This window comes from Halichondria panicea, chromosome 7 (genome assembly GCF_963675165.1).
Source record: "Halichondria panicea chromosome 7, odHalPani1.1, whole genome shotgun sequence".
NCBI lineage: Eukaryota > Metazoa > Porifera > Demospongiae > Suberitida > Halichondriidae > Halichondria > Halichondria panicea.
In genome coordinates this window covers 6379711-6482138 of record NC_087383.1, presented here as the reverse complement: position 1 = coordinate 6482138, position 102428 = coordinate 6379711, and the positions used below count along the sequence as shown (strand labels likewise).

The 102428-nt window shown below is 39.7% G+C and overlaps 6 protein-coding genes and 11 long non-coding RNA genes across 30 annotated transcripts in view; 9 read left to right on the top strand and 8 right to left on the bottom strand.

Moving 5' to 3' along the window:
* Positions 1-2561, top strand: part of LOC135338476 (uncharacterized) — a 3470-nt gene extending 909 nt beyond the window's left edge. Inside the window, exons 1-9 of one of the 2 annotated variants that reach the window (XM_064534620.1) lie at positions 1-132; positions 192-369; positions 426-627; positions 679-1246; positions 1295-1481; positions 1541-1798; positions 1873-2044; positions 2116-2268; positions 2324-2561. The exon at positions 1-132 is cut by the window's left edge and continues 909 nt beyond it. In XM_064534620.1, coding sequence (XP_064390690.1) covers positions 596-627; positions 679-1246; positions 1295-1481; positions 1541-1798; positions 1873-2044; positions 2116-2263 — 1365 coding nt within the window. In that variant the 5' untranslated portion in view covers positions 1-132; positions 192-369; positions 426-595 and the 3' untranslated portion in view covers positions 2264-2268; positions 2324-2561. Of the gene's footprint in view, positions 133-182; positions 370-425; positions 628-678; positions 1247-1294; positions 1482-1540; positions 1799-1872; positions 2045-2115; positions 2269-2323 lie in introns of both variants that reach the window. The other variant, XM_064534619.1, reaches the window with a different exon arrangement.
* On the bottom strand, positions 2504-3540 carry LOC135338520 (P2X purinoceptor 7-like). Its single transcript, XM_064534691.1, is given in 3 exon segments — positions 2504-2715; positions 2780-3004; positions 3059-3540. Coding segments are annotated over 3 exon segments (651 nt in total). The 5' UTR covers positions 3313-3540; the 3' UTR covers positions 2504-2543.
* An 11550-nt stretch (positions 3541-15090) lies between these two features.
* On the top strand, positions 15091-70265 carry LOC135338456 (uncharacterized). 2 transcript variants are annotated; one of them, XM_064534593.1, is made up of 10 exons: positions 15091-15988; positions 19740-19811; positions 19952-20038; positions 21998-22102; positions 32038-32133; positions 39372-41569; positions 41701-41794; positions 41954-42013; positions 69489-69830; positions 69983-70265. In XM_064534593.1, coding segments are annotated over exons 1-10 (3081 nt in total). In that variant the 5' UTR covers positions 15091-15963; the 3' UTR covers positions 69985-70265. The 2 variants fall into 2 exon arrangements, with proteins under 2 accessions (XP_064390663.1, XP_064390662.1); XM_064534592.1 differs by lacking the exons at positions 69489-69830; positions 69983-70265 and adding exons at positions 42244-42585; positions 42737-42991 and having other exon boundaries at positions 15866-15988.
* Positions 23775-28159, bottom strand: LOC135338609 (uncharacterized). Of its 2 annotated transcripts, XR_010395644.1 has the most exons (3): positions 27535-28159; positions 27439-27481; positions 23775-27371 (listed from the first exon to the last, which is right to left on the bottom strand). It is a non-coding gene; the product is annotated as an uncharacterized LOC135338609 (long non-coding RNA). The 2 variants fall into 2 exon arrangements; XR_010395643.1 differs by having other exon boundaries at positions 27439-28159.
* On the bottom strand, positions 28164-29487 carry LOC135338608 (uncharacterized). The gene is made up of 3 exons (XR_010395642.1): positions 29138-29487; positions 28728-28777; positions 28164-28678 (listed from the first exon to the last, which is right to left on the bottom strand). It is a non-coding gene; the product is annotated as an uncharacterized LOC135338608 (long non-coding RNA).
* On the bottom strand, positions 33307-34401 carry LOC135338577 (uncharacterized). The gene is made up of 3 exons (XR_010395609.1): positions 33757-34401; positions 33581-33683; positions 33307-33526 (listed from the first exon to the last, which is right to left on the bottom strand). It is a non-coding gene; the product is annotated as an uncharacterized LOC135338577 (long non-coding RNA).
* Positions 35074-35946, bottom strand: LOC135338593 (uncharacterized). Its single transcript, XR_010395626.1, has 3 exons — positions 35756-35946; positions 35347-35396; positions 35074-35297 (listed from the first exon to the last, which is right to left on the bottom strand). It is a non-coding gene; the product is annotated as an uncharacterized LOC135338593 (long non-coding RNA).
* On the top strand, positions 44767-46477 carry LOC135338614 (uncharacterized). The gene is made up of 9 exons (XR_010395650.1): positions 44767-45163; positions 45227-45290; positions 45349-45397; positions 45451-45720; positions 45781-45842; positions 45894-45979; positions 46032-46100; positions 46237-46295; positions 46351-46477. It is a non-coding gene; the product is annotated as an uncharacterized LOC135338614 (long non-coding RNA).
* LOC135338541 (uncharacterized) lies at positions 46618-48452 on the top strand. Of its 4 annotated transcripts, XR_010395538.1 has the most exons (5): positions 46755-47003; positions 47208-47340; positions 47579-47689; positions 47916-47987; positions 48029-48043. It is a non-coding gene; the product is annotated as an uncharacterized LOC135338541 (long non-coding RNA). The 4 variants fall into 4 exon arrangements; XR_010395537.1 differs by lacking the exons at positions 47916-47987; positions 48029-48043 and adding an exon at positions 46618-46633 and having other exon boundaries at positions 46842-47003; positions 47579-47738; XR_010395539.1 differs by lacking the exons at positions 47916-47987; positions 48029-48043 and adding an exon at positions 48216-48452 and having other exon boundaries at positions 46761-47003.
* LOC135338573 (uncharacterized) lies at positions 50591-53943 on the top strand. 3 transcript variants are annotated; one of them, XR_010395602.1, is made up of 9 exons: positions 50591-50725; positions 50842-51459; positions 51768-51915; positions 52148-52226; positions 52379-52490; positions 52564-52689; positions 52777-52894; positions 53276-53499; positions 53601-53943. It is a non-coding gene; the product is annotated as an uncharacterized LOC135338573 (long non-coding RNA). The 3 variants fall into 3 exon arrangements; XR_010395603.1 differs by having other exon boundaries at positions 52379-52689; positions 52777-52853; XR_010395604.1 differs by lacking the exon at positions 52148-52226 and having other exon boundaries at positions 52379-52689.
* LOC135338467 (uncharacterized) lies at positions 50903-54063 on the bottom strand. The gene is made up of 7 exons (XM_064534609.1): positions 53930-54063; positions 53778-53843; positions 53289-53723; positions 52387-53021; positions 52083-52278; positions 51763-51986; positions 50903-51427 (listed from the first exon to the last, which is right to left on the bottom strand). Exons 1-7 carry the CDS (start codon positions 54057-54059, stop codon positions 50903-50905), a joined length of 2211 nt encoding a protein of 736 aa, XP_064390679.1. The 5' UTR covers positions 54060-54063.
* On the top strand, positions 55546-68914 carry LOC135338921 (death-associated protein kinase 1-like). The gene is made up of 5 exons (XM_064535014.1): positions 55546-55560; positions 56727-56931; positions 57232-57336; positions 62224-62319; positions 66714-68914. The coding sequence occupies exons 1-5, from the start codon at positions 55546-55548 to the stop codon at positions 67355-67357; spliced, it is 1065 nt and encodes a 354-aa protein (XP_064391084.1). The 3' UTR covers positions 67358-68914.
* Positions 57970-59037, bottom strand: LOC135338571 (uncharacterized). Its single transcript, XR_010395600.1, has 3 exons — positions 58646-59037; positions 58243-58292; positions 57970-58193 (listed from the first exon to the last, which is right to left on the bottom strand). It is a non-coding gene; the product is annotated as an uncharacterized LOC135338571 (long non-coding RNA).
* A 7717-nt stretch (positions 70266-77982) lies between the features above and the next one.
* On the top strand, positions 77983-88862 carry LOC135338479 (uncharacterized). The gene is made up of 5 exons (XM_064534623.1): positions 77983-78239; positions 85474-87691; positions 87825-87906; positions 88272-88613; positions 88763-88862. Coding segments are annotated over exons 2-5 (1404 nt in total). The 5' UTR covers positions 77983-78239; positions 85474-86713; the 3' UTR covers positions 88765-88862.
* On the bottom strand, positions 80578-83255 carry LOC135338581 (uncharacterized). Its single transcript, XR_010395613.1, has 3 exons — positions 82350-83255; positions 82254-82296; positions 80578-82186 (listed from the first exon to the last, which is right to left on the bottom strand). It is a non-coding gene; the product is annotated as an uncharacterized LOC135338581 (long non-coding RNA).
* A 3511-nt stretch (positions 88863-92373) lies between the features above and the next one.
* Positions 92374-95064, top strand: LOC135338624 (uncharacterized). Its single transcript, XR_010395662.1, has 8 exons — positions 92374-92488; positions 92566-92713; positions 92850-93175; positions 93362-93623; positions 93782-94115; positions 94442-94662; positions 94700-94811; positions 94870-95064. It is a non-coding gene; the product is annotated as an uncharacterized LOC135338624 (long non-coding RNA).
* A 907-nt stretch (positions 95065-95971) lies between these two features.
* Positions 95972-100159, top strand: LOC135338562 (uncharacterized). 6 transcript variants are annotated; one of them, XR_010395584.1, is made up of 7 exons: positions 95980-96372; positions 96549-97668; positions 97926-98029; positions 98224-98334; positions 98628-98781; positions 98879-99677; positions 99876-100156. It is a non-coding gene; the product is annotated as an uncharacterized LOC135338562 (long non-coding RNA). The 6 variants fall into 6 exon arrangements; XR_010395587.1 differs by lacking the exons at positions 98879-99677; positions 99876-100156 and having other exon boundaries at positions 95973-96372; positions 96549-97108; positions 97586-97668; positions 97869-98029; positions 98628-98872; XR_010395583.1 differs by having other exon boundaries at positions 95975-96372; positions 98879-100159.
* The last annotated feature ends 2269 nt before the right edge of the window (positions 100160-102428 follow it).

The window sequence follows — 102428 nt, the reverse complement described above, 5'->3', positions numbered from 1 at the left end:
CTGAAACCTGAAAGTGTCCCAACAATATTTCATCGATCACCCCAAACAGATCACGAAATTGGTCATAAGAGAAGAGCAGAAGGGAGTGGCATCGGAAGAAGAGGAGTTGTAGAGAAAAGGCAACGGCATGAGGTAAAGGTGCTGTTAATCCTTGCATTTTGTTAATCCTTGCATTTTGTAAGCTTAACCAGATTGTCAATCAAATTATTGCTGGACCCTCACACCTTCCAACTGTCAGTGAGGCTTCTGCTGAAGTCGAATCAGATGATGAACCTAGTCCTAAATACAACCATGTATCAGTGCAAGCCTGTGTTCAAGTTAGCCAAAGAAATGTGCGTACTCAAGTATTGCCAAAAACAAGCACCAAAGGTAAGAGATTCTATGGCCAATAACAATTATACAGTGAAGTGTTTCTATTACTCTAGAAATACAAGTCAAGGTCACACCACTATTTCAAGATGCTGAAGTGCAATGTAATCTCACACAAGTAAATCCCCAAACAGCAGAAGCGGGTGTACAATGTGTTCTCGATGTGCCCTTGTTTGAATCTACTCCAAGGAGATGTCCTACATCTGATTCTGAGTGTTCTATTGACATGAGTACATCAACAGGAACATATCAAGAATCGTAAGTAGAGTTGTATGATTATACTTATGTTTGTATGTACCTGGTATGTAGTTCTGATGAGACGACTGATGGGACGATTGAGCCTTGTAATGACCAACACAGACCAAACGGAGATACTTTCTACATGGTATCGGAATCTTCCCTTTTGCTACTGTTTGTGTCCTGTTTCTATTGTGGAAAGAGTGCCGTCATTAAGAAGGTGGTTTTTGGTTCTTTCTTACGAATTGTTCAGACATGCAGACATTGCCGCAAGAAACGTGTATGGGATAGCCAGCCTTATGTGTGCAACATTCCCCTTGGAAATATACTTATGTCAGCTGCCATTCTCTACTCTGGAGCATTCCCATCTAAAGCTCTTCACATCTTCAAGATCCTAAATGTCGCTGCAATCACTAGAAGAACTTTTTTTCGCCATCAAAGCAAATACCTTCAACCTGCAATTGATAACGTTTGGAAGCAAAATCAGAAGTCCCTATTGATGTCACTAAAAAAGAAAGGAAAACCGCTAGTGCTAGCTGGAGACGGACGATCAGATAGTCCTGGTCACAGTGCAAAGTATGGTTCTTATTCAGTCCTGGAGCTAAACTGCAACAAGATAGTTGACTTCAAATTGGTTCAGGTACATGTATATGTATTTATATGTATTGATGACCTGCATGCACTACAGAGCAATGAAGTTGCTAGTAGCAACCACATGGAGAAAGAAGGTCTTATACGAGTGTTAGAATTTTTGAAGAAGAAAGGTATCAAAGTGGGGACGTTGGTCACAGATAGACATCAACAGATAGCTAAGTTCATAAGGGAGCAGAACCCTGACATCAAGCACTACTTTGACATATGGCATGTTGTGAAAGGTAAATAATTATGGTATAGTTAGATAAATGCTATAATTATATCATTACATATTATGCAGGGCTTCGTAAAAAGTTGAAAGCCTTAGCCAAAACAAAAGATTGTGAGCTTGTGGGCAAATGGGAACAAAGCATTACCAACCACATGTATTGGTGTGTTGCATCCACCCCCGATTGCAAAGGAGATGTAATGGTAGCCAAATGGTTATCATTAGATAACCATATTCACAATAAGCACTCTGGACATGGACAACTCTTTCGAAAGTGTAGTCATCGCAGGCTTGTTGGACGAAAAAGAAACAAAAAGTGGTTTAAAAGACGTAAGTGATACTGTAATAAATGTTTGGCAGTATATACATATCTATTATAATTGTGTTACATGCTATATATACAGACACTAAAGCCAGTGAAAAACTATCGCCTCTGCTGACAAATCCTAGAGTGTGTAAAGATGTAGCTAAACTTTCACCTATGTATCAAACATCTTCACTCGAAGCGTTCCATAGTGTGGTCATACACTTTGCCCCTAAGTCAACCGCATTTTCGTACCAAGGAATGCACTGCAGGTTAGCCATACAATTGTTTACATGGTTTATCTTTGCCTAATTACCTATCTTATAATTATATAATTATACAGGTTGCAGGTAGCAGCACTACATTTTAATGAGAATGCCAATCGAAAGCAGGCTGTGACCAAAAGGGGCGAGGAGAGGTATGACATCGTGTTTCCCAAATATAAGAAGGGTGGCTACATAGTCCGAAAAGTTGTCGAAAATCCAACATAATTATGGTGGGACACGTATATATGCCAGAATAATGATGTATATATGCATGTTCTTTTATAGGATACATCGATGAATTAGTGAAGGAAACATTGTCACTGTGTTCTGACAACGGTGGTGCATCATCCTCTACTGGATCTTCACTGATACCTACCAGCCTAAGTAGTGATTTTGTAAAACCAGAAAAATCGATTGCCATTGCTCAGCACCAAACAGATTCATCACCCCTGACCATTAAGTATACATTTGTTCACATTTTTCATGTACGTATGACAATTTATATTTATGTTGTTGAATTTGACACTTGTGGATACTTAAATCCAGCATAGTTAGCAGAAGGGAAACTTGTCCTGATTCGGTTTACAGCGCAGCTTGGTAGTACTACCCTCATTTTCCGACCAAGCCATCCCCAACACCAACCAGCAAGTTGCCGATAAGCAATGAAACGGTAACGCCTACATTGTACGAAGAAAATAATATTATTTCATGGCTTATAATTATATACACAGTAACACTTACTCATGGATGTGCTTCTCTTCAGGATCACCATAATGATATCTATAGTTAGAGTATGCTGTTTGAAGTACCCACACATCGAGGCACACCGGTGTGAATCCTTCATGGTCAGTTATGCAACTTATATCAGTATGATTTTCTTCCTTCTTCTCTACGACACTTTCCACTTCACAGCAACATACACACTCTCTTCCCGTTGGCATTATAACACAGTTTCCACACTGACACCTGAATAGATTACATGCTTGTTTATGTGCGTTTTTGTATGAAGCACATGCATACCAATCTCTGTTGAGGAGTCTCTCTTCACCTTCAGAGTCATCATCATCATCATCACTGTCTTCCGCTCCTCCTGGTTCTGTCTCTTCAGTGTCTAATGGTGTGTCACTCTCTTCAGGCTCAAATCTGTAGGGCTCAATTGTTTCTTAATTACTTCCATGTTCTGAAACTTCTGACACATCACTTTCAACAGAAGACACTGAACAAGAGAGGCTTAGAACACTAGAACTACCACTGTCATCACTGCTTGAACTCATAGTTGCTACACTACTGTTCCTTTTATGACATCACATAGTAGCCGCGCCCACATTCAACCACAACAGGAAGTCCATTAGACAGGATGCTAAATCTGCCCCACTAAACCTTCTGTAACTTCATCAATAATTAATTAAAATATTTCAATCTTTATAACATGCATCTGGGTCCCAAACAGAACACATTTATGCAAAAATAAAAAAGTTGATTTTTTCGTGTCACCCTCCCTTTAAAGATTATATCAGGAGGGGTTTGCTTGCCAAATTATATATAGGGGTATAGGGCCAAAGGAAGTCTGAAGTAACTGGTAAGTTCCATATGCAGACTGTATTATACATCGTAAAATAGTAGTGATCACTATTATTTTACGATGTATATAACAGTCTGCATGTATAATAATAATCAGAACTGAAGAGGGTCACTATACCATTGAAATATAATATAGAAAGGTCTGAGAGTGGCCCTATATATCTTGGACCATCACCAAGATATAGCAGTTATAACGGTTTCTGGGGAAGCACATTCGAAATAACATACTTTACTTTGACGTTCTCCTTGACCAGACATGCCCAACTTTCGTCTGCGCACAGAAAACATGAACACATGTAGAATTCAGAATAACACTTAATATTAATTAGCTATTATAATAATAGCTAGTATCATTTGCATGCATTTTCTCCTTTACATTAATTTTCTCTCAACATTTTTATCTCTCTAGTAAATACACATGATCCTTGCCAGAACGCAATAGTTAGATCGCAATAGTTAGATCGCAAGGGTCAACTTTTCTGCTGGTTTGGTTCATTCACAAAGGTTTTTCACCAGCAAATATTCTAGTAATACGGTATATATGGCAAGTCTATTTGCTATCAAATGCTGCCCGCTACTGTGAAAAATCTCTCTTATTTTTGTTTTTAACTCGTTCAATACAAGTAATATAGTTGTGACACACGAAAATATGCCCATCTTGAATAAACGCCCATCCCCTCTTTTGCTTCAAAGTTCTTGCACGAGGGAATTTTCACTCGATTATAAGAATGAAGAGTTGAGCATGCGCAGTAGCTGAATACCACATGCTCAGTCTTAATTTTAGTGTCTGACAGAAGAAAGAAAGTTTTAGGTAGTAGCTAGTAAGATCTAGAGTAGACTATAATTATATACTCTTTTCTGGACTATAAGATCAAACATATAACTTTCTCTGTATGGATCTGTTTGACCTTGAAGATGTATAATTATGCAGAGAACAAGTATAGTCCTATAATAATTATGCTGAGAAAGGAAAACACAAAGTCCAAGAAAGTTATCACACATGCAGGCTAATTTTGCAAGTTACCTTGCCTTGGTTTTTTGAAACGAAGTACCTGATAGCTATATACTCTGTATAGGAGTATATGTCCTACCATATCCTTTGGGAAGTTTCTGCTACATCTGACATCGGCAAGCATTGAATAGAGGAATAGAGTCAGAGTTCACTTCTTCATGTTCATTCTCTTGTCATGCTTTAATCATAATTATTATTCATGCATTAGTTTATAACATTGTTGTCAATAAAAATGTTTATACTATGTATTAAAATGAAAATACAATAAGATTTGTCATAGAGCGTAGTGTAAACCTGGATTTGAGGCCGCGAGTGGACGTATATTTGAATGAAAACTCGCCGTTCGCGATTAAACGCCCAGTCAGGACTCTAATAAGCCTAGACTTCTTGCTGGGCGTATTTTCTCGAGGGTACGGTATAGCCTCCTTCACTGGCCTCCCCTGAAGAGAAAAAAAACGAAACTGCATACCTTCAATGTGATTTTTTTTATGTAGACTAGCCAGAGCGAAGCTTTAACGTTGCTTGAGGCTTGTAGAAACTCTTGGTTTCAGAGTCTTCTTTAAAATTATAGCCTAGCTTGCTTAATGCTTAGCACTATTCTAAATCAGTTATATGCCCTTAGTAGCACCCTCGCTATAATTATGCTTGGGATGCTACAGCCTCAGGCCTTCGAATCTCAAAACCAGAGACCTTGGACTCAGCCAATATTTATCACGTTGTAACGGATTGGAGTTGCACTCGCCGAATTTCTTGTTTCTACGCTTTTCATGCTTTTCCTGCCAATCATATACGTTCACAATGTTTCACAGTGCAAAATTAGTTTTTTAGTTCGATTCCCTTTATTTCTTCAGTACAGAAGTATTATACGTTTCGAAAATGTGAAAAAATGCCTAAAAGGAATGTCAAGAAGCAGAGAAGAGAAGACAGGACTGGAATTATAATTATGATAAAAATAATGACAGCCATGTTTACTGCATGTATATAGATGTACTTTGAAGAGCATTGTTCAGGCCTTTATACAGAAAAAAATTGACAGGGGGGAGAAAATCAACATTTCAGAAAAATGGGAGGCTCGGCGATTATCCGTATCTTGGGGGATAGAGACTGTCGTGCATCACATCTTAATTCATTCTTATAGAGTTATTAAGTACTAATAGTATTGTGGAATGTCATAAAAAATGCAGAAATCCAATTGCCTAGGTTGAATGGCACTATAGATAAAAGCCATAGCCTGAGCGACACAAGCCTTTCTCACTATTAATGAAGGTCGCTCTTAATTGAATCGCCCTCTGTACTTATACAGATAATTATAGTGACTTCGAAGAAGAAGTTGTGGACGTATGGAACAGAAAGAGTATATAGAAGAATAGCGGTTTAATTAAAGTAGCTTTGTAAAGAACTCATTATTGTTGTTATAAAACACTCTTTGTTTGGTTGGTGTGTAACAGGCCGTAACACAGTGCGTTATGGCCCATATTTTCAATACAAATGCCAGGGGGGGCGCTCATTCCCCCCCCCCTCTATGAAGCCCTGGTGTTGCAAGAGTATATGGAGGCCTAACACAGTGTCTAGTATGGTCGATCTAGCCAGTGCATACATCTAACATAATAATTATTGTACTTATAGCATACATTACCTGAGATGAGAATGGAGAGTTGAAGGTTATACTATAATTATATACACTTGCACTGTATCACAGCCACGCACGTGCCATGTGACATTGCTGCTCAGGTGTATTAAGGACTGGGACTTTCAATTATTGCTGAATCAGCTAATAAGCAGCGCCGCCTCTTTTCTGCTCGAATTTGCTCTATTATAACGCTGCACTACCGTTTCAATAGGGTAAAGTCGGGTGAGGAGGGAGGCTACGCCCACGCGATCACCATGGTTTCGGGCTACGTATGAAATTAGAACCTCCCACTTGCACGGAAGAAATCCTGTATACGATCTAGTCTCTGCGATCATGTCAAGACCACGTTTTTGTAAAGGAGCTAGCTAGCTAGCTAGCTATTCCAGCCTATCTGGATTAATTGTCAACTCTGTTACCCATTAGTCAACGAAGAAAGGTAGCAGAGAACGATCACTCATGAGGTAAGCTTAGAGTGTGTATAAATATTAAAATAATAAATAAATAATAACAATCGTGCTATTACTTTATTATTATAGTTGTTCAACTAACTTGTCTTGTGTCACAGGCTACTCTATCTGGATTTCCATCCTTCTAGCCGAGATGTCAACCAAGCAAAAATGCAGAGAAATATCATTTTAAGGTATTATATTAACGCTGTGTAAATCGCAATTATAATTATTTTTAGGTTGTTGTTGTTCTTAGCTAGCTAGCTGACTGTACTGAGATAGCTACTGGAGCATAATTATAGGGATTATCAGGCTTGTACTGCACCGGATGTTAACCAGATGTAGAAACGCCCTAAATATTAAACATCTTTTATAGCTAACTCGAACCCCTCCCTGCCCACGCCTACTAAATTAACATCCAGTACATGCATATGCCAGTTGATCCCTGTATAGCTGAGAAAAAAGCTATGTGTGGAAAACTCTTGGCAAAAAGTGAGTCCTTTTGTTTTGCAGAGGTGACCGTGTCCCTATAGTGCCAATAGATTACTCCTGAGGATGGCTACGAATGGTGGTGGTTGACGGGCACTGCTTCAGCCTTCAGGTAAGTGTGTGTGTGATTGTGTGTAATTTATGTGAGTTTTCAGGTTAGGTACGTAGTAAGACTTTGCTTTGATACATATAGATGTCATTCGCCTGTACATTTAAAGTTCACTTCCACAGTGTGTGCAGTTTCTGGTTATAATTATAGCTCCATTTAAACTTCATAATTATATCTGTGCCTATAATTATGCGTGTATTTATGTTTACTTTACATTGCAATTGATGTGCTTGTGTTGTGTAGAGCTTCCATTGCATAGCTACATATTATCAAGGGCGTATAAAAAGAGAGAGGGCATGCAACAGCTTGCAAGCAAAAACTAAAGGGGGGGGGGGGGGGGACGGTAGAAAAGTACAGTAATATCCTGTGTGCAGTATAACTGGTCTGTTGCGTTGTTTTTGCTCGCACGTAGGGTTGATAGTCAGTTGCATTCCCTCTCTCTTTTTATATGCCCTTGATATTATCTATACCTGGCTTGTTGTGTGTAGTTTCTGAATACTGTGGTGCTGATTGCATGATAATTAATTTTGTTGTAACGTGAAGACATGAATCTAAATCTAGATCGTGCTCCTATAACCAGGAATAGCTGATGTGAATACTACATGTGCACATGTAGTATTCACATTACCCTCTTCCTTATGGCTAGCTTGTGTTTTTCTGTGAGATGTACTGTGTTAGACATTATTCTTTCCCTGCACCCCAAGTCATAATGGCTTAGGCTAGCTTGTTGGCTTGTATACAGGGATATACATGTATGTGCCTGTAATAATAATTATTTATGTTTTTATGGCTGGATTTCAACTGTGTGATAAGTAAATTATAGTAATTATGACTTGTACGTAGTACAGAGGATTTCAAGTTGGTTGGCAGACTCAACCCATGACCACACACTTGTATGTTTCTTCAATTAGTGGTCATGGTTGACTGCACTTCCAACTTTTAACTTCTGCCAACCAGCCTGAAATCCTCTGTAAACATGTTGTAGGGTTTTTGGTTAATTGAGTAATCATAATTAATGATAACATTAACAGTAATAAGCATGCAAGAGTTATGTAATTTTGAAAGTGCTCCAAATAGAGTATATGTTCCTTGCATTATCAAGCTTTTTTCGTAGTTGTTTGTACTCTTCTTTAGTTTGATCAGGAAAAATATTGTACTTGTGGTAGTGGGTTGTTTCATAGTCTCTGATAGCTTGTATTGCCTGTTTAATGCTTGAGTTTACCATATCATGGAGTTGTTTGAGAAGCATTGCATACTCTTCTTTGTCAGTCTCAGAAGGCTGTTTTTTAAGTGCTTTGTTGCACTTTAATTTGTGACGTAGAAAGTCGAGCTCGACTAAGTTGTTATTGGGCCCAGTCACTCTCAGTATTGCCTTGGCAGCTTTTGTCTGTAAAGTAAGCGTCGGAGGGATTGGCTCAGGGTCACTATCCATATTACTTGTAATATGTAAATTCATGTCTATTAAGCTTCCCTCTACATCTTGTGGGTCTTCTTCGTGGTATGTATCTGTAGCCAGCGAAGGAGCAATAGGTGATGAGTTACTCCACTGTTGATTTGAATCAAACTCTTGAAGTGAAGCTTCGGTGTTCTGTTGTTTTGTTTCTTCATTTTGAGTGATAGTGTCATACTCTGATTCTGTTAGCTCTGGAAATGTTATTGAGCTGTTTGGGTTTGTGTCACTTGTTGTGAATAGTCTAGTGCCCGTGTAGTCGCCATTGTCGTCATAGACTCTTATCGAAGGTGTTGGCAAAACCACCTTGTTGTGCAAAATTTTCTCCCAAGCTTTGAGTGATTCGCACTCTACTTTAGGTTGTGTTGCACTTCGAAAATGCATTAGACTTGGCCCCTCTTGTCGATAATTCATGTCATCGTCTGAATCATGAAATAAGAAGGCTTCATTGCTTTCATGCCACCAGGTGCCTTTTCCAGGTTCGAGGAAGGTACTAATGCGTTTTAAGTGCGCTTGCCAACTGGTTAGGTGTTTAGTAACAAATTCTTTGTCAATACTGGTTCCCTTGTACAGTGGTAGCTTTGATGACACAGACCTGACTATTCCCTCTTGTTTAGTTGCTATAGGCTTGTGGTCATCCATTTTTTGTCTAGCCTGAATGCTGATGAGAATAGTCGGTAAAACGTTTTCTGTTTTTCTGTTTGTTGAGCGAAGGCTGACTCGTTTAGCTTGACTGAAAAGGCGCTCCTGGTTCTCTGCATTTACAGACAAAAGAGACATAGTCTGGTGTTGAATTGGAGCATGAATTGTTAGAGCATGTAGGTAGATACCGAACAGGTGGTGTAGGGTCTGAAACTTTGGAGAGGGTAGTAGTTCATTGCACAGTTCATGGTGAAGCCAGGTGCAGTTGTATAGTCGTAGTACAGTCTTTGGGCTACGTTTTGATTCTCTCATGTAAAGGATTTCTGAAATCCTTACAATTGTCTCAACCAATGCTAACACACGCTTATCCACTTTAGCTTTCAGCAGCTTAAGCAGTAATTTAATGGCTGCTGAGCGAAGTACGGCTCCACTGACGCTTTGCTTGGGTATCGTAGTTTGTAGAATTTGTTCACACTCTTTTTTCAGTGGTTCCTGTAAGAGGGGTGGTATTTCTGGGAGGAGGTTGTGAAGGTGTCCTTTTATATCGTGAAGAGGCTCGCAATCAAGAACTTCGTAGTCTTCAAGGTTGATGTTTGATAGTGATTGCATTGGGTCAAGTGTTAAGAGGGTGGGTACCCTTTGTGCACCTCGTAAGGTGGATGACAGTTTTTCTTGAAGTTCAGGTTTCAGATTCTCTGTGGTTCCCTTAAAACCCCTGGTTTGAAGCTCTTCTCTTAGCTCATTCACCTTGAGAGAGTCCATAGGTTTTAATAAGCCAGGTGTCCTCCCATATTTTCCAGCCGTGACCAGTGTTTGTAGGTATGCTAAGGGTCGCCAAGGTTGTGCAAGAGCATGAGGAAGATTTTGCATCATATGATCCTTACAACCACACCCCCCACATTTATATGTACCGCCAATCTGAGTTCCTCTTTCAAATTGTTGAGCTGGCTTGTCACCACAAAAGAAACGTAGCTTGTCTTTGATTTCCAAGCCTTTGCTGGTTTTAATGGGTGAGGCCAACTCATGTAGGCACTCTATGCGATCACCAATTAAAGCTAGTTGGTGAACAGGGGATGAGCTGCTAGGTGCTATCATGTATATCTCGGGTTCTTCAATTAATGCTTGGATATTGTCAACCTTTTTTCCTGTCTTTGCTTTGTACTCTGCTTCTGTAAAGAATACTGCTAAATCATAGACTACCCATACCGCAAATAGAATGTAGCCAGTCTGTAGAATTGTTGAATGGTCGTGCCAAATAGCAAGTGTTCTGGTCTGTTGAATAGACTTTAGTTCAGTTTGGAGCTTGTCGAGAGGTGTATCCGGGTGCTGTGTGTGATGAACTGTATCCATAAAGGTCAGTATCTGTTCTTTTGTCATCTTATTAACATCAGAGGTTGTCACTCGCATATAAGTCTCTTGTTTCTTTAGTAGGCTTTTTCTAAGTTCTGTTAGAGGGATTTTGCGTCCATTAAATTCAACCTTTTTTATTTCGATGTTTCCTTCAGTGTTAACTATGGACTTCGAAAGTACGTACGGAGTGCATGGTACTCCTATAGATAGTTCGCCAGAATCAATGAGATGTTTTTTTTCATCTTTGATGATCTCTTGGGTTGGGAGGCATGGCATTGAAATTTCTCTCCCTTGTAGCTTAGCTTTGCTACGCCTTGTTCGTGGTGTGGTTTCACTGGAATGCTCTAGCCTTGATGTGTCTATACCATGTCTTTGTGCAATTTCTTTAAGTACTTGACCTCCATTTGGCTGCGTTATTCCCAACTTTCTAGCCATGCCCGACCAGTTAATTTTCTCACTTGATGGAAAATTGTTTAAAGTTTCAATGACTTTGTTCATATCCAAAGTTAAATTATCCTCGTTTGGGGAATGTGTTTTTTGCCGTTTGGGTGCCGGTGGTGTCTCAAATGAGTATGATAGTCTCTTCCTTTTATAGCTAGAAATTGATTCTGCTTCTGCAAGTAGGGTCATTGTGGCATTCTTAGCAAACTGTTTATTAACCTGGGTTACGAAGGTTCGTTTTCTTGTTCGATCTTCCTTTTTTTTCACTAATTTAGGAACCTTGCGTGTTAAATTTGCTTCTGGCATCATCGTAGGCAGAGCTGGTGTTATTTTTCGACCAAATCGTTTTTTCCAGGTTGTGTCGAGCTCTTGTAGTACCTGTCGTCCTATCTTCTTTTCCTGCCGTTTGGTCTGTGGTTGGTCAGATACATCTAGTACTAGAAGTGGTGGTGGTATGCAGTACACGGGCTTGGCAGGAAATGACCTCTGAAGGTTTTCATGCTTCGTGAAGCATGCTTTACAATTAGCTAGAGTGTGAGCGGCTTTCTCAGAATCGTCTAAAGCTTTCCAGTTGTCCATTGAGAACTTGTTCGTATACTTTACACGATTAATTGCTGGATTCCAACTTCTGGAAAATAGCTTGTGCACTTTTTCACACATTTTATCAAAATAAGACCGGTTTTTGTCTTCCGGTGTATTGAGGAGTGTACTGTGGAGTTGGTAGGTAGGTATGTCAAAAAGTTTCTTGAAGTCGGTTTTTTGTTTATCTTTGTGTACCACTCCCTTGTGGTTAGCCTTGCTAGTTAACGTCAGTGTTCGTATTGCTGTGCGAGCGTAACCACAATTAAATGCTAGTGGAAGAGGTTGTTTAGGAATAGGTTGTTTAGCCATTGCAGTTGCAAGTGCCTGTTAATAATTAAACATTATCGTGATTTTGTGATTGTATTGTATGCACAAAATAATTATAATATTTTCACCCATGCATGCACACAGTTTGGACAGGATGTCACTTACTGAAGATGCAGAGAGGAGATGAGAGGACAGTCAGATCAAGAACTCGTCGATATCAATACTAAAGAATAATTAATTAATTATTAAGTAGCTGTTTCAATTTAGTGTACAATTGTATTCGTGTAATTATGTATTCAGTAATTATTATGTATTAATTAATAACTTACTGCTATCAATTGTTGAGAGTGAGTTTATTGAAGCTTCAGTGCCTGCACAATAATTATTCAGCTGCTCTTTAAGAATAATACCGCTTCAGTGTGAGCTCACGTGAGACTGATTTGTATGTAGCTTCTTTTTTGCTGAAGTCAGCACTAACAAGTTCTTTAGCTGTTTGCCTCTGAACGGTCATCTTAAGGCTGGCTTTAGAGTGCAGATTTGTGTCAAGAATGCTATCATAACATTAGTCTATCACATAATCCTAGGAGAAATCGGAGTGTTCTACCCAAAGTGAGTTAACTGCCTGAGACTGTCTTTGTGAAAGCTTTATATTCCATGTTTTGTAAATTATCTCTGCTTAGCTTCAATTTATCATTCTCTCCCAGTAGGTACTCTTACTACCTTTAACTCTCGTTATGATTAAGTACTTAGAAGTTTTGAGAACTGGTGTTTTCTACACCGTTTAAAGTGATTTGTACTGTTCTACTACTGCATTTTGTTGTGCTGCTAATTAATAATTAATTATGTGGGCGTGGTTTATGTAGTAGCATTATGTTCTACTAATGTATAAGTTTCAAAATAATCATCAATTTTAATACAATCAACAATATTTGTCAGTCATCATGGCTAACTAAAACGAGCAAAATTATGTGTAAATACTGCCAGTCCCAGTCCTTAATACACCTGAGTGGGCAGTCATTTTAAAAGTTGGTGGAATTGCGTAGATATAAGAAAAGTGGAGCCTTATGGAGGTACTATACAACTGGTGCAACAACAAAACATGATGACTTAAGTAGTGAACTGTAGGTATTGTTCTGTATATTTCTTTTGTGCAATAGGAACAATAGGTTTCATGGCTTCTGAAGCTGTCTCCTGCCATGAGGTTGAGCAGCAGTATTGATCGGAAGTGCCCGGAAATCAATAATTGAACTTCAATTATTCATGGCGTTTGAGCGTCATCTGCTCAAGTTGCAATACTTCGTAGCGTTCCCTCGAACATATCTCCGGATAGAAAATAGCTAGGAGGTCGATCTTGGTATCATTTTGAAGCTTAGAGAACGCTTTATCCGATTCAACAATAAAATAAACTCGGGTATACCTGCGTTTAGGGTTGTTTTCCTAGGCCCTGTCACATAATATTATAATATTATATATAGTTTCTTTCTGTATTAATTTTAACAAATACTTGTCTCCTGTGAAACTGTGGCTTAATAATAATATGCTCTCTATCGCGTTGTCAAGAAGACTTGCTGGCTAGCTGTGGCCCTCTATGGTGTTGTCGACACACTAGTTTGAAGCCAGAAGAAGCTTTCATTTGTAAAAACCAAATCACGACCATCAAACAATCATAAAAGTAGTTTCAGACTAGTGTGCAAACCTTCTCGACAACACCATAGCATGCAGTGGCGGATCCAGGGGGAGATCCCAGGGTGCCACGGATCCCCCCTTTCAGTATAGCTATTGTGGCTTTACTATAGCTACCAGCTAGCTATTTTATCAGTTTTATGGCTATTGTAATAAATTTTGATTCAATGATTGTACTAGCCTCGACTCCAGCCCCTTGAATAGTGCGCCTAGTATTTACTGTTGGCGCGTGGGTGGACAATTAATTTATTATTTACCGTATTTATATCATGGAACGTTAAAACAGTTATTGTGGATAAAGAACAGAAAAAAGAAAAAGAAGAGGCTACCTCTCTGCATATACTGTAGACAGAGACAGCTAAGTAAAACATCAGCTCTGTAGATTTATTCATTAACTTGAGGCTTGGATCGGATACACACTCAGGCGACAAGTTAATCTCATAAGAAATTAGTTAAACCTGTGGGTAAAAAATAAATGTGGATAAGTACAGTGGCTGTGACGTAACATAATGTGAGGACTACTTATTGATTTACACAATAGATTTACCATTGAAAGCACTATCCATTAATACACACTCAAGCAACAAGTCCCTCGGATCGGATACACACAAGTCCCTCGGATTGTAAACACATTCAGGCCACACAGTTCTCAGATCAGATACTACGTACTTACTCTGTGACCAATTTTCGGCAAATGTCACAACAATACTTCCTTCCAGAGAGAATGGCACTGAACGTCGAACAGACACACCAACACTTTGAAGATGGCTTCACTCAGAGAAACAAGAGGAGAAATCACCATCACAACACTTCTTTCAGAGAGAGGTGCACTGGTCCTGTCAAGCTTCACATCAATCAAGAAAGGGAGTGTCTGGAAAGCAGATGGACTTGCTCTGGGACTTGCCATAGCCGGTCGGTACGGTACCCACATAAACACCAGCGTACAGACACTTCATCGCCTCCAGCTGCTTGTCTTTCAAGACTAGACCTGGTATTCCAACACAGGATAACGCGTACACAAGAGCAGAAGAGAAGGTAGCAGCCATTACACAACTTGGACTAGATTTCTTTTTTTCAATGACATCATTATAAATGAAACGGATATCAATGTTTTACAACTAATGTGGAATAAGAATACTGGTAAATATACTGCAATTTACGATTACCAAGATTCTTGGTAATTCTGGCGCATGCGTAAACAGTGTATACCAGGCCGCCTTTCTCAGCGGCTTGGAATCGAGGCTATGATTGTACCTGCATGTTGTTTTGATGCACCAACTGCCAAAGGAGTGTTCAGGTTAGCCTAGGTTAGCTAGTTGACTGTTCGTACTTCCATAATTATATAGAAGTCCCTGGCATACTATAATTATAGCACTGATCATGGTGGATCATTTTCCGCTTTTACATTTAGATCTACTACTGTCCTCCACGAGGCATCAGCACCCGCGGTGTTTTCATTGGTTATGGTTTCTAAGACAATGTGCTGTACATTCCTGACTATAGCCTCGAGATCAGGCCAATTAAAATACGACTTGGTATCTATTGCATGGGTGATAGTGCACATGCACAAACTGAGTTCCCTAGAATCTGAGGATTTGTTCTACGTTAGGAAACCTTTGTAAAATTAATTATACCGTGAAGTATATAATAATAGTTCGTTTACTAAGTTCAAATATTAATTTTTGTCTATGCCCTAGCTCTATTCCGTTGTCGAGAAGGCTTGCACACGATTCTGAAGCCAGAAGAGGCTACCTCTACAATGGTCGTATGGTCGTAGTTAAGTTGGAAGCACAAATTCAAAGATTTTCCATGGTCTGTACAGAAACCAAGTTCAAACATCCGAACGTACGACCATTATAGAGGTATATATAGAAGAGAGCCTTCTGGTTTCAGACTATAATGTGCAAATAAATAACTAAGCCTTCTCAATAGTACAATTTTCGTGGACTTAATTTTCATGTATAGGATTGCTAACCCACAAAATCCGCGAAAATTAAGCCCCTCGAAAATGTTGCGCTATACGGTAGTACATGGGCGTGGACGGGCCACACCTATATAATTATGATTAATTACACATGCAATAATTATAGATACCATGGCCATGCAGGCCGTATTTTAATCAGCCTGGATTCGAGGCTAATTCCTGACATACTCACTATATAGGAGCTGTGACCAGGGATGGACTAACTCCACTGGGACTGGCAGTCAGAGGGGGGCACCTGCACATCATAAAGTTCCTCATCATGAAATGCAATGTGGCTGTCAATGGTAATTAGTTAGTATTGTAATAATATTATTTTGTGCATAATTATGCTGTATATACCGGGTTGTCAAATACTAACAATTAAGTAGGTTGTACATTTCTCGGTATTATTGAACACCTTGCTAACCTACTGGTATGTACAGTATGCCTCGATTCCCAGGAGCACATTACAGAAGGAGCGTCTTACCTCGGGAATCGCATCTCGTGGAAGTTTGCAAAGCATGACCTTATAATTATGCAAAACCACTAAGTGGGTCTGCGGGCGAGTGCTAATTGAGCTGACAGTGCACTTTTACCAAGCATATATAGGTCAATAAAAGCTACAGCTAGCTATAGGCCTGGTAGTAAACTCTCTCTTCTAAGAACCCCAGTAAGACTCCCTACTGCAAAAACAAAACGCCTAGTATGTGTTAGTCTAAGTCTAGCAAACTTTCTCTGTACATGGATATGCTCCTATTTTAGTACCTCACCGATGACAGTCTCTTCCATGATGTATACCAACATCCATCAAAGATCTAGCTATTCATTTTAGCTCTTTCTGGCTCAACCTATAGCTCTCCTGCTGCTGCACTACATACAAAATTCGTTTATAATGATATTCACAGGATGACCGCGGTCTGCAATTTATGTACACTGTACTAGCCTCGATCCCAGGCCGATCCGTCTCCAATTGAACGCTAGGTCGCCTCCTCGGCCTAGTATCAAGAGGAATGCTACATAATTATGTAAAATCTTCAGTTCATCACAGTTGGCTAATAATACAGTGATATAATGACACTAGAAATTAATACTGTTATCTGTAGAGTGTACTACACAGCTGCATCCATAATAAATGCAGATGTTTAGAAGCGAAGATCTCAAACAAGAGCTTCCAGAAAGACTTAATAAATACTGCGTTGGATATGCCTGCTAAGCCTTCAGGTGGCATAACAAAGATTGTGTGTTCACAGTGCATCAAGAAACAGTAGAATCCTGACGTCACTGGTCAGGATAGCAACCACAAGTGTTGAAAGAGCCATTCCACGTCAGTAGTTTTAGTGCAGGTAGTTTTATAAGATCGGACCCCTTGGGAAGAATACGAGTGGCACTGGGGCATCCTCTTTCAATGAGTTCGCACCCATCAGCTAGGAAGAGTACAACGGGGGTTGGAGGGGAAGGTTCCATTTTGCTCCTGTATACAAATTAGTATGAACTTAAATTCATCACAGTGATGGTCCACACAAAACTAGCCTCGATCCCAGGCCGCTTCCTTAAAGGCCGGTGAAGGAGGCTAACACAACACCAGTGCCAGTGCCGTAATGTCATATCTTGATCCAGATAACAAGGATTGGGCTATAGGTGCAGGCTATAGTGTACAATTTCCAATGATAAAAGGGTATTATTGATTTATATCGCTCACCTTGACAATTAATACATCCCAGGCCCAGCCACTTTTGGACACCCCTGAGCATATTATACAAGAGATCGATGGCCGGAGTCTGAGGATAAACTCTACCAAGCGTATCTGGCAATCAATTAAGCGCTTGTATTAAATTGTGTAGTCAATCAAAGGTAGCCAACTGATAGCAGAAACTTGAGAACCTAGGTCTGTTCTTTCACAAGAGTGATGCTCCTTCTTCCTTTGCACAAGACAGCTCACACTCTAGCTAAGCCTATATTTCTGACAAACTAAACTTGCAAAGAATACCATATTATCCTTGTAGTACAACCTCAGTGAGATTCTAGGGAAGCTAGACAGTGACAATATCGATGCTTATGGCCCTGTATATGCGCTACCTGTTACAAGTCATTTCAATGTATAGTTCATGATAATTATTATAATTTATTTTTGAATTTTTAGAAAATTGTTTTTATTTATTTTCTTGTTTTAATTAAAACGGGGAAAGGGTTAAAGGCTCAATACGACGATCAGAGGAGGTTGGACACGAATCATCATGACGCCTTCAGTCATGTGATAATTATAAACCTTTATAGAATTCCTTTGAGGTCAAAGGTGAGAATTTAAAAGCTTATCAGTGCAAGTAAGAGCTAGAGAACGCTAAAGAGAAACAGATCAATGGTGCTCTGACCTCCTCTGCTCATATAGATCATAATCCAGTTAAAAAAATTGGAAAAGTGTAAAAAAAATCTAAATACTAGTCTAGATCTATCTTGGAATCTTTTCAGCAGTGTAGGGAAGGTGAGAGGGGCGGTGGGAATGCTCCTAGACCATTTCTGGCTACTTGCAGTGTCTCTGTACAACCTACAAAACAGTGGAGCATTGAGGTGCCTAATGGTGCCTAATCGGCCATTTTAATTGAGCGCACGTGATAAAACCTGACGGTGGATGACGCGCGTCCAACCTTCTCTGTACAACGATAGCCTAATGATTTAGCAATAATTATGTAATTATTATGTTATGTTGCATGTACAGTCAGGATTATACTCTGATCTTCAGCTAGCTACCCATGCACTGAGCAGCCTCATATAATAATTTTACGTAATTTTCGTCTTTTCGGATGAACTATAAGTAAACTAGATGCATGTACACTGTATTATCATAAAACCAAAATAATGTGCATTCCGTTTGAGTCAATTTTATGCTTCATCGGACGAGGTTCCATCCAACCCAGTTAGCCTTGTGCTTACTACCCCCTTTCCAAACACACATGCACGTACTTGATACAGGCCTGGCGGATGAGTTATTCTCCTTGACAATACCTTGGTAGATACTCATGTCAACATGCATGTGCAGAAAAGCAACTGCTAATAATAAATCTCCGAAAGTGTCATTACAAAATGGGCAAAAATTACCCCTCCCCTCAATTTTGTTGTATTGGCCAAGGAGGCTATAATATAATACGTGTTATAAAAAGGCAATATACTTGTTGGTTACGTTAGCTGATTATCATTGCTTGATTATGTGCATTCGTATCCAGCTAGGGACTCAGGGTGCTGAAACACCCCCTATAAGCTTGAGAGCTATTAGTAATCAAGTTTGTCCAATAATAATTATTAGCTTGATCTTGATAAGGCCTCGTATTCAATTTGTGTATTATCATAGTAATAATTATAACAAGAGTGTACGGAAACCCATGTGGTGGTTAGAGAGGATGGACGTTCTGATGATCAAAATTCTATTACACATGTAAAGTGTATATACATGCATCTATAGGCATTGAGTGTTTGTCGGCAATTCTTAGATATAATTATGAGCAGAAGAAAAGTCTCGAGTAACAAGCGATTTGACTAGATTTTGGTTCCGAGGTGGGCGGTATGAAATCATAACCGCGGCTATTCGGTTAATTGGGACTGTACAGGTTAACCTCGAATCTAATAACTAATTTGTGACTTTGTCTCAAATTGTTATGCTCTTTATTTAAACTTTCATACTTCAAATCACACCCGAAACGTCATATCCGGCCGTAATAAACGTACATTAAAAACCTAGCTTGAGGCAGCCAGAACTACAGTATATATATACGGAGGAGGCATGGCTGCACTTCAGGTCTGATCAAGCTAGCAATTTATGACGACTGGTATATTGAAGTGATTGTACTTAATTCAGAGACCCTGATGTGAGACCCTGATGTAGAATCATACATGCAGTATAGGCTTGTTAATTTGTATAATTATGAGGTTATCAATTAAGCCGTAAGCCCTTGCTCTTGTGACCATATCCAGTAGACTGTGATCCATTTTGCGCTGAACATTCTATCATGCATGCATATTTATTAGCGTAGTATATTCACAGTGCAATTGTTGTTCTCACCTCAGATTCTGCACTAGTAGTTCGTATCCTAGAGCTGACACTGAAAGATAAAGGTGATGTAACCACCAAAGTTAACGGTGAGATTCATTATTAGGTGTACACTGAGTGGCGGTCATTTAATGACTAGCAACAGATGCTCCTTTTGTTATAGTATTAATCCACCCTTCACAAGGGTCTAGTGCTTCATATAATAACCACTTTTTATCGTTTTTTCCAGAGAACAATCGACTTCTCTTTGCTTGCAAGTTTGGGTACACTGCAATTGTCCGTTATCTGATCAATCAGTGCAATGTGGATGTCAATGGTGAGGGAATATCTTTGTACGCTGATTGCTAATGGCATGCATCACTTTACCTTTCTACCTACCCATTAATTGTGTATGTCTCAAATGATATCTTATATACCTTATGCAATGTTAGGCCCCCATAACTCATTGTGTATGCCTTGAGTAGCCTCTACACAGGCTCTCCTTTTTCTTTTCTTTATCACAATAAGATAAAATACTGTATTAATTGTTCAATGAGATATTAATTGGAGGAATAAAGAAAGAAATAGACGTATAGAGTTAGGAAAAAGGAGAGCCTGTATCGGGAAGTCGCATGAGGGTAGAACGGTGGTAGAAGGGTGAAAATGAGCATGGGCATGCTGAGCTAGAGATGTTGGACTGTCCACGCAGAGATCTATGACTAATAAAACTTTGCCTGCAGCAAGCTGGACATGGACTTGGAACTGGAAGTTTGCAAGCACTATAGCTTAGGCTTAGCTAGATGATCTACTAGTCTAGATTGTGTGTTCAGATTCTATCACCTTTTCTTGTGTCTTTCTACATGGTATATATATATAGTCTATATAGTATAGATCAAGAATAGCCTAGTCATCATTATCATATAGCAGGTAGCTACATGGCCACGCTGGTTCTCTGATCTGACTTGCAGCACAGCTTGAGCTTGGTGGTTGTCTCAGTATACAGTCTTATCATAGATATAAGAGGAGAGGGATGGGAAACACTACGTAAATAGCATTGACGATCCGCGTTTCGGTCAATGTTTTCTTCTTTATTTCCTCCAACCCATGCTTTTAGCTAGTACTAGGCTATAAACTAGCTACTGAGCTCCATGTATTAGATGGCTAGTGGAACAGTCACAACAAGGTAGCAGAAATAGTTAGTGAGACCCTCCTAGCAGTAAAAAGCAGCTTGGACAGGCAAATTCTTGAGAGGAGCTCTGTCTGTACCGTTGAGTATTCCAGTACAGTCACAGACATGATAGAGAATTATGGAAATGTAGCAAAGTTCTGTCGTAAATTACTGTGCCGATACGATGAACCAACTATCAATGAATACAAAGAGACATTTACCTATATTCAATCATCGATGTAACTTTCTAAATGGGTACACAAAAAGTCTACTTTTAAAAACCAGCTGACTAAGACAAAAATGAACATTACTTACCAACCTAAAGCCAAGTGGCTTTGATTTTACTTGCATACAATGCCCAGCTACTTAAGAAAGAGGGAATCATTAATATTTTGGGCTATAGTCACAGCCTCTCCTTGTAGAAGGTACACAAAGCCACTAGATAGAGCCGAAACGATAATACAACACTCAAAAAACTGCCTTTGAAAGTTTTCAAGCTCTTGGTGAGATACACAACGCTTCTATATGATGCACACTGCAGTAGGTGTGGATGCTCAGCACAGTACTAAGAGTCCCAGTGGGGAGCTGTGAATGATAGTAATAACATTTCCCGCTGGGTTGGCAGGGTGTCTTGAGCCGAAACGCGGATCAACCTTTGGCATTACACAGAAGTGATTGTGCGCACGTGCTCCGTTTCCCATCCCTCTCCTTCTTATATCTATGGTCTTATTTAACTCTGAATGCGTGGGAGAATACCTTACGTCACGACATTGTGGGCTACATATCGCCCACGTTCATAAAAATCCTTGTGATTCACGCGATTTCCCAAACCAGGCCTTACTTTTCTTAACTGTACGCCCATTTCTTTCTTTGCTGCCTCACTATGTCTTTAATGGATCTGGATGAACAGTTAACAGCAAAAAAAGTAAGGCCTGGGAACGAGGCTATGTATTGAGTATAATATTATTATAATATACACACCACTTATACTGTGGGTATATAGTTGGGTAGATGCAGTATGGGACATGTAGAGGTGTTCAGGCAATAGTTGTTAGTGACGTTCATTAGTTATGGTTTCTGAGACAATGTGTTGTGCATTCCTGACACTGTCCTGACTCACCACTATAGGAGCTGTGACCAGTGATGGACTAACTCCACTGGGAGTGGCAATCAGAGAGGGGAAGCTGGACACTATCAAGTACCTCATCACCGAGTGCAATGTGGATATCAATAGTAAGTTAGTATACTTATTTGCATGCATGCACAGTAATGACATAATCACTTGACCTTTCTATATCCCAATTAAAACCCATTGCGTGTACGTCTCAAATGATACTTTACAGTAGCAGCCAATATAAAATACCCGTTTCGTTTACGTAGTATATATATACACTGGACGAAAAGTTAAATTTCCTGCTACAGTGCAGGCCTGAAATCCTGCACTTTCTCGAAGAACATCACATTTCCTGACCCGTCCTGTAGCAGTATAGGGCACAATTTCCTGTAGACTTCCGTACACCTATCCTGCAAAACTTCAGGATCGGTGCAGGAAATTGCGCCCTGTCCTGTACATCTCAGGAAATTTAGCTTTTTGCCCAGTGATACGTCCGTAGTACGTATTATAGATACGCGTTTTTTCTTATTCATGCAACCATTGTCATAGCTATACCCATGCAGCTCTGCACGCAGCTAGCTATATATACGGTGGCCCTGAGCGTTACTATTAGTTCACCTTAGCTACTTGATACTTCGCCTACCTTAGCTACTGGGTAGTTCGCCTACCTTAGCTACTGGGTAGTTCTACTTGATAGTTCGCCTACCTTAGCTACTTAATAGTTCACCTACCTTCGCTGCTTGATAGTTCACCTACCTTAGCTACTTCGCAGTTGACCTTTAAACTGCATGTTAATTCTATTTAATGCTGCTGTAGCCGTACTGTACATAGCGACTAGAGATCAATAATGAGAGCTATACATATGCACGTATACAGGTACTGAGGATTATCTAACAGCAATGCAAGACTAGAGTACCACACCATGCAGAACCATTGTATAGTACAGAATTCTTGTGCTGCGATGGGATTAGGAGATACAAACGTGAACAACTTGAACTGCATGTATTGTATTAGTCTGGGGCCAGACTTTTTCTCAGAGGGGAGGGGGAAGAGAAGAAAAAGGTCTCTTAATCCTATAGCTCTATATTGCCCCAAGCTAGACTAGCTAGTATATTGTGAATAACATGTATAACTTCCAAATGAATCGAGTGTGATACTCTCATCTTGCATTGCTGTTACCCATAGGGTAGCACTAACCGGCTGCAGATAATCCTCAGTACCTGTATATATACATGGAGCTCTCATTTATATTGAGTCGCATGGCATTAACATACAGTTCAAAGGTCAACTTCGAAGTAGCTAAGGTAGGCGAACTATCAAGTAGAAGGTTGTTGAACTACAAACCTAGTTGAACTATCAAGTAGCTAAGGTGAACTAATATAATAGTAACGCTCAGGGCCACCGTATATATAGCTATTGTGAAGTAGTTAGCTAGCTGTATAGCTATTAGCTATAGCTATAGCTACACTGCAAAAACACTTTTGTTAATTTAACAAACAAAAGTTTGTCCCGGTGATGAATCTCACATGACAGAATAATATTTGTTAGAATGACAAAGGTAAAACAACCTACAATGTTTTGTCATTCAAGCAAAGAAATTATGTCAAAACAACAAAGTATTATGTCATCTGAATTTCACCAATTTATTGTACTTCTATGTCAAAATAGCAAAGTGAATGCTGAATTAACACTGCTATGAAGTGAATTTCTTTGTTAAATTAACACTATACCTTTGTCATTTAATTAGTTGTTTTCTCGCGCACGTACGCACATGCAGAAGGTCAAACGGTATTAGAACAATGAGTTTATGATAGAATAAGATCACTGGATCACATGACATGCAGCACAATACATTTCTTCTGTCAGTAAATTGTTTTTAGTGTTCATCACTTAGCGTTTCTTGAAATTCCAGTAGTGAACTGCAGGCGTTTCGTTTGGTTTCATGAACGCTACATCCCTCAGATCATTTTCGTCACAATAAGCCCCTACAGAACAAAAGATTGAAGTCACTATAGTTACCAACACATATGTAGTGCAAAATGTAAATAGTATAAGCTATCACCCCCATGGACGAAGTTGACCAGTGTAACTGACACGTGAGGACACATATACACACAAACTCGTAAATCAGTATGCTATAGCTATCACCCCATGGACGAAGTTGACCAGTCGAAACCAGTGTAACTGACACGTGAGGACACATACACACAAACTCGTAAATCAGTATGCTAGCTATCACCCCATGGACGAAGTTGACCAGTCGAAACCAGTGTAACTGACACGTGAGGACACATACACACAAAATCGTAAATCAGTATGCTAGCTATGACCCCATGGACGAAGTTGACCAGTCGAAACCAGTGTAACTGACGCATGAGGACACATACACACAAACTGGTAAATTACAATGCTAGCTATCACCCCATGGACGAAGTTGACCAGTCGAAACCAGTGTAACTGACACGTGAGGACACATACACACAAACTGGTAAATTACAATGCTAGCTATCACTCCATGGACGAAGTTGACCAGTCGAAACCAGTGTAACTGACACGTGAGGACACATACACACAAACTGGTAAATTACAATGCTAGCTATCACCCCATGGACGAAGTTGACCAGTCGAAACCAGTGTAACTGACGCATGAGGACACATACATGTACACACAAACTGGTAAATTACAATGCTAGCTATCACCCCATGGACGAAGTTGACCAGTCGAAACCAGTGTAACTGACGCATGAGGACACATACACACAAACTGGTAAATTACAATGCTAGCTATCACCCCATGGACGAAGTTGACCAGTCGAAACCAGTGTAACTGACACATGAGGACACATACACACAAACTGGTAAATTACAATGCTAGCTATCACCCCATGGACGAAGTTGACCAGTCGAAACCAGTGTAACTGACACATGAGGACACATACACACAAACTCGTAAATCAGTATGCTAGCTATCACCCCATGGACGAAGTTGACCAGTCGAAACCAGTGTAACTGACACATGAAGACACAAACTCGTAAATCAGTATGCTACAGATGAAGGTCGAAACCAGGGACAGTTGCCCTCTAGCTAGCTATATAGTTTTATGGAATCTGACATAACTTGCAAGTCGTTTCTTTGAAGTCGATGAAGGTGGTTAAGTACACTGCAAAAACACTTTTGTTAATTTAACAAACAAAAGTTTGTCCCGGTGATGAATCTCACATGACAGAATAATATTTGTTAGAATGACAAAGGTAAAACAACCTACAATGTTTTGTCATTCAAGCAAAGAAATTATGTCAAAACAACAAAGTATTATGTCATCTGAATTTCACCAATTTATTGTACTTCTATGTCAAAATAGCAAAGTGAATGCTGAATTAACACTGCTATGAAGTGAATTTCTTTGTTAAATTAACACTATACCTTTGTCATTTAATTAGTTGTTTTCTCGCGCACGTACGCACATGCAGAAGGTCAAACGGTATTAGAACAATGAGTTTATGATAGAATAAGATCACTGGATCACATGACATGCAGCACAATACATTTCTTCTGTCAGTAAATTGTTTTTAGTGTTCATCACTTAGCGTTTCTTGAAATTCCAGTAGTGAACTGCAGGCGTTTCGTTTGGTTTCATGAACGCTACATCCCTCAGATCATTTTCGTCACAATAAGCCCCTACAGAACAAAAGATTGAAGTCACTATAGTTATCAACACATATGTAGTGCAAAATGTAAATAGTATAAGCTATCACCCCCATGGACGAAGTTGACCAGTGTAACTGACACGTGAGGACACATATACACACAAACTCGTAAATCAGTATGCTATAGCTATCACCCCATGGACGAAGTTGACCAGTCGAAACCAGTGTAACTGACACATGAGGACACATACACACAAACTCGTAAATCAGTATGCTAGCTATCACCCCATGGACGAAGTTGACCAGTCGAAACCAGTGTAACTGACACGTGAGGACACATACACACAAAATCGTAAATCAGTATGCTAGCTATGACCCCATGGACGAAGTTGACCAGTCGAAACCAGTGTAACTGACGCATGAGGACACATACACACAAACTGGTAAATTACAATGCTAGCTATCACCCCATGGACGAAGTTGACCAGTCGAAACCAGTGTAACTGACACGTGAGGACACATACACACAAACTGGTAAATTACAATGCTAGCTATCACTCCATGGACGAAGTTGACCAGTCGAAACCAGTGTAACTGACACGTGAGGACACATACACACAAACTGGTAAATTACAATGCTAGCTATCACCCCATGGACGAAGTTGACCAGTCGAAACCAGTGTAACTGACACGTGAGGACACATACACACAAACTGGTAAATTACAATGCTAGCTATCACTCCATGGACGAAGTTGACCAGTCGAAACCAGTGTAACTGACACGTGAGGACACATACACACAAACTGGTAAATTACAATGCTAGCTATCACCCCATGGACGAAGTTGACCAGTCGAAACCAGTGTAACTGACGCATGAGGACACATACACACAAACTGGTAAATTACAATGCTAGCTATCACCCCATGGACGAAGTTGACCAGTCGAAACCAGTGTAACTGACGCATGAGGACACATACACACAAACTGGTAAATTACAATGCTAGCTATCACCCCATGGACGAAGTTGACCAGTCGAAACCAGTGTAACTGACGCATGAGGACACATACATGTACACACAAACTGGTAAATTACAATGCTAGCTATCACCCCATGGACGAAGTTGACCAGTCGAAACCAGTGTAACTGACGCATGAGGACACATACACACAAACTGGTAAATTACAATGCTAGCTATCACCCCATGGACGAAGTTGACCAGTCGAAACCAGTGTAACTGACACATGAGGACACATACACACAAACTGGTAAATTACAATGCTAGCTATCACCCCATGGACGAAGTTGACCAGTCGAAACCAGTGTAACTGACACATGAGGACACATACACACAAACTCGTAAATCAGTATGCTAGCTATCACCCCATGGACGAAGTTGACCAGTCGAAACCAGTGTAACTGACACATGAAGACACAAACTCGTAAATCAGTATGCTACAGATGAAGGTCGAAACCAGGGACAGTTGCCCTCTAGCTAGCTATATAGTTTTATGGAATCTGACATAACTTGCAAGTCGTTTCTTTGAAGTCGATGAAGGTGGTTAAGTATAGACTCCTAGCTGGTACACATTGTGGGGCCGAGGTACGGTAAAATCTGCAGCTGGAAGAAACACGTAAACACATTTATTTAGCAATGAGCAACATAACTTAAATCCTTTTTCTTTGAAGCTGGTACATGGTGGAGTTATACGCCGATACGGTATAGCAGTGATTTGTAAACTGTGAATTCAGAGAGTTTTGAGATCATGTACATGCCATGCACCAACAGCATGCAATGGAACTTAACTTTTTTCTTTGAGATGGTGGTACTATCTACTCTTTAAGAAAATCTGAAAGAGAGTATTGGGCAATAAGTTGAGTTTAGCAATGAGCACTGACTAACTTGCGATTGTCTTTTCTTTCAAGCTGCAGATGCAGGTGACTCTTGACTCCTAGATCCTAGCTGGTGTACATGGAACATGGTAGCCCAGGGCCAGGGGTACAGGCATGCAGTCAGTGATGGTATAAAGCTGCATGAGCAGCTGCAGTCTGGTGCAGCTGCAAGCACCATGTGCTAAGTATGTTTGAGGCCTCGCCCTCCTGAACGCCCCCTCATGCCACACCTATAGTTCCAGCTTATAATTATAGTCTCGAGGCCAAACTCTCCTTAATCAGAATCTGGCCTCGAGACTAGCTAGAGTTAGAGACTAGAGAGAAGGTAGCCTCGATCCCAGGCCGCTCTTCAGGCCAGAAGGAGGCTAGAGAGAAGGCTGCCTGCACTGCACTGCACTGAAGGACTCTGGAGGCTCCTGACTTCTTCACTGCCACTGTAACTTACCATGCCCAGTCACAAGTCTCCAATTGCTACATACACAATTGAACATGAGCATGCAAAGATATAAGACTGAGATGTTTCAGTGTAGACAATTTATTACGAGCTAGGGTAATCGAGTATAGGTTGAGTAGGTTGAAATCAGCGATGCAAACTTGCACGTATCTTTTAGTAGAGTTCTAGCTGTAACTTTATAATTTGTGACAGGGCCAATGAAAACGGACCTTAACGCGGCAATAATTAAATTAAGCTATAGGCCAATTTAGTAGAAATGAAAAACATGGGCAAAAAATTTTTTTTTTCACAGGTGCTAACTTCAACCCTTCCTCTACCTACCTGTAAAAATTTGGGTCTCTACGAAGCTTTAAACAGGTCAAGCGCGGACGTTGAAGAAACTCACCGAACGTTCATTTTTTACAATGAAATTTACTGTCTACGTGAGGGGAAATTCCCTGGGAATTTCCCTATTATTGTTAATTATTTTTAACAAATAAAAGATGACAACTTGTACAGGACTATTTCATCAGCCCAGTACTTACAATCATCAAGAGGAGCCAGGTATATTATAGCTCCACTTCTTAATAAACATAATTTAGCAACAGAAATAGATTAGAAAGAGCAGCTATCTAGCTAGCTAGCTTGGCGTAGATCCACTCTTGTTTCTTTAGATGTACGTATCCCGTGCCACTTGTCTTCATAAACACTCCATAACAACCTACAGATAAGTAGTAAGTTAAGATAGACACAATATCAATGTCACTTACATTCTAGCCAATAGACAAGCGTTTCTCAGGCCTCCGACACTTACCACCACCTGGGGGAACCATCAATATAAATGTTATACGACAATTCCACGCAGTTTCCTGGGCCCTCCATGATGTGATCACCCATCCCATCAGGCCTGTTACTACTAAGCACAATGGCAGTGATACCAGTACTAAATTAAAGGAGGAAAGCTTCTTATAAGGCTACTAATAAGTTGGATCAAGCCTTAGATCGATACGGATGAATACTAAGTGAAAGACTACCTATAATAGATCACTTAGGCTTCCTTTAAGCTGTATGAAGGACAGAGACACTTTCTGTAGGCTCCATACAAGTGAGGGATCTTTTATAAGACTGATACATTACACAGATAATAAGTACAAGCTTATAACAAGACATGAGAGCTTACCATTTGAGCGACGGGAGTCCTTGTCTCTTTATTTCTTCGAAGATCCTTCCTAGGTGCCAAGCAATCCAGCTACATAGCTATACTAGCTAGCTAGAGAGTCCTAGAACGCCTAGCCTTCATCTAACTAACTTGTCTTATCCAGAACATCTTTTACTAAGCTTTATGAGTATACGGAAGTGCCCGGAAGCCAATAATTGAACTTCAATTATCATGACGTTTGAGCGTCATTTACTCAAGAGGGCGTTGCAATACCTTTGTAGCGTTCCCTCGAACATATCTCCGGAAAGAAAGTAGCTAGGAGGTCGATCTTGGTATCATTTTGAAGCTTAAAGGACGCCCTATCAGATTCAACAATAAAAACTGATTCGAAAATGCCCGCGTTAAGGTCTGTTTTCATTGGCCCTGTCACATTTGTTATTGTCACACATTAATGTTAATTTGACAATGAACGGTAACTTCCACTAAATGTGAGATCAACAACGCTTCGACAAAATGACAACACATGTGTTCAAATAACAATCTACCATTATAATAACAAATATTAATAGTTAGATAAACTATATTAATAGTTAAATAAACTATGATTTGTCGTTATAACAATAATTGCAGGAAATTGACAAACGTTTTGTCAAGATAACATTTTGTGCCGGTAGCAAACTGTCACAATAACAAAAGTGTTTTTGCAGTGTAGCGTTTTCTAACCTTGTAGAACAGAGATAGGACTCATATTTATATAATATAGAGACTGCAGACATTAATATCTTTTTAATAAGAAGTTGAAGAACCTGCATGTGAATGGTGCGTTATAATTATGTCTTTGTTATAGATCAAGAGCTATATAATTATATAATTATAATAAATTATAGACTTAATTATACAGGTAGACATAAGCCATAGCATAGCTAAGTACTTGAGATGACTATAGGATTGTCTCTTAATCTGTTTGCCACTTTTCTACAACGTGCTTGCAACATGTAACGGTAAATAACAACGGTACAGTAAATTGTAACGCTTTTAATGTGATGGTGTCAAAACGGAAACGTTATGAAACGTACTACTGGTGTACTACGTAAACGGAACGGGTACTTTATATTGTAGGATCACGATAAAATCCGTGCCGTACGTCCATCACAGACAGACAGATGACTATATTATTATAATAGAGACTCGCTTCACTCGGCCCTATATAAAGCGCCTCATACTCAGGTGCAGGACTGGGACTATAGGCCTGTACCAAAATTAGGAATAATTTTTTGAATAATAGGCAGTTTTTTACAATGTGAATAATAAATCACTGTGAAAATATATTATCCCACATTTTTACGTATCAATCGTTATTCCAATCATTTTTATGTTGAAACCACATTTTGTGTGCTAATAAAAGTTTGTTATTAGCTGCTGAAATTAAATCCCATTAATTATTTATGGTGCTATATATAATTTGTAATAAAATTATTATATACGTGTTTTATATCATTGCTGTGAATGTTGAATAATTTGAATGAAAGCACCGCAGGTGCTGATGCCTTGGTGGAGATGCCAAAGCTACATAACATAAAGCTACTAATAGCTTTTTTATACTGATGAACATTTTGCTGCATGCAAACTCAAATCGACCATGATTGTTGTTAAAAACGATCGATGCCAAAAGTTAAAGTCTAAAATTAGTGGCTGCCATCAGCAGAGCCTTACAGCTCTCCTCCTCACTCTTGCAGCTACCAATAGCTATAGCGCAGAGCTAACTACAATAAGTAGAGTAGTGTAACACTCGGTATACTACGTGCTCTTCTGAAAAGGCTGCAATGGCATTCCGAGTAAGCAAAACTCGAAAACGAAGCATTATTTTGCAAATTCACGAATTAAAATCCAAGTAAACATAACCAGAGGCCTATAGAAACTCTTACTTGCACTTGATTCATCCTTGAGCAGCTGTAGCAGTCTACACACACGCACACACACACACACACACACAAACACACACACTACCGTATACCTCGCTTGCTCATGCGCACTGAGGCATAATAATAGGATTAATTTGAATGAAAGCATCGCAGGTGCTGATGCCTCGGTGGAGATGCCAAAGCTACATAACATAAAGCTTATACACGTAGTACGGTATACATGATGAATTATTTGCATGCTGCATGCAAACTCAAAGAGTGGGTAATGATCGACCATGATTGTTGTTAAAAAACGATCGATGCCAAAGTTCAAGTCTAAAATTAATGGATGCCATTATCAGAGCTTTCTTCTCACTCTTGCAGCTACCATGGAATAGCTAGCGTTCTGGTGCAGAGCTAACTACTAAGTAGAGTAGCAATTATACTCGGTACACAAGTTTGGCTACGTGCTTCTCCGAAAAAGCTGCAATGGCATTCCAAGTAATCAAAACCAGGCATAACTCGAGAACGAAGCATTATTTTGCAAATCCACGAATAAAAATCCAAGAAAACATGACTAGAAGCGTATAGAAACTCTTACTTGCACTTCAGTGATCCTTGAGCAGCTGTAGCAGTCTATACACACACATGCTGACACACAAACACACTACCGTATATACCTCGCTTAGGTGGATGAAGTAAATAATAGGCTGATAAAGTGCGAATATGAATAATAGGTGAAAAAATTTGAATATTTGGCACAGGCCTAACTGAAACCAACATTAAAAATTATTCAAATCACAATAAGTATTTGAAACCGGGCGACAACCCAACTTCCCCCAGTTAAGAAGTTTATAAGAGGTTGCTGCTATAATATACTGTATAATTATCATAAAATTATTTATGATGAAATGAAACAATGCATGCATGCATGGTATCCATTATTAGTAAAGTCTCACCCACTAATTAATCAGTGGGGTGGTCCTTTTTGTCACATTGTTTGATTCACCACTATTTTAGTCGGTGACGGGCTAACTCCACTGGGACTAGCAGTCGAAGAGGGGAAGATGAACACTATCAAGTACCTGATCTCAGAGTGCAATGTGGCTGTCAATGGTAAGTTAGTAGATGTTAGCTAATACAATATCAATGTGCTGAAGTACAGGTTATGTGTTACTTGTATGTATACAGAATAAAGTAAATTCTTCTTCTGTTTGCGTCAGTGGCAGATCCTTTAGGGGCTTGAGCACCAGTTTGATGACGAGCCTATAAAGGATAGAATTTATAGAGGTAGCTATAGCTCTATCATTGCATGCATGCACTGGATAGCATAATTATAGCTCAGCTAATTAATACTGTGCGTATGAACAATTATTGATGAGTCATGCAGGAAACATTATCGTGATTTGCTGCAGAATAGCAAAAAACAGATGGCCTTTTTTTAGTAAAGTATTTTAGCGACTTTTTAGTATGCAGATAAAAGTTAGTTAATAATTATAGCTATACAACTAAGATACAAAGAAGACAGTGTGTCAGCTTTCACGCTAAAATTAAGGAGTCTGCTTCCCTGCATGGCCCTGCTACGAAGTGTATACCATAGCGGGTAATTTTCGCTGGTGCAAATTTTCGTATGAACGTTCTGCCCAATTAAATGTCACTACACCTCAGGAGAACGTATTGCGTTAATTTGATGATGCTCTATACAATACGAAATATATACCACCATAGGAAAATATTGGTATAATTATAGTTACCGTACCCTCGCGAAAATAAGCCCATCTTGAATAAACACCCATCCCCACTTTTGCTTCGAAGTTCTTGCACGAGGGTATTTTTACTCGATTATAAGCCCACCCAGAATAAGAAGTTGAGCATGCGCAGTAGCTGAATGCCACATGTTCACTATTAATTTTAGTGAAGAAAGGAAGTTTTAGGTAGTAGCTAGTAAAACTATACTCTTTGCTGGACCACACTGTTAAAAATGATGTGTTCTGGAACACACTTTTGGGATGTTGCTATGACACTTTAAATTTGACACCCCTAAAGGTGTTTTGTAACACATAGACTGTTGTGTGTTGCTGAACACATTGGCAAGTGTGTTATCTAGCACATGCATAAGTGCCTTTAAGCACACTAATAATGGTAAATGTGTTGTCTAGCACATGCATACAGTGCCTTCAAGCACACTAATAATGGTAAATGTGTTGTCTAGCACATGCATACAGTGCATGTGCACCTCGTAACTTGGTTATTTTCAGGACGGTAAGATTACTTCTATAGTGTAGTTGCTCTATGTTATTTAGCTTGGTGCTATTGCAATTTCAACAAAATGTACAAGTCATTTAACACAAATTAAAAACACATCTTTACAACGAACGACTATTTAAATGTTATACGGATTATTACAACACATTATTGTTAATGACAGCACATCACATGTTTCCTTTTTGACGAAAGAGCGCACAGCAGCAGTAGCACATTTTGATTGAAGTCATCTTGTATTCTTGTCCTAAATAATAAATACAATTATGTCTGGTAAGCATATCTATTACACTCCACGTACCTGGATACTTTTCTGCACATTTATAGCAGTTAGTATGTCCCAGAGAATAGTCACTTCTGTACCCAAACCAGTGCTCAAGTCAAAAATGAGGTCAAGTTCTGGGCTGAGTTGTGAGAAAGGCTATATAATTATATAATTTATATGATCATATCACACATAGTATTTCACCAGCTTACCACATGAATGGCCTTTGGAAGCTCCATGAAGTGCTGCAGTAGTGTATATTCTTCAGGAAAGCTAAATACTCAGTGCAGTTAGTATAGAGCTAAATTTTGTTCTTCTCCAGTTCTTGAGTCTTTTGTTGATTTTAATTAAAGCACACTACATGTGCTTCTAGCCTCAATGCGCATGCGCACACAGAAACCTTGGTCTGGACTTAGCCACTTAGCTCTAGTATATATAGCATGCATGTAGAGATTCTACATGCATTGCAGGCTTCTATATACTATAGCCATACTTTTAGGACCTGGATTTCTGGGTTTGCAAAGTATAAAGCTTCCTTTGAGAGTGATAGCAAGTTGTTTCCCGCATTTGCAGCATTTCAACTCTTATTTCACTTGCACATACTTAGCACTCTTGGTGATCTAACTGTACTAAGTGGAACATAAATATTAATTCTGGTATCTGAAAAGTAAAAAGACCTTCTTAATATCTTATATATCGTGTGCTACTTTACACCACTGTATGGATGTCAGTGTGTTCAGTAACACACCATTCTGTTGTGTCACCCAAGTGTGTTTTATTACACTCCAAGTGTGTTGTTGAGCACGACAAACACACCAGTGTGTTCATTAACACACCACTGACATTTACCTACTAAAATTAGTGTGCTACGTAACACCCCATTTTTAACAGTGCAAGATCAGACATATAACTTTCTCTGTATGGATCTGTTTGCCCCTGAAGATGTATATGCAGGGAACAAGCAGTCCTATATGCTGAGAAATGAAAACACAAAGTCCAAGAAAGTCGTCACACAGGCTAATTTTGCAGGTTACCTTGCCTTGGTTTTCTGAAACAAAGTACCTGATAGCTGCTCTGTAGGAGTATGACCTACCATCCTAGAAGTTTCTGCTACATTTGACGTCAACAAGCATCCACTTCTTCATGTTGATTCTCTTGCCATGCTTTGATCATAATATACTCATGCATTAGTTTATAAAATTGTTGTAGTCAATGAAATGTTCATACTATATGTGATAGTACTTAGGAAAAGGGCCCTTAACGCGGCAATAATTAAATTAAGCTATAGGCCAATAATTATTTAGTAGAAATGAAAAACATAGGCAAAAAAAATTTTTTTTCACAGGTGCTACCTTAAACCCTTCCTCTACCTACCTGTAAAAATTTGGGTCTCTACGAAGCTTTAAACAGGTCAAGTGCGGACGTTGAAGAAACTCACCGAACGTTCATTTTTTACAATGAAATTTACTGGCTACGTGAGGGGAAATTCCCAGGGAATTTCCCTATTATTGTTAATTATTTTTAACAAATAAAAGATGACAACTTGTACAGGACTATTTCATCAGCCCAGTACTTACAATCATCAAGAGGAGCCAGGTATATTATAGCTCCACTTCTTAACAAACATAATTTAGCAACAGAAATAGATTAGAAAGAGCAGCTATCTAGCTAGCTAGCTTGGCGCAGATCCACTCTTGTTTCTTTAGATGTACGTATCCCGTGCCACTTGTCCTCATAAACACTCCATAACAACCTACAGATAAGTAGTAAGTTAAGATAGACACAATATCAATGTCACTTACATTCTAGCCAATAGACTAGCGTTTCTCAGGCCTCCGACACTTACCACCACCTGGGGGAACCATCAATATAAATGTTATACGACAATTCCACGCAGTTTCCTGGGCCCTCCATGATGTGATCACCCATCCCATCAGGCCTGTTACTACTAAGCACAATGGCAGTGATACCAGTACTAAATTAAAGGAGGAAAGCTTCTTATAAGGCTACTAATAAGTTGGATCAAGCCTTAGATAGATATGGACGAATACTAAGTGAAACACTACCTATAATAGATCACTTAGGCTTCCTTTAAGTTGTATGAAGGACAGAGACACTTCTGTAGGCTCCATACAAGTGAGGGATCTTTTATAAGACTGATACATTACACAGATAATAAGTACAAGCTTATAACAAGACATGAGAGCTTACCATTCGAGCGACAGGAGTCTTTGTCTCTTTATTTCTTCGAAGATCCTTCCTAGGTGCCAAGCAATCCAGTTACATAGCTATACTAGCTAGCTAGAGAGTCCTAGAACGCCTAGCCTTCATCTAACTAACTTGTCTTCTCCAGAACATCTTTTACGAAGCTTTATGAGTATACGGAAGTGCCCGGAAAGCAATAATTGAACTTCAATTATTCATGACGTTTGAGCGTCATTTACTCAAGAGGGCGTTGCAATACCTTCGTAGCGTTCCCTCGAACATATCTCCGGAAAGAAAGTAGCTAGGAGGTCGATCTTGGTATCATTTTGAAGCTTAAAGGACGCTCTATCCGATTCAACAATAAAAACTGATTTGAAAATGCCCGCGTTAAGGGCCCTTTTCCTAAGTACTATCACATAATTATGTATTAAAAATGAAAATACAATAAATTAATAAAGAATAATAATTATTGTCATAGAGCAAAGTGTAAACCTCGATTTGAGGCCGCGGGTGGGCGTATATTCGAATGAAAACTCGTCGTTCGCGATTAAACGCCCAGTCCCCTAATAAGCCTAGAAAAAGGGTGGGTGTATTTTCGTGAGGGTACGGTATATGCAATTGCAAGTTATAGCTCCAAATTAATAATACCACGTGAAAGATTAAAAAAATAATGACGGCAACAGTAGTGATAATTGTTTGCACGCTGTGTGTGCACGTTGTAGGTACAAGCACATGCACATTGAGCGGGTCTTTCACGTGGTATTAGTAATATCCTGCCTCGAGGTACGCTTTGTGCAGTATACTGTCGAAGTAGCCTACACAGGCTCTCCTTTTCTGTTCTTTATCTAAATCGTTCAATCTATAATTATTACTAGAATATTTTGCTGGTGAAAAACCTTTGCGAATGAAAGCACCGAGGGTGCTGATGCGAGGTGCCAAAGCTACATAACATTCCTACTACATGAATTATTGATGAACAATCTTGCATTGAATTTACTGCATGCAGGCAGAATCCAGAATCACAGAGAAACTCAAAGAGTGGGTAATGATCGGCCATGATTGTTGTTAAAACGATCAATGTCAAAAGTTCAAGCCAAGGATAATAGTAGTCTCATGGATCAGCCCCCTCCTGAGAAGGGGTCTGAGCACTCTTGTCTTGAGGTAATTTCACAGTGAAATGTGCCAGACCAATGGAATGTAATCAATTCCTGACCTAACTCCCCCGCGTATTTGTTTATATTGTACAAAGCATCAAGCGCAGGCATCTCTCTATCTCTGAAGAAGGTGCTTCAATCTAATTACATGTATGTCTTTTGCCTGTGGTGCTAACTCTCTGTGCCCAAGGACCCCTGCTTGGCTTGCTTATGCTTCTTAGCAGCGTCTATGTATGAAGCGTTTACCATGCGTACTAGGCATAACTCAGGGACGAAGCAAATCCAAGTAAACATGACTAGAAGCCTATAGAAACTCTTACTTGCACTTTATTCATCCTTGAGCAGCTGTAGCAGTCTACACAGACACACACAGACACACAAACACACTACCGTATACCACGCTTGCGCATGTGCACCAAGGCATAATGAGCCCAAGCAGCAAAACTTTGACCCTTTGCGATCTAACTATTGCGTTCTGGTAAGGATCGTGTGTATTTACTAGTAATAATTTTAGATTTTGCGATTTTATTATTGCGAATTGATCAACTCGCGAAGTTCACATATAATTATGTTTGTTCAACGGAAGGAATGGAGGAATAATTATAGAATAGAGGTATAGAGTTAGCAAAAAGGAGAGCATGTATATAACTATTATATCGGGAAGTCGTGTGAGGGTAGAAGGACGGTAGAAGAGTGAAAATGAGTGTGGGTATGCAGTGCTAGAGATGTTCTACCAGTCTATATTGTGTGTTTAGATTCTATCCATACAATATATAATATATTTTTCTTGTGTCTTAGATCTAAACTAATAGCTTAGTCATCATTTTGCTTCTTTGCTAAAGCTAGCTATCATAGCATGATAATTATGCTAGCCTCCTTCACCGGCCCCCTTCCCTGATGTGTAGTGCTGCAGCTGGATATTAGCCATTGCTCCTGTACAGAGAAGTAGACGTTCTAAATAATAATTATGTGTAGATCTATACATATTAAAATTCTCATATTAAACAGGTTATAGTGTCATTGTCGACGAGCTGATGATGGCAGCACCAAGTTCTCTATAGCTCACACTCTTCACTTGATCCACCATAATATTATTAATGATGAAACTATAATATAGTCTACCTATCTTGCCAAACATGAACAAGACTGATATAAAATAGGGCCCAAACAAAAATATATGACCTTAACAAGCTTGACAAAACTTTATACCTCTTCCCTTGTTGTTCAGTCTTCAGAATAATTTTTTCCATAAGCTTCAGAGAAGAGAGAAGCTCAGCTAAGAGCCATTCCCAATAATGATAAAACGGGAACTGGCTTCTATAGTACACGATATAGTACACGAATATAAATGTCTCGAAAGTGAACGAGAATATCCATTCTTCAGAATCTGACGAACGACTGACATGCGCAGACAACTAGTACCAGGTCTAGTTATTCGCCTAACCGTTATAAAAGCGAAAACTCGGCCTGGGATCGAGGCTAGGGTCTGGATTACTAGTTACAAGTGATTTAAATGTATTCATAAGATATGAAGAAAAAGGTGTCTGTATTTTGAGCTGGGAAAGGTTAACTGTCATGTTGAAAGGTCTACTCCCTCTGGCCCTGTTTGTGAGACTCTCTGATTGTTGTGTTCTGATTCTCTTCATGGCTCGTGTGTTCTGGCTCTCTGACTGGCTACGTTATGCTGTGAGACAGAGCTCCTTAATTCCTATAAACAGCTCACAGAAGCAACAGCTACAACAAAACTGATTTAGAACCTTGGATCTGCTTTATTCAATTCATGTGAATGTGTTTCAGACATCTCCCAATATACAGTATCGAACAAAAAACAATTGTTTTATCTCTATTATTATTCTACATGTGTATTTGATGACATTATAACTCGTCAATGTGTGGTTTCTATGGTTAAAGTTACTGTAATTAAATCTTAAAACATGGGCGTAGGCGTATAATGTAGCACGACGCTTGGCTTTACGCATTCGTTATTGCCCTTGTGGTCACGGCTCAGTGAGTTTTGTTGTAGTACTCGCAATTTCTTTGATGTACATCGTATAGAAGTGATGCAAGACAATAATAAGTAAATCATAATACAATTATAATTACCTACACTATAATTATGCATTACACAACACGTGAATGTATAATTATAAGATATCTTTGAATACCGTATAGCGTGTAATTTTCGTGGGGCAAAATAGTTGTGGTTTTCGTGATTGGAGGTCTGACCACGAATATTTTACCCACGAATGAAGCGACCATGCCTACCTTTACCTGCAGTGCAGGCAGCTACCACAAAAATATTACCCACGAAATGTCTCAATATTGCTGAACCACGAATATTTTGTCCCCCGAAAATTACCCGCTATACGGTAACCAAAACTTGTATGAATGAATCAGGTTAATATTATTATAGAGTACTGCATATACATGTACTTTCAGCTAGGTGCTCAATGATTATTCCATTACAGATGTTCTTCTACTTGCCTGCAAGTATGGGGTTACCAAAATCGTGAAATATCTTTTGAATGACGTTGTTGGCTGTGATCCTAATATCAAAGATGACGATGGACACACACCACTCTTTCTTGCAGGGAACAAGGAAATCATTCTACTCTTGTTGCAACACGGAGCTACTGCCGAAGATGTGTATACCAATCATCGTAAAGCTCTTGGTAAATTGTTTTCAAAGGATCCTCTGAAAAACCCAGTGAAAATGTTTGTTATCGGTCACGGTGGAGAAGGAAAGAGCACTCTCATTGAAGCAATGGAACACGAGCCAACAGCACGCACATATCTAGTCAACATCTTCGTCTCTCCTAAAGAAGTCGATGGAGTCAGCCAGAAAACAGCCGGAATCATCCCTCGATTATTCAAGAGCCGTGTCTTTGGAGATGTGTTGGTCTATGACTTTGCTGGTCAAGAGGTCTACTACAGCAGTCACGCTGCCATTATCAAGAATACAGTCGATACGTGTCCACCTGTTTTTGTCATGGTAATCGGTCTCCAGAATAACGACACCATCACAGCAACTTCCGTCTCCTATTGGTTGGGAATTGTTGCCAACCAGTGTGCCAATATGGAGGGCAAAGCACCACTCATTGTGGTAGGTAGTCATGCTGATCTCGTGACAAGCACACAAGCGGAGCAAAAGAAGAAAATTATAGTACGAGCCATTCAAAAGTTTTCGATGTTTGATCTTGCTGGATTTGTTTCAATGGATTGTCGCTTTTCAAGTTCTGATGGCATGACGAGTTTTAGGCATATTGTTGAAACTAGCTGTGCTTCCATTCGAGAGCGGTTGTCTGTGAGCCTCAATGCTCATATGTTTCTTGTCCACCTTCTTGACAAGTACTCGGGTGAGATTGCTGTAACCCTGGAAGAAGTTCAAGGGAAAATGAAGGATCGAGTTTCTAGAAAAGATGAAAAAGTTCTTTCTTTCGTGCCTACCAGCTGCATTCCACGACTTGTTGAGATCTGTGTTCAACTCAGTGACAAAGGTCATATTCTTTTCCTTTGCAATGCTTCCTTCCCAGAAAAGAGCTTTATTGTAATTGACAAATCGAAACTCTTGGCTGAAGTAAATGGCACCATTTTAGCTCCCGAAGATTTCACACAGCATTGTGAGCTTTCCACAAGTACTGGGGTTGTTCTAAAATCAGATCTCGCTAAACACTTCCCCAATTTCAACATTGACATGCTCATTGGATACTTGTTTCATCTCGAGCTAGCCGTTCCCATTGAAGACAAAATAGTGCTCAGTCTTATCGACCAGCATCTTCCTGCAACGTCTGTGTCCGTCTCTGGAGGCGTCATCTTCTGTCCAGCACTGATCCGATTGGTAGCTTCCAGCGAACCAATGGCTACCACTATTAATTTCCAGTACAGTTTCAACTGGTCCCTGGCCTGTGCACACAATGACCATTTTTTCAACCCTCGATTTCTTCACGTTCTTCTCCTTCGACTGTCTCTGTCGCTTGGTCTTGCTCCAGTGGTGGACACTGACAATCCTGCCTTGCAAGGTCAATGCTCGGTCTGGAAGACTGGTGTGTGTTGGGTCACTGAGGATGGAATTAGAGTCCGTGTTGAGGTGATGGAGATGAAGAGTGTCACTATTCAACTACAAGCACCTAAGGTCTCGTTAGATGTACTCGATGTACGATCCACTATTATCAACAAAGTGGTTGAAGCTGCTTGTGAGTTTTGCCCCAACATAGACACGGACGAACGGTTGTTACCTTCCACTGACATCGCTGGTGCTCCATTGTTTGGTATGAAATCTGTTGCTAAAAGCATTTCTTGTCAGAAGGAATTTGTTAAATCTACCACCAGCACACAAGTTGTACCCGTGGGTGAGCTGCTGCAATCTGAGGTGTACGCTGATCTCCGTGAAAATATTCTACAAGCTCTATGCAACGAAGGTGACCCAGCACACGATGAGAAACTCTCTGATGGACTGCTCTCAGCTCTTTCATCTTGTTGGAGCAAGAATCGTGAACTATCAGACATCGTTTGTTCAGTTGTTTCTAGGGCTGCTAAGAGCACGCATGCAATGAGCGGCAGTCTAGAGCATGCCCTGAGAGTGTGGAGGGACAGTGGTGACGGCACTTGCAGAGCATTGAGACTGATTCTGGATCCACTCAGTGTTTTCTCTGGGAAGAACCCTCTCGTAAGTCATGGAAACTAATTCTATGTGCATGTCTTATAATTATGTAATAAACTTTTTGGATTTTGTACAAAAAAATGACAAAAATTAATCGTATTTTTCCAGACCCATAAACTTTTGTCTCATGATTATAGGTTTTGGCTGGTGTTGCTCCTACGTTCTTTTGTGAAAACATGTTGCCACAGCAACCTGATGAGTCGACTGAACTGTCACCCAGTCCAAGCACACGTGAGTACACTAAACCCATTTGCCGCTTATACCCGTCTGAAAGTTACTTTTAATAATTATCGATCATTAATTGATTAAGGCTATATATAATTATAATGTTATTTTAGTTTAATTGTCTGATATTGCATCAACGACTGTATTTTCCGATTCTCCTATTAGACGAAGCCACACAGACGACTATTGAGGAGAGGAATGAAGTCAGACAACCGTCGAGCCTTGGTAAGATGTCGTTAAATTCATTTAACAATGTGTAATAGTTATAATTATGTTTAGGGTATAACATATTTTGTCAGTTCTCTAATACTGAATCTGACCTTAAAAACTTCACCAAAATAATATAAATTTATATACATGCACATGTACTGCCATGTAATTGTATTAATTGTAGGTAGAAATAGAGACTGGAGTGAACAGGATATAAACGCATATATGCACCTCTATAATTATAGGACCAGCTGCTAATCGAGTCACACTTCAAGATCTAGTGAGCAGATACAGTCTGACTGACGAGCAGCTCAATAGTGAAATAGGGAACTCCGATATTCCCTACCTGGCCGAATATTTTGATGGTGTAAAGATATATTCGAGTGCAATGGGACTGACTCCTGCAGAACAGGCCGATGTGAATAGGTTGTACTGTAATGAAGGAACACAAGTAGCCATGACTGAATGTTTGATTCTCTGGAAAAGACACGATCCTTTCGCAGCAACTCACAAAGCTCTACTGGAGTTGTTACTGGGACTGAGAAAAGACAAGATAGCTGATGATATCTGTCAGCACTTGACTCAATGTGAGTATAATCAAGATTAATTTTAGTGATGTCCAAACATGCATGCATTAGTCTCTTGTGTTGGGTGCATGCTATAGACTGTACTAGTGTATGACAGTGTAGTATAATAATATTAAACTAATGCTGATTGTCTTCATAATATATTGTACAGGAGGTATCACTGTCCGATGACATTGTCACGTGTGGAGAGGTGTACAGGAACACTTGCTCAAGTATAACTCTCTGTAGAATGTTTGATACTCACAATTCATTTAGTTTGCAAATAGCATTAATAATTATAGAATAATTATAGTATTTTTATTGTATTTATTGTGTCTCATTAAAATCGAGTTTTATATTTTCTAAGCATGCACTTGGTATTTATAATCAATACACAATTTTTATAGTATTTGAATTTAACAATTGACATTATGATCAAAGTGATGGTTGACAAAGAAACCAAAGTAATAAATGAACACGCGTATAATTATTAGATTGAGGTTGGAAAGCAAGTCAGACTTAACTAGTACTGACATGTCAGTGCATGGAACCTCTATAATAAAGAAAACTCCGGTCCAATAAAGCTTATAGGGACAATGCAGTACCTCTCGATGTTTCAATACATAATTATTGCTAGTCTGGACAGGTGTAAAAATAATGTATTACTGAAAAAGTTACGCTTTACGTATTATAGCTAGCTTATGGTCATTCTCATCCCTATAATTATATATAATTATAATTATATACTAATTATTGCCGTCATAATTATTATGATTAGGGCTTCGCAAATTATATCAATAATTATGAGCATAATTTTTTGATATAGGGAGATTTCTATAATTATATACTAATTATTGCCGTCATAATTATTATGATTTTAGGGCTTCGCAAATTATATCAATAATTATGAGCATAATTTTTTGATATAGGGAGACTTCTATAATTATAGGAACTAGCATAATTTGACCCTCATGATCAGAGTCTGGTCGACCTATATAATTATAATCTCACATCTTACTATTAGTTATTACAAGATATGTGCTGTATATAAGCACTATAGCCACTAGGCATGGCATGCATGGAGGAGTACTTTATCTTTCAGCACTAATTAATTATAGAGGACTTTCTGTATAATGTGGTCCCGGCCGATTTATAACAATGTTGAAATAGAGATAATGAGGCTGGGAAAGAGGCTATACCTCAGGTAATGCTATATCATGCAGTATACAACTACAAATAGATTTTTGATGTCTTTATAAATTATTAAGCCCAGAACATTGTAGCCTCAATCCCAGGCCGAGTTTCGCTCTTGTAATGATTATAATAGGTGAACAACTATAGGGATCGAGGCTATAATTATTCTGTTTTGTTTTAAAGATCCCGATATAATTATTACCACTGCATGTTAGATCGAATCCACAATTGGCCAGGCACACGTTAATTAATAGCACAGGCATAATTATGATAATAAGTACGAATGGTTCAATATAGCTACAAAATGATAATTTCAAAATCATCACTGATATAATTGACAGACTGAACACCACCGCTACGTAGTAAAATTTGAAAGAGAATAATAAGAAAAAGAAAATATATCATCAGGCTGACAGCCTTGGGGCTCCCCCTTCTCCTTGTAGCACACTATTTGCACAGTATTATTGTTAAAGTTCTGTATTGGCAGTATAATTATTATATGTAGTGACAATCCGTCCTGACAACTCATTCCCGTGCATGGTTGTCCATTGCATAAAGACCTGCTTACGATGATTTGTATAACAACTATTATATCTGTAGAATACTAGCCATGGGCATTTAAAAATTTTAACTTATCAGCTACTAACTAGCTTGTTCATGTCTGAGTATAATTATGCACAACTGAAATTGATATATCAGCATCATCCATACAGTCAGATCGAGTATGCATAACTTCTATTTCCCATGATAATGCTGAGTGGTACATTATACATTATTTTATTTTCTCGCAAACCTGTTATGCAAATAGCAGTTAGGCTTATTACAGGAAACCCATTATCCGAATAGCCGCGGTTATGATTTCATATGTAGTACCGCCCACCGCGGAACCAAAATCTAATTAATTTTAAATTACTTTCATTATCAGCTCCTAGCAAAGAAAGATGCGTAGCTAAGAAGCAGTAGCAGTTTTCTGCAGGCAACTTTGTTGCAAACTAGTCTAGAATACACAGCCAAAAATCCACGAGAACGTTTCAGGCCAGTGGGGAAAATCAGCTGAATACAGGCCGGAATACGGGCCTGTATGCAGATGTAATCGCCCACGTCCTGCTTACATCCTGGAACCACAGGCCCGTTACAGCATGTACATCCTGTCCTGAATACAGCCCGTAAATAACGGACCTGTTTCAGCCTGTACCACCCACGTCCTGCTTACAGCCTGTGCAGCTAGTGTATGCGCATGCGCAGAGAGAAAGTTGCTTAGCTACCAAATCCACCAAGAGACTGAAAAGGTGCTTCAGTTTGATCTTCTCCTTCAGTTGCAGCTTTAAAGGATGGATGGAGTAATTATATTATTTATGGAGCTGACTGCCAAGGCCAGCTAGCAAGAAAAAGAGAGAGAGAGGAAGTAAGTAGAGGAGCTAGTATAGTAGGTCTAATTAATTAATACTCACTTCTGTCCATTTATCAGCTGCTAGATGTCTCTGTAATTCTTCTCTCACTGTCTCTAGGAGTCCAGCTCTATAGGCTACAAGGTGTGCTTATGTGGTCATGTATAAATAATTATGTTGACGGAGTTATTTCGTATTGCAGATCTGGTTGACTCTGACGCAGGTTGTTGACTTCTAATACAATGTTATAAGTGAGTGTTCAGCTGGTTTTTAAAATGTTGGTCCATATGCTGCTTATGTATAGGAATACACATCTAAAAAGAAGAATATGCACCTCTACAACGGCTACTAAATAGGTGAGTACGAGGTATATAAAATGCGTATACCTATGATATTATCTACAGTTGTCTGTGTCATCATTACTTTACGAGCTCAAGATTCAGGTTCTATTATTGACTCCCTTACTCGAACTCGTTTACGTACGTATGCACACACATATGTACCTGTGTCTATGTCATCATTACTGTACTGATTGAGCTCGAGATTGAGGTTCCTATTCACACTACTTGAGAATGTGAGCCAATTAATAATTATTTAACTCACTTTAAACTCGTGTACTGATGCACACATACAGATGTACATATATAAATTGGAATGCTCATGCCATCAATGATTTCAACCCATCATGACCAGAAGGTATTTTACAATAATAATTATTGTCGTTTACATTGGTTGGTCTAATTACAGCATCGTGGACACACCTATATCGTGGACACACCTATATCGTGGACACACCTATATCGTGGACACACCTATACTTTAGAATTTGGCAGGTAAGCAATCATTCATAATAATTATAAAAACTTTGTTTGTGTTTTGCTTTAGTTAAGTTACTGGCTCTGGACATGGCTGGTCTGTGACAGTACAAACAGTCGAACAAAAAAGGTATAAATGGTAGACTATAATTATTCACTATATACACACAGTGACAGAGGACATGGCTGGAGTACGAACAGTCGAACAACACATTATAATGATAAGAAACATTTTCTTTGCAACCATTATTCACGTGTCTTCTTTATACACACAGTGACAGAGGACATGGCTGGTCTGTGGACAGTACGAACAGTCGAACAACACATTATAATGGTAAGACATTATTTTCTTTGCAACCATTATTCACGTGTCTTCTTTATACACACAGTGACACACTCGAGCAGCACAAGCACTAGAAGAAACATTCTTATTAGTGTTGTAAACTGTCGAACTGTCTGGCTATGTTTGTTTCTTAAAAATGTTAACACTTTGTGGAATTATTCATGCCAAACTCAGCTTTTAACTGTATAAAAGCAAACCAGAACTAACTGAGAACACAGGGCTGCTTACAGGCCGTGCTCAGACTGCTTACAGCCCGTTCCACGGCTGATTACATGCTGAAATCCACAGGCTGCTAAGCAGTATCTAACCAAACAAGGATCATTTCACAAGTAAGCTCTGTGTGTGTATAGCGATCATCATTTTCCTAGTCTAGCCTTTAGAAGCCTTTTGAGCTGATTTAATATGCTTGTCCACCTACCTAGATAGCCTCTGAGTGTATGAAATAATTATACTGAAAGAATAGTTTAGTTAGTTTAGAGCCTGTTTTTTTAGTGTAGTCTACAAGGTTTGATATTCAAATTATTTTATCTTTTTCAGCATTTGCCTCTAGCAAAGAAAGATGCATAACTTGGAAACAGTGACAGTTTTCTTTATTCAACTTCGTAGCAAAGTAGTCTACAGTAGTTACTGTGTCAGGATTTCCTGGTTTCTAACGGAAAAGTCAAGCAGCCAAGGCCAGAGCGAGGGATCTCTTCAGAGGTAAGCTTTGTGTGCGTATTATAGCAAGCATTATGTAGCTAGTATAAGCCTTCATAAGCCTCTGAGCTGATTTAATATGCTTCTGCACTTGCCTAGATAGCGTATGAGTGTGTAAAGTATACTTGTGTAGAAGCTGAGTTAGTTTAGAGCCTGTTTTTAGAGTGTAGTGTACAGTGTTTGATATTCAATTATTATTCTTTTCAGTGTGGCAAAGAAAGGTGCACCCCTTAGTAACAGTAACAGTTCTCTTCAAGCTACCTTGTAGCTAGTTACTCTGTCAGGACCTCCAATCTGAACAGTCAACCAGCCAAGGACAGAGCGAGATTTTACTTCAGAGGTAAGCTTTGTGTGCGTATGATTATAGCGATGCTGTTTTTAGCTTGTACATGGTGTTCTTAGCTGATAATACGCTTACCTACGTAGCTTGTAAAGTGTACTGGCTCCAGCAGTGTGTTGAAGCCGAGTTTAAAATACAGAAGCCTATATGTACGCTCAGCAGTGTTGCAATGTAAAGGGGTCATCATTGATTTGTCTAGCTATCTGTTGGTCTCATCCACAATGTATTCTGTTATCAGCTGTGATGAATGCTGGAATTTTGTCTTGAATCGGAGATCGGAAAGTTTGGGCCAACAGATTGGTTGAGATGGTGGGAGTCCATAGTCAGGCCAGGAGTGGAACTGCTTACAGTAAGTGGTGTGCGTGTGTGTGTGTGTGTGTGTGTGCATATTAATTTTATGTGCGTGCGTGTGTGTGTGTCTGTATGCGTGCCCGCGCGGGTGTGTGTGTATCTGTGTCTGTTATGTGTGCCCGCGCGGGTGTATGTGTGTGTATGTGTATCTGTGCACACGCACGTGCTTATGTGTATCTCTGTGTGTGTGTGTGTGTGTGTGTGCCCCCTGTGGCCCGACACAGGAAGAGCACGACAGGAGATTGTCAGAGGTACTCTGTAAATTGCAAGAAGCAGGCCTCACCATGTGTAAAATGGTACTTAATATTATCAGTGCTCTGCCAAAAGTTATGCCTAGGCTTGTGTGAAGTTCCTGCTTGCTTCCAATTGGGGTTGGCTTGTGTAAAGTTCCTGCTTGCTTCCAATTGGGGTTGGCTTGTGTGAAGTTCCTGTTTGCTTCCAAGGTTACAATTCAATTAGGCTCACTACTCAATTAGGTGTACATATACAGAGGTTGATTGCATAATAATGTCTGACCTTTTCAGGGGAAAGAAAGAAAAGGCTTGTTGGGCTTATGAGTGTACTGTTTATGAGTGAGTGTACTGCCTACTTGTGTAAGGACATTTTCTTCCCAACATAATAGGCTTGTTGGTTGTGTTATGCTCCCCAGCTAGGATTAGGTCACAATTTAGTCATTAGTTGGCTTGTGTGTTTGCCTGTGATATGCATTGTAATTCTGTGCCCAAAGTTAAATCTTTTTATGAACTCCTAGTTTGTTGTAGGATCACAATTACTTTATATGTGCCTATGAGTTCCATTGCATGTAAGTTTGCTTGTGGGACCTATACATAATTATGTCTAAGGTTGCATGATTCATAATTATTTTGCACCCTTGTATGAGATGTACTGTACTTTGTGTATGGCCATTCTCAATAGGTTTGTTGGCTTGTGAGTTAGTGCTGTGTTACATGTACATTCCTAATTTTTAGTGTGCTGTCTATTATAGCATTTCAATTATAATTATGTGGCTGAATGTTATTATTCAATTTAGTGTGTGTATTGATTGCATGATAATCTTTTGATCTTTTAGGCACCACCCCAAACAAAGGTACATTTAAAATTCAATTTCTTTATGGCTGGCTTGTTGGCTGGTGTTTGTCTCTGAGGAGGTTATGTTCTACTGTGTGTAAGAACAATTGCTAACTGTGACTACTATCCAGGATACCTAGGAGTACCTCATCCCCTGTGTACAGAGGCCTCTTAGTCATTGTTGTACCATAGAATTAATTGTAATTGTATTTATTATAATGTATGTTCACTTTTGAGATTGATATTGAAATACAAATTTCACATGAAAATTTCAGCAAATTTTTGATTGCTAACCTATGGTGATCGGACTCAGTACGGCTTCTGTTGACCTTCGAGAGAAGCCTTGCAAAGCTGTGGAGCTCTGGAAGGTTGTAGCTCACCACAAATTAATTAAGAGTAGAGTAATGTGCGGTTGACGCTTCAAAGCATCAACCGCGGCTATTCGGATATGGCACAGGTCAATTAAGCCATAGTATGGCTGAAGTTACCTAAAGCCCATGCACCCTCCACCTAGTAACCTGAAACGGTCCCTTTTATATAACACTGTTAAAACAGATTCAGTGGTAGGCAGAAAATGTTTTCATGCGTCTGGAGCATTCCACACCCACCACAAGTAGTTGAAACTAGTTGTCCTCTAAAAGAAGTGATGTGTACACCAAAAGGAATGCAACAAATCAGTTGTTACACAACTCACTCGTGCACACATTGGATATATTGGCTCAGTAGTGCCTTTGCCCTCGAGGCCTGTGGCCCTTGGGCCTAAGTCACTACTGAGCCAATAATTATATCCCATGCATGTGGCACTCCTGCATGTGTCACAACTATAATGTGGAAAGAAAAGGGACCGTTTGATAGATCCTTGTAGTAAAACCTCAGTGAGGTTCTAGGAAAGCTATAGACAGTGACAATATATCAATGCTTATGGCCTTGTAGAGTGAGAGGGCAGTGACTGGGATCATAGCTAGATAACGAGCTACCTCAAGCTAGAAAATAATAGAGCCTGAAAGGCCTGAGGAAGAAGCTCTTGTGATGGACCAACTTCTTGGATCTGGTAAGTCTAGAGTAGCATCTGTAGTCTTGATAGCTTCAGTATAACTGTATTTAGGCTAGTTAGTACAGCAGTGGACATCATGAGCCACCATTGAACTTGTATACCTGAGGTGAAGAAAACATTTCCCGGGAAAAGGACGTCTGCTGATACGACCTCGCAGATAACTTTCTGCAGATCTTGATTGAACTATGATTATAATTATGTCGCCGTGAGAACATTGAGAACACGTCTTTAGCCACTCTGTGCCTTCATACAAATAATTATTGTTTGTGTACATAATTGTGAATGTTTGTAAACAATTGCTAATTAGTGGGGTGGTCAGTTGCTAGGTAACGAAGATGGTGTCAAGATACCTCTGGGGTCTGCGCTACCTGTTAAAAGTCATTTCAATGTATGGTTCATGATAATTACTATAATTATGAATTTTTAGAAAATTGTTTTTGTTTTAATTAAAACGGGGAAAGGGTTAAAGGCTCAATACAATGATAGCCAAAATTAATGATTTAGCAATAATTATGCAATATGTGACAGGCTCTAGGAAAACCGGACTTTTCGCGCAGATAGTCAATTTATGATAACTACATGAGGTGATAGGGCGTTACTAGAGCTACAGAATGACACCTTTCTCACCTCCATAGCGTTTTGCGATCCCAAGTTATGGCCTCGTCAGAGGCGATCTCTTGGTTACTTACATTTCGAGAAATAGCCTCTAGAAAATGTCATTGAAATTGAATGGTTTCCGCCTACGTTTGCATGCGTGAATATGTCATTAAATTCCGCCTACGTTTGTATGCGTGAGCATGCGCAATACTTAGTAGGCCATGTGCTGAAATCCATTTTATTTATGAGAGAACTGACTGCTAAGAGAAAGACTTCTTGGTCCCCTACGAAGAGACTCTCAAGAAATAACTTCAGGTAAGGATAATCTTAGGTGTCTAGAGCGTTAGAATTTACTCGCAAGTCATAGCGCTAGGTTGTAAGACAGCCACGTAGGGTTTTAAGCTTTTTAACACCCTGTCTACTACTCGCAGGTTATTATTCTGTTAATGTGTGGCTCTTAGAAGAACCGGGGTATGAGGGTAACACAGATGTCTAGCTGGGAGAAGAGTCCAGAGTACAGCTCCTCTTGTTGTGACCAAGTTGGCCACACTGTCCACAGCGTCTGGGCCTCTTGGCAGGGGGTGGATGGCTGGGAGAGGAGGGACCTGGTGGCTCTGGAGATGGCTGTCGACTGTCTGGCCGTGGAGCAGATGGCTCTGGACACGTAATGTCTTGATCAGCGACAGGGCAGAACTCTCGGATCTTATCATAGAGGTACCACTGCCGCTGAAGTGACAGACCCTTGGGTACAATCTCTGAAGGCATCTCATCCTGATCCAGCTCAACACCATCCTTCAGAATGTTGTGCTCCTTCCCCACAGAGTCGCTGTGCTTCTTGGTGGCAACAACACCTGGCTTACTGGACATCACATGGAAATGATGAGTGACCTTGATCTCTGGGAGTTTCTTAAAGATTGGTGCAAAGAAACTTGCCCAGTCGTACATCGGAACCACAACTCCACCATTGCTATCCACTACAAGCTGGGCTTTGTTGCAAGTGGCCGACCCCTCCACAACCTGTAAGTATAACAACAGTGTACAGTCAACCTGTAAGTGTATTGTGCAGTTTACTGGCTTACTATTTATACGAGCTAAATGGGGCTTTTGTAAACTGACTAATAATTGACCGCTACCATAACAATCTATAACTGCAATGTGTCTATAACTGCAATGTGTACAATTGGCTAAGTTCTATGTTTTTGGGAGCCTATCTACACGTAGGTGCTATAAAAATAGCTCTTTGTACGATTTAATTTTAGTGGCTTGATTGAACTTAATTATTTAAAATCCTTTACATACCACAATTTCTTTATCTTGTGTAGCTACCTATAATCTGATTTTTATGTACAAACCTCAGCGATGGCCTGAAGGCTTCCGATTACTGTCCTTCGGTACAGTCTCTTGACGAGCCCAAAGCACCAGTCCGGAAAAAATTTGGTGTGTCCAACTACCAGAAATGAGAGAGTGATGTGAGAGTGGCGGTTGGTCATCGAGCGCCATAGCAGGTACTGAACCATTGTGTTGTTTTTGTTCTGTCCAGAACAATTATCGGCATGCAAATACACTGTCTTCTCGCCTGTAAATAGGATAATTTATTTTGGTTTGTGTCCCTTCATCACATAAAAATTATTGGATGGTGTGTATTGATTGGGATGTGTGTGTTGAATCTCACCTAGGCCATGATGCTCAAAGTAGTAGTGAAGCTGGCTAACCACAACGTTTGCCCCCTTGCCACAGTTTCCCGCCTCATCACAGAGGAAATTGACTTGGCGGGGAATTGCCTCACAGCACACCCCAAACAAAGAGCACTTCCGAGGTACTAAAAAGTAAATGGGGCCTGGTTGCAGGGGATTGCTGGGATAGTGTACCTGTGAAACCATAAAAAAACAGTCATTTTTAGCAAGATACTAGTGATACACACTATACATTATTATGCACGTATTATTATGTTTATGTCTATTATTACAGATCCCTACCTGTTGAGCGTAATCGAAAGAGTAATGACTCTCGATATCCAAAGAGTTCGGAGGAGTGTTTGAAGACAGCGGCGGTGGGGTGAATTCTCCGTCTTGCTCAAAGTGTGAGCGGATAGTCACTCTGCACTGGTCGCATACAGTCTTGTAGTATGATCTCTCCTTCTGAACTTTGTCCAGATGCTCCATGTAGGCTGTCAGGGTCGCACTCTTCTCGGCAAGTGGCGTGTTGACTGCACGAGAGAGTGCTGTGCTGTTCTGCTGGCAGGTCCAGCACAGATCAGTCATAGGCTTCGTCACAACCAGGTAGGGAAGTAGCTGTCTCCACAGTTTGCAAAATGTAGAGTAGCCCATTGCAATGTCCCTCACCGCCTCCATCTGCCCCTTGTACAGTTTCCATACTGACCTCTTTGAGGTGCTTGAGGGTAGCAACCTGATGTCAGTCTTTCGGAACCCAGGGACTCTACCGGGTAGGACGAGAGCATTCTGGGCAGCATAGTTCAGCACAAAGGTGATCATTAGTTTTTGGCACTCGTATGACAAAGTGTTAGCTGGTAGTCGGTGCTTGTTGCCGTGTATCCGTGTGTACAGTCCATTTTCCTCGTAACTCGCATTGAGAGTACTGAGCCGGTATTTCCCTAAAATTGTGTCATGCGTCAGTTAGTAATGAGTGCGTACAGATTTCTTTATGTGTACTCATGTAAGCGTACCTGTATTATTTTTAGCGGGAGTACACATTCATACACAAAAATACGCTGTTCGTGTTTGCGTGTGGATTTGGATGTGTACTCGCGGCTAAAAATAAATGCACAATACCTATCAAAAAATACATACGCAAATACACACAAGTATTTTTAGTGCGTGTGTTATGTATGTGTATTTTAATTTACAGGTACTAAACGTACCTACAAAATGGATAAATCTGAAAAACCGAGTACACACGGGTTTCCCCTGGTGGACATAACTGCTGTAGCTGTTCTTCCTCCCTGCCGCTACGTGTCGAGATTCAACCACCACACCATCGCTACGATTAGTGCAGGCCGAAATTTGCCCCAAAAGAGCCATGTCGAGTTCGTCGTGTGAAAGTTCATTGCAGGCCATTCTCATCTTTGTTATGTGAGTAACAGTGAATTGTTTCGAGCAGGGGCTACCATTAGCAAGTTTGCATCCACAGGTGTCACGCACAAAACTTGTTACCTCCTCGTCTTCAATCACAGAGAGCTCCATTGGACCGAGAGCACTTGAGGGGTTACCAGTGGTGCGTGAAGAGATCCGTACAAGCGCTGCTTCCAATGGATCTGTTTCATGTCTAATGTCGCCATCATCGTCATCGTCATCACCTAAACAAAGGCAAGAATTGTTAAAAGTTAAAGCCTAAAATTGTTATTTCTTACCTTGCAGCGAGAGGATGGGCTCGTCAAACTCAAACCTAGAGTCAGTATCCCCCATGTCTTCAGTCCCTACATTGTAGCATTTTGTATTACATTTTATTTCCATTGCTTTATTGTTCTGTTTCATTTTGATTACTGTGTTGTTTTATACGTACCATCGGTTTCTCTCTCCTCGAGGTCTAGCCATTCTGAGATGACATCACCCAGGGATTCTTGGTCTTCTTGAGGTAACCTCAATATGTCGTTAATAGCCTTAGCCGTTTTAGAAGCGTTGCCTGAGCTCATGCTGTTCATACTAAGTGTAGCTAGTATGATTGCAGCTGCAGCATGCGCAATTGAGATACGCCCTTGCGCAAGGGAAAATCCCGTTACGTGTGACGTCACGTAAAGTTAAAATTATTCAAGAAAGATGCGTGTTGAGTGGCCGTCTTTACACTGCTCGCCTGCTCTTATGGTAAGCAAGTACAGCTTAAAACTTCACTAGTAGGTGCACGAAGCTTTGAACTAACTGTATATACAATAAAAACTGTTTTGATGATTTTTGGCTGTTATTCTATTTTGGTCTATAGCTCAATAGTGCTGCTTGTGCGAATAGTCCGGTTTTCCTAGAGCCTGTCACATATTATGTTATGTTACATGTGCAGTCAGGATTATACTCTGATCTTCAGCTAGCTACCCATGCACTGAGCAGCCTCATAGTAGTTTTACGTAATTTTCGTCTTTTCTGATGAACTATAATTATAGATGCATGTATACTGTATTAATTATCATAAAACCAAAATATTGTCTTGTTGGTTACGTTAGCTGATTATCATTGCTTGATTATGTGCATTCGTATCGAGCTAGGGACTCAGGGTGCTGAAACACCCCCTATAAGCTTGGGAACTATTAGTAATCAAGTTTGTACAATAATAATTATTATAGCTTGATCTTGATAAGGCCTGGTATGCAATTTGTGTATTATCGTAGTAATAATTATAACAAGAGTGTACGGAAACCCATGTGGTGGTTAGAGAGGATGGACGTTCTGATGCTCAAAATTCTATTACACATGTAAAGTCTATATACATGCATCTATAGGCATTGAGTGTTTGTTGGCAATTCTTAGATATAATTATGAGCAGAAGAAAAGTCTCGAGTAACAAGCGATTTGACTAGATTTTGGTTCCGCGGTGGGCGGTATGAAGTCATAACCGCGGCTATTCGGTTAATTGGGACTGTGCAGGTTGACCTCGAATCTAATGACTAATTTGCGACTTTGTCTCGAATTGTTATGCTCTCCAGGAGCGTAGCCAGGATTTTTTGGAAGAGGGGGCAAAACCTATCAGCCCCGCAGCGCCTAAATTTTGACCGGAAGCCACGCCTCTTAATTATGATGTCATAATTGATTTCTCTATTTAGTTGGGTGTGGCCTGATGTTTAGAAAGCTAGTTTAGCAAAGAACAAGAACTGTCTATAGATTTAGACCAGAATAGCTCACAGTTTAGGGACTAAATCGTTTTGCTTGCCTACTAGCTAGCTAACTGCAGCAATATCGGGAAGAAAGGGAGTGCTCAGCAAGATAATCAGCTACACTAACCTGAGCTGAGTAGTAGAGATCCAGAAAAAGGGGGGGCATTTGCCCGCTTTGCCACCCCCTGCCTACGCCACTGCTCTCTATTTAAACTTTCATACTTCAAATCACACCCAAAACGTCATATCCGGCTGTAATAAACGTACATTAAAAACCTAGCTTGGGGCAGCCAGAACTACAGTATAATTATACGGAGGCATGGCCGCACTTCAGGTCTGATCAAGCTAGCAATTTATAACGACTGGTATATTGAAGTGACTACTTAATTCAGAGACCCTGATGTGAGAGCCTGATGTAGAATCATACATGCAGTATAGGCTTGTTAATTTGTAAAATTATGAGGTTATCAATTAAGCCCTTGCTCTTGTGACCATATCCAGTAGACTGCATGTGATCCATTTTGCGCTGAACATTCTATCATGCATGCATATTTATTATCGTAGTATATTCACAGTGCAATTGTTGTTCTCACCTCAGATTCTGCACAAGTAGTTCGTATCCTAAAGCTGACACTGAAAAATGAAGGTGATGTAACCACCAAAGTTAACCGCCACGGGCCACGATCGTGGCCCGCAATAGTGACTTTTTTTGCGAAATTCTAATTCTGCGATACTTAGGAAGTAGCTCGAACTACGCACATCCCTGTATAGAGGAAGAGCTGTAGAGTCATGTGCAATTTAGTCTAGAATTTTTCAAGCCACGTTGCTATGTTAAAATTTCATTAGCATCTTACCGCACGAAGTTTATAGCTATGGCTAGATTGTTTACTTGTGCCGATGTGCTTGAACAGCTTGAGGACAGCAATGGCGATGTCTCCTCTGGTGATGACAGTGCCTATGAAGGAGAGGGGATAGTAGGATACCTCCCAAAGGCTACCAGCTTTATGCCAGACGCTGATGAACTGTCTGGGACTGAGGACATGCATGACATGGACCAGGACGGTGAAAGACCAGGAGAGGGCTCACTGTGTGACTCTGGCAAGTAGTATAGTATAGCTAGAATATCAGTAGTGTAAGTATAGTATAGCTAAAATAGAATTAGCAGTAATGAACAGTCTTTATGAGCTTGTAGATCGTTCACCGATATAGTAATACATGTACGTATTGTACTTCAAATTGATATATCTTAGCACTGTTACATTCATATGATGTGAAAATCAAGCTTAGTCAAGCCTTTATACCATATGATAGGCTGATCCATAAAAAAAAATTTTTGGATTTTATCTCACCGCTGGCCGAGCATTTAAAATGATAAAAACGGGTGAGCGTAATAACTGTGGTTGTTATGGCAACACATGTTGCACCATTTTATTCCTTGTTGTATGGGCATTCTATTGGTATGTGGTTGCTAGGCATTTTATTGCTCTGGAAACCCGATAGAGAATTTACAGACATTTCACTTCACTGTTAATTAAGAATCCGACGGTTAAAGGGTTAATCCAACCCTCACAAGGGTCTAGTGCTTCATATAATAACCACTTTTTATCGTTTTCTCCAGAGAACAATCGACTTCTCTTTGCTTGCAAGTTTGGGTACACTGCAATTGTCCATTATCTGATCAATCAGTGCAATGTGGATGTCAATGGTGAGTGAATATCTCTGTACGCTGATTGCTAATGGCATGCATCTCTTTACCTTTCTACCTACCCATTAATTGTGTATGTCTCAACAATGATATCTTATACCTTATGCAATGTTAGGCCTCCCATAACTCATTGTGTATGTCTTGGGTATATATACACCACTACTGTGGGTATAGTTGGGTAGGTGCAGTATGGGACATGTAGAGGTGTTCAGGCAATAGTTGTTGATGACGTTTATATAGTTATGGTTTCTGAGACAATGTGTTGTGCATTCCTGACACTGTCCTGACTCACCACTATAGGAACTGTGGACAGTGATGGACTAACTCCACTGGGAGTGGCAGTCAGAGAGGGGAAGCTGGACACTATCAAGTACCTCATCACAGAGTGCAACGTGGATATCAATAGTAAGTTAGTATAATTATTTGCATGCATGCACTGTAATTACATCACTTGACCTTTCTATCCCAACCTATTGTGTGTACGTCTCAAATGATACTTTACAGTAGCAGCCAATATAAAGTACCCGTTCCGTTTACGTAATACGTCCGTAGTACCCATATACATATTAATACGCATTTTTTCTTATTCAACCATTGTCATACCCATGCAGCTCTGCATGCAGCTAGCTATAGCTATTGTGAAGTATAGTTAGCTGTATATATATATAGATATTAGCTATAGCTAGCGTTTTCTAACCTTGTAGAACAGAGATAGGACTCATATTTATATATAGAGACTGCAGACATTTGTGACAGGGCCAATGAAAACGGACCTTAACGCGGCAATAATTAAATTAAGCTATAGGCCAATTTAGTAGAAATGAAAAACATGGGCAAAAAATTTTTTTTTCACAGGTGCTAACTTCAACCCTTCCTCTACCTACCTGTAAAAATTTGGGTCTCTACGAAGCTTTAAACAGGTCAAGCGCGGACGTTGAAGAAACTCACCGAACGTTCATTTTTTACAATGAAATTTACTGTCTACGTGAGGGGAAATTCCCTGGGAATTTCCCTATTATTGTTAATTATTTTAACAAATAAAAGATGACAACTTGTACAGGACTATTTCATCAGCCCAGTACTTACAATCATCAAGAGGAGCCAGGTATATTATAGCTCCACTTCTTAACAAACATAATTTAGCAACAGAAATAGATTAGAAAGAGCAGCTATCTAGCTAGCTAGCTTGGCGTAGATCCACTCTTGTTTCTTTAGATGTACGTATCCCGTGCCACTTGTCCTCATAAACACTCCATAACAACCTACAGATAAGTAGTAAGTTAAGATAGACACAATATCAATGTCACTTACATTCTAGCCAATAGACAAGCGTTTCTCAGGCCTCCGACACTTACCACCACCTGGGGGAACCATCAATATAAATGTTATACGACAATTCCACGCAGTTTCCTGGGCCCTCCATGATGTGATCACCCATCCCATCAGGCCTGTTACTACTAAGCACAATGGCAGATATACCAGTACTAAATTAAAGGAGGAAAGCTTCTTATAAGGCTACTAATAAGTTGGATCAAGCCTTAGATCGATACGGATGAATACTAAGTGAAAGACTACCTATAATAGATCACTTAGGCTTCCTTTAAGCTGTATGAAGGACAGAGACACTTTCTGTAGGCTCGATACAAGTGAGGGATCTTTTATAAGACTGATACATTACACAGATACAAGCTTATAACAAGACATGAGAGCTTACCATTTGAGCGACGGGAGTCTTTGTCTCTTTATTTCTTCGAAGATCCTTCCTAGGTGCCAAGCAATCCAGCTACATAGCTATACTAGCTAGCTAGAGAGTCCTAGAACGCCTAGCCTTCATCTAACTAACTTGTCTTATCCAGAACATCTTTTACTAAGCTTTATGAGTATACGGAAGTGCCCGGAAGCCAATAATTGAACTTCAATTATCATGACGTTTGAGCGTCATTTACTCAAGAGGGCGTTGCAATACCTTCGTAGCGTTCCCTCGAACATATCTCCGGAAAGAAAGTAGCTAGGAGGTCGATCTTGGTATCATTTTGAAGCTTAAAGGACGCCCTATCCGATTCAACAATAAAAACTGATTCGAAAATGCCCGCGTTAAGGTCTGTTTTCATTGGCCCTGTCACATTTAATGAGAAGTTGAAGAACCTGTGAATTCTGCGTTATGATTATGTCTTTGTTATAGATCAAGAGCTATATATATAGGCTTAATTACAGCTAGACATAAGCCATGGCATAGCTAAGTGCTTGAGATGACTATAGGATTGTCTCTTTGTTTGCTACTTTTCTACAACATACTTGCAACATGTAACGGTAAATAACAGCGGTACAGTAAATTGCAACGCTTTTAATTAATATGATGGTGTCAAAACGTTATGAAACGTGTACTACGTAAACGGAACTGGTACTTAATATTGTAGGATCACGATAAAATCCGTGCCGTACGTCCATCATAGACAGACAGATGTACGGTGGCCCTGAGCGTTACTATTAGTTCACCTTAGCTACTTGATAGTTCACCTACCTTAGCTACTTGATAGTTCGCCTACCTTAGCTACTTGATAGTTCAACTATACCTTATCTAGGTAATTAATTACGCTACACTATCCTAGTTCTTCTGTAATTACTGTATGCCTCAAACTTGCCAGTGACCTTAAGTTTATAGTTCAACAACCTTAGCTACTTGATAGTTCGCCTACCTTAGCTACTTGATAGTTCGCCAACCTTAGCTACTTGATAGTTCACCTACCTTAGCTACTTCGAAGTTGACCTTTGAACTGTATGTTACTGCTGCTGGAGCCATGTGACTCAATATAAATGAGAGCTCCATGTATATATACAGGTACTGAGGATTATCTGCAACCGGTTAGTGCTACCCTATGGGTAACAGCAATGCAAGATGAGAGTACCACACTTGAGTTATTTGGAAGTTACATGTTATTCACAATACTAGCTAGTCTAATAGCTTGGGGAAATAGAGCTAGGATTAAGAGACCTTTTGCTTCTCTTCCCCCTCCCCTCTGAGGCCCCAGACTAATACAACACATGCAGTTCAAGTTGTTTACGTTTATATCTCCTAATCCCATCGCAGCACAAGAGTTCTGTACTATATACAATGGTTCTGGTGTGGTACTCTAGTCTTGCATTGCTGTTAGATAATCCTCAGTACCTGTATACGTGCATATGTAGCTCTCATTATTGATCTCTAGTCGCTATGTACAGTACGGCTACAGCAGCATTAAATAGAATTAACATGCAGTTCAAAGGTCAACTGCGAAGTAGCTAAGGTAGGTGAACTATCAAGCAGCGAAGGTAGGTGAACTATCAAGTAGCTAAGGTAGGCGAACTATCAAGTAGAACTACCCAGTAGCTAAGGTAGGTGAACTACCCAGTAGCTAAGGTAGGCGAACTATCAAGTAGAACTACCCAGTAGCTAAGGTAGGCGAAGTATCAAGTAGCTAAGGTGAACTAATAGTAACGCTCAGGGCCACCGTACAGATGACTATAATTATTATAGAGACTCGCTTCACTTGGCCCTATATAAAGCGCCTCGTACTCAGATGCAGGACTGGGACTATAGGCCTGTACCAAGATTAATATTCCTTGAATAATAGGCAGTTTTTTTACAATGTGAATAATAATTCACTGTGAAAATAATTATATCCCACATTTTACGTATCAGTAAATCTTCCAATCATTAATTTTATGTTGAAACCACATTTTGTGTGCTAATAAAAGTTTGTTATTAGCTGCTGAAATTAAATCCCATTAAATATGGTGCTATAATAATTTGAATGAAAGCACCGCAGGTGCTGATGCCTCGGTGGAGATGCCAAAGCTACATAACATAAAGCGCTTTTATACTGATGAACATTTATTTTTTGCAATAATTATTTTGCTGCATGCAAACTCAAAGAGTAATGATCGACCATGATTGTTGTTAAAAATGATCGATGCCAAAAGTTAAAGTCTAAAATTAGTGGCTGCCATCAGCAGAGCCTTGCAACTTTCTTCCTCACTCTTGCAACTACCAATAGCTATATAGCTTTCTAGTGCAGAGCTAACTACTAAGTAGAGTAGTATAGAGGAGAGACCCATGTTGTGGGACCGTCGACTTTTTCGATAATCCCTTGACTTTCCAGACACTCGGTATAAACTACGTGCTCTTCTGAAAAGGCTGCAATGGCATTCCAAGTAAGGCATAATTAACTCGAAAACGAAGCATTATTTTGCAAATTCACGAATTAAAATCCAAGTAAACATGACCAGAAGCCTATAGAAACTCTTACTTGCACTTGATTCATCCTTGAGCAGCTGTAGCAGTCTACACAGACACACACACACACACAAACACACTATACCGTATACCTCGCTTGCTCATGCGCACTGAGGCATAATAATAAGTGTCATCAATTTGAATGAAAGCACCTGCGGTGCTGATGCCTTAATTGGTGGAGATACCAAAGCTACATAACATAAAGCTTATACACGTAGTATACGGTATACATGATGAACATTTTTTTATTTTCATGCTGCATGCAAACTCAAAGAGTGGGTAATGATCGACCATGATTGTCGATTGATGCCAAAGTTCCAGTCTAAAATTAATGGATACCATCATCAGAACGCAAGCCTTGCAGCTTTCTTCTCACTCTTGCAGCTACCATGGAATAGCTAGCGTTCTAGTGCAGAGCTAACTACTAACTATAGAGTAGCAATTATACTCGGTAAACAAGTTTGGCTACGTGCTTCTTAAAAAGCTGCAATGGCATTCCAAGTAAGGCATAACTCGAGAATGAAGCATTATTTTGCAAATCCACGAATAAAAATCCAAGAAAACATGACTAGAAGCCTATATAGAAACTCTTACTTGCACTTCATTGATCCTTGAGCAGCTTTAGCAGTGTATATACACACAGACACACAAACACACTACCATATACCTCGCTTAGGTGGATGAAGTAAATAATAGGCTGATAAAGTGCGAATATGAATAATAGGTGAACAAATTTGAATATTTGGCACAGGCCTATAACTGAAACCAACATTAAAAATTATTCAAATCACAATAAGTATTTGAAACCGGGCGACAACCCAACTTCCCCCAATTAAGAAATTTATAAAAGGTTGCTGCTGTATATAATATAATAATACTGTGTATCATAATTATTTATGATGAAATGAAACAATGCATGCATGGTTTCCATTATTATTATTATAGTAAAGTCTCACCCACTAATTAATCAGTGGGGTGGTCCTTTTTGTCACATTGTTTGATTCAACACTATTATATAGTCGGTGACGGACAAACTCCACTGGGACTAGCAGTCGAAGAGGGAAAGCTGAACACTATCAAGTACCTGATCTCAGAGTGCAATGTGGCTGTCAATGGTAAGTTAGTACATGCAATACAATATTCATGTGAATGAAGTACAGGTTATGTGTTACTTGTATGCATGTATACAGAATAAAGTAAATTCTTCTTCTGTTTGCATCAATGGCAGATCCAGTGGGGAGCTTTAGGGGCTTGAGCACCAGTTTGATGATGAGCCAATAAAGGATAGAATTTATAGAGCTAGTTATATATAGCTATCATTGCATGCATGCACTGGATATATAGCATAATTATAGGTCAGCTAATTAATACTGTGCATATGAACAATTATTGATGAGTCATGCAGGAAACATTATCGTGATTTGCTGCAGAATAGCAAAAAACAGATGGCCTTTTTTTAAAGTATTTTGGTGACTTTTTAGTATGCAGATGAAAGTTAGTTAATAATTATAATGATTATAGCTATACAATTAAGATACAAAGAAGACAGTGTGTCAGCTTTCATGCTAAAAGGAGTCTGCTTCCCTGCATGGCCCTGCTACACCATTGCGGGTAATTTTCGTTGGTGCAAATTTTCATATGAACGTACTGCCCAATTAAATGTCATTACACCTCAGGAGAACGTATTGCGTTAATTTGTATGATGCTCTATACAATACGAAATATATACCACCATACGAAAATATTGGTATAATTATAGTTATATGCAATTTTGCAAGTCATAGCTCCAAAATGATAATTATTAATAATACTACGTGAAAGATTAAAAAAATAATGACTGCAGCAGTAGTTATAATTGTTTGCACGCTGTGTGTGCACGTTGTAGGTACAAGCACATGCATGCACATTGAGCGGCTCTTTCACGTGGTATTATTAATATCCTGCCTCGATGTACGCTTTGTGCAGTATACTGTCGAAGTAGCCTACACAGGCTATCCTTTTCTGTTCTTTATCTAAATCGTTCAATCTTTATTACTAGAATATTTTGCTAGTGAAAAACCTTTGCGAATGAAAGTACCGAGGGTGCTGATGCCTCGATGGAGGTGCCAAAGCTACATAACATTCCTACTACATGAATTATTGATGAACAATCTTGCATTGAATTTGCTGCATGCAGGCAAAATCCAGAATCAAAGAGTGGGTAATGATCGGCCATGATTGTTGTTAAAAACGATTGATGCCAAAAGTTCAAGCCAAGGTTAATAGCTGCATCAGTAGAGCCTTGCAGCTCTCTTCTCACTGTTGCAGCTACCAATAGCTAGCGTTCTAGTGCAGAGCTAACTACTAAGTAGAGTAGCAACACTCCATGGGCAAGTTTCGCTACGCACTCTTCTGAAAAGACTGCAATGGCATTCCAAGTAAGCAAAACTAGGCATAACTCGGGGACGAAGCAAATCCAAGTAAACGTGACTAGAAGCCTATAGAGACTCTTACTTGCACTTGATTCATCCTTGAGCAGCTGTAGCGGTCTACACAGACACACAGACACACAAACATGCAGACACACAAACACACTACCGTATACCTCGCTTGCGCATGCGCACCGGGGCATAATGAGCCCATGCAAGCAGCAGAAAATTTAACCCTTTGCGATCTAACTATTGCGTTCTGGTAAGGATCGTGTGTATTTACTAATAATAATTTTAGATTTTGCAATTTTATTATTGCAAATTGATCAACCCTCGCAAAGTTCACATATAATTATGTTTGATGCTTGCAAAACATTCTTTACTAGCTGTAATTGTTCAATAAAATACGGAAGGAATGGAGGAATAATTATATAGAGGTATAGAGTTAGCAAAAAGGAGAGCATGTATAATTATATCGGGAAGTCGTGTGAGGGTAGAAGGACGATAGAAGGGTGAAAATGAGCGTGGGTATGCAGTGCTAGAGATGTTGTACCAGTCTATATTGTGTGTTTAGATTCTATCCATAGAATATCTAATATATATTTCTTGTGTCTTAGATCTAAACTAATAGCTTAGTCATCATTATCATCTAACAGGTAGCTACTGCCACCAGCTAGAGCTGGCCGCACTGGTTCCCGGACTTTGCATGCAGTAGCAGTGTCTCAGTACAAGTCTTATAATTATTAACTTTGAATGCGTCGGAGAATACTTTACGTCCCGATTGTGGGCTATAATTATAATTATCTCCCACGTTCATAAATATCCTTGTGGATCACGCTATTTCCTAAACCAGGCCTTACTTTTTCTTAACTGTACCCCAATTTCTTTTTTTGCATGCTGCCTTATTTTGCTATTTTTTTTTGCTACCTTCTATTTATGGATGAACAACGGCAATAAAAAAAGGCCTGGGAACAAGGCTAAGATTAGTGACCGTTTGATAATGGCTCCAATAACTTCGTAGTACAACATCAGGGGGTTCTATAGGGAAGCTAAACAGCGATGCTTATAATTATTGAGTGAGAGGACAGTGACTGGGATCATAATTATAGGAATCTACTTTTCAGAGATCAAGCTATAAATAAAGACCATGTATATGTGGAGAGCCAGAGGAAGAAGCTCCTGAGCATATAAATTATATAGATCAAGTCTCCTGGACCTTGTAAGTTATAATTATGTGGATCATATAATTATAACTATTATAGGAATCTATACTTTTCAGAGATCAAGCTATAACATGGACAGCCACAGAAAAAAGCTCCTGAGCATATAATTAATTGTAGACCAAGCCCTGAACCTGTATAGAACGTCATATAATTATGACAGTAGTCTTGATAGCTTAGTCTAGTTAGTATACACAAATGGACGTGAAGTGATTAAAATGTCAAATATAATTATAGCACAAAGTGGTCGGTCAAGAAGTTGAAATGTGCAGTCCTTAATTCTCACTCTAACGTAACCACAATAGCTTGTCTCTTGTCTTGCTTGTTTGCTAGAGCTATATATAGCATGATGTGCTAGGCCTCCTTCACCGGCCACTTCCCTGATGTGAAGTGCGGCCTGGAATCGAGGCTTATAGCATGATACATGCATGCACTGGTTTTATCTCAAAAATGGCTATTTCAATGATAGTCATCTGTTTTTATCATTACATTTCCTGTTTTTTTATCTTATTAAACACAAGCCACGTGATAATTCTGCCCGATCAATAATTTTGTGACCGAACGTTTGAATCTCTAGTCGATCTTCTAGCTATTATTGACCCGTTATAATCCTCACTGAAAAGGGTGTCAGCCGATACAATCTCGCAGAGAAGTTTCTGCAGATCTTGATTGAACCGTGTCACCGTGAGAAGATTGAGAACACTTATTAAGTGTCTTCAGTCTCTTTGTGCCTTCATACAATAATTATTATTTATGTACATAATTGTGAAAAAATTACTAGTTAGTGAGGGTGGTCAGTTGCTAGGTAATGATGATAATTATATAGAATTATATTTGGTGTGAATAAAAAAATAAAATTTAATGATCATTGTCTAACATTAGTGGGTTCTGAGTCCTCTCTCAAACTGTTCAGCTGTTAGTGTTCCATCGATGCTCTATAGTGTCAAGATAGCTGGGGTCTGGGTTACTATTTTTTTGTGCCTTCATACAATTATTATTGTTTATGTACATAATTGGGGGTGGTCAGTTGCTATAGGTTTAATGATGATAGTGTCAAGATAGCTGGTGTCTGGGTTACTATAGTTACAAGTGATTTCAATAGATATGGATTTTTGAAAAAATTAGTGTGTCTGTATTTTGAGCTGAGAAAGGTTAACTGTCCTGTTGAAAGGTCTGCTCCCCCGGCCCTGTTTGTGGCTCTCTGATTGTTGTGTTCTGATTCTCTCCATGGCTTGTGTGTTCTGGCTCTCTGACTGGCTACGAAGTTTAATTATGCTGTGACACAGAGCTCCTTCCTATATAAACAGCTCACAGAAGCAACAGCTACAACAAAACTGATTTAGAACTTTGGATCTGCTTTATTTAATTCATGTGAATGTGTTTCAGACATCTCCCAATAAATACAGTTATCGAACAAAAAACAATTATTTTATCTCTATTATTATATTATATTCTACATGTATAATTATTGTATTTGATGACATTATAACTCGTCAATGTGTGGTTTCTATGGTTAAAGTTACTGTAATAAAATCTTAAAACATGGGCGTAGGTGTAATGTAGCACGACGCTTGGCTTTACGCATTCGTTATTGCCCTTGTGGTCACGGCTCAGTGAGTTCTGTCATTATTTTGTAGTACTCGCAATTTCTTTGATGTACATCGTAGAGATGACGCAAGACTATAATAAGTAAATCACAATACAATTATAATTACCTACACTATAATTATGCATTACACAACACGTGAATGTATAATTATGAGATATCTTCGAATAACCAAACCTTGTAAGAACGAATCAGGTTAATATTATTATAGAGCACTGCATATACATGTACTTTCAGCTAGGTGCTCAATGATTATTGATGCATATCCATTACAGATGTTCTTCTACTTGCCTGCCAGTATGGGGTTACCAAAATCGTGGAATATCTTTTGAATGACGTTGTTGGCTGTGATCCCAATATCAAAGATGTCGATGGACACACACCACTCTTTCTTGCAGATAACAAGGAAATCATTCTACTCTTGTTGCAACATGGAGCTACTGCCGAAGATGTCTATACCAATTATCGCGAAGCTCTTGGTAACGTGTTTTCAAAGGATCCCCTGAAAAACCCAGTGAAGATGCTTGTTATCGGTCACGGTGGAGAAGGAAAGAGCACTCTCATTGAAGCAATGGAACACGAGCCAACTGCATTCACATATCTAGTCAACATATTCGTCTCTCCTAAAGAAGTCGATGGAGTTAGCAAGAAAACAGCCGGAATCATCCCTCGATTATTCAAGAGCCGTGTCTTTGGAGATGTGTTGGTCTATGACTTTGCTGGTCAAGAGGTCTACTACAGCAGTCACGCTGCAATTATCAAGTCAGCAGTTGATGCATGTCGGCCCATTTTCATTTTGGTTATCAGTCTCCTAAATGAAAACATCACTACCACCCACTCTGTCTCGTATTGGTTGGGCATCATTGCCAACCAGTGTGCCAATAATGGAGGGCAAAGCACCACTCATTGTGGTGTCTAGCCATGCTGATCTTGTAAAGGACGACTCCGCAATCCTGGAAAGGAAGGAGACCATATTGAAAGCTGTGCAGAAATTTCCCATGTTTGAGCTCGTGGAAATCATTCCGATCGATTGTCGATTTTCTAATTCAAGTGGTATGAAAGTTTTGAGGCGTTCAGTTGGCTTTACATGTGACTCTATTAGATCCAAGCTGTCTGTCAGTTTGAACTGCCACATGTTTCTCATCTATTTGCTTGAAAAATTTTCTGGAAAGATTGCAGTTTCACTGGAAGACATACAGCAGGAACTCGCGGTGGATCGCCTCCAGCCTTCTAAGAAGCACAAAGATCATATTCCATTCATCCCCTCAACGATTCCCCGCCTTGTTGAGATCTGCTCTCAGCTGAGTGACAAAGGTCACGTTCTCTTCTTGCACGACACAGCTTCACCTGAGAAGAGCTTTGTCATCATTGACAGTTCAACACTACTCTCTCGAATCAATGGAACCATATTTGCTCCAGAAGATTTCAAACAACACTGCAAGTTGTTCTCCAGCACTGGTATCGTACCAAAATCTAAGCTTGCTGCTTACTTCCCAGATATCGATATTCAACTGCTGATTGGATTCTTATCTCATCTCGAGCTAGCCGTTGTTATTGACGATAAAGAAATCCTCTGTCTTATCAACCATCATCTGGACGAGTCTAGTGCTAGTACTGAGGAAGTGTACATGTTCTGCCCCGCTCTGATCACCTTAGCAGCTCCTCCTGATGTATGGGAAGGCTCAGCGAAGTACCAATTTGGTTGGGTCCTGTCAGCAGTTCACAGTGATCAGTTCCTGGATGCTCGAATGCTCTACGTTCTCCTCCTTCGACTAGCTCTCTCCCTCCGCCTTGCTCTTAATACAGATACCAGCATTCCTGCTCTTCAACACTATTGTGCATTCTGGAAGACTGGTGTTTGCTGGAGCACATCTCACGGTGTCAAAATGGTGGTGGAAATCTCCAACAAGAAGCACGCTATTGTTCTAATGCAGGCACAAGAGCTTTCCTTGGATTTCTTTGATCTTCGTTCAACTGTGGTCGGTAAAGTGGTTGAGGCTAGAAAGCAGTTTTGTTGTTCGACTGAGGTTAACGAGTTATTCCTATCGCCTGCCAGTGTGACATATCCTCTCAACATCTCTGAAGCTCCCACATTCAACATCAATCTAGTGGCAGAAAGTGTTGTTAAACAACATCGCTACGTTGTTTCAACTAGTGGGATCTTAAGTTTGTCTGTGGCTGACTTTCTTTATGCTGAGGTTTACGCTGATCTTGGTGAGAATATTCTACAGCTTCTGTTCAATCCAGCACACAAGGAACTGTCTGATCGATTCATCTCGGCCCTTGCAACTTGTTGGAACAAGAATCCTCGATTGGCTGATATCGTACGCACAGCTATTACTGAGAATGCCAGCGCTGTATTTCAAGAGTGCAATAATCTTGATGAAGTTCTACAAGTCTGGAAAAGCACCAGAGTTTCCAGTGGTGAAGCACTGAGAAGAATTCTGGATCCACTTAGTGTGTTTACTGGACGAAATCCTCTCGTGAGTTGAAATGATTGCTTGGCTACGTTGATGTGTGCGTCTATCTTTTCTTGCTGCATAGGTATTGAATATTATTACACGCCTGCTGTATAGTGTTTCGATTTGTTAATTATTAATTTTGGTATCTATACAGGAACTGGCTGGTGTTGCTGCTAAGGAGACTAGTAATGATCTACTACCAGCCCCCAGACCAACACCAAACTGTCCAAGCACAGGTACTGCCATATATACCATAATTATATAGGTGTGTGTGTAGATGTACGTATATATATATACCGTAGCCGTTGAACCGCCCATATCAACCCCCACCTCCTATATATACTTTTGCCTGGTGTGTGTAGATTTATGGTTTGTAGTAATTTAAGCCCATGCAGTATGTACGACTGAAGCTGCGCCCAAGTACTTTCTACATACATTACATGCATGCATGCATACTTATGGCATTAAAATTTAAGTTGAAGTAAACTGGTAAAAATCGCAAAATTAATAATGAATTCCCAGAGAGAGGAAGTAAAATAAAATTGTTCATGGAACTAAATTAGTTTTATTGCACCTGCATTATTGTAGGACCAGCTGCTAATCGAGTCACACTCCAAGATCTAGTGAGCAGATACAGTCTGACTGACGAGCAGCTCAATAGTGAAATAGGGGACTCTGATATTCCCTATCTGGCCGAATATTTTGATGGTGTAAAGATATATTCGAGTGCAATGGGACTGACTCCTGCAGAACAGGCCGATGTGAATAGGTTGTACTGTAATGAAGGTACACAAGTAGCCATGACTGAATGCTTGATTCTCTGGAAAAGACACGATCCTTTCGCAGCAACTCACAAAGCTCTACTGGAGTTGTTACTGGGACTGAGAAAAGACAAGATAGCTGATGATATCTGTCAGCACTTGACTCAATGTGAGTATAATCAAGATTAATTTTATTGATGTCCAAACATGCATTACTAATAGTGTCTTGTGTTGGGTACATGCTATAGACTGTACTAGTGTATGACAGTGTAGTATAATAATATTAAACTAATGCTGATTGTCTCCATATATATTGTACAGGAGGTATATCACTGTCTGATGACATTGTCACGTGTGGAGAGGTGTACAGGAACACTTGCTCAAGTAACTCTCTGTAGAATGTTTGATACTCACAATTTATTTAGTTTGCAAATAGCTTCATAAAATTAATAATTATAGAATAATTATAGTATTTTTATTGTGTTTATTGTGTCTCATAAAAATCGAGTTTTTATATTTTCTAAGCATGCACTTGGTATTTATAATCAATACACAATTTTTGTAGTTCATTTGAATTTAACGATTGACATTATAATCAAAGTGATGGTTGACAAAGAAACCAAAGTAAGAAATGAACATGCACGATTATTAGATTGAGGTTGGAAAGCAAGTCAGACTTAACTAATATAACTAATAATATAGTACTGACATGTCAGGGCATGGAACCTCTAGATCTATAATAAAGAAAACTCCAATAAAGCTTATAGGGACAATGCAGTACCTCTCGATGTTTTAATACATAATATAATTATAATAGCTAGTCTGGACAGGTGTAAAAATAATGTATTACTGAAAAAAGCTTTACGTATTATAGCTTGTACACAACGATATCTCCTCATCCATCACACTCTACTCGATAAACATTACAAAGACCAATCATCTCATTCATAATTATTATTGCTATTATATGTTTTGAGGGGCCCCTCGTTATTGTATATAGAGCTCTATTATTTCAATAGTCACTCTATTGTGTTGTGTAATTGGTGTTGGAGACTATGGTGCCTGGAATAGAGTGACTGGTGAGGAGTGTTGTACTAGCATAATTTATTACTGTGGCTGCAGTTGTGTGTGTTATAGATGACCTGCTCTATTGATTTATACAGAACTGAAAATGGACTACAAAAAACGTTAAAACTGCGAAATCAAGTGTCTAACTCTACAAAATAATTATCTTTAAGACAAGCTATCTACTCAAGTCCCCAAGTCAAGTATCTCCAGCCACTCGAAGAACAACATTCTCATCCTTAAGGACGAGTGAGTGTGTATAATCTATATCACATGACATTAAGCCCCTCCCCCTAGCTACTGTTGTGTGTGTGTTGGTCTCCTCTCATGCAATCAATACACACTATACTGAGCTGCTCTGGTTGATGTGTATAATTGTTTCTACAGGAACACTGGAGGAACATGCAAGGACTCATACTGGCACTCCTCATGCACCTGGATAGGAGGCTGGAATGGCAGTTGTATTTTACTGAGCATTACAATTCTGTACATGTAGTTACTGAGCATTGTGTCCAATTAGCATGCCATAATGATGTGTCCTGACCTCTGACCCCAATCACCTCTTGTCACAATACATGTTGTGAGCCGGCCGGAGACCACTAACGGAACTCTAATAGAGGAAGCGTCCAGTCTATACAACGCACTGCTACTACTCTTGTACGAGTCTGCATGATATGGATCATCTCTCTACGTACTGGCAGAATTAACAAACTTCCCTCTCCTCAAAAGACGAGTGAGTGTGTATAATCTGTATCACATGACATGCCCCTCCCCCTAGCTACTCTTGTGTGTGTGTGTTTGTAAGTTACTGAGCATTATAATAATTATGACTGACATGAGCATTATTGTATTAAATTCCATGTTATGATTGTGTTCCTCACTTCTACACTAATAATCTATATTGTGTTTTACAATACAGACTACTGTTGGAATTCCAAGCAAGCAATGCAGAGCTGATTAATTTTAACTCGACTATTAGACATGTACTGAGACTGACTTCTTTAGTATTGAGTCCCACTCCCCCCATGCATGCCTCTCTGCCATGCTCACCAGATTACAGGAAACAGCAAGCCTATCTACTATACTCCTACTGCTATACTCAAGTCAAGTCTCTATATCACTGGAAGGATTTCAATACAAACAACGTCCTCCTCCTTAAGGACGAGTGAGTGTGTGTGATTTGTATCACATGATACTAAGCCCCTCCCCCTATAGCTACTCTTGTGTAGCATAAACTGTATACACACATAGTGTTAAATGTTAGTATTGAGAGGCTTAAGTGGTCATAGTCTAGTAGGCATGTGTATAATTGTTTCTATACAGGGACAGTGGACGGACAGCGACTGATACTGGCACTCCTCACCTGGGTTGTATACTGCAAGGGTGGAGTTATATCCAGCATTATAATAATAGGCATCATTATTATTACTGCATGACCATTACATTACATGCTGTGTCCTAACCTCTGCCCTAACAATGTTATTATCACAATACATGTTCTGGGCCGAAGACCACTGGCGGAATTTGGAGAATACTAGAGGAAACAACACTATACACAGAGTATCTACTGCTACTATACTGAATTAAGTCAAGTATGTATGGAGCATCTCTTCACCGGCAATGACATCACTGGCATTGGTGGAATACAATGTCCTCCTCCTTAAGAAAAAGTGAGTGTCTATATTATATATGTATTACAGTGGAACCTCTGTTAACAACCACCTCCGAATAAAGGTAAAGGTAAAGGTAGTCAAGGTCTCTGGGTAAAATATTCGTGGTCCGGCTATATACTGTAGCAACTGCTGTGTTGACAATATTTTGTATGTCACGTTCTAAATAGAGGTCAAACTATAGCCTCTAGAGAAATAATGATCAAAATTAATAATTATGCAACACCAAGACTTCAACATAATTTTTCAACCTCCAAAATTAGGCTTTAAAAGTGTCACCTTAGATCGAATAAATATATACGGTATCATCCTTTTGATATTCGTCAAAATATTAATTATGCTTGATCAGAGGCCGCTCTTGTATAAAGCCCACACTCAAATAGTAGCCTCTAAAATTAATCCCCATCTTCAGTGCGATAAAAGCTGCTCTCAAATAGTAGCCTCAATAAACTTTAACCGTAATTACCTCTGAGTCATATTGATACTGCAGTGGTATCTACAGTAGCAGCTTGTTAGTGCAGACTCTCACATGGCAGACTTTGAGTTTGTGCAGGTGAAAAGAACTTACCTGCTAAACCACTTCCTGTTTGCCTTCAAAAAGGAACTGGTATGCTACTTATCAAAGAGTTGTCCCAGCGTAGAACTAACCACATATTACATTATGCGTGGATGGATGCCAAACATTTGGTCACGACAAGCAGCCATAGATGTGTTTGTAATTGAGTCTGCATGGTAACATTAATAAATAAGCGCGAGTATTAATTTGTGACTTGTGCATTCTTATCAAAGAAGAGTTATTCCGTGCGTGAGATTCTTTACGCACGGTTAAAAGTAGCCCTTTCTAAAGGCAAAAAAGGAAGCGGTCTCATTTTACTGGAGCGTTAGTAGACGTAATGAACACCTTTCTGGTCTCTCGAATTCTAATTGCTAGCAAAATATCGTATATAGCTGCAGCCTCTGATCAAGTAGTACGAGTAACAAGCAATGGCAAGGCTTCTAATTGGCCCTTGCCTGTGTTTGTTATGAGTGTTCTTAATCCCTTATACGAGTAACCTAATCGTTTATGATGCCGTTCTCAGCAATTTTAATAATATTTTTAGCCGCAGCTGTTGTTTGAACCCTGTGCAAATACTGATCCGTATGTGATACGCTTTTAATTACCCCGGGCGGCCCCGTAAACCCAAACCAGTTAGACCATTATTATGCCTCGGTGCGCATGCATGTGCAAGCGAGGTATACGTTTGTGTGTCTATGTGTGTGTAGACTGCAATCAAGTGCAAGTAAGAGTTTCTATAGGCTTCTATAGTCATGTTTACTTGGATTTTAATTCGTGGATTTGCAAGATAATGCTTCGTTCTCGAGTTACGCCTAGTTTTGCTTACTTGGAATGCCATTGCAGTCTTTTCAGAAGCCGGGCACGTCGCCAAACTTATTTACCGAGTGTTGCTACTCTACTTAGTAGTTAGCTCTGCACTAGAATGCTATAGCTATTGGTAGCTGCAAGAGTGAGCAGAGAGCTGCAAGGCTCTGCTGACTTGCAGCCATTAATTTTAGACTTGAACTTTTGGCATGGATTGTTTTATTGTTTAACAATAATCATGGTCAATCATTACCCACTCTAAGTTTGCATGCAGCAAAATCAAAAATGTTCATCATGTGTATAAAAGCTATTAGTAGCTTTATGTTATGTAGCTTTGGCATCTCCAACGAGGCATCAGCACCTGCGGTGCTTTCATTATAGTATTGACTAATTTCATCACATTAAAATTAATTATGGTTGAATTATCTTAATTGTTTCAGATTCACATCATAAGCTTATTAGATGGAGAATCGTCACTCATGGCTGCATTGACGGCTACAGTAGGCTGGTGACTTTCTTGAAGTGTTGTGGCAGTAATAAATCGCCAACAGTGTACGAATTATTTTTGTGTGCAGTTCAAAAGCATCAGGTGCCATCTTGTATATATAAGAATGGACCAAGGTGAGGAAAATGTATTGGTCGCACGTCACATGTTAGAAAAAAGAGGACATGATAGGAGGAGTGTGATTGTAGGAGCCTCGGTCCATAATCAACGCATAGAGCGACTATATGGAGGGACATGCACCGCTGTGACTATTCTCTTTTACAAGCTGTTTTACTTTATGGAACAAGTGGATCTATTAGAATGTTTGAATGAGACGCATCTGTATTCCCTTTATTATAATGTGTTCATTCCACGTATTAATCAGGCACTTGCACTGTTCATTGGTGGATGGAACCATCACTCAATCCGAACTGCACACCGTAAGTCTCCACACCAGTTGTTTACAACAGAGACACTACTTTTGCAGCACTCCGGACTCGCAGCTTTGGATTTTTTTGAGAATGTGGAGGAAGAATATGGAATTGACATGGAAGGCCCCATCCCGTCTCAGGGACGTTCTATAGTTGTGCCTGAGGTGCCAATAAGGCTAAGTTCAGAGAATTTTGCTCTCCTACAGCAAGCTGTTAAAACAGCTAGCATTATAGTAGCCATTACTCAATCTCTTTGGACACACCCTTTTTAATTATTCCTGTGGATGTAATGCGCATGCGCGCTTATTCCCCACGTGTGAGAAACTAATATCCAGAATCCAAATTCTCCTGGCAGAGTCATCTTTTTCTTGAGGGCCACAAAACACTACCATATAACAATAATTATATATAGATAACAATATGCATGTACACAAGTTTTTTTTTCTCAATAGATATTATATACACTGAACTGATTTTGGAAGAATCAATTTAAATTAAATTTCTTCTTTCTTGAGGTCCTGGTAAGCCACATATAATACAATAGATAAGAACAATAGATGCATGTAAATAATCTTTTCTTCTCAGTTAGATAAGCTAACTTTAACCCTTTCCCCGTTTTAATTAAAACAAGAAAATACAGAATAAATAACAATTTTCTTTAAAAATTCATATATCATGAACCATACATTGAAATGACTTGTAACTATTTCCTACAGGTAGCGCAGACCCCAGAGGTATCTTGACACCATCTTCGTTACCTAGCAACTGACCACCCCCACTAATTAGCAATTGTTTACAAACATTCACAATTATGTACACAAATAATATTGTATGAGGGCACAAAGTGGCTAAAGACACTAAATAAGTGTTCTCAATGTTCTCACGGTGACATGGTTCAATCAAGATCTGCATAAAGTTCTCTGTGAGGTCGAACCAGCAGACGTCCTTTTCCCGGGAAATGTTTTCTTCATCTACACACAGGTTTACAAGTTCAATGGTGGCTCATGATGTCCACTGCTGTACTAACTAGTCTAAATACAGTTATACTGAAGCCTACAAGACTACATATGCTACTCTAGACTTACCAGATCCAAGAAGTTTATCAATCGCAAGAGCTTCTTCCTCAGGCGCTAGGCCTTCAGGCTCGATATTCTTTAGCTTGAGGTAGCTTCTTATCTAGCTATGATCCCAGTCACTATCCTCTCACTCAATAAGGCCATAAGCATTGATATTCTCACTGTGTAGCTGCTCTAGAACCTCACTAAGGTTGTACTACAAAGATCTTGAAACATTATCAAACGGTCACTTTTCTTTCGACATTATTGTACCAAGTGTACCTCAAGGCAGCATATTAAAGATACCAGCAGATAGAGCAGCTCAATGCACATGTGCTGGTACCTACAGTGTGTGCATAGCTCCAACACAGTGTACACAGCAAATTTTTGAAAATTACCACTAGAGTGGCCGTCATATGACGGCTTCAACGGGGAAAGGGTTAATGTAAAATTCATTATAGAAACTACTACTATAACAGACTGATACTTTTTGAGCGAAAGCACAACAACATGGCGAGAGGCATTAGCAAGCGCACACTTGTAACATTCGTTATAGTAGCAATCAAACATTTTTTTGCGCTCGCTCTCAGCACCCTCCTACTTTTGCACAGCTGCATTTCCTAGAAACGCCACTGTGCTCAGAGAGGTATATGGTATAGTTTGTTTTTGTGTATAGACTGCCACAGCTGCTCAAGGATCAATGAAGTGCAAACAAGAGTTTCTATAGGCTTCTAGTAACATTTTCTTTGGTTGCAATTTGCTGATTTGCAGTTTATTTACTTGGAATGCCATCGCAGCCTAATTTTATTTTCGCGTAGCCAAAAACTCGTCCATGGAGTGTTATGCACTATAACACTATAGCTGTAGCTATTATGGTTTTATATAGCACAAGTATACCAGCTAGCTTTTTGTATAATTGTACCTGTTGTTTTGATGTATCAACTTCAATAGGTTCGCCTATAAGTTAGTTAGTTGACTGTTCATAGCAGCTAGCTATAGGTCTATTATGGGACTTATACCCTGGCTGAGAATACATGGGATTTTCCCTGTCGTCTTACTACACAACGTGTGACCGGAAGTGGGCGTAACTCCCAAAAATGTTCGTACTGCGCGCTCGTTAATTTAAAATCCCCCTTTTCTTTTTCTTGATTCTGCTACTAAGTCAAGTTCCCGGTAGAGCATCAGACTCTTAATCTGAGGATCATGGGTTTGAGCCCCACATTGGATGAATTTTTGTTCGCTGGTGGCTACGTAGTAATTATTGGCAGTACTATATATAGTAGCCTATTACACACATGCATGTAATAATGTATACTGTTACAACGAATGTTGCAAGCGTGCACTTGCTAATGCCTCTCGCCATTGCTTTCGCTCAAAAGTATTAGTGTGTTATAGAAGAGTTAAATAAATTGCAATGTGCTTTGATTGTTTCACAAGAAAGGAGTGTCCACAGTTAATAGTGCATACTGATCGTCTTAAATGGCCTGTAGCCAAAGTATATTAACCCTTTCCCCATTGAAGCCATCATATTACGGCCACTCTCATGGTCATTTTCAAAAGTTAACGTGGTATCTTTAATAAGCCACCTCCAGGTGCGCTTCGTACAGTAATGTGGAAAGAAAAGTGACCGTTTGATAGATCCTTGTAGTACAACCTAGGGAAGCTATAGACAGTGACAATATCGATGCTTATGACCCTGTATAGTGAGAGGACAGTGACTGGGATCATAGCTAGATAACGAGCTACCTCAAGCTAGAAAATATAGACAAGCTCTTGCGATGAAACAACTTCTTGGATCTGGTAAGTCTAGAGTAGCATTTGTAGTTTTGTCAATATAACTGTATTTAGGCTAGTTAGTACAGCAGTGGACATCGAGCCACCGTTGAACTTGTAAACCTGTGTGTAGGTGAAGAAAACATTTCCCGGGAAAAGGGCGTCTGCTGATACGACCTCGCAGATAACTTTCTGCAGATCCTATGTCGTCATGAGAACATTGAGAACACTTATTTAGTGTCTTTAGCCACTCTGTGCCTTCATACAATAATTATTGTTTGTGTACATAATTGTGAATGTTTGTAAACAATTGCTAATTAGTGGGGGTGGTCAGTTGCTAGGTAACGAAGATGGTGTCAAGATACCTCTGGGGTCTGCGCTACCTGTTACAAGTCATTTCAATGTATGGTTCATGATAATTATTATTATTATTTATTTATGAATTTTTAGAAAATTGTTTTTATAATTATTTTCTTGTTTTAATTAAAACGGGGAAAGGGTTATATAAAGGCTCAATACAACGATCAGAGGAGGTTGGACACGCATCATAGTAGTTGGTGACGTTCATTAGTTATGGTTTCTGAGACAATGTGTTGTGCGTTCCTGACACTGTCCTGGCTCACCATTACATATAGGAGCTGTAACCAGGGATGGACTAACTCCACTGGGAATGGCAGTCAGAGAGGGGAAGCTGGACACTATCAAGTACCTCATCACAGAGTGCAATGTGGATATCAATAGTAAGCTAGTATAATTATTTGCATGCACTGTAAATGACATCAGTTGACCTTTCTATCCCAATTACCCATTGTGTATGTCTCAAATGATACTATACAGTAGCAGCCAATATAAAATATCCGTTCCGTTTACGTAGTACATCCATAGTACGCATAGATACGCTAGGTATACTGTAGCGTTTTTTTCTTATTCAACCATTGTTAAATTTTCTTTACCCATGCATGCAGCTCTGCACGCAGCTAGCTAGCTATTGTGAAGTATAGTTATAGCTGTATAATTATATAGCTAGCTATATAGCTAAACTTGTAGAACATAGATTATAGGACTCAAAATTATTTATAGAGACTTGCAGACATCCTTTTTGATGAAAAGTTGAAGTGGTGCGTTATATGTCTTTGTTGTAGATCAAGAGCTATAATTATAGGCTTATAGCTAGACAGAGCCATAGCATATAGCTACCGTATTACTAGAATATTTTGCGGGTGAAAAACCTTGGCGAATGAACCAAATCAGCAGAAAAGTTGACCATTTGCGATCTATATAACTATTGTGTTCTGGCAAGGATCATGTGTATTTACTAGTAATAATTTAGGTGTTGCGGATTTTATTGTTGCGAATTGTTCAACCATCGCAAAGTTCGCAAATGTACGGTAAATACTCGAGATGACTACGATTGTCTCTTAATTGTTCGTTTTTTAACACTGTTTTACAAAACGTACTTGCAACGTGCATCCATGGTAAAATTAATAGCAACAGTATGGTAAATTACAACACTTTTAATGCGGTGTCAAAACAGAAACGTTACTACGGACATACTATATACCTAAAAAGAACAGGCACTTTATATTGACCGCTACTGCATGTAGAATCACGATAAAATCCGTGCCGTACGTCCATCACAGACAGACAGATGACGTGCCTCATAATCAGGTGCAGGACTGGGACCAACATTAAAAAGAAATTTATAAGATTGTGTATTATGAAACACTGCAATGGCTTTCATTATAATGAATCCCCGCCCACTGCTTAATCAGTGGGGTGGTCCTTTTTGTCACATTGTCTGATTCATGCACCACTGTATAGTTGCTGTGACCAGTGACCGACTAACTCCACTGAGGAAGCTGAACATTATCAAGTACTGAAAGATAGAATCTAAAGCTAGCTATAGCTATAAAAAAATTATAAACTCACTGCACTAGAAAATGATTTCCTGCAGAATAGCTATAGGCTTGAAAACAGATGACTATAGTAAGTGACTTTTTAGCTCCCCCCTATCAAGATTGCACATTGAGCTGCTCTTTCATGTGGTATTTTTAATAACCTGCCGAGGTACGTTTTGTGCAGTATACTGTCGAAAGATAAGTGCAGCCTCTACACTGCATGGCTCTCCTTTTTTTTTATCCAATACTGTATTACTAGTGGGTGAAAAACTTTTGCAAATGAGCCCAAGCAGCAGAAAATTCGACATTATTTTTGCTATCTAACTGATAAGGATCGTGTAATAATTGGTTTAAATTTGCGATTTTATTGTTGCGAATTGATCAACCCTCGCAATATTCGCGTATGTTTGATGCTAGCAAAACATTCTAGTAATACGGTAAGATGAAATATACAATCGTTCAAAATACGGTAGAATATCCACTGAATATATGTTTCTTGTGTCATAGATCTAGCTTAGTCATCATTATCATCTATAGCAGGTATAGCTACTGCTATTATACCAGAGCTGGCCACGCTGGTTCCATGACTTTGCATGCAGTAGCTTGTTGGAAGCGTCTCAGTACAAGTCTTATTATTAACTTTGAATGTGTGGGAGAATACCTTACGTCACGATTGCATGTGGGCTACATATCACCCATGTTTATAATAATCCTTGTTGCATTTTGAGTGGGCAAATCAAAGGAAACACTGTGCCAATATCTGCCATATGGCACAGGTCAAATGGTGAACTTTGCCACTATCTAGATATTGGCATAGTATGGCTGAAGTTACCTACATCTGTAAAGCCCGCCTACACTGCAAAAACACTTTTGTTAATTTAACAAACAAAAGTTTGTCCCGGTGATGAATCTCACATGACAGAATAATATTTGTTAGAATGACAAAGGTAAAACAACCTACAATGTTTTGTCATTCAAGCAAAGAAATTATGTCAAAACAACAAAGTATTATGTCATCTGAATTTCACCAATTTATTGTACTTCTATGTCAAAATAGCAAAGTGAATGCTGAATTAACACTGCTATAAAGTGAATTTCTTTGTTAAATTAACACTATACCTTTGTCATTTAATTAGTTGTTTTCTCGCGCACGTACGCACATGCAGAAGGTCAAACGGTATTAGAACAATGAGTTTATGATAGAATAAGATCACTGGATCACATGACATGCAGCACAATAATTTCTTCTGTCAGTAAATTGTTTTTAGTGTTCATCACTTAGCGTTTCTTGAAATTCCAGTACAGTGAACTGCAGGCGTTTCGTTTGGTTTCATGAACGCTACATCCCTCAGATCATTTTCGCCCCTACAGAACAAAAGATTGAAGTCACTATAGTTACCAACACATATGTAGTGCAAAATATAAATAGTATAAGCTATCACCCCCATGGACGAAGTTGACCAGTGTAACTGACACGTGAGGACACATATACACACAAACTCGTAAATCAGTATGCTATAGCTATCACCCCATGGACGAAGTTGACCAGTCGAAACCAGTGTAACTGACACGTGAGGACACATACACACAAAATCGTAAATCAGTATGCTAGCTATCACCCCATGGACGAAGTTGATCAGTCGAAACCAGTGTAACTGACACATGAGGACACATACACACAAACTCGTAAATCAGTATGCTAGCTATCACCCCATGGACGAAGTTGACCAGTCGAAACCAGTGTAACTGACACATGAGGACACATACACACAAACTCGTAAATCAGTATGCTAGCTATCACCCCATGGACGAAGTTGACCAGTCAAAACCAGTGTAACTGACACGTGAGGACACATACACACAAACTAGTAAATTACAATGCTAGCTATCACCCCATGGACGAAGTTGACCAGTCGAAACCAGTGTAACTGACGCATGAGGACACATACACACAAACTCGTAAATCAGTATGCTAGCTATCACCCCATGGACGAAGTTGACCAGTCGAAACCAGTGTAACTGACACGTGAGGACACATACACACAAACTGGTAAATTACAATGCTAGCTATCACCCCATGGACGAAGTTGACCAGTCGAAACCAGTGTAACTGACACGTGAGGACACATACACACAAATTGGTAAATTACAATGCTAGCTATCACCCCATGGACGAAGTTGACCAGTCGAAACCAGTGTAACTGACATGTGAGGACACATACACACAAACTGGTAAATTACAATGCTAGCTATCACCCCATGGACGAAGTTGACCAGTCGAAACCAGTGTAACTGACGCATGAGGACACATACACACAAACTGGTAAATTACAATGCTAGCTATCACCCCATGGACGAAGTTGACCAGTCGAAACCAGTGTAACTGACGCATGAGGACACATACACACAAACTCGTAAATCAGTATGCTAGCTATCACCCCATGGACGAAGTTGACCAGTCAAAACCAGTGCATGAAGACACAAACTCGTAAATCAGTATGCTACAGATGAAGGTCGAAATCAGGCCAGGGACAGTTGCCCTCTAGCTAGCTATATAGTTTTATGGAATCTGACATAACTTGCAAGTCGTTTTTTTGAAGTCGATGAAGGTGGTTAAGTAGACTCCTAGCTGGTACACATTGTGGGGCCGAGGTATGGTAAAATCTGCAGCTGGAAGAAACACGTAAACACATTTATTTAGCAATGAGCAACATAACTTAAATCCTTTTTCTTTGAAGCTGGTACATGGTGGAGTTATACGCCGATACGGTATAGCAGTGATTTGTAAACTGTGAATTCAGAGAGTTTTGGGATCATGTACATGCCATGTGCCAACAGCATGCAATGGAACTTAACTTTTTTCTTTGAGATGGTGGTACTATCTACTCTTTAAGAAAATCTGAAAGAGAGTATTGGGCAATAAGTTGAGTTGAGCAATGAGCACTGACTAACTTGCAATTGTCTTTTCTTTCAAGCTGCAGATGCAGGTGACTCTTGACTCCTAGATCCTAGCTGGTGTACATGGAACATGGTAGCCCAGGGCCAGGGGTACAGGCATGCAGTCAGTGATGGTATAAATTAAAGCTGCATGAGCAGCAGCAGACTGCTGCAGCTGCTAGCACCATGTGCTAAGGAGGCCTTGCCCTGTTATTCCTGAACGCCCCCTCATGCCACACCTATAGTTCCAGCTTATAATTATAGTCTCGAGGCCAAACTCTCCTGGCCTCGAGACTAGCTAGAGTTAGAGGCTAGAGAGAAGCTCGATCCCAGGCCGCTCTTCAGGCCAGGCCTTGTGAAGGAGGCTATAGAGAGAAGGCTGCCTGCACTGCACTACACTGAAGGACTCTGGAGGCTCCTGACTTCTTCACTGCCACTGTAACTTACCATGCCCAGTCACAAGTCTCCAATTGCTACATACACAATTGAACATGAGCATGCAAAGATATAAGACTGAGATGTTTCAGTGTAGACAATTTATTACGAGCTAGGGTAATCGAGTATAGGTTGAGTAGGTTGAAATCAGTGATGCAAACTTGCACGTATCTTTTAGTAGAGTTCTAGCTGTAACTTTATAATTTGTTATTGTCACACATTAATGTTAATTTGACAATGAACGGTAACTTCCACTAAATGTGAGATCAACAACGCTTCGACAAAATGACAACACATGTGTTCAAATAACAATCTACCATTATAATAACAAATATTAATAGTTAGATAAACTATATTAATAGTTAAATAAACTATGATTTGTCGTTATAACAATAATTGCAGGAAATTGACAAACGTTTTGTCAAGATAACATTTTGTGCCGGTAGCAAACTGTGTCACAATAACAAAAGTGTTTTTGCAGTGTAGTAACCTGAAACGGTCCCTTTTATAGTATAACACTGTTAACAGATTCAGTGGTAGGCAGAAAACGTTTTTCATGCGCTGGTGCATTCCACAGCCGACCACAAGTAGTTGCAAAGTAGTTGTCCTATAAAAGGAGTCATATGTACACGGAAAGGAATGCACAAGGAGAATGCAACAAATCAGTTGTTACACAGCTCACTCGTGCGCACATTGGATATATTGGCTCAGTATATAGTGACTTAGGCCCGCAATGTTTCCCATGTGGCACTCGTGTATGTGCCACAACTAGATAACTTGTGAGATCACGCGATTTTCCAAACCAGGCTTTATATAAAACTGTATACGCCCATTTCTTTCTTTGCTACTTCATTTTGTCTATTTTTTTTTGCTAGCTATACCTTCTATATTTATGGATGAACAATGACAACTGCAAGGCCTGGACGAGGCTAAGAAAAGTGACCGTTTGATAATGGCTACAATATCTTTGTAGTACAACCTCAGGGAGGTTCTAGGGCAGCTAGACAGTGAGAATATCGATGCTTATTGAGTGATAGGACAGTCACTAGGATCATTGCTAGGTAGGAATCTATTTTTCACAAGTCAAGCTATAAATAAATAGCCTTGAGAGCCAGAGGAAGAAGCTTCTGAGCATGGACGGACCTTCTAACTAAGTTACAGTACTAAAAGAGCATTATAAATAATACGTATAGCTTTGACATAGCTTCAGTATAATTATATATAGGATTGCTTAGTCTATAATTAGCTATAGTTAGTTCAGCAGTGGAAATCATTGAGCCACCATTGAACCTGTGTGTAGGTGAAAAGACATTTCCTGGAAAAGCAGTAAGGATTATAACGTGAAGTAACTTAATGTCAGACCATAGCATTAAGTGGTCGGCCAAGAAGTTGAAATGTGCAGCCCTTCTCACTCTATTTAGCCACAGCAGCTTGTCTCTTGCTTTTTTTCTAGAGCTATAATTATGATCCTAGCCTCCTTCACCGGCTACTTCCCTCATGTGCATGAAGTGCGGCCTGGAATCGAAGCTATAATTATGCATGCAGTGGTTTTATCACAAAAATGACTATTTCAATTAATCACATGATATTTTTCATTGTTATCCTGTTTTTTTTCTTACTGAACACAAGCCACGTGATAATTTTGCCTGGTCAATGTGTGACCAAACGTTGGAATCTCTCTCTGCATATAGTCGGTATTCTACGTAGCTATAACTGATCAGTTTTTGAACCGACCGTTATAATCCACACTGAAAAGGGGTCTGCCGATACGACCTCTCAGAGAAGTTTCTGCAGATCCTGATTGAACGAGAACATAATTGAGAACTCTTATTCAATGTCTTTAGACTCTTCGTGCTTTCATACAATGTTGTTTATGTACATAATTGTGACATTTGTAAAAAAATTGCTAATTAGTGGGGGTGGTCAGTTGCTAGGTAACGATGATGGTATCAAGATAGCTGGGGTCTGGGTACCTGCAGGAAATAGTTACAGAGTAATTTCAATGTATGGTTTACGAGATACAGACTTTTAAAGAAAAATGTGTCTGTAATTTGTTGTTTTATAAAGCCGGGAAAGGTTAACTGTCGTGTTGAAAGGTCTGTTTCTCCTGGCTCTGCTCTCTGACTGGCTTCGAAGTGTATATGCTAGTCAAAGCTCCTTCTTATAAACAGCTCAAACAGAAGCTACAGTTTAAACAAAAACTGATACAGAACCTATTAGTATAATTCATGCACTATAATTATAGCACCGTGAATGTGTTTCAGACATCTCCCAATAATTCATTTATAATAGTATCGAAAAAATTATCTATAATTATTATTATCCTACATGACTGTGTATTGCTGTTATTGACGTTCTAACTTGTCAATCTATGGTTTCTATGTTAAAAGTTACTGTCTCGAAACTTAAAATATAGGCATGCCATGCATGGGGGTACTGTAACGACGCGTGGCTTTACGCATTGGTTATTGCCATATTGCTCAGTAAGTTCTGTCTAATTATTATTTTTGTAGTACTCGCAATTTTGTTGATGTACGTCGTGAAGGTGACTATACTCAACACGAAGGTCAATTACTTTTCATGCATGTAAGATATCTTCGAATAACCAAACCTTGTATGAACGAATCAGGTTAATTATAGAGTACTGCATACATGTACTTTCAGCTATAGGTGCTCAATGATTATTGATGCATATCCATTACAGATGTTCTTCTACTTGCCTGCCAGTATGGGGTTACTATAATCGTGGAATATCTTCTAAATGAGGTTGTTGGCTGTGATCCCAATATCAAAGATGACGATGGACACACACCACTCTTTCTTGCGGAGAACAAGGAAATCATTCTACTCTTGTTGCAACACGGAGCTACTGCTAAAAATGCATATTCTCAGCATCGCAAAGCTCTTGGTAAAGTATTTTCGAAGGATCCACTGAAAAACCCAGTGAAGATACTTGTTATCGGTCACGGTGGAGAAGGAAAGAGCACTCTCATTGAAGCAATGGAACACGAGCCAACTGCACTCACATCTCTAGTCAACATCTTCGTCTCTCCTAAAGAAGTCGATGGAGTCAGCCAGAAAACAGCTGGAATCATCCCTCGATTATTCAAGAGCCGTGTCTTTGGAGATGTGTTGGTCTATGACTTTGCTGGTCAAGAGGTCTACTACAGCAGTCACGCTGCCATTATCAAGTCCGCAATTGATGCATGTCGGCCCATTATTGTCCTAGTCCTAGGGCTCCATAAAGATGACATCTACACCACTCACTCTGTCTCTTATTGGTTGGGAATCATTGCCAACCAGTGTGCCAATATGGAGGGCAAAGCCCCACTCATTGTGGTAGGTAGCCATGCTGACTGCTTAACTGACGATCAGAAGATTTCAAAGAAAGAAGAGATTGTTTTGGAAGCTGTTTCGAGATATTCGACTCTGGATCTGCTGAAGTTCATTCCCATGGATAATCGCTACTCCAACTCTAGTGGCATGAAGATACTGCGAGCCACTGTCGGCCCTGCTTGCGCCAGCATTCGATCAACGTTGGCTGTTTCTTTAAATGCACACATGTTTCTGATTTACCTTGTTGGCAAGGATGAGATTGCGTTGTCACTGGAGCAAGTTCAGCAACAAATAAAAGAAGAATCCAGTCAAGCTCTCTCCAAGAAGCACAAAGAAGTTGTACCATTCATACCGACATCCATCCCTCGTCTTGTTGAAATCTGTGTTCAGCTCAATGACAAAGGTCACATATCCTCTTCCTACACAAAACCAGCTCACCAGAGAAGAGCTTCATTGTCGTTAAGAAAGAAGAGCTTCTGGGTAAAGTCAATGGCACCATATTTGCTCCAGAAGATTTTGATCAGCACTGTCAACTCTCCACAAGCACTAGTACTGGTGTTGTTCCTTGTTCCAAGCTGGCTGCTCAATTCCCTAAATTGGATACTGACATGCTCATTGGATTTTTGATTAATCTCGAGTTTGCTGTGCCCATTGAAGACGCGGAGGTCCTCCGTCTTATTAATCAGCATCGAACAGACGCTGGTGAGTCCGTATCACCTGACGAGAAATATCTCTTCTGTCCCGCCCTCATCCGGTTAGAAGTTGACACAAAAGTGTTCATTCATCGCGATGACCTTGCTTATCATTTTGGTTGGGTTATGTCATGCTCACACAAAGACCAGTTTCTGGACGCTCGATTTCTTCACATTCTCCTGCTTCGAATATCTCTCTCCCTTGGGCTTGCTCCAATCATAGATTCTGACGTCCCTTTTCTACAACGCAAATGCTCGGTCTGGAAGACTGGTATTTGCTGGGGCACTGTTGAAGGTATCGAAGTGTTGGTTGAGGTCAGTGACAAGAAGAAAGTGGTTGTTTTGATTCAAGCTCACCATCTCTCACTGGATCTCTTCAAGCTGCGCTTTACTGTGATGAAGAAAGTTGTTGACACCTCCACTGAGATATGCTCTACTGTAGTCACTGAGGAGGCCCTCCTTCCTCCTCACAGTGTGACCTACCCTCTGGAAGATACACACGTCTTTGATCTCAAGTCTCTCGCTGAAAGCGTAATCAACCAAAAGATGTGTGTCGCATCTACTAACAATGTACACACCACCCCATTGAGTAGTCTGCTCCAAGCTGAAGTATACGCTGATCTCGGTGAGAATATTCTACAGCTCCTGTTCAATCCAGCACACAAGGAACTGTCTGATCGATTCATCTCGGCCCTTGCAACTTGTTGGAACAAGAATCCTCGACTGGCTGATATCGTACGCACAGCTATTACTGAGAATGCCAGTGCTGCATTTCAAGAGTGCAATAATCTTGATGAAGTTCTACAAGTCTGGAAAAGCACCAGAGATTCCAGTGGTGAAGCACTGAGAAGAATTCTGGATCCACTTAGTGTGTTTACTGGACGAAATCCTCTCGTGAGTTGAAATGATTGCTTGGCTACGTTGATGTGTGCGTCTATCTTTTCTTGCTGCATAGGTATTGAATATTATTACACGCCTGCTGTATAGTGTTTCGATTTGTTAATTATTAATTTTGGTATCTATACAGGAACTGGCTGGTGTTGCTGCTAAGGAGACTAGTGATGATCTACTACCAGCCCCCAGACCAACAGCAAACTGTCCAAGTACAGGTACTGCATGCCAGACTAGGTGTTCATGTGTGTATAGATGTATCGTAGTGGTTGAGCCGTCCATTATATCAAATAACCACCCACCTGCCTACTTTTGCCTGGTGTGTGTGTGGATTTTTCTTTGTAGTAATGTAGCCCAGTATATACGTGGACTGAAGCTGCGTCCCAAGTACTTTTTACATAATTATAATAATATACATGTGTATGACATTAATAGGTTTGAATATAAAGTGAAAGATTGAGCCCATGTTGTTATTGTGAGATATATGTGATGAGGGAAGTAATTAATCTCAGAGAGTGGAAATACAAACGTTAATTAACATGATATTTTATCGTGGAACTAAAATTAATTATTGCACCTGTAGAACCACCCGCTAATCGAGTCACACTCCAAGATCTAGTGAGCAGATACAGTCTGACTGACAAGCAGCTCAATAGTGAAATAGGGGACTCTGATATTCCCTACCTGGCCGAATATTTTGATGGTGTAAAGATATATTCGAGTGCAATGGGACTGACTCCTGCACAACAGGCCGATGTGAATAGGTTGTACTGTTATGAAGGAACTCAAGTAGCCATGACTGAATGCTTGATTCTCTGGAAAAGACACGATCCTTTCGCAGCAACTCACAAAGCTCTACTGGAGTTGTTACTGGGACTGAGAAAAGACAAGATAGCTGATGATATCTGTCAGCACTTGACTCAATGTGAGTATAATCAATAATTTTAGTGATGTCCAAACATGCATGCATTAGTGTCTTGTGTTGGGTACATGCTATAGACTGTATACTAGTGTATGACAGTGTAGTATAATAATATTAAACTAATGCTGATTGTCTCCATATATATTGTACAGGAGGTATCACTGTCTGATGACATTGTCACGTGTGGAGAGGTGTACAGGAACACTTGCTCAAGTAACTCTCTGTAGAATGTTTAATTGATACTCACTATTCATTTAGTTTGCAAATAATAGCTTCATAAAATTAATAATTCTTCTATAATTATAGTATTTTTATTGTGTTTATTGTGTCTCATAAAAATCGAGTTTTTATATTTTCTAAGCATGCACTTGGTATTTATGATCAATACAAAATTTTTGTAGTTCATTTGAATTTAACAATAATTGACATTATAATCAAAGTGATGGTTGACAAAGAAACCAAAGTAGGAAAGAAATGAACACGATTATTAGATTGAGGTTGGAAAGCAAGTCAGACTTAATTAATATAATTATAGTACTGACATGTCAGTGCATGGAACCTAGGCCTCTAATAAAGAAAACTCCAATAAAGCTTATAATTATAGGGACAATGCAGTACCTCTCGATGTTTCAATACATATATAATTATATAGCTAGTCTGGACATGCAGGTGTAAAAATAATGTAATACTGAAAAAAGCTTTACGTATTATAGCTAGCTTATGGTCATTCTCATCCCTATAATTATATAATTATATACTAATTATTGCCGTCATGTGATTAGGGCTTCGCAAAATTAATTATATCAATAATTATGAGCATAATTTTTTGATATAGGGAGACTTCTATAATTATAAGAACTAGCATGAGAATAATAGGGCACTAAATTAGCATAATTTGACCCTCATGATCAGAGTCTGGTCGACCTATATATAATCTCAAGATATGTACTGTATAAGCACTATAATCACTATGCATGGCATGCATGGAGGAGTACTTTATCTTTCGGCACTAAATATAATTATTATAGAGGACTTTCTGTAATGTGGTCCCAGGCCGATTTATAACAATGTTGAAATAGATATAACGAGGCAGGGAAAGAGGCTATACCTCAGGTAATGCTATATCATGCAGTATACAACTACAAATATATTTTTGATGTCTTTATATTAAGCCCAGCACATTGTAGCCTCGATCCCAGGCCGAGTTTTCGCTCTTATAATGGTTATAATAGGTGAACAACTATAGGGATCGAGGCTATAATTATACTCTTTTGTGTGATTTAAAGATCCTGATATTACCACTGCATGTTAGATCGAATCCACAATTGGCCAGGCACACGTTAATTAATAGCACATGCATAATTATGATAATAAGTACGAATGGTTCGATATAGCTACAAAATGATAATTGCAAAACCATCACTGATAATTGACAGACTGAACACCACCGCTACGTACTAAAATTTGAAAGAGAATAATAAGAAAAAGAAAATAATATTATATCATCAGGCTGACAGCCTTGGGGCTCCCCCTTCTCCTTGTAGCACACTATTTGCACAGTATTATTGTTAAAGTTCTGTATTGGCACTATATATATGTATAGTGACAATCCGTCCTGACAACTCATTCCCGTGCATGGTTGTCCATTGCATAAAGACCTGCTTACGATGATTTGTATAACAACTATTATATCTGTAAAATACTAGCCATGGGCATTTCAAAATTTTAGCTTATAAGCTACCAACTAGCTTGTTCATGTCTGAGTATAATTATGCACAACTGAAATTGATATATCAGCATCATTCATACAGTCAGATCAGGTATGCATAACTTCTATTTCCCATGATAATGCTGCATGAGTGGTACATTATACATTATTTTATTTTCTCGCAAACCTGTTATGCAAATAGCAGTTAGGCTTATTACAGGAAACCCATTATACATGCTCGTGCATACCGAAGTAGAGTTCAAAGTGCTTTCAAAAGAACAAATTCCCGTATAGACATTGTAACTGTTGAATGTGAGAGCAATGTGAAGGAACAATCGCTAACAGCTGAGCAATTGACGATAGCCCATGCAAAACCATGAGATATAACGTTCCGAATCGGAATGAAAAAATAAGTAGGTATAATATAAGAGTCCTCAAATATAGCTAATACATTTATGTTACCAGTTTCTACAACTAGGATCGCCAACGAACATAATTATCTCAGGTACCGGCCACTACCACATGCACGTTACAAGTTAAACAGGAAAAGCCCGATAACCATCCAGCGTTCTACAATATTGCATGCACTCAGTGCAACTCAAACTTCTGGAACGCGAGTACTAGCTATAGTCTATATAATTATAAGAGCAAACAGTGACGTAAAAGGATTCTCTAAACTAGCTGTGTTCGAAGTTATTTCCGTACCTGAAATTCAAAGCAAAGCAATACAAAACTAATACAAAATTATACCTCTTTTTTTGTCTCGACAAAATTAATAAGATTATATACTAGTAACAGTGTCAAGTTTCGATGGAGAAAGCCAAAAACATAACTATATAAACCTATAGAAACTCTTACATCTATATTCAGACACAATGCATGTTCAGACACTCATTCTAAGGAAACAAGCAGTGATAAAAAATTTTCTTTTGCACTATCTGATCAAGCATGTGTTACTATGAATGTATGCAAAAAAGAATTGATTAATATCAACTACTAAGTCTTTTCCTCGTTCTTCAGGAGCCTCAAGGGCTGCTGATATTAAGGTGCATGTCTTTATAGATTTGTCTGTGCATGCAGGGAGATCCCTTTTATTAATGTCCGTGTATAAAAGCAGTTGCAGAAAGTGCATCATACTCACTGAATATCAATCAACTGCCTCTTTAAAAAGCTCCAAACTCTCCGACGCTATACGTATAAGAAGACATGAAGGCTCATCATTGTGACTGTAATAATCATGCCTAGGCCACTGTTAGTTGCATGCATACTTGTTTCAGATCAACTTCCCTCCTCGTTTTGCTCACCTCCTCAATTAAGTCATCCATTATTTTAGGTAAAAGTCCTTTTTTGGCTGACATTGCATTATTTTTACCGTGTGCCATGTTGCAAGTTGCATTGTGCACCAAAAAGCCAGTGCGTAAAAAAATTAAATTATTTTTTTCATACTCCGTCCTTTTGTGTATTGTCGTCAGTTAAAAAAAACAGGATAAAACGTCATCAAAATACAATAATGGGATAATGAGTAATGAAGGCCTCCCTCCCTCCCTCATCGGGGTCGAGCTCATCTGAAACAAATGCAACTAACAGTGGCCTCATAGAGAAACAAAGGAATTTATAGTTACCAAAAAGGTCCAATGAACCCTACAACAGGTTATACAAGGTCATAGCAAAATGTGTGTGACTACATGGACCGGAGAAAGTGTCTCTGACTGCTTATGCAATGTGGTTGCTGCATTGTACACAATCCAGCCCCTCCTTCTTTTCTGCAGAAAACTGCTAAGCCTGCAACAATAATAATCTGTAAAGCGCATGCGCTGAAAATCTTATAAAAAGCTGACACATGAGATTTCTCTAGATTTTTCAAAATCAAGCCCGTTCTCAAGACTCTCGATTCTTCTACTCGCCAATCAGGTGGCCGGCCACGAACACTAACGAATCTTCTCAAAGGCTACACGTACATGTATAGCCGGCCATACACAACGATATCTCCTCATCCATCACACTCGACTCGATAAACATTACAAAGACCAATCATCTCATTCATAATTATTGTATCAGCTATTATGTTTTGAGGGCCCCCTCGTTATTATATAGAGCTCTATTATTTCAATAGTCACTCTGTTGTGTTGTGTTGGTGTTGGAGACTATGGTGCCTGGAATAGAGTGACTGGTGAGGAGTGTTGTACTAGCATATTACTGTGGCTGCAGTTGTGTGTGTTAGATGACCTGCTCTATTGATTTCTACAGAACTGAAAATGGACCACAAAAAACGTTAAAACTGCGAAATCAAGTGTCTAAGTCTACAAAATATCTTTAAGACAAGCTATCTACTCAAGTCCCCAAGTCAAGTATCTCCAGCCACGCGAAGAAACAACATCCTCCTGCTTAAGGACGAGTGAGTGTGTATAATCTATATCACATGACATTAAGCCCCTCCCCCTAGTTACTGTTGTGTGTGTTGCTCTCCTCTCATGAAATCAATACACACTATACTGAGCTGCTCTGGTTGATGTGTATAATTGTTTCTACAGGGACACTGGAGGAACATGCAAGGACTCATACTGGCACTCCTCACCTGGATAGGAGGCTGGAATGGCAGTTGTATTTTACTGAGCATTACAATTCTGTAGTTACTGAGCAATTAGCATGCCATAATGATGTGTGGTAACCTCTGACCCCAATCACCTCTTGTCACAATACATGTTGTGAGCCGGCCGGAGACCACTAACGGAACTCTAATAGAGGAAGCGTCCAGTCTATACAACGCACTGCTACTACTCAAGTACAAGTCTGCACGATATGGATCATCTCTCTACGTACTGGCAGAATTAACAAACTTCCCCCTCCTTAAAGACGAGTGAGTGTGTATAATCTGTATCACATGACATGCCCCTCCCCCTAGCTACTCTTGTGTGTGTGTGTTTGTAAGTTACTGATCATTATAATAATTATGACTGACATGAGCATTATTGTATTAGTACTGAATTCCATGTTATGTGTTCCTCACCTCTACACTAATAATCTATTGTGTTTTACAATACAGACTACTGTTGGAATTCCAAGCATGCAATGCAGAGCTGATTAATTTTAACTCGAACAAACAAACTATTAGACATGTACTAAGACTGACTCCTTTATAGTATTGAGTCCCACTCCCCCCATGCATGTGTCCCCATGCATGCCTCTCTGCCATGCTCACCAGATTACAGGAAACAGCAAGCCTATCTACTATACTCCTACTGCTATACTCAAGTCAAGTCTCTATATCACTGGAAGGATTTCAATACAAACAACCTTAAGGACGAGTGAGTGTGTGTGATTTGTATCACATGATACTAAGCCCCTCCCCCTAGCTACTCTTGTGTAGCATAAACTGTATACACACATAGTGTTAAATGTTAGTATTGAGAGGCTTAAGTGGTCATAGTCTAGTATAGGCATGTGTATAATTGTTTCTATACAGGGACAGTGGACGGACAGCGACTGATACTGGCACTCCTCACCTGGGTTGTACTGCAAGGGTGGAGTTATATCCAGCATTATAATAATAGGCATCATTATTATTACTGTATGAGCATTACATTACATGCTGTGTCCTAACCTCCGCCCTAACAATGTTATTATCACAATACATGTTCTGGGAGACCACTGGCGGAATTTGGAGAATACTAGAGGAAACAACACTATACAGAGTATCTACTGCTACTATACTGAATTAAGTCAAGTCTGTATGGAGCATCTCTTCACCGGCAATGACTGGCATTGGTGGAATACAATGTCCTCCTCCTTAAGAAAAAGTGAGTGTCTATATTATATATGTATTACAATCTGTTAACAACCACCTCCAAATAAAGGCCAGTTGCTATATAACGGCCAGGCACTCACGTCCCAAATAACAGTTTGTGTACTACAATTAAAACAACCTCTCAACAAAGGCCACCTCTGATGTATAAAGGCCAAAACATTGATCCCCATGCATGCAAAGGTGTTTGTTATAGAGGGGTTCCACTGTACATGCTCCTATAGCTATAATTATAGTGTTGTGTGTGTATTATGAGTTGCAACATTATTGTCCTATACAATCGTGTGTGTGTATTCTAACCCTCTGCCCTTGTACCCACAGCTACTACACTCAACTACATCTCATCAGTCATAATTCAATCATCAACTCATTTTATTTATTGGGGGCCCCCTCATATTTTCAGTTCTTTTTTCGTTTTAGTTGTTATAAATCATGAAAGAAGAAGAAAAATGATCAGGAGGAGGAGTGGTCAGGCCACACCTACAATGTACATGTGACCACGCCTCTAATGCAAGGCCACACCCACCTTTCCACACCTTCATGTGAGCTGTGGGTGTGCCTAGTACTACATACGTATAGACAGTACGTATAACTATACTCGATTTCTAACCACCTGGATTTAACATAACCTTCAAACCAACTGGAAACTAACAGAACCTTCTAATCAACTGGACTGGGATAGCCTCAATAGGTAGGTGGTTTATACAACAACAATTGCTTGAGACTAATGTATTATGCATTTGCTGCAGATATCCCAGATGGTCCCATGGGCGGATGGGCTGGGGGCCAGCGATGCAGTGCCACATATTCGCGACGGTGCTGGCTGTCACACTACATGGAGGGAGGACTATCTCTCTATAGTGTGCAAGAGCACTGCAAACTGAACACACTTTTGTAATTTCAATTTCTCAATGATATGCTATAATTAATGTGGTTTTAAAAATTCAATAAGAAATTTGAACACAACAATTGTTGGATCAAGAGTTCATTAGCGCAACTCCCACAGGAAGCATTTTACCATACCTACGTCACAATATACAATCATTGCAAATGTAGATTCCACAGTGTATACATGAATGCAGGCATATTGGTGTACAGGAACACTTGCTCAAGTCAACTATTACTCACAATTAATATTAGTTTGTATAAGAAGCTTCATGGGTATGATAATTATAGATTCAAGCAGAATACTGAAATCTGGAAACGTTTCACATCCACGTCACGTCATTACTGTATCATCTATGATTGTATGACTGAATGTGAAGCTGACAATACTAACAGTGTAGTGAAATAAGAGTTGACCTTTTTTAGCATGATTAGTTTTAAAAGCATGCCTTATTTCCCCCTCTACTTCACACTCCTGTATGACACCCCCCAAGCCGTCCAATGAGTCTTCCTCATGCATCCTCCACAGTGTCACCTTGTACTCCTCCATCCGCATCTACAACTTCTTGTACACATTGAAGTAACGTATACATGTGCAAAACATGAGTATAATTATTTATCACAGAAGTTTTGGATTAGTATAATAAAAGCTACACCAGATATTGACTGCCACCCATCAAAAGCATGCATCCTATACACTAGCTCCACTGAATAGCTCCTTGTCGATCATGACTAACCACTCACTTGTACTGGCTGCGATGCTCGTTGCCACATTATCTACTGCCACTAGCTATTTACTGGAGTATCCCACAATTCCCAAACCTTGCAGAAGCTCCTATAGGGATCGCCAAACGATCGCTTTCCCTCACCAGCCATTCACTATTTTTTTCTGTGCGGGTGTGTATGGTAAGGATCATCAAAACTATGGAACAGCTTTCTTCCTTGTTTTGTCAGTAGTTAATCTGTGTGACGATCATAACCCTCTTGTGCTTCTCACCCGCATTGGACTTTCAATCGGCGTGGTCTCGAGGCTAAGTCTCGCAAGGACAAGTCTTGCCATCAGGGACATCAATGGAACACTGAAGAAACTTGTGAAGACCCAGTGAGGGTGGAGTATAGCGGGGCAAGAGTGAGGTGGTGTTGGTCTAGCCCTACTGAGGAACACACTATGGAGTAAATACCAGCTCAGCATTTCAAATGCCATTTGATGGACTAATTAAGAATGACAAGCGGAAAGAAACGCTTTGAACGAAGTGATGACAACTGGCTGGAGGACAAAGGCTCGGGAAATAAGTATGGTTGTCCCAAAATTAATACCAGGAATAGGTTCAAAGGTCGTCCTGTGGACTTCAGACAACAGTGGAGAGGTAAACAATTATCTCAGTAGTACATACTGAATGCACTTGTCAAACTAATGCCCCCTACCAGGGATAGGTGGGGATTATACCAATCACATGATCTAATCTCACTACCTTTATGAGTTCCATCTCTGTAAGATTGTACACACACACACACACACACACACACACACACACACACACAGGGTATGTGGTTCGTATCAGCGGTGGCAATGACAAGCAGGGCTTCCTCATGAAATAAGGTGTCCTCACTAATGGCCGTGTTAAGCTCCTCCTCAAGAAGGGGCACAGTTGTTACAGACCCAAACGCACTGGAGAGAGGAAACGCAAGTCAGTGAGAGGCTGCATAGTGGACAGCAACCTGGTGTGCTCAATCTAGTCATCATCAAGAAAGGTGGGTACACAACTCTGCTGATTTAGATGTACTCTGATAAAGAGAATTGATTTTGTTAGGTGTAACTATTGGGCAGGGTTTCATAATTATATACACAGTATACTGCTGTCAAGCACACAATCAAGTTGGGGCGTCACCAACTTGCCCTCGATTGGTAGGTTCTTATTTTCTTTTTCGGGTACTTTTACAAAATTGTAATGAGGTCATTGTTACCCAGAGTGTCCCCTCAGATCTGTGCCCGGCTCTACACTGTGTTCCGATGGTGTCCTGGTGCTAAGATGCGCTACAAGAGAACAGAGGTCTGCCAATCATGTGCCCAACTCAAGAACGTCTGTCAAACCTGTCTCCTTGGTGAGCCCTGTCACTATATAACCCCTAACTGTTGCTATGGTGACACACAATCATCAGTACACTGCATTCAATACTTCCTAGAACAACTTTTTTCAAGTCATGAATTTGTATAAAAAGTCTCACAGTATATCTCTCCAGGGTGTCATACAGGGAAATAAGAAAAGTAACTAGAAAATGTTAAAAAAAGGTCAACTGTTATTTCAATACCCAGCTATGGACACTCAGTCATCATTGAAAGGGGGGGAAATTGGAGCTAGGGGGGATATCCCCCTTTCCCCCCCCCCTGTATGACACCCTGCTCTCTGTTTCTAGTCTAATAAAGGTCGCGTGTAGCTCTAAGGTCAGTGTGTAAGGTCAAGTTTCTTAGCTTTACTCGCTTTTATTTGAGCATTAAAAGTCTGTCACTCTTAAAACTAATAACTTGTTGTGTGTATGAGGGCTTTAACCGAATAGCCGCGGTTATGATTTCATACGTAGTACCGCCCACCGCGGATCAGGATCTCCTGGACTCCAACGGAATTTTCAACCAGCCAAGGCCACAGCGAAGGATCCTTTTAGAGGTAAGATTTTGTGCGTATAACGATCGTACTTGTAGCAGCGTTTATAAGCCTTCTTAGCTGATACACAATGCTTAGATACCTACTTAGATGCCCCAGAGTGTGGAGAGTATAGTTTAGTAGTAGTAGCTAAATAAGTTTACAGACCCTTTTTTAGAGTGTAGTCTACACGATTAGATATTCAATTTTATCTTTTTGTTCAGCATTCGCCTCTGGCAAAGAAAGATGCATAACTTTGAAACTATAACCGTGTTCTTTAGGTAACTTCCTAGCAAACTAGTCTACAGCAGTTACTCGTCAGGATCTCCTGGTTTCCAATGGAACAGTCTACCAGCCAATGCCACAGCGAAGAATTAATTCAGAGGTAAGCTTTTTGTGCGTAAAACGATCGTACTTGTAGCTAGTGAAGCCTTTATAAGCCTTCTTAGCTAATGTACTATACTTAGATACCTACTTAGATGCCTCAGAGTGTGCAGAGTATGCTTTAATAGTAGCTAAGTAAGTTTACACCCTGTTTTTAGAGTGTAGTCTACATGGTTAGATATTCAACTTGTTCAGCATTCGCCTCGGGCAAAGAAAGATGCAACTAACTTTTAGGCAACTGCCTAGCATTCTCTGTCGGGATCTCCTGGTTTGGAACGGACCAGCCAAGGCCACAGCACTTCATAGGTAAGCTTTGTGGCTGTGTATTAAACTGCTAGTACGCTTACTCTACATATAGATAGCTTGTAAAGTAGTAAATGTACACTGGTTACGTGTTACAGTCAGTACTAAGTATTTCTACTCATGTTCAACAGGCAGGATAAAAACTCATAGGAGTTGACGCTTTATACAACTAGTTACATGTTCTTATGCCATAGCATAAAACAGTCAGATGAGGGGTTGCCAGTGTGGCAAAACCACTTCTCGCACTGTAGGCAAAACCATGCTGTGTCCTTCCTTTTGTTTTTCTGATAACACAGATGGCAACGACCTCTGCGTACATCCTGGTGGTGAAGAGGGAAGTGAGCTATTCCTAGCGATTTCAAGGGTGTCTTGCTCTTTTTGGAGCAGTAGTCGCCAATTAGCTTCTTGGCCAACTCGTGACGAAATGAGAGGAGGGTTTTCAGTGCGTTGGTGGGTGAATACTGTCGATATAATATGTAGTTGTTCGTAATGCAAATATCCTTTAGGAAGAAGTAAATGTACATATAAAACTTATGGACTTTTGTAGGGCATCTGTAGTACCCTCTGAGCTGATCCCCTCTGTCGACACCCCCCATGAAGTGATTATAGTCCTCGATGCTCTGTGGCACGGGACGGAGATTTTTTCGCCCGTCTTGACTGTACGTTGTACAGAGGTGACCGAAGTGGCGTCAGAGGCTGTGGAGATCACACGGACAACCCTATTGTCACTGAGACCGTCACCTTTTTCTTTCTGGAGAGTCATGTATTCCCCCCTGAAAAGGTAAATAATAATTATGCTTATTACTTTCTGTCAGCTTTGGCTGCTTGAGAGCCTTGGGGAAGCCTCTGCGGTCAGCGCGAGCTGTACCACAAGTATAAATGCCATCCTTCTCCAAGTCTTCTAACAGTTTGACAGACATGAAAAAGTTGTCAAAATAGACGTGGTGGTGCTTGCATGTGCTTCAACGAGGCTGTGAGGTCTTTCACAACTCGTGCTCCCAGTTGCTTCTCTGGTGTGGCTTCTCTCCCTGTATACACTTGTAGCATGTGGAAGTACCCGTCTGCTAGGACCCAAACCTTGATTCCTCTCTTCACAGGTTTATTTGGGAGGTACTGTTTCAGTGCAGATCTACCCTGAAACTTTATCATTGCCTCGTCTACTGCAACTTCACGGCCTAAGTTGTATGCAGCAGAACAGCGCTCGTTGATCTTATTGAAGAGGGGGCGTACTTTGGCCAAACGATCGCTACCTGGGGTGCCTGGAGTCGGGAGAGTGGTGTTGTCCGTGAAATGGAGGTATCGTCGGATGTCCCTAAAGCGATTGCGTGAGATCTTCGATGCAATTGGTGAGTAGTAGAATTGCACGTCTCTCCTCCAATCATTTTCAATCGATGGGAGTTTCACGATCCCCATGAAAATGCAGAATCCCATGTAAGCCTTTAGCTCAGCAGTCGTGAGTGGGGTCCATTTATCATGTTGTAGTGGGGTCATCATTTGCCTAGCGTATCAATTTGTCTCGGCTACTATGTTATCCATTATTTCAGTGGTAAAGAAATGCTGGAATATGTCTAAGGGAGAACTTGAGATGGATACAGCTGGGCCTACAGATTGGATGAAGGCCTCTCGAGAATGGTCATGAAGGGTGGGAGTCCAAGGGCAGGTTTCAGGTGTGTGTGTGTGTGTGTGTGTGTGTGTGTGTGTGTGTGTGTGTGTGTGTGGCTTAGGCGAATTTACAAATGTTGTGTAGTAACCGATTATAACTTGTCTGTACTGTGTTGTGCCACTGGCGTAAAGGACATTGTGTTATTATAATGGTGTGCAACTCATTATTACCTCTTACTTGTGTAAAGTTATAATTGTCATGTTCTAGGCATTCCAAAGGTCACTTCAATTGTGGTTGTACTTTTTGGCTTTTATGAGATAATTATTTTTACATTGTCTGTTCCCAATGCCAATGTATTAGGCCTGCAATCCATGCTTTTGTATTATTCTCAATGATTGTTGATAACCTGGGGAAAGTCTGTACAGATTCTCTCTATTATTGTCATGTGTTGTGCCACTGGCATAGGACATTGGTTGTGTGTTATTATGGTGCAACTATAACCTTTTTGTAGGGTCATGTTTTAGGCATGCCAAAGGTCACTTCAATTTGTGGTTGTAGTTTTAGGCTTCTGTGAAAATTAGAACCCGTGGAAGGCTTCATATGCGCATGCAAGATAGGTGCCACAACACCCTACTATACCCGCGAAATGTTCTAAATATTGAAAATTTTCCACCCGTATGGTACGTATAGTATACACATTATAGGGAGCTGCTTCACAAGGAGAGTTGTCAGTTGTGCTGCAGCATGATTATAGTGACCCAGCTAGGGCATGTAACTTCATGGATGATGATTGAATGCCTCAAATTATGAAGGTTTAGCAGGCTGCTGGACCTCTCTGATATTCTAGACCTCTATTTGTAACTCATAATTTATGTTTGAGAAAGGTAGATTCTCTTCATGGCTCTGAGCTGCCAGAAACAACACTCGAATGAACAGGTATACATATACACTCCAGTCCTGTGAGTATAGGAAAGATTACCAAAGACAAAAAGAGGGTTTCAACCTTACCTCACACTGTCCAGTCTCCTCCCTTAGTAGAAAAGAGGAGCACTGTTGGGATAGCTGGATATTACCATTGCTCTTGTGCAGAGAAGTATAGACATTCTATTAATATAATTATGTGTACATGCGATGTAAATTAAATGTGTCGTATTAAACAGGTCATTGTCAATCCCTCTGATGATGGCACCACCAAGTCCTCTAGCTCACATGCACTCTTCACTTCATCCACCATAAGATAATTATACCAATGATGGATCTAGATCTTTCCAAACAAAAATGACTTGATATGATAGAACCACACAACAAATCTGACCTTGACGAGCTTTAATTGTCAAGATTTGTAGCCTCTTCACTTGTTCTTCTGTCTTCAGAATAATGTTTTCTATAATTATAATTAAGAGCCATTCCAATCGATTAATGATAAACGGGATACTGACTGCTAGTACGATAGTATACACGAATATAAATGTGAACAAAAATATCCATTAGTCTAATTTTAGTCTACTTGAATGACTGGCGCATGCATGCGCAGACAACTAGTGCAGGCCTATAGTTGTTCACCTAAACGTTATAAAAGCGAAAACTCGGGCTGGGATCGAGGCTAGCTATAATATAAAGCTACGACAATTCAGATGTAGATTAAATCTGGAATGTACCTTGCCATGTCTTGAACATGCACACGCATACATTGCATGCAAAACAGTTTTTTTATGCATGAGTCTATAATCTATACATGCACACGATTGTATTGGCCGCATCTCATTTAACACACAGGAAGAAACATCAATGATCATTAACTCTATCTGCTGCCATTGACTATAAGTTGGACTTACTATTCCTCACGAATACTAAACTATTAATTTTTATCTTTACACTATTATACTTGTAATAATTTATACACTTGTACACCTATCCCTGGTGGTGTGTTAATTGTTGTAACATGCATGATATTACTACATGTTTTACTTCATTGAAAGATATTTTCCCCGTCTAGCATGCAGTATGCAAGGATATCGGGTACACTTACCAGTACTATAGGTTTTGCGTTATTGTTGAGAATTGATTATTTAATAAACTGATTAAATTTGCTGATTATATAAGCATGTAACGCGAACATTTATATGCAAGATTAACGCATGCATGCATGTATGCTGCAGAAAGGCTGCGCTATTCCGCGAAAATTAAATCTGCGAAAACCTTTCTAACAGTCATCCTGCGAAGTTTATGTATACCCACTATATACGATGCTCGTAAAAAATTCATTTTTGGTACATGTATATTGAACTGTACTTATAGTATATATTTATAATTATGCATGCTAGCTATTCTTTTATGCTCAAGTTAACAGCCTATATTAATTGCCTCCAAAACACGGCATATAGGCCCCATGTCGTTGCACAAGTAACACAAACTAATAATGGCCATAATTTATGCATATGACCTCTATCTATTAATTCTACAATATATAGGAGATAATTACCCACCATGCAGT

Coding starts and splice junctions, on each gene's coding strand:
- LOC135338456 (XM_064534593.1), top strand. CDS start 15,964: ATGAAATGCAATGTGGCTGTCAATG. Junction 15,989..19,739: donor ATGCAATGTGGCTGTCAATG/GTAATTAGTTAG, acceptor TTCTCACCTCAG/ATTCTGCACTAGTAGTTCGT. Junction 19,812..19,951: donor TGTAACCACCAAAGTTAACG/GTGAGATTCATT, acceptor CGTTTTTTCCAG/AGAACAATCGACTTCTCTTT.
- LOC135338467 (XM_064534609.1), bottom strand. CDS start 54,059: ATGAGCTCAGGCAACGCTTCTAAAACGGCTAAGGCTATTAACGACATA. Junction 52,279..52,386: donor CTTTCGATTACGCTCAACAG/GTAGGGATCTGT, acceptor ATGGTTTCACAG/GTACACTATCCCAGCAATCC. Junction 51,428..51,762: donor GCCTTCAGGCCATCGCTGAG/GTTTGTACATAA, acceptor TTATACTTACAG/GTTGTGGAGGGGTCGGCCAC.
- LOC135338921 (XM_064535014.1), top strand. Junction 56,932..57,231: donor GTGCAATGTGGATGTCAATG/GTGAGTGAATAT, acceptor TCACCACTATAG/GAACTGTGGACAGTGATGGA. Junction 57,337..62,223: donor GTGCAACGTGGATATCAATA/GTAAGTTAGTAT, acceptor ACTATTATATAG/TCGGTGACGGACAAACTCCA.
- LOC135338479 (XM_064534623.1), top strand. CDS start 86,714: ATGCTCATTGGATTTTTGATTAATCTCGAGTTTGCTGTGCCCATTGAA. Junction 87,692..87,824: donor TTACTGGACGAAATCCTCTC/GTGAGTTGAAAT, acceptor GTATCTATACAG/GAACTGGCTGGTGTTGCTGC. Junction 87,907..88,271: donor AGCAAACTGTCCAAGTACAG/GTACTGCATGCC, acceptor TTGCACCTGTAG/AACCACCCGCTAATCGAGTC.